This window comes from Trachurus trachurus (assembly GCF_905171665.1).
Source record: "Trachurus trachurus genome assembly, chromosome: 15".
In the NCBI taxonomy this organism is placed as follows: Eukaryota; Metazoa; Chordata; class Actinopteri; order Carangiformes; family Carangidae; genus Trachurus; species Trachurus trachurus.
In genome coordinates, this window is record NC_139906.1 from 16,920,403 (window position 1) to 17,042,298 (window position 121,896).

General features: G+C 40.8%; 7 protein-coding genes across 10 annotated transcripts in view; 4 read left to right on the top strand and 3 right to left on the bottom strand.

Moving 5' to 3' along the window:
* Positions 1-4,790, bottom strand: part of cnnm1 (cyclin and CBS domain divalent metal cation transport mediator 1) — a gene marked incomplete at both ends in the record, with an annotated part of 12,950 nt that extends 8,160 nt beyond the window's left edge. The window contains one exon of the mRNA XM_083987677.1: positions 3,317-4,790. Within this exon, the coding sequence (XP_083843803.1) occupies positions 3,317-4,790 (1,474 nt within the window). The remainder of the gene's footprint in view (positions 1-3,316) is intronic.
* Positions 4,791-9,041: 4,251 nt separating this feature from the next.
* Positions 9,042-65,731, top strand: hpse2 (heparanase 2). The gene is made up of 12 exons (XM_083988462.1): positions 9,042-9,346; positions 12,715-12,869; positions 13,705-13,866; positions 41,482-41,655; positions 43,112-43,283; positions 47,716-47,763; positions 53,421-53,514; positions 54,342-54,448; positions 54,565-54,679; positions 58,013-58,158; positions 60,387-60,533; positions 64,451-65,731. The coding sequence occupies exons 1-12, from the start codon at positions 9,066-9,068 to the stop codon at positions 64,611-64,613; spliced, it is 1,764 nt and encodes a 587-aa protein (XP_083844588.1). The 5' UTR covers positions 9,042-9,065; the 3' UTR covers positions 64,614-65,731.
* Positions 65,732-69,178: 3,447 nt separating this feature from the next.
* hps1 (HPS1 biogenesis of lysosomal organelles complex 3 subunit 1) lies at positions 69,179-76,676 on the top strand. 2 transcript variants are annotated; one of them, XM_083988549.1, is made up of 18 exons: positions 69,179-69,381; positions 70,422-70,613; positions 70,697-70,831; positions 71,273-71,415; positions 71,512-71,620; positions 72,664-72,824; positions 72,947-73,049; positions 73,140-73,224; positions 73,479-73,534; positions 73,612-73,779; positions 73,892-74,071; positions 74,434-74,510; positions 74,604-74,741; positions 74,909-74,973; positions 75,181-75,326; positions 75,516-75,629; positions 75,877-75,959; positions 76,040-76,676. In XM_083988549.1, the coding sequence occupies exons 2-18, from the start codon at positions 70,497-70,499 to the stop codon at positions 76,203-76,205; spliced, it is 2,046 nt and encodes a 681-aa protein (XP_083844675.1). In that variant the 5' UTR covers positions 69,179-69,381; positions 70,422-70,496; the 3' UTR covers positions 76,206-76,676. The 2 variants fall into 2 exon arrangements, with proteins under 2 accessions (XP_083844675.1, XP_083844676.1); XM_083988550.1 differs by having other exon boundaries at positions 76,043-76,675.
* A 91-nt stretch (positions 76,677-76,767) lies between these two features.
* On the bottom strand, positions 76,768-79,571 carry st3gal7 (ST3 beta-galactoside alpha-2,3-sialyltransferase 7). Its single transcript, XM_083988551.1, has 8 exons — positions 79,422-79,571; positions 79,051-79,219; positions 78,831-78,957; positions 78,409-78,746; positions 78,142-78,328; positions 77,837-77,977; positions 77,283-77,432; positions 76,768-77,184 (listed from the first exon to the last, which is right to left on the bottom strand). The coding sequence occupies exons 2-8, from the start codon at positions 79,197-79,199 to the stop codon at positions 77,098-77,100; spliced, it is 1,179 nt and encodes a 392-aa protein (XP_083844677.1). The 5' UTR covers positions 79,200-79,219; positions 79,422-79,571; the 3' UTR covers positions 76,768-77,097.
* An 831-nt stretch (positions 79,572-80,402) lies between these two features.
* Positions 80,403-82,962, top strand: ankrd2 (ankyrin repeat domain 2 (stretch responsive muscle); the record flags this gene model as incomplete). Its single annotated transcript, XM_083987552.1, has 8 exons — positions 80,403-80,438; positions 81,093-81,239; positions 81,373-81,480; positions 81,564-81,662; positions 81,794-81,892; positions 82,017-82,115; positions 82,211-82,309; positions 82,837-82,962. 8 exons carry the CDS (start codon positions 80,403-80,405, stop codon positions 82,960-82,962), a joined length of 813 nt encoding a protein of 270 aa, XP_083843678.1.
* A 3,852-nt stretch (positions 82,963-86,814) lies between these two features.
* morn4 (MORN repeat containing 4) lies at positions 86,815-88,737 on the bottom strand (the record flags this gene model as incomplete). The annotated part of the gene is made up of 4 exons (XM_083987932.1): positions 86,815-86,963; positions 87,052-87,161; positions 87,240-87,354; positions 88,671-88,737. 4 exons carry the CDS (start codon positions 88,735-88,737, stop codon positions 86,815-86,817), a joined length of 441 nt encoding a protein of 146 aa, XP_083844058.1.
* A 4,209-nt stretch (positions 88,738-92,946) lies between these two features.
* Positions 92,947-121,191, top strand: LOC310998258 (ligand-dependent corepressor; the record flags this gene model as incomplete). Of its 3 annotated transcripts, none has more annotated exons than XM_083988217.1 (7): positions 92,947-93,043; positions 102,245-102,310; positions 103,046-103,125; positions 105,016-105,148; positions 105,327-105,647; positions 105,749-105,845; positions 114,678-121,191. In XM_083988217.1, the coding sequence occupies 7 exons, from the start codon at positions 92,947-92,949 to the stop codon at positions 119,347-119,349; spliced, it is 5,466 nt and encodes a 1,821-aa protein (XP_083844343.1). In that variant the 3' UTR covers positions 119,350-121,191. The 3 variants fall into 3 exon arrangements, with proteins under 3 accessions (XP_083844343.1, XP_083844345.1, XP_083844344.1); XM_083988219.1 differs by lacking the exon at positions 114,678-121,191 and adding an exon at positions 108,066-109,250; XM_083988218.1 differs by having other exon boundaries at positions 92,953-93,039.
* Between the last annotated feature and the right edge of the window lie 705 nt (positions 121,192-121,896).

A 121,896-nucleotide genomic window follows, 5' to 3' on the forward strand; every position in this document is an offset into this window, starting at 1 on the left:
AGCATTCATTTGTATTCATTCTTTTCTTTGTCAGCATAGTCTGTCAGGGTTTTTCTTATGTCACCACATACGTCAGCTTGATGCCCAAATGAGTTGTGCTGAAATTTATGATGTCACTGGAACACAGATTTCAGCAGATACACAGTCTCCAACCTTATTTCTAGCAAAATCAGCGGCTCGTACGAGATGGGCCGATTTAGGGGATCACTGCCAGGGGATAAAATGGATCAAATGCTTTAATCCACTGCAACATGAAAAAAAAAATCCTGATTGACTGACAAGGCAGCCACCTCCAAACATGACTCTTTCTCTGTATGAGATTGGCTGAGGTGCTGAGGTCGTACCCAGCACTCAGGTCAGCTTGTCTGAAGAGCTCAGGTGAGTCAGAGGTGGATTTGCCTCTCAGCCGCTGCTGTGCCCTGGCAATGCATTACATCATTCATATGTTACATAATACTCTTGCAGAAGGGCACACACACACACATACACACACACACCCTTGCCCACATGCACCCTTAACAGACTCGTGCGCGCGCACCCACAGACACACATGCCGCAGGCGAAACTGGGTCTGCCACGGATGTCCCTTTTGCAAATGTTTCTGCTCCGTCGGTTTCCCAGGCTCCTCCGGTCTATGTTTCAACTCCACGTGTGGTTTTAGATCATGCATAATGTGTTTTTCATATAATTGTGCATTACGTGTAGTTAGTGTCTGTGCTCTCTGCAAACATTACACACTACGCAGCACCACAGAATGACTACATGCATTGTTTATATCTGCGAAGCAATGTTTTCCCCTGTTTGACACACATGCACACACACAACAATTTATGAAAACACTGAGTCTATGGCAGCGTAATGACTGACCTTGATGATTTGTTTCGTGTTAACAAAAGAGTTTAGATTTGATGGCAAATGGCAAAGTGTATTCAAATGTCTATTTAGTAGAGTTGTGTGCATTAGTATAAAGTAATAACACAAAAAGAATAGTTTTGACTTCCTTCTAACTGTTTTGTTTTAGTTTATACATTATTTGACTCAGATTGTTATAAATTGTATTTCAGATTAAGATTATACATATAATCAGTTTATAATTTGTTCTCCATTGTCACCACTTAAACAATTAAAGGGATAGTTCACCCAAAATTCAAATTTCACTCATTATTTACTCACCCTCATGTCGACTAAGGGCTGGGAGAAGTTTCAGAGTCTGTGCCTTCTCTGAGTTACAGCGGGGCTCCGTGCAGCAGTGCATGTCCATATGATGGTTGCGAACGGAGCTCACTTTTCTTCGTCCTTCCGTTACAAACAAGCTTAAAACATATACTTATTTAATTTTTTTCGGAACAATTTCTCATGTTGGGGCTTCAATACAAGAGGGACATTACAGACGAACACAATGGAGGTATTTTTATGGAGTTTTTTGGTGTGTCTTTTGGACGAAGAAAAGTGAGCTCCATTCGCAACCGTCATATGGACATGCAGTGCTGCACGGAGCCCCGCTGTAACTCAGAGAAGGCACGGAGGAAATTTGAATTTTGGGTGAACTATCCCTTTAATGTACCAGTTACATGATACAATAATCCATTCTGCACATTTTATCGACAATATTGATATATTATATTATTGATTGCAGCAGATAATGAGCTGTTACTTTGCTAAAGAACATGTTGGAGTGTCTCTTCCCAATAAATTAAAATATTTACTCCAGATTTTGTTTACCCATTAAGATTTTATACCACTGGAAAATTCATAAAATAAAGAGCATAGCTTGCCATACATATATATTTTCCCACTGCACAGTATGTTAGTCTTCCCTTACATTTCACACATTACCGCTTGCCCCCCCTCCTGCCCCCCCCTCCTGCACACAGACCTCCCAACCCCCTGCTGCCCATCACCCTCCTCAGTGAGACATCCTCCCAGCTTCCAGCCCGGCTCTCTGAACAGCAGGAGTCTCTAATCTGTGAGAGCGAAGTAGGGAAGAAGGGAAGTGAAAGGTTGGAGCTGAATTTTTCATGGAAGCTCTGCAGGGCTTGGATGGCAACGACCTATGGAGCGGAAGAGGCTTTAAAAGTCACTGTAGGCCACCAATTAGGTGGCACACATCTAATGGTGACTCCTCTTCACCTTTACTGTGGACTATTGGAAAGCACAAAGACACACAAACACAGGCTCAGCCCATGGATCATAAAGCTGTCAATCAATCATAACGCTTTAACAACATAAAGTGGACCTCCTGATCTGAAAGTGAGCATCTCATTCATCGCGCTGCCTTTCACAATCTGACTGGACAACTGCTGCCTTCTTCTGACATCTATGGAGCTTTCTTTATCAATGAAACAGATTTATATCTTAATCCCCCACGACGCAACCCAATGTCAATGAAATCCTTGCGTAACAGTTGATCCACCAGTCTCTCATATGTCTCCGTTTTGACCACGTGACGCTGTCAGGGGAGCAGTTTGAGCTGCTGGCTGCAGAGCATCGATTCGGAGTCATATTCAATGCTATCATCAAGACTGAATGGACTCCCTGGAGAGAGGCGACACACTTTTTGCTCGCTAGCGAACAGATGCTATCACTCGCCTGTGTGTGAGAGAGACAGAGTGCTGTAATACTGTGAATGCACTTATCAGCAAAGATGCTTATCAGGCTAAAGATGTATGAGTCAGAAAGAAAAAGAGAGAGAGAGAGAGAAAGCAGTGACATTCACTGCCTCTGCCTCCATCCCGGCGAAGGCAAAACCCCTTTGCTGAATTCCCCACTGATACAGCTGAACATTACATTTAAGTGTCGAGCTGATAACTGATACACATGTGGCATGGGGGGGTGGGGGGGCAAGCAGCAGTGGTGGAGGGCAGATCAAGTTCACAGAGTGGCTGTCATGGGAAAATTACTTTTACTACATAAATCCTTAAGATAACCCCATTCTGGTCCTCGGTAGCCTCTAACCTCTGGCTGAACTACACTCACTGTGTGACACAGTATCAGATTTCACATATGGCTCCCACTGCTTTCAAAGGGCTTTATTGGCAGGCCCACTGTGAGCCAGTGGACTGATGGATATGTACTGGCCTCTCTGAAATCTTAGGTTTTAAGTGCACACTTCAAAGGATATTTAAATCTCCAGTTGTAATGTTGCCTATTTTTGTAACCTTATAGCTTTGAAATGTGCTATAAATGAAAATGTATTTACTTACTTTATCTCCCAGGTATTAGGAGGCAGCTTCCTGACTGCTCTGAGACATCTGGCCTCTCACACTCAACACAAAGTGGCTTGTAAGTTCTGATCATGTGAAAACAAAGTGCTTACCTCTCTTAAATTCCTCCAGCATCACGTCCAGCTTGGTGTCGTTGAACACGCAGTGCATGGGGTGCTTGTAAAACTGAGTGATGGTTTTCAGGGGAGTGCAATCGTCGGGATCCACGAAGGCCAGGTCTTTGACAAACAGGATGTCCACGATGTTGGACCTCTCGTTCTCGTAGACCGGGATGCGGGTGAAACCGCTCTGCATCACGTCGGACATGGTGCAGAAATCCAGCACGGCGTCCGAGGACAGCATGTAGCAGTCTGACAGCGGGGTCAGCACGTCCTCCACGGTCTTTGTCCTCAGCTCCAGTGCTCCCTGGATGATGTTGAGCTCCTCTTTGACCAGGTCGTGGTACGGGTCTGTGACGCGCAGCATGGCCACCAACTTCTCCCTGGTGTAGAAGTTGCTGATCTCCTGGTGAAGCATGATGTCCAGGATCTTGGAGACTGGGTAGGCGATGGGGAAAAACAGCAGCATCAGCAGCCGGGTGGCGCAGAGGGTCTTGGATGCGATGGCGAGGCTGTGCCTGGACGCCACGGAGTGAGGTAAAATCTCGCCGATAAAGAATATCCCCAAAGTACAGAAGGCAGTTGAGAGAGCAGTCATTCCTAATATCTGGCACATCCACACCACGAAGCATGTATTTGTCAGCACGTTGCCCAGCACCACAGTGCAGAGGATGTAGTTTCCATGTTTACGCACCGACTCTATTTTCCGTGCGTATTTCTGCTCCTTTTCCGTGCCACTGTTCTGCAGGACCCGCAGCTCCACGGGGTCCAGAGCCAGCATGCTGATGTTCAGACCGCTGCAGAGAGCAGACAGCGCCAACAAGAGCACCGACACCCCCGCCTGGAGCCAAACATCTGCCTCTGGGGGTCTCTCCACCACCGCCAGCCAGAAATCTTTGGTGCTGTAATGCTCCCATTTCACTCCATCGAAGGCGCACATGGAGAAGTATTTGATCGCCTCGCCTCTGCGCAGGTCTTTAGCGAGCAGCTCCACCAAAACAGAGTTGTGACTGGAGGTGGATCTGAAGGAGCCCAGAAGCTCGATATCAGAGCTCTGGGCATTCTCCTCTTGACACGGGTTACCTCCGGACCGGAGCCGCCTTTCCGTGTCCGCGCTCTCCAGACCCGGTTCCTCTATGAACGCGATCCACGGAGCTGCGGGAGCGGCGGCGTCGGATCTGCCGGTGATGTTGAGGCTGTTGGGATGCTCCCTACCTGGAGACGCGGAGTAGTAAACCCTCAGCATGAAGCGCGTTCCCTCCGTCGCTCTCAGTATCCCATCCTGCACTGACAGCGCTCCGCTCTGGGTGTCCTCCGGCCGGACGCCGAGCAGCGTCGCTGCCGGAGCCGGCAGAGAGGAGAGCGTGACGGTGAGAAAGAGGAGAGAGAGCCGCCGCGGATGCAGGATGCAGCAGAGAGCATCCGCAGCATCCGCAGCCATCATGCTGAATGAACTACTGAAGGACATGGGAGAACTGGGTCACGTGGTCTGCGGATGGGATGGATGGAGCAGCTGGGTGGCCATATCCATGGAGGAGAGGATGGGTATGTGACAGAGAGAGAGAGAGATAATTTAGGAGGGTGAGAGAGAGGGGTGGGGGGGCTCGAGTCCTTAAATATACATGACGAACCGTGACGTAGGCCTGGCTTATTGTTTTCTATGCACTTTCTAAAAATAGAAGGCAGGAAATGCCCATCATGAATGATTCATGTGATGCACACGGGATCAGCGACACTTACAACTGGGGAAATATTGACTGAAAATTACTGCGCTGCAGGAGAAGTGAAACCCCCCCAAAATACATAAAGATGTAAAATTTACAGCGTATAATTTAGGTCATATATATAAATAGCGACCTAAATGTCGTCTGTCTACGTTTTGTGTGTGCATCACTATTTTTGACTCATAAATACTATTACACAAGATGCCTCCCCACCCCCTGTTTGAATTTTCCCACTAGATGGCAGCATTATCACCTGCTTCACATCAGCCTGCTGTGAGAAGTGGCTGCTGGGTCAGCCTGGTATACAGACTCCACTCTTGGAGTTAAACACGGAATGAAGTGTACAGGATTTATTTCTCTGTCATAATAAAAAAAACAGGCTGTATTTGATGTTAGATTTCGACCCTCAACAGATAAAATAATTATTGCAAATTGTCAACACATTTTAGAGGAATTAATTTCATGGTGCGGTTTTAAAATGGGCTGTCACATGAAACTTTTATAACCCCACTTATGAAACACATTATGCAAGACCGACCTGTTAATAGGACTGAATCGGATGAAACGCAAATGTTGAAGCATGAAAAAATTTAATATGCATTCAGCGCAACAAGTTCTGAAAAAAATCCGATTGAGAATAAATAAATCAAAACTTCCTGAAGAAACCAAGAGCTGCTTATTATTATTATTGCTGGTATATAACTTACTAATAATAATAATTACTAATATTTCCAGTTGCTCTTAGATATACAGTGAGGCTCTCACACAGTGGAAGTCGGTGACCACAGTTTGTCAGATTTACAGGCACAGAACCTGAGGGAGAGTCCTGTTAAGTCTTAAACACTTCACTCTCTCTCTGCTTTCCATCAGAAACACATCCACCACAGCAATGGGAGACACAAATTACAGCAACAAAAAAAAACAAAAAAACTTTGCACACAAATTTAAAACTATCAGGGATCAGGGGATCACAGTAGACTGAGGACTTATTTTCCTTGTCTACATGTCATCATAAAGTATCATGATATTGCACAGGAACACTCCATATCCCTTCATCACATCGGATCCACCCGATGTCAGAGAACCTCCCTTTACATAAGGTCCTCTATGTTCTCATACGCCTGCTCAATCAAAAAAAAATGTTTCCCCAAAATGTACATTATATGAATATTGATTTTTTTTTTTTTTTTTTTTTTAATCAGTGCTTTCCCCCATTTCAGCAAATCTGTCGATATAAAAACAAAGATCAGGCTATATGTTATAATACTAGCCAGACTAAAACACATGGAGCATAGGGGGAAAAAGAAGTTAGGCTACACAAAGACAATGGTTCATTTTATTGTGTTTTGGTTCTCTTTAAAGAAGTTTTTAACCGACCCTGAGTTGAGTGTAGCAGTCAGGGGTGAAGCACTGGGTCTGGTCGGTGAGCCCAGCCCGAATAACAGACAGACACGACCGGTAAAAAGTTTATAGGTTTTTTTTGGAGTGGCTGTGTATGGAGTCTGTGGCCGGTACACAACTGCTTATCTCACTGCTACGTGATTAATATTGATAAATCATCATCATCTCCTCATAATTATCTTTTTTTTTATTGTTTATTGTAATTCCATCATTCAAAGTACTCTAAAAGCCTTTATAGGTTATATTTACTAAAATGTGTGTGCGGTACCCATTAAAGTAAAAAAAAAAGAGAAAGAAATCCACAACAATTTCTAGACTCAATTAACGATGGGAACAATAATCGTTTGATAAACATAAAGTTTTGAGCCCACGAGGTTCCCACAGAGTGAGCCATATCCCCGTGGATCACTGCAGCGCGTTCACCTCCACATGATCAACATAGAAATATTAGCATCAAAATTATCCCTATTCGATTAAGTCTTTTATAAAGACCCTCTTTAGGAACCGATGCTGTTTTCATACTGAACACGTGTCACTTTAATTCGTTAAATTGAGGCATTTGATGCAAAACAGACCGTTGAAATAAGTGATTGGCTGAACGTGTGGCCCCAAAGTTATGAGTGTAAAATTATATAAGTGTTCTAACACACCATTATCACCAATAATTCATTTTTGAAATATTATAAATTATATTTACGTTTTGCCCATTTAAAACATCCCCAAAATGACAGTGACGTGCCACGGTTTAATATCTAAGAGCTGATTCCAGAGCTCTGGTCCTTTGTATAGAAATATATAATAGTTAAATTTCTCTCTCCTGCAAACAAAAACTCGTGCTATATTGAAACCACATGGTAACAAGGCTATAGGACGTCTTGCTGCGCCAAAATGTCAACACGAGCCAGTGGACTTTTGGTTCTGTGCTGCACGGACGCACGGAGAAGGCTAGAAATAGAAAGAGATTCTCTGCACGTCGGTTTCATCTCACAACAGTGTGTCTGGTGTGTGACCTTGAAGCTTCACATCTCATCTCAAGCACTTCTTGAGATTTTATTTTCCAGAGGCGTCATGAAAAAAAAAATCATCAGCCTGCAATGGGAACGTTTAATGAAATGTTAACACCTTGGATAATTTGGCAGTTTTATGTATTCGTGACTAGGTGCTGCATAGCGGGATGAAGGGATTAAACCGGGCTGTACTCGTTAGTTTTTTCCCCTAGTTCTCTGCTCGTCTGTGAGACAGCAGTGACCTTATACGACCACCCCTGGATACCCTGAGTGCCTGGAGAAGAACTTAGAGCTATTGGAGCAGTCGCAATGGACCGGTGCCCTCGGAACATCTGGACTAAAGAAGTCATGTAATTAGTTTAAAGGTGAGATCCATGTGTAAGATCTTAAATCCCACACTTTGGAGATGACAGCTTGCGCGTTTTGGTCCATTTTCAAAAAACATTCAAAACCAATGTCATTGGTCTTTAAAAATGTGCAATCAATCAGGTATTTGTCAAAACAGCTTAAGCACTTACAGTACACAGAGACATGAAATATCCTGTTGACAAGATGGCATCCTTTCTTGTTTTGGAGCAGGCCTCCCTTTGTTCTCTTGATTTGTGTAGCCGCGGAGACCTACACATTCTGTTGGGGCATTTAATGTGCAGTGTGCAGTCTGCGGTGTAGTGTGGACAGTGACCCACGATGACCTTTATTCAGTGACCACCGCTCAGCATGGTGTGCGTTTGGGTAAGATTCAATGGAAATGGAAGCTTATAGTGGTTCAAATGTGAGCTCGAGCTCCAGCCCCGTTTAGGCCTCTGCGCCTTGGACTGCGCTGTAAACATGCTGGAGAGTTTATGTATTCATATTAGAGTTTTATATATTTTAACCTTAATCATGCCTTTCATCAAATGAATAATAATCTTTCCACCAATTATAGATTCTTATCTTTCCAAAGTGAATAACTGGCGCGTCCGCCAAAAATGATGCATTCATTTTCTAAGCCAGAAAACCTTGTTTTCATCATAATGACCTAATAACAAGGAAATACATGCAGCCATTTGTTGTCACTGACAGTTCCTCGGGTTTGACTTTATTGCTGGATTCAACTCAGCTTTTTTTCTTTTTGCAAAATTATATTTCGATGATGGACTATTTTACGCATGATTTGAGGCATATATTGATGAGTGTTTCATCAAAAAAATAAAATAAAATAAAAAAAAATAAATGACATCAGTGTGTTTGGAAGACAGTCCACCCTGCTCCGCCACATTAGACTGTTAACCATGCGCTTAAACTTCTTTTGAGCAGTCTGTCCTCATACCTCAGAGAACCTTTGAGGGGCGGTGCTGCCTCCTCTCCTCCTCCCAGCTTCTGGCTCTCACAACCGGGAAGGCTGGCTCGGGGCGTGCGCTCTTGTGAGCAGCTCCCAAAAAATACTCAGAGGGGCGGGGGGCAGAGGGGGTGAGACAACTAGACAGGAAGACAGATCCAGATCGATGAGACCGAGGTAAAGAACCACCATCGAACTTTGCAGCAGCAAAATTTGTTCGGTTGTTTTTATTTCTCTTTTCACCTTTTAACCTTATTACGCGCACTGATCCTGCTGCTCTCCAAACCAAGAAGATGCCCAAATCCTCACCGTGCGTGTTCCCGTGGTCCTCCGTGTGGCTGGCATCTTTGGCTACTTTGGTGGTGCAGTCGGTGCTCTCTTCCTCCTACTCTTCTTCCTCCTCCTCTCCATATCAGGGATCTGCAGCCGGTGGGAAGCGGCCGGGCTTCATGGAGAGGACGCTGGTTCTCCTGGATGTCAACACCCGAAGTCCGATCAGAGTCCTCAACGACAACTTCCTTTCTTTGCAGCTGGACCCATCGATCATCAAAGACGGTTGGCTGGACTTTTTGAGGTACCAAACAGCTAGTTAACCCCGATCTGTATCGCTGTCCACCTTCCAAACAGTTTTGCAATTGCTTTACTCTTTACGCACGCAGCCACGTTGTCTAAATTGTCATGGAGTGAACCCGCACGTTTCCTCCTCACTCATAGCACCAAGGGGTTCTCTGATCCACTTAGTGAATGATTCTCAGCGGAGAGACCCAGGCCTCACAGATAGACATTTAATAAGACAGCGTAAAAGGTTGGGTAGAGGTCTGTCCGTCCTGTGCTTGTTGCTCCTACTGCACTGTAGGCCCATGCAGTGCGCCTATTAACACTGGACATGTGTTCCCCATACCCGTGCAGCATAGGATGAAGAGCTTCACAAGTTATCTGAGGTTTCATTTTCTTCTTCTCGAAACCACAAAAAAAGAGAGAAAGAAATCCAATTGAGTCCGATGCCAGCCATATTGTTTCAATATTTATTTTAATGCTGGGTGAATTTTGGCCTGACTTTCATGCGTTTTTGTGACTTTTCACTTCAGTGCATTTCTCACATCAGTAGAAAGTTCACCAGAGACACCAGAGACGCTGTTTATTTGATGGATTATGAAACGTGACATTTTGAAATTCAAAACTTGGCAAAAATAAAGTATCTTGAATTCCATGTTTATACTAAAACCACAGTACTGTCGAGAATACTCAGTCTGTCTGGTCAGGTGCTAGAATGGATTTAATAGTATGGGGGAACATTGTTTAGTACAGCCTCTAAATCACGCTGTGTTGTCAGAGATTGTCAAATATGATGTACTGAAGATGTTCTATATACAGTATTGCATAAGCTGGGAACTATTGCAAAAACAATTGCACAATAAATATAGAGAGCACTTTGAAATTTAAATTCCTCACCATCCCTATTTATTGTTTTTGTCTTAGACAAAAGTCTTTAATGTTGCATGGTTTCATGATCAATATACTCTGTTAGGCTGCTTGTATAGGCTACATACATAAATATACAGATAGATGTCTTCACTAACCACAATTTGCGTAATGGTTGATCATGACTGGCGCGTGCACGTCTGCAGCTCGAGCCGAAAAACATTTACGCTGCCCCTCTGTTTGCAGCACTCAAAAGCCAACATGCCATACACATAAAGCAAAAGGCAGCAACAACACAGAGACGTTCAAGATGCATTACACATAATAAAAAATAGTATTTTACTGTTCTAAAAATACAAACTATACACAGGACGCGGGCATACAAAATGCACTAAAAAGGTCCATAAAAGTAACATGAATAAAGTAACTTGATTCCACGTTCTTCACACAGAAAACAGTTTGGTTGTTGTTGATTTTTCTTTTCTTTTCTTTACACATTATGCAATTTCAGCTCTTTAAACCAAATTATTTTCAGGGAAATATCCCCAATGTGCATGCACAAGCAGAGTATATGATTAGATTCAGCAACTTTATCAACAACTAGAGCAGATGAAGTTGATCTTGCCTTCTAGAAATTGATTTAAACTTGACTTTAACTTTTTCTAATCTATTTTTTATCACTCTGTTTCGCTCCCAGCTTCAACAATCACCTCTTCGTATACAGTATATCACCATTTTATATATAACACAGTCAGATCATTTAGGTAGTTTAGACGAGCTGTAGCCTATTTTCCTCTCCTTAGTTGTGGCCAGTGAAAGCTGCAGCTGCAGGTGCAGTGTGACTGTCACATTTCTTAGTTGTTCATTAATTTGAATGTTTTTTTTTGTGTGAGTGTTTGGTCCCTGGTTGGCCCACATTTGGCCCACATTTGGCCGCCTTTGCCAAAGTGCCGCTCTAGTCCGTAGCTGGCCTGTATGGACGAGCCGGTGTAGGCGGAAATAAAGCAAACAACAGACGGTCTGCACTGTGTTCTACAAACCTGTCGGCTGGAGCTTTTCCGATATTTTCTGACACGGTGCTTAATGGCTATAAAGAATATGATTTTCAACAAAATTAAAGTATTTCGTGTAGTTGTAGGCTATTCCTTTTTCAAAACATGAAAACTTGATGTGAACTTTTACAATGTCACCGACAGCTGATTTGCTATTTGTCATGTTGTATCCTATTAATAGACCTAGTGTTTCAGTTTAAAGTAGCCCATTGTTTTGAAATAAATATAATAATATATAATTATTGTTTTATGTGACAATTAATTACACTACAGACGTTTTGGGGCAGTGCAATCTGATCAGATCGATTTTATATAAATAATATAAACTAATATTAATGTAAGATATTAGGTCTTTTGATGGATTTAAAAATAAAAGGTTAATTCACAGCAAGAAAGGCCGCGTGGGAGCAAACTGTTGCCTCACCCTCCGATACACTATGAGGTTACTACTGTGCTGCATGAGTAATGGGAAAAGGACAAGGAACAAAAGGGAGGCAAACTTCACCCTTTAATAAGATAATGATCCACCCAGAGCATTAGAAAACAGACCCAGACGGTGGCTTTACACGATGGAGGAGCTTTAACCCCGGGCAGGGTCACGGTACTAAACTGGACAGAAGGTGAAAACAACGCAAACATTAATGGGAACTTCTGCAACAGTGTTGACAAGAACTTTCCAAACAATGTAGCCTATAGGCTATGTATAATTTCTAATGTGGAGAGAGACACTACATGTGTTCACCTGCCTGAACCACAACCTTTTTTAACTGTAAGATTTAATATCCATTTTTTTTTTAATCTTTAATATTTAGAACCTGGAGACAGCACATTGTTTAAATGTTCTGTAGTCGTAGCCTACATTCAAGTAACAAAAGGCCTGGATCAGTCTTCTGTGACGATAGAAGTAGCAGCAACAGATGACCGATAAAATCCCATCAGTTCATACCATTTTTAAATAATAACCTCAAATCATCTGAATATTAATTAGTCAAGACTAAAATTGTTCATCCTGTAATTGCTGCATGCGCTGCTTTAATCCCCGGTCCCGGTGAACACTGAACCTGCTGTCGCCGCCTCCTAACCCTTTTCCGCCCGGAGCCACATGTTGCGGCCGCAGCCTGTTTCTCAGGCCTGTTCATGTCAAGAGGAGGGACGGGGGGGTCGGGGGGTGATTCAACTAATAGGTGCTCAACAAAGATTTATTACCTTTTAATGTTATTAATCTGTGTAAGGCTTTCATTTGTTTTAATTATTGATGCTGCAGGTCTGATATAAAGTGCCCGAAAACACAACAGATATGAATTATTTGCCTTCTCGCTTTCTGTTCCTCCCAAGTCTGTCCGTGTTTATAATGTGAAACCACCAGGAAAGGTAACATTTTAATAACGCGACTTGTGACATTGAATTTGTGTGTATAGGTAACTTGGGTATGGTCTCAGTGTTTTCTCTCTGTCCTCTGTGTCCTCAGCTCCAAGCGGCTGGTGACCATGGCGCGCGGCCTGTCGCCTGCCTTTCTGCGTTTCGGCGGAAAACGGACCGACTTCCTGCAGTTTAACAACCAGAAGAACCTCGCCAAGTTCAGAGGGCCGGGGCCAGACTACTACCTGAAGAACTACGAGGACGGTGATTAGACGCCACATTTCTCTTATTTTTAAAAAGTTTTTATTTATTTAAATATTTTATTTAAATTTTTTTAGGCGCAGCGTGTGTTTGTGACGGACTTTTAACGGGACCGTGGTCTGGTCACCGTCGCCCTCTTTTCGTCCTGTGTCAGACACACTGACGCAATAGTGGAGCAGAATTTATCTTTCCTCTAAAACTTGCGCTGTTTTACTGTCTATTTCCTAGTAACATATAATAAGCTGCCAGTTTATTAAGGACACTTGGCTGAAACCAACGCTTGTATATGAGCACCCAGTAAACCACACCTCCATGGAGATTATGGTGTTTGGCTTTTGTTAAAAATCTGTTTTAGAGAGAGGTGCTTCTAACATTTAGTCTGCTCCAAGTAAATGAGGTGAACATAAATGAGCAACACCTCTCAGTATAACACAATAGTCTGTAATTTAGCTGCACCACAAACCCTCCAAAATGACCACAAAGCTGAATTAACACCTCTTAAAACACTTGAAACAAAAACTCAACATTATTACCCCCTTGAATCAGGACTCGTATATCCCTCTCGTATTACTTTGCATTTATTCCAGCTAGGTGTGTCTAATCAAATGCTACTTGACACTGTCAGTGTGGTTTTTGTAATATGGTGTGTAGGTGAGTACAACATACTTTTCAGATGCTGTACTTACACTCACCGGTACCACAGATGTAGTAAAATTATTAAAATTCAGCGTTATAGGTTTTATGAGTTGTCAAACTTTGAACAAACTCAGCCATCAATTGTTATTGTTGTGATATCATATGAGCTATACTGATTTCTGCCATCTATCCTGGCTTGCAGATATAGTGCGCAGTGACATTGCATTGGACAAACAGAAGGGTTGCAAACTGGCCAACCATCCGGACATTATGCTGGAACTGCAGAGGGAGAAGGCTGCTACCACACAGCTCGTCCTGCTGAAAGAGCAACTGTCCAACATCTACAGCAACATTACAATAACAGGTAGGAGATCACACACACACACACACACACACACAAATAACCCTTTTGGGCACATGCTCACATTCAAAGAAACATGTTGTCCATGTTCACATAGCCTAGTTTGGATTTTGTGTGTCATGCTCTTGTGTATATGTGCGCGTGCACACGTGCACTCACACAAGGTTCAAAGCATGCCAATGTAAACCATCAGCTTTCAGAATGACAAATGTAATTTGTAAAGGAGGAATGTGGAGATGGATAGAGGGGTGCAGCAGCAGAGGCTAGTAAACAGAGCACTGACATTTTCAGTGGTAACAGTTAACTCAACCTGACCGCAGAAGGAACTCTGGAGTCCTGATTTTTGGGTGGGCTTCATTTCTTATCTGTTACTGTGATTGACTGGGATGGAAATGAGGAGCTGCAGGAGGAGAGAGTAATTGAGAATTTTGTCTGTCATTGACAGAAATGATCAGTAAGCAGATTTTTTAGTACAAATTGGAGTTAAACGTCAAAAGTGAGATGGTTTGATAAGGTTGTAGGGAGAGTGACATGAAGCTCCAAAAGTATATTTATCTTTAAATGATTGTTAAATTATACAGATCCCTGAACAATGCAAAAAAAGAGCAACAGAAGTGGAACAATATACTCACAGCTATTCGAAGATGCAGATTCTCTGTTGCCTTCTCATACTGACGTGCATACATCATGTCCTCTTTTACATCTTGAACAGACAGTGTGTGGGAAGTAGTTTTTGGGTGGGCAGAGTTTTTGTTCCAAATCAGAGAACCACCCAGAAAGTGAGTCTTGAAAGCCAAACCTCTGGAAAAATAATTGTGAACTTGGGAGTTGACCAGGAAGCCAATCAAAGGTCGTTGTTGTTTTCTTTTTTTGCAACATGGTGCTAAAAGTTAAACCTAAAAATTCCTTTGGTTCAAAGACTAGAGACAGTCTTGCACACAACCCTATGTTCACTGTAGAGCCAGGGAAATAGGAAGTATTTGGCCATGTGCTTTGAAAAGACATTGATAAATCACACAAAACAACGAATCCAAATCTACCTCGAGTGAACCCAGTTCAGTGTGTCACTAAATCATTTGGTCATTATATACAGAACCAGTGGCCTCGCATGAGAGGGTCTGCAATGTGCTTTGCATATTTTCAGAAGGTCTCCCGTCGATGGAACAAAGTAACCCTCTGTGTGTTGCTGTATGAGTGATAGGTGGATATGAATAACATATATCAGCTGCGTATTTTCAAATAGTCTCAAGTGCAAGAGTCAAAACATGGAATTATAGCATTTATCATAGAAGGAAAATACACAGAAGAATTTAGTCTTGACCGTGTGAAGAGTCAGTTGACAAGTTCAAGTTAGGAGTCATGTAGTGTAGCACCCTGTTATCAGTTCTGCAGCGTTGGAAATGTGCTACAAGGCACTTGCAGTCTTGCAGTTTAGTCACCATGGGAACTTCAAGATGTTTCCTGATACGTAATGTGAAGTATCTTCATTGGGAGCAGCAAACATGCTGATAGTGATTCTTTTGGTTTGTTTTCATGTGGTGTTGATATAAACAGATTTTTTAACAACTAACAATACAAGCAAAAGCATAATAATGTGGACATGATGGCCGTGCAGGTGGAGGCATGCTGTGTTTACTTCCTTCAGCAGGAACAATCGGATTACAGAAAATTATATCGCATCTGGCTTTTAAGACCTGAAGAAAGCAGCATGGAAATGATATGTACTGTATGGTAACAGGCTTCCATCTCGTAGTTGTTTTGATTGATCAGTCGGTTTTAGAGAAGAAAAGCTAATGTTTGGAGGTGCTGACACTCAGTCAGTCATTTACATGAAATCACTTATGTCAGGCAGGAAAATCAAAAGTGTGGGATTGTTTTTGTGAGGGAGATAGGCGACTGCAACAGCATTACATATAAACTCTGCAGGCGAACATTCGCCAATGATTTGTTGACTTCATACACAGTGTTTAAGGGGAAACGTGTATATATAGCATGATGTTAGCCACTCAACACAGCTGCTTGCTCGAATTCTAATTTCTCTCTTTATTGAGTTGGTGTTAAAAGTCTAGTGATGTGATGTTTTGAAAAACATCATCAACATATTTCTTCTTTGCTCAGAGTAGTTGTCACTTTTGCTTAGTGTCGTTATGAAGGGATTTGCTGTGTGGGTACACAGTTGTAAAATAGCTTTTTTTTAAGGCTCATTAAGACATTTTTGTGTTTCTCCGTCATCTAACACAGTGTCAGCTACGTATTACTTTATTTCTCAGCCTTGACCTTAAAAGTATTTTCTGATGATGCCAAAAAATATGTAATGGGATCCACAATTTGGAGACCTCTTTTCCATTAATTTAGCTAATACCATTTGCATTTTCAGAAAATATTCAGATTTTACTTATTTTAATTCTGTCTATATTCAAAAATGGGAAAGGTCATTATTTTCATCATTTTTGTTGTTGTGATTGTGAAGATCGATGTATGTTTCTATGGTGTGTGTGTGTGTGTGTGTGTGTGTGTGTGTGTGTGTGTGTGTGTGTGTGTGTGTGTGTGATGACTGACTGAATAAAATATACTACTACTACTTCTTTATAATAAAATTATCTTATTCCTGTAATTGTTAACTGGATATTCACAAAGTGAATAGTATTTACTAGTTAGCTGTAAGTACTATTTGCTACTTACTAGTATTTAAAAGCATAGTAATGATTTACTGATGATACTGTGCATAGCTCCTTGAAGTTTATTCAGTTTTTTTTCTCCTAAACAATACAATGGTTTACAGGCTCAGATATAAATGTAAATATTAAATCAAATTTCACATGTGGGATAATTATTTATTTGATAGTATCACTGACAGGCATGTGCATTTAGGAAATGATAAAAAATAGTATATGAAGAACAATCTGGAGCAGATGTACGCACAGAAAGGAGCATGCGTGTTGTTGGGTGTCCGTGTGTGTGTGTGGGCGAGAGACTGATGGGAAAGGGAGAGAGCTGGAGAGAAAGAGTGTACGCAATCTATAACTAACTCTCTTTTCAGTGAGAGAATATTCATCACCGACGGCTTCTCTGGACGGCTATTTGTAGTGAGAGAATTATTAAAGTGAAGCATTTGGACTAAGATGGAGGGTTGGACCACCTCCCTTCTTTCTCTAGCAGTCCATCTTTCTTACTATTGTGAAAGATGTTAGCTATGCATGTTCGTATCTAAATAAGCAGACACTCATCACGCTGCATTGATGAGTGACGTAGTCAGATAGATCGCTACATCGTCCCTGCAGATATGTGGCTTTTGTTTGCCATGATAAACGATTGTCACGTTCAGGAACTAATAAGCAGAATAGAAACTTTAAAAAAATATTCATTTTTTTCCCACAGGTATGCTATACTTGACATTTTGGATTCAGCCCTAATTTCGAACAGAGTTCAGGTCCCAAATGTATGTCGTCTTACACATGTGGTATAGTGCTAATGTCTCTTAAAATTAAGACCACATTTCCCATAAACCCTGCTGCTTCCTGTCACAAAAAGGATGTTACCACTTGCTCACTTTGCTTTGCTGCGGCACAGAGGCCTACAGAGGCTCAGGCTACCTGCTGATGCTGAGGTCCACCTCCTCTAAGACCATTCTCACTGACTGTAATTACTTTGGTTAAATGCCTGAAATGTAAATATTAAACTGACTTCACAGGCGGGGATATAAAGAAATATAACTTTAAAATATTGATGCAGTAAAACCCGTGGTGATGATGAATCACCATTGAATGTTATTTCCCCACATGGTCGACATTTTTGCATCATTTAACTGATTGATTCGAGTCCTGTGGCAGATTTCGACTTGAAATGTGAACTGCTGTTGTAATGGTTCCTATTAAGGGCTAGCAGTGTAGTTGAGAGACAGAGAGCGGCGCCATGCTGCTTTTGAGCAGGTGCCATAGTTGTTATCAGACTGGTTGGCGGGGAGGAGGGTAGGGGGGTGAGGGGGGGTGGGGGTGGGAGAAGCCAAGCAGAAGGACTTTATTTACCCAAAGCTGATTTACTGTGAAGTGTTCTCACAGAAACTCTCATTCTTCCAGGCACAGACACAAGCTGCAGGTCTGCCCCTGGGGAATGTTGTTCGTAAGTCTGAGGGATATTTTTCAAAAGACTATGAAGGTGGAGCTGCTTTTTTTTCTCTTTTTATGTACAAAAAGTTGTCTGTAGTGCATTTCAACTTTCATCAAGTGTTTTAGCGGGGGTAAAATAACTCACCAGAATAAGCAACGATGACGCTGGAAAAGCTCTAAAAGGGTGGCCATGTTTGCATTATGCTCTCATTATTACACTCAGTTGAACTTCAAGTATGTTGTGTAAACTAGGATCTGTGCAGAGGCCTCTCATCTCTGTGGTGGAGAGGCACTGGCATACAGAGGCATAGGCATTTGTTTAAATATGGTCTGGTAACAATCAGCCAAGATTCACTCTGCGTGTGTGTGTGGTGTGTGTGTAAAAGCGTGTGTATGTAAGTGTGTGTGTGTGTGTGTGTGAAGGCAGGTGGTGTTTAGAGGACCTTTAACAGTCTTGCTCCATCCTTTTCCACTCACCACTGTCTGACCTTTGACCCAGGCTTGTTAGAGCTATCAATAATGGGGCCAGTCCGAGCTAACACACACACACACACGCACACATGCACACACATTCAGCGAGGGAATTAGGCTGAGAAAATACCCCGAGCTCAGACAAGGTCATGGTCAGCCTCATCTCATGTCTCCCTGCAGGGAATAAATCCCTCCATCAAGGATCATTTCTTCAATCCTCTCTTCCCCTGCTTCCATCCGTCCCCTCTTCTCCACAACTTAACACCTCTCCCTCATTTTCTCTTTCATGTTTACTGTTAGTTTAGCTGTGTATATTGTGACTGCATGTGAAAGTCCTATGTTTATTTGATGCTTCGGAGAATGAGGCAGTCGATCCGTTTAACTTGTGACCTCAAAGGCCTCGACCATGTGTTTAAGGCTCAAAGGATAAACACAACTGAATTTAGGAATTCCTATACTGTATTATTCTTGTCATCTAAGGCCGACCGATCAATATTTGTGAACACGGACAAGGGGAAAATCTTTCCAAAACAGAGAAACCGGAGAAGCAAGAGTCAAACATAGGATGTTATCAGTTATCAGGTCTGCAGCTGCTTGTGAGACAGTGGATTGGAAACCTGTTTTGCTAATTCTGTTGGACGTATCAAGGATTTCTTTTAAAATGTTTTTTCAAGAGATAAGGAACGTTTTGTGCAGAGGATACATGATTTAATCTTTTGCGGCAAAAGACTCATTTTGGAGTCTGTTTGTATGTGTAGCTGTAAATTGCTGCACCGACAGAAAAAGCTGCATCATCATACTTGTACAATGTTAAGCCATGTCCACACGTACATCCCATCTAATAGCTGGACTTCCTTTACAGAACTACAGTGAACGAAAGAATAGCTCATAAATGGGTACTGCAACCTCGTAATCTAAGGGGGGAAAAGTAATTCATCTAAAAATATAACAGTAAGGTTCAAGAATATAGTTGATTGTTGCTTATTATTGCTTTATTTGGGATATTAATTGTAGGTTGAGTCACATGTTGTTTGGCCAGTTATTATTTCTTTGTAGACAGGCAGTGACCAGTGAAGAGGGACAGGTGAGGTTGGGAAGAGAAGCTATCTGGATGAGATGGAGAGGCTAAGTAGGGCGTCTCCTCAAGAAGGAGCTGCACAAACCTAAATGGCACGTAAATGGGATTTTAAAATGGGTCAATGCAAGTTTAAGTCAGTGTAGAAACTACTATTTTCTACCCATCTACTAGAAAACAAGACACAGAAAGTGAGTGTGACTGTGTTTTGCTAGGTAAATGACCAGTTTCAGTTGATGGCAATGAAAAAAACATGAATGGAGGGGAGCAGGAGGCTGGATGACACACCACAGTCATATTTTATTGAATCAGAATAGGTTCAATGAATGAGAGGTGTTATTTTAATGTTGCATGAGCCTAAGTTGGCTTCACGAGCAGGTTGATAGTATGCAGCCTAACAGCATGATTTAGACTTTCCTCCTTGTCTCCTTCTTAGTCTGATCTCACAGGTGTCGTATCGAGTGACATGAAATGTTTACAGTGTCTAATCAGTTGTTAGGTTTAAGTAAACATTGTGGAGAGTACATCGGACACTAATGCCCGAGCCCCTCTCTTTGAACTGACACGCTGAGGTGAAGCCAGGAGCCTCTCACTGAGAGCTGCAGGCCTCCATTGAAGGGAAACATGAGAGGAACGGCAATATGGAGAGGACCTAGGAAGTGGGAAGCAATGCTAATGTAGCCCTGCTATCACAACAAATGTGCAAGTTCAACAGAGAGAGGACATTACATTCAGCTGAGGTAGTGGCTGCTACCTCAGTCCCCAGTGCAGTTTTGAGGCTTTAGTGAGGAAAACTGGAAAATAAGAACCTAGCATGCAGTTCACGCTGCAAATCTTTTCTCATATGTATGTTTTCTGTGGCAGTTCACTTTTTAGGATCTTCACACATTTGGAAATCCTGTCTTAGTGTCAGTGCTTGTCCTGTTAGATCAAAGCTTTGATGCCCAAAACTATTAAATGTCCTTGGCTCAGAATAATAAATGTTGGGAGAGAAAATGAAAAATGATGGATTGCTATTTGGCATTTTTGCAGTAATGCTATCTAATTTTTAAAAAAAAATGCAGCATTCAAATACTGAATTGAACTTCGGTTACAGGTAACAGTTGAAGAGTCGAGGCTCTCAGCTTCCAGCTGCACAAGCCAGGGTTATGATTTCACACTAGACTTTGAGTCCAAAGTTTCAAGAACCAGTGGAGACTAGCTGTTTGCAACCAAATGGATACCCTTCCCATTACCCCTCATTTAAAAAAAAAAAACATTTAGGAGAAATTGGCTTTTCTTTTCTGGGGTATTGTAGAAACATGGCGGTGCAATATGGCCGCCATGTTTGGAATATTTACCCCAAATGTCCTGACCTCTGAGAAGTGAGTGGATCGCCGTGTTGCACACACAATCTGATCCTAACGCAAGAGACTGAAGCTTGCATCTTATCACAGACCTGCAATTAACCATCACCTTTTATAATGAAGCAACATAATCTGTATTTTTTAGTTGCCTAATGCCGATCTTATCTTAAACATAGATTCATTTGGCCTGCCCACAACATTTCCCTAAATCGGCAGTTCCCATATGCTGGTGTTGTCATTGTTACTGAACGGGTGTTGTGCAGAATTGTCCAGCACCGATGTTTTGAGTTCATGCAGAGACGGGGAAAAAAGAAAAGTTCATTTTGTTTATCTCTAAAGACCACATATTTTAAAATTTTACTATTGTTTTCTCTCAGTTATCACATCAGAATTTCAAAGTGCAGAAGTCAAAGGATAATTCGATAATGAAGAAGAGTGGAGTGTAATTTATATCCCTGACAAAGAGCATTGTGAGTCACTAAAGGGGACTTAAAGAGAGGCGGAAGGTTAAAAATCTGGAAAGACAAACACTAGGAGCAGGCACAGAAACGGGAATTTACTAAACATCTGTGAATGGCTTTAAAATGTTTTCATCAAAACAAACTGGCACAGCTGTCTACAGTCAGAGGGCCTCTAGTTATAACTTTCTGTTTTTACTCATTTGAAAATCAAAACATATTTTCTTGCAACAGTGGGAAACATGCTCCATCCCTCCTATTAGTTCTGCTATATGACTCCTCCCAGACTTTTGTCCACTCTTTGCTTAATCTCATGTTTAAATCCCTTCAGTAAGGAAGAGGTAGAGTTGTTTCTGCACCGTCTGTCTGCCTTATCTTTTTGTTTAAAATTCCCTCAGTGAATGTGCACATTCACACTCACACACAAGGCGTAAATTGTGATGGATTCAGTTCTTGGTGTTGCAGCTGCTTCAGTACCCGGTCCATCTCCAGCTCACTGCTGAATGCAGATTTATGAGTTTCTCCTGCCAAGTTCCACACTGTAACACTGCAGTACAGCCAGTTGCCGTGACGGCAGGAGAATGAATATAATCTGCTTTGATTTGTTGATATCCATAATGATATTATTGGATATGAGCAGTCATTGTGGGTCTTGGAAAGACCAGGGGTAAAACAAAGAACATTAAAGGTTGTGTGTATGTTTTTAAATATCACGGCTTACCGGACTGTTTGCTTTACTGTACTATTAAAAGAAAAAGGACTTGGAACTCTGCTGCTCTGTATTGCCAACACTGAAAATCATATTTTTGCTGTAAGCAGTGTTTTTATACAAATACATTAAGTTTTGGGCCATCGTCGGATACATACATTGATCATGTCAGTGCTACCAAACATAAACTTATTAACAGAGATTTTATGTCTGATTTTTTTGGAGAAAGGATTTGTATTCATTCTTTTCTCCTAACTACAAATTAGCCGGCAAATCTCTTTTTTTCAAGGTGTTGTTATGGTATTTAACGTAACGCAAAATGTAATGAATCACGGATACAATTTAGATAAGCACATCCATTCATTTCCCATTCACTTGCATGGGGCAGTGGTGTAAGGTGTTTAATTCCTAGCTTTAACGCTAGAGGGAGGCAGCATAAGTTGTCTAAGCTAAAATAGATGCCAAAGCTGTCGTAATTATTGCCCGAGCAACTAACCCATATATCTTGAGGACCTACTTCAAATACTGCAGTAGTAACAGAAGGTTCTACGGGTACCTTCAAAACATCTGAAAAAGTTTTAAATGTTCATTGCCAGAAACTATTTAGTTTTGGACAAAGCCAAAACATATGTGAAAAGGTGGCTGGTGTTTGCCTACATTGGTCACACATGGGATGGACACTAGGCGTGAAATTAGCTATCTTTAGTTTAGACCCATGAGGATGCTGTAAAACCTTGAACAGGATAATTGTCCTGAGGAGGACACTTAGCTAAAGCTTTCTACCAAACCTGATATGGCAAACGAGTCCTTAAATCTTCCTTCTACTGATTCTTCAACATAATGTTGTTGTCATTTTTTTTTATTATTTATAGGAGTTTGATAGGGAATAAAATGTCTTAATATGTCCATTGGAACATAGATTATGTTTCAAAGTTTCAAAACCTTTTGTAGGAGATGATAAAGTTTCTCAGGTGAGGCAGAGTTGGTCGGAAATGTGATACAACAGTTAAAGCCCTTTGATACCAAGCCACACAGGCCTGGTCCAGTGTGGCTTCATTAACATGCACTTGCAGAGACGAACAAAACAACAAACCATTCAAAGCATTTATACTTATTCTACAATTAAGATGTGTCACATCACATGCAGAGGAATGTATTCAACATGTTAAAAAAATCACACAGGTCAATAGTTCTAAGTATCAAAATAAGAGAAGAACTTGGTGGTTGTGATGGGAAATAGGTAAGGGATGACGATCTACAACTATAAAGTTGCAAAATTGTATGACAAAACTACAAAAAGAAGAAGGGGACTCGCCACACTATATGCTCCCAAAGTATACAAAAATGTATTAGAGGACTACATAAAAACGAGACAACGTTTCGAGCATTGAGCTCTTCGTCAGGTCAATGAAAAAAACAAAAACAGAAATATTAAGATAAATCATTATCACTAAATCAGTCTCGTATTGTGCTGATCCGTCCTCCAACCCAAACATCAAAAGCTCCACCTATAATTGATTCTCTAAATAAGTGATGTTTCTCTTTATGAACGTAGTTTGAGAGGTCGTTGAGTGAAAAGAATTGTCCGAACTGTGTCCAGATGTTAAAAGAATGTTTCACAATCTGATTTGAAGTGTACCTGGATATAGGTTCAGTGCAGCACAGGCATATTAGGAAGTGGGGCCACAGGACGGGCTCTTGGCAGTTCAAGCCCAGTAATGAAATTGAAAATTAGGGATGTTGATGTTGCCACTGTAACAGGGACTTTTGTGTTTGAGGGCTTTTTCTCTTCCAAACAATTTCTTCGTAGTAGTCCTGTATCTTTTTAATTTTTAATTTTAGCACGTTTCTTTCTCTTTGCCTTAAAGGTGAACAAAGTAAATTTATTTAAATAAATAGTCATAGCTGGATTCAATAAATGGTTCTTGAATTTGTTAGAAAGCTGCCGTTTTCTGGTCCTGTAGGTCCTTGACGGCATTTATCGCATTCTCCTGTTTCACCTTCCTAAAAGTTGACAAAGAGAGAAAGGGAGCATGCAGGGGCACAGGAAGGAGGAAACGTACTTAGTGCTGATGGTTGGCTATGAACAGAGACTTCTGATCCGAGGCAGCAATATAATCTGTAATCTATAAAGAAATACATGCTAGAAGCAAACTAGGCAAGGCTTCCTCTACCTAATTGGCTTTGGATTCTGCTCCGTTTGCTTTTAGGGTTTCATGGCTAATTATATGTGGCATTAGATTACACAATACCAACAATCACCGCACTGATGATAATGTATTAGAACCAGACTGAGGAGTGGTTTGAGAGATGCTGTTGGCATGAACTAGGGACAACAAATTGAAATCTTGGCAATGTGGTGGTTGCATGGAACACCGAAGCCAATGGCTGTCTCTGTCTGGCCGCCAGAGCCAAACCTGCCTGGCAGCTACTGAACAAAACCAGCGTTTTTAGTTTAAAAAAAAAAAAAATACAGATCCGTATATCAACAATTAGCAAATTAGATTTCAGCATCAAGTCATGAAGCATGTCATCGTCTCCACATCTGAGGACATTTTCTGAGGTAATAAATCTGTTGACTTAAATTATATCTCTATCTACTAATAGCTGTCTGTGGGAAATGAGGCATCATCACTCATTTGTTTTCCTGTCTCTGCAACTAAATTTTAAGTCACATATGTGGTTTTCAAAGACTTAGTTCTCTTCATTTGCCCTCCTGGTCACCATGTGCATGTGTTTAGCACTGTTGTGTTTAAAGTCATATTTGTTTTTAAGTGCATCTCTCATAAGAAACTTTTTTTTTAACTGACATGATTAGATTATTCATGGTCATGTATACGGTGACGAGGGATAGGAAAGCCCTGCGGCACATTGTTGTACTACTGCAGATTTTCACATTGAGGATTTTTACAGTGTAACACATGATAGTGTCTTTAGACAAAGGATCTTTGTTAGAGCATGAATGTATTGTAAAATTACACGACCTTATATTTTATGTATTTGGCTGGGTTCATTACATCTTACTTGTCAGCTTAAAATTATACACACAGTGATGTCAGCTCAGTGTGACAAACCCTTGATTGCCATATTGCCTGCTTTTTCCCTTTTACTCTTTCCACATGGCCTGCACAGACCCAGAAGTGTCTGTTTTTTTTTCTTTCTTTCTTGATCGAAAGAATACCTAGACTGTTTAAATCATGGATGGACATAACATGCAATTCCATGTGCTCGCAATATGCCCTGAGACAAGTGCCAGCAACCTGCAAATGAATGTCATTTTAATAGCCTGATGCATGGGAAATGTTTGAAAGCAGTCCTTCCTTCCCTATGATTGTTTGGCATGACATCCAACCTCCACATTTTTCCTCAGAACTGTAGAAAACATACGTTTAGTGTCAAATTTCAAATCATGGCACTGCGTTCTTTGCTGTTCTGTTCGTAGCCAGTTCTTACCAATGAGATGGACGTGCTGCAGGAATTGCACTACCTCTTGAGTGAGTATGTGTGTGCCAATGTGTTTCTGTGTGTGTATGTGTGTGTGTGTGTGTGTGTGTGTGTGTCTGAGCTCAGTATGGATCCAGATGAAGTTGTTATCCTGAGGGGAAACATGCCTCCTTCATTACCACTGAGACACATTTTATTTCCTTAATTTGACTCTCAGGCTGTCATTCGTTGTTTATGAGATTGCCCTGTGTGCGTGTGTGTGCATGCATGTGTGCGTGAGTGTGTGTGCTTCTCCATATGCATGCGTTGTTATTAAAGTTTGAACTGGAAGTAGGGGGCTAGTAAGCGGTCAGGAAGCTGTAACCACTGTTTAGAGAGGGGATTTGACCTGGTGTTAGTGAATGTTACACTTCTTTCAACCACTTACACTGGAATTTAACACACTCATTAGCGTCACACAAATGTTTGCAGCGTTCCTGTAAGCGTGTGTGTGTGTGTGTGTGTGTGTTCAGGAAAAGCGTATCCTTTTTCCTTGAAGTTAGAGAATACAGTGCAGACTGAGCAGTCCTCATCAGTAATGGATATCTTCATATACAACTTGTCGCCTTTTTTTCTTCTCTGTCAGGCTGAATCTCACTAATGCAAATGAAAATTCAGTTTCTTTGTCTACAAGGGATTGTGTTTCTATGATATTCATTTGCAACAGCAAACTTGTCTCCCATGATTTGTAATGATGCACAGAATTACATATCTTATACAATATGTGCATTTTCAATGCATGTATCTGCAAAGTCACAAAAATATGTCCTAATCCAGCCAGCCCTTCCTCTTCCCTGCACTATTATCTGTTCCTCATCTAGTTTGTATCCAAGATGGTATCTACACTTAAGTTTTCTATCATAGTTTGAATTATTCGTTTTGATAAAATTGATTGTTTCTCCTCTTATAAATCATTTCCCTGAATGTGTGAGTTTGCCTACTGTGGAAATGCCCGCCAGTGTTTGTACTCCAGCACCAGGGACATTAATCTCGCAGTGTCAAAGCCCCCCACACATATATTATTGTAAACTCCAGAAACTGATGCTTGCATAAGAGTTTGGCATGTTTCTCTTCTGGCCACTTGTGAATCCTCTTTAATTCTGCAGTTTTTTTTTTTTTTCACTCGGAGCATATGGCTGGTTGGATTGTGTTGGACCTTGTCAGAGGCCATCTATCACACCATGGTGTCCTGCTGCGTTGGAGATTCACAGCGCAGCTCTCAGCCCTCAGAATGAGAAAAAAAGAGCAAGAGGGAACAAAGTTAGATTAAGAGTGAGGAGAGAGAGGGAAGGGAAAGGGGGATGGAGGGAGTGAAAAGTGAAATAACAGCAACAGACAGATGGGAAAAAAAGGAGGAAAAGGAAAGAAGAACATTTAAAGATGAATAAAACATTTTTCCTTGTATAAGACCAACAAAGAGTGTTTTCACTTCTTGTTCTGAACCAATGTTTTTACCATCCCAGCAAGTTTAGAGATGCTCCCAGCCAAAGGCCCGGCCGACACCTGTGGTGTAAAACTGTGCCTTCAAGGTTGAGCAAACATGTGCTTAGGATTCAGAAGCTTCACACTTGTTAGGCTCCTCAACAGCCTCAGAGCACAAATAACATCGTCAGAGCTTTCTAAAGAAAACATCTTTAATAAAAAGGGTGTTTCCAAAAACCTTTCATAAGCCACTAAGAAACTGGCGTCAATTTCTGGTTACCTCTGACACTTACAGATGGAAAACAGAGCCATGCATGTTTCACATTATTTCCCCCGCTTCAAAATGTGCGTATTTTTAAATACAGCTGACAATACTCTTAAATGTACTTTGTAGGATAATTCATGGTTTAATTTTCTGTTAAATCCATGAGCAGATTTTGTGTGTAAAACCATAAGATAATGTTCATCATGTCGTCGTGGAATAAGAAAATCAACAAAAGAAGAACAACGGTAATTGAGAAAACATGTCCGTCCTTGTTTTAAGCTTTGGGAAAGAAACTAAAGCTCTACCTGCTCCAGGGGCATCGCTGCTGGCCGTCCCTGTCCTCTGACCCTGACATGAAAAGACAACTTGTATGTGCCTCGGAGGGATATGTGAAGAAGCTACTTCCTAATTATTCAGTGTGTTACGAGGGTGTCTGCAGCGCTCGGGAAAAACATCCGTCTGTTACTTGTTAAAAGCAAATGAAAAGTAAAAAAACGGTAAAGCGGTTTTGATGAGCATGAAACGTGTGAGAGGTTTTTCCTTCGCTCGTCTCCTCTCTGTCACTCCAGGGTCTTGAAATACCCGTAAATAATCACAAATATTCATAGAGATTAATTTCCGACAATAGTAGTGAGGTGAGGCTGGATGACAGATGGAAAAATGTGGTCTCAACGCTTCGATGCGGCTTTGGCAAAGAGCACACAAGTTATCGAAGTTCAAATAAAGGACAAGAACATTTTTCTTTCACTCTGACTTAAATTTGTGCCTCGCTGTGATAATGCAATCGTGAATTGTTGTGTTGATGCAACATCTCCTTACACGCCTGCGGGGCTTCTTTGTTGGCACCGACTTATCTATTAAATAAGACGGTTCAGTGTCAGACTGACACATTTATTCTCTTGAATTCCTGTCCTGCAACATGAATATGTAACATCATGCTCAGCTGTAGAGGAAGCACGTTGTTAACTGTTGAGAACAGCTGTGTAGAGGAAGATTTGATGAGTTTAATTACCCGTCACTTTTATCAGCAGGTATTTGGCGCGTACGGTCTTTTTATACTCACCACCAACATCAAACCATTCATACATCTGTACTAAAAAATCTCAGCAAGGGTCTGATTTCCTGTTTTCTTCTTGAAACTTCGACCCTACAGGTGCCCAGCTATCTTCCAAAACAATGATTCAGTGCAGACGTTGTCAAACAAACAGCTAAATAACAAACAACCCGGTAACCAAACAACATAATCCAGAGTTCCAGGAAACAGCTGAAAGCCGAAGTCTCAAAAGGAAACTGACTTCACAGCAGAGTTGCCTGACATTGAAATATTTGCATCTCTGTTTGTTGTGAAAGATGCTGATTACTCAACGGCTTTGGGTAGTAATGGATTACTGCGTGGCTTTTTGTTTAAACTTGTATCCAGTTAAAAAAAAAAAAGAAGCTCTAAACTGAAACAAGAGAAACACAACAGGCTGTGTTGTGTTTTAGGTCGGATGGAGGTTTGAAGAAGTCTTAAAAGTCAGAACCCACATTTCCGTCAAAGCCCGGATATTTGTTTGTTTGTGAATCTAAAAAAAAGTATGCGAGAAACTTTGGCAGACACATATGGAAGCCAGTTTAGGCTTGGCTGTTACGATGGTAACCTACTTTTACTGAGACCAACAACAGATAGCGGTTTGGCTTCGTCTTAACATCAGACACCTCCGACAAGTTTATAGTCTCATTAGAGCAGTAATGGAAGCTTAATGTTATATGTGTGACCAAATTGTTTTCTTTCTCATTTGCCAGAGTCTCTCTTTGTTTCTGTTTTTGTTAATTGGCATAAGTATCCCATAATTGGTGCCTTGGGTTTTTATTTGGAGATTTTATTAGATGCCAGCTGATGGATGGTTACAAGATGACAAACAAAATATGCAAACTATTTTATGGCCTTTCATCACTTTAAGCATGGCCGGCCATTTAAAACCTATTAAATAAATATGTCTTATCTCTAATATGGAGTTATTTATGTGTTGTAAAAAAACAAAACAAAAAAACATAAAAAAAGAAAGAAGGCAAAATGATGGAAGAGGGAAAGAAAGAACTGGACGAGAGTCATGATTGGATCATGCCTGGTTGCCCTCCAAGCCCTTTTACTCATGAAGCTGTTTGATTTTGAAGGAACTCTGGTCTGCAGGACACAGTGCTATGTTATTGAAGGAATTTTATGAGTCCATAAGTGTGTAATGAAATTTGCCTTGGTCAGAGGAGTGAAGCACGGAAAGGTAAAATGGAATTGAATTTTCTGTGGTATTTTCTTCAGACCTGCATTCCCTTAGGGAGCGTACAGGACTGCTTGCAGTGGCCCAGGCAAGAAGAGGCCAAGTGAAACCTTTCCCTGAGGTTTTGAACCTCTGCTGTGAATGGCAGGAGCCGACACCTCTAACCAGGAGCAGATGTCTGGCTAACTTGGCTTGGACTGGTCCGTCCCCTGGCAGACTAGGAAACCTGGGGTCTGATATAGCCAGCATGCCCCACTCGCAACACTAATAGCCTGGCTCTACATCGCTTGTTCTCTCCTTGCTGAACCCCACTGCCTTCAGAACCCTTCACTGTAGGTCCACAAAGTCAGTGGAGCAGAGCCAAGCTGAGGAGAGCTGCTACACATTCACACTAACATTAGCATCTGAGTGCTGAATGATGCTGCAGGTGATTCTGTTGTGATGTTCACAACTGATTTTCACCTTTTTCTTTAAAAAAAAATTAGTTTAGTGTCTTTTTCTTCTTCTAAGCCTGTGTAGCATTCAGGTATTAATCAACCAGGAGTTTCAAAATAAGATGCTTTCTATTAGCAAATGATTTTTAATCCAAGGTCATTCATTCATGTTTTTAGAAAAACTACAATAAAAGCACAAAAGAGACTGTATTTGTCTAAAATTTTGAATAATCCACTGGATTCAGGTGGTTCAGATGTTTGGGTTCACAGTTGTCCCCTGTGATCTATGTTTAACAGTAACAGTGAGAGTAGACATTAAAGATATTACAGGACACCTTTCATCTTATAAAACCTCCTCTGAGGTTCTTCTCCTCCCAACATGAAACAATTTTGAAATTCTCCAGATGTAACCTAAACATCTTATTCTCACCAGATGTGAACCGGTTGCTCTGTGCCGACTTAAATCACTTTAAAATGCACCTTGTTCTACATAAGCTGACTCCTGGTGTCATCTGCAATGTTACTGTTGATGACTCAGATGGACTATTTGTCCAAATTACATCTCTAGTCTATGAATTTAACTTTAGTTTATTACAGTCAAATTTCAGTACCATTTCTTCTTTTTTGTCTTTTTTTCACAAATGAAAGCACATTTCAACAGAACCTGTGCCACAAACATGTTGAGCAGATAAAGCACCATCAGTGAACATCGGAACAACTGTACAATATAAATAACTGTAGAACCAAAATAACAAATAGATAAATATATACTGTGTGTCTATATATATATATATATATATATTTTTTTTACATTTGGTTCTTTAGTTTCATCATATATTGTTGTTGGTCAAAGTGTAAAATAAGACAAAAGTTTTTAATAAGTTTTATGGGTCAGAATATTTTAAAGACATTTATTTTTCTTTTTGCTACAGTTGATTTACTAGGAATGCTTTTCTGTGGTTATATGGTTTTCTCAATTGTGCAAATCAGTGAAACAAATAAATACTAGTGTTTATTCAGTCTTATGAGTGTGCGGTAACATTTTGACAGATCTGTGTATTTTGTGAGGTTTCCTACAGCGGGTGTAAATGAATTGGTATTTCTTTTTAAAACAGAAAAAAATATGAGTGATAGATTTAGCATGCAATGCCTTCATGATTTCGTATACAATATGATTTTTTCCATCACTTGAAAGCACCACCACAAACAAGTGTGAAAGCACTAAAGCAGGCTGTCTTTTTCCAAACCTCAAACATCCAAATGGACTAGTTGAACAAAACATAATAATAAAACAAATGAAACTCTCACCTCTGTGCAAACTTCTGCCAATGCTTCCTAGTGTAGCTGGAGAGAACAAACAGAGAACAAAAATGTTTTCAAGTGTGGAAATGTGCTCAGATTTTTATTAGCCAGCATTAGCTGCTTGACAGACAGACCATAGGAAAACTCAGCAGGAAATAAAGACTGATGAAAAGATGGTTTGAGACTGTGGGAGATATTTGTTAAGGTGAATGGATGGAAAAAGTCTCATTCTCTTTCTCCACAAACATCTGGCAGGAATATCCATCAGAGTGCTGGGACAAGTCCCAGCCTTGTTATAATGGGTTGCTGCAGAAACTCAAATGGGACTTAAAAGTTAAGAGTTATGGGAAGAGAGACTGTCCGTCTGGCTAAGGCAGGTGCCCCCTGTAGTGTTTGTCCTCTACTTGCCAGTATCTTGTGGAGGAGCTGTGATGATTTGTTTCTTTCTTTTTACATGAGCTGCATTGCTGAAATGCCACGTCATTATTTTTACCACAGTGATAACGAGTGGCACTCAGCAGAGGACATACCTTTGCCAAGGCCAAAGCTATGAATATGTCCTGTTTTCATATCTACATCCATACATTATTTCATGATGAACTGAAGAAATGTCAAAAAAAGGTGTCATCTTGCAATGTTTAGGAAAGTGAACAATTTTCTGGCATCTGTTCCTTTAGACGTGCACCAAAACTACTCCCAACCGGCCTATTCCCAACCGCTCCACCAAGTGTGGTTTAAATGGGTGCAGTACTTTTTGTGTGATCCTGATGATACAGTCCAAAACGTATTATAACTAGTTTAAAGCCTCCAAAATTGTTCTTGGATTATTCTAAACTGTGATATGATTGGCTACAATATGTTAGATAAACCTTGAGAAATGTATCTTATACATGAACATTAAACGTTGTATTTCATTCAAATTTCCCAAAAATGTAAATGAATAAAAACCTGTCTATTTTGGCAGACATTTGGTCACATTTGCACACATATTATCTGAAAATAATAATAAAATTCTGACATATATTTTTTAAATGTTATCCCATCATTCATTCAATTATATTTGATTAGGTTCATTATATGTCATTATATTTAAATTACAAAATAGTAAATGGCTTATGTGGTCATTGTGGTCAATACACTACGTAGTAGCATTCTTCAAAACATTTCGTAATTTTTCCCGGCATCTGATATTATGAATGTATAATTACCTGTAAAACTGTTGTAATGCAAGGTGGTGATTATTTAACTGTTTAATCTGGCTCTGCTCGTCCAGCTGAAGACAGAACCTCCTGTTTAACTGAAACATAAGTAATGTGTGTAGATATAGTTTGAGAGTGGAAGATGATTGCTGTGATTATGGTGATTATTCTAGCAGTGAAAGGGAGTCTGGGATACCCTGTGTTTGCTTTGCTGCCCTGTTTGGGATCTGGTCTCCATAACCCTCATCCATCACACAGCCTGGGATCAAAGATACTCCTCTTGAGCTGGGAATGTAGCAAATGTCTTAAATACCCCAAAACTAATGTTTTGTTTGCCCTTGGTTTTCCAGTCTTTCGATTTTTGAACATAATGAATTTCCAGGTGGTAAAAGCGGCTTTTGCTGCATACTAAACTCAAAAAACATCCTTCCTCTGGATGAGTAATCAGTGATCTGCGCTGTGTTTGCTGCCTAAGCAGGTGTTTCATGGGAAGGGCTGCAGACCTTGTTTTACGTCCAAACTCTTTGATGGTTCAGGGGCAGTAAAGCCCAAGGCTAGTCTCCCTCTTGTTTCACTCTGTCTGCCCAGAGGAGTCTTGTTTCTCTGCAATTACAGAGCAATCTGTGCTCAATTATAGCATCAGCAGAGGTGTGTGACAAGATGGCTAACCAGATAAGAGGTGGAAGCTTTACAACCACCCTCTCTGGAGGTGACAGTGTTACTAATCTCTGCTCGTAAAAATGTCAGGTATGGCTCTGACGCCTCTTTCTTTATCTTGTCCTTAATGCTGTTCAAAGAGATGCTGCACAGAAGTGGAGTCTGCTGGACTTGCTGGATATTTTTGTAGCTTGTGCTGTATTTACCTTTCAAGCCTTCTCTTTAAATCAGGTTTAACCTTTGATGTCCCACAGAGATTAAACGATATGCTACAGCATACAGGCCTCCTTCATAGATAACTACTCATCATGTGCTCTTGTTTAAACACTGTTTGATTTTTTTTTGTTTTTGTCTGTGTGTATGTGTGTGTCTGTGTGTCTTGACCTGTAAGTACATACACTTGTCTCCGTGTCATCAAGCTGTCATCGTTCAGTAATTGGCTGGATTACAGTGACACCATCAGACAGCAGTGGGTGACATGACACAATGTGCTGTGACAAGACTTCAAACAGGCGTATTAGCTTTGTGGCTAACATCTCTTTCCCAACTACAAGCATGGACACGTGTCAGACATGTTGGACACATATTGGACCTTGGCTTGCCAAACAAATATCCACCAGGGAATATTGCACTGCTAACATCAGTTTGCACAGACAGTACTGAGGTAGTCACGTGTAGCACTGTAAGCACTTTGAAAATGTAAGGTCTGCTTTAATTTATCTTTGTTTTATTGTTTTGTCTTTTGGATGTGATGGAAAACAATATTGAAATTACCTTGTAAGACTTCACTCGTCATGGATGAAGTACTGGCAAAGAGCACATTTGCACATCCAGCAGCATCATTAACATTTGTTTTTAATTGTGTGTCTGGCATCGTAATGTGTGGAGGTGATTAGCTGCCAAGTAATTCACTATCATTTTGTCTCTCTGGTGTTTGGGGCTGTGCAGGTAACACAGTGAGTAAGGAGTTCACAGACACCAGATGCCTGCCACAGCTGGACATGACACTGATCAGAGCAGTGAGAGTGAGCTGAAGGAGGTTGTGGCCTGAAAGACCAAAACAATGAACTGAAAGCTGCTCTGACGCTCTGTGGAGCTGAGAGGAGCTACGTTCTAATGAGCCTAATTAATCTTCAGTTAATCTATTGTTAATAGTTTAAAAAAGAAACTGATAATTGCAGCTTCGGGTTTGTGCCATTGAAGGGTAAATGCTGTAGTCCTCCTTTTTCTTCAACACAACTGCTAACAGAATACTATCTGTCCTTGGCTTGTAAGCCACAGTTACACAAGTTTGTTTACATTTTGACTCTGCACCCCTGCCAGTTCGGCTGTCAATAAGACACAGTGGGCCGCCCACTCACAGGCTTGAGTACTAAAGGAGCATTTCTAATGAATCTCAAAAGGCTTCGTTTTTCAATTTCCCTTTATTTATAGCCTAATATTAACAGTGACTTTGGAAATAACTCACTCAAGATTTGGCTGTTGTGATTTTACTCTGGCTTGTAGCATTTCAAAAGCTACTTGTAACTAAGATATTTGTTTGCCTTAGACAGAGATGGGTCTTCATTACAGCTGAATAGTTACTAAACTGCCTGTCAGCTCATGACAAACAGGATGATTCATCAGATGTTTTTATCTCATGGTAATGGATGTTCAACTCCCTCTCCTTTTGCTTGTGTTTGTTTGTGGTTTGTAGGTAGCTCCGCAGTGCAAACAAGGAGAGGAGACCTGAAAATGTTTCCCTCCTGGGAAACAAATGGTTCCACACACCTTGTTTCTTTACAAGCCAAACACAGTGAGGTCATTAGTATCTAAAAAGCGTACTTTTCCCATCAGGGAGTGATAGACAGTGGCCATTGCCAAACACATGTGAAAACCACTCACACCCCATACACATTTCCCTCACACCCTGTTCCCCCAACAAGTGGTTTGAGTTACATGACCCAAAACCAATGAAAGGCGGCTGATGTTATTTTGTCCACTCCTCTGTCTTTGATTTGTTGTCTACTGCAGCCTGTTGCCTGGGCCTGAGCACACACACACACACACACACACACACACGGAGCGGCAGAGAGTGGATGTACTTTACATCCAGAGCAGTGTATGTTAACATACCACTCATCTTACTCACCAGCTCTGCCGACTTGCTCTGCATCTCCTTACACTGGGTACACAGAGGAGGGCCACACACAGGTCTAGTCACAGCAAATTCACAGATTGAGGTAATCTCTCTCTCACACTCTTGTTTCCACACACACACACACACACACACACACATGCACACAAACACATCGGTCCCCCTCTACCAACAGAATTGAAAACAGGTGCCCTCCACATATCTTGCATTCTTCCAAAATACAAAAGTGGTTTGACCTGAATGGTTTTTGCTGGAGTGGAGCCACCCTGTATGAAAGAAAAGTCCATGTGGAGATGTGTGTGTGTGTGTGTGTGTGTGTGTGTGTGTGTGTAAACATGGAGGCGTTAGGGTTCTGTGCAACACACTGGTGGAGCAGCACAGACTCGCACTATATTGGAACCACATTTCTCCCTCTGCGCAACCCTAACATGCAGTGTCAAGTTAACATCAGGATAAGTCGCAGATACACCATGCGAACATAGCAAACTACCGCATTTAATAGCTTTCGATACAGTGACCGTAACAGTATCCTGGTCTGGCTTTGACCGATTTGGATGAACGATCAAACTGCATCGATATAGCTGCTCTTAAACTTTTGACTATCTTTTTTCTTTTTCTTTTAAATTGCGAATCGGAAACGTCAGTCTTTTAGATGACCTTGCTCCAGTCAGAGTGTCTTTTTCTGCAGCCACAGAGGATCTGGTTAGTGGAGGAACTGGTCCAATGAGAAACAGAAGGCAGAGAGTTGCTAGACGAACCACTGGGGCTGGCTGGTGGGGCAAGTGAAGCCATGATGGAGGAGCTGATGATAAATGCAGCACACTTGGGTTTTCCTGGATGTTCTAGCAGTTTACTTCCAAATCTTTCATGAGCGGTCGTGCCGTTTGTCTGTGTGTGTGTTGAGCATAAATGTTAAATTACTTCGCAGTCCATCTGGTAAAACCTTAAATACTGTCATCAACAATTGTCCTCAGCATTTAAAGAACAATTTGATGGATGTCCAGTCTGAGAGTATCCGTCTCCACCATATTGTCCCCACTGACTTCATAATGCCTATTTAATGTGTGTGTGTGTGTGTGTGTTTGTCCGTGTCCGTGTGTGTTTCACTGCACAGTCCGAGCTGATGGAAGTTGTTGCAGCTGCCAGAGAAAATTACAAGCATCTCTGCCCTTACATCCGCGTACATGATGGGATTTCATGCACATGTATTTCTGAGTATGAAATTATTATCTAGAATTTAAGGGTCTTTGTCTCCTAAGTCTGTTCTCTGAGCTACGATTCAAGATTGTGTTCATGAGCAGCGTGGACACTTAAGCTCTCTGTAGTGCTACGTGTGCATCTTTAGATATGGAAAAACACATTGTATCCATAAACAGGAAAAAAGGCTCAGAATTAATTTCTCTAAACAGCCTTCTCCCCTGTCTGCACATGTCTCTGGAGGATTTGGTTTTGATTTGGCTTTTAAAGCAAGCCAGAACTCAGCTCAAGTCTCTTTGTGTGTATATGTGTGTGTGCTTGTATGTCCCAGACTGACTTTGATGGGACTAAACATCCAAATTGACATTTGCTGTGGCAGTAAGCTGTGTCTCGCAGTAAGTCATTATATTACTGTACTGAATGAAACCAGAGATAGAAAACAACGTTTTTTCCGTGCTCCTCATTTTCTCTCCCAAGGCACAAATGAGCGGGAATGTAGGAATGTATCTGCATCTCTAGTCCAAGACAGGAGTTGTTTTTGCAAATCATAGAGATTTAAATTTGAGAAGATGCTGTTTGTTCCCTCTGAATAACTGATGGATGCCAGTTGTTAAAGTAACTTCCAGCTAAACTGTGCCAAAGCAGGTTTTACTGTAACCTGACTTATTCATTCTCCTGAATAATGATGCTTTTGTATGTCAGCTTAAAAAAATCTAAATATTGAAGCTTTCGAACGAACATATCATTTCTAAATATAGAGTATTTTTTACGTTAATTTGAAATGCGTTATTAAAAAACTGATTTTATTCTTTTTAGAAATAGAAAATCTTGAATATGAGACCCTTAAGATGTACAGTTATATTCCCATGGCTTGGGCTTTTGTGCAAAGTGATGTATAATGAACAATCCATCCCACAGCAGAACAAAGAGATGCCATCAAGAACTCATTTCCTGGTGAGGAGGAAAAAAAAGTCCTTGACGTTGAATTTCTAAGTTTAACCTAACTAACATGCAGCAGTACTGTAGGTGTTTCCTTATTCAGGAAGGATACACAATGTAAATAAAGTGATTCCTTTCAACTTAAAATGAAAACAAATTTTAAATTAGCTGCACGAGGAGATAACTGTCTTGTCTTGTCAGCTGATAGTAACTCACCAAAAGTGCAACAGCAGAGGAAAGTGGGATTGGAAAGTTCAGATGGGTGTCTGGTTCATGTGGGTGGTACATAAACCAGCAAACACTGTTTGTGTGAGCGCGTACAGGCCGAGTGTACGTAGACCTGTGTGTACCTCAGTTAGAGGGGATATGCAGAACTGTAGAAATGAGGCATAGCGCTGACTGATGCTGCCGGCCTCTCTGCTTCACTGAGCTGGCTTTTCTATCAGATAGACAGCTTGACAATATCCAGACCCCGCTCTTTCCGTTACATACAAACACACAAAGGCACGCTAACACACGCATACACACAGGCGCATACGCACACATGCAGGCGCACACAGCTTTTCTGGGCTTGTTCTGCTTGTTTCTGGCAGGACTGTTTCTAAGATAAAAGAGAAGTTTGTAGTTGAGTGAGTCCACTGAAGTCTGACCTCTCAGACAGGCCTTCATTGTGCTACGTGTAGCAGAGAATTTCCGAGACCCACTTTAAACTATATTACAGCATAAGAAACTACCATTCTTACAAAAACAGCCAATTGAATAATGATGTTGACTTTGAGAGATTATTCAGTGTCACTAGGATGTGCACCATTTGTTACTGGTTTGATACATTCAACAGAAGTAAAGGCAATTTCACGTTTACTTGATTTATTGTCTATGTCTGTGTTTGTGAAACAGTAGATCATTTGTATTGTTTCCATTTGGGAGAGTGACTGTCCAATAACAATAAGTGCTGCTATTTCACCCCAACCTCAGCATTTATCTCCATATTTCACTGAATTCACTGCATTTCTCCATTGCAGTGTGTAAACAGATGTGATGGTAAGCCGTAACAGCTCACATATACAAAGTTCCTGTGCATACACACAAATTCACGGTCTCTTGGTAATGTCATTATTTTGGTCCGACGGAGATCACACATTTTTAGCTTCAGGGCGCACTAGTGTCCGTGTAAGAGCTCTTTCATGTTTGATCTTACTGATCTGCAGATTTCCTGACACCAGGAGGGTGGATCTACCCAGCATCCTCCTCTCATTGGAGGGAAGCATAAGATGCCCTAACTCTTGTCAGGCAATAAATGAAAGCTTTGCTATCCTGGTCAGTCATACTATACTCAGAGCCTGGGCCAGTAGCCATTGTTAGCGTGCGCAACTAAACAGAAATGTTAGCATCTGCTCCCCTGGAGGCGAATGGAGAATTATCCACAATTAAAGGGACAGGCTGTTCCCAAGGAGTGCCACTATTGTTTGTCCTGTTTACCCTAGATAAGGCAAAGTCACAGTTAACTGTGGCATTAGCTAAAGTATGAAGCGGCTACTGTTCAAATATCAGATGTTGCAGCTACAACTAATCATTATTTTCCCCACTGCTTTATCTGCCAATTATGAGAACTTTAATTAGGTTAAACATTTGTTCAGTTAAATGTCGAAACACAACTTCACAGAGCTCATAGTGTCGTCTTTATGTCTGATATTCAACTTATTCAAGGTTCTGTTACATTATGACAAATTTAAACTAGTTCTCCCATCAAGAATCTGATGCTGATATTTTAGGCTGTTTGGCTAGAATAGATTTCTTTCAGCTTTGCAATTGATATTAACAAATGAATTAAATTCTAACTTCTGTAACTCTTCTATGTTGAAGGAGTGTGATTATATGAATGAACATACACTGTGCAAATGTTGAAAAGGAAAAGAAATCGCACGGTATGTTATTGTGCTTTTGCAAGGTAGCAATTGCGAAATATCAAACTTTCAGTAGTGCAGGTTATTTATTTGTTTTTCTACCTTTGACCTGACCGTTCAACATACCTTTAAATTACAGAGACACAAGAAAAGCCATGTATAAGTTTCTCTGCCACTGGTTAAATAGAATCAGTAGTAAAATTCCCCGGGAACCAAACTGACACATAAACACGTAGACATTTATTTGATCATACATGCTGCTCTCAGACCTGCCAGCAGAGAAACAGTATTTTTAGTAGCTTGATGTACCTCATGATGCCTTTATGATGTGTGTGCAGGTCTTGGAGCAAGGCTGGTCGCCTTCTGCTCAGATGTCAGGTGAGGAAAGGCCTGGAATCACTCATCCTGACAGCCACATCTGGCGCTACTTTCTCTCTGCTGTTGCCCTTAACTCTGCTCCTGCAAACAGACACCACTCCGATTTAACCACAGAGGGAAGGAGTTATGATAATAGCAGTTATGATAATAACGTTATTGGTGGTTATTAATGAGATGGAGAACAGAAAGTTTACTCAGGAGTAATACACTCCCAAAGAGTGATGTGTGTAATAAAACCATTGTTAGCATTTTTTTGTTGTTGTTTTCAGGCTTTGTCCTTCCATTGCTGGAAACCGAATTAATGCCAGGTGCAACTAGAAATCTTTCTGTGCTCTCTATTTGCTCTGTGGATTATACATAACCGCTGTTCTATGGGAAGTAAAGGCTCACGGTAAATGCTGAATAAAAAAACAACATTTGAGCTCATGCGTGACATAATAAGCATTGTTCAGCGTTCAAATGTGTTACGACTCTAATTTCAGTTCAGACATTTGTATCTCTCACATCCTTTTATTGGATATTTGAATTTAAAAAAGGCTTGCATCCTTTTTTAACAGTGTGACCTGCATCCAAAAGAATAACCTCACATGCTCCCTGCTCTGCTCTGCTTTTGTCACCAGCCCACATTAAAAGGAGCTATCAGTTGGCAAGCTCAGCTGGTGCCAAACCCACAGTGGAGGGCAAATTCTAGCAGGAACCAGACCGGCAAACAGTCTTCATCTGTTTCCTGTTGAACCTAGGAAATAAGGGTCGGAGTTCAGGGTAATATTTATGATAATGGAATGACTCCAAACAGATTAAATTTCAAAACAAGAGCCCGAGGTATCCAGCAGGAGCCTGCAGTCACACATTAGAATATAAACAAACACTTTTGGCACTCGTACCATATGCCAACATCTGTGGCAGGCGCTCATCCTTTTACTGCGCAGTAAGAATCATGTGTTTTGATGGAGACAGCAGACATAAACGTGAGTGAGCAGTCAGCTGCAGAACAGAACAATCTTGTGCTAGCTGCTTTGAGGAGCACAACACCACAGGAGTCCATGATGGGAAAATCAGTCCGTCTGGATTCTCACTGAATGTTGCTGAAGACGAGACTCAGCTGTCATGTGTACAAATGGACGTGCGGTCACGTGCACTTTAAAGCTCAGTACCTGGAACATGACAACTGATTGCAGAATAAATCAGAGTAAATGCCAGCAGTAGCTCACAGTTTATCCAAAACACAGTAGACGCAGTATTTCCATGCACATCGCTTTTGTGAAACGCAATCTCCTTTTGCTAAATGTTACAATTTTACTGAGGTTGAAGAATTCAGAAGAAGCCACCCTGTTTTTAAGAGTCACATGGGAAAGAGCTTTGTTTGTTTAAATGGACAAACCCAATGTTTTTCCAATGACTTTAGTTGTTTTCATTTGGGGATCTTTAAAATATTTTGTATCCTTTCTCAGGCTTGACAATTCGCAGAGTTCCTTGTAACGAAGTATAACCAACGCTGTGGTGTTTAGCTACGCAGGTTGACGATCAAACTGATCGTGTTACAGTAATGAATTTTTATTTCTCTTGAGTTGTACAAACAAGGCTTTTAGTTTGTGCTGAAAAGTGAAAACAGCTGGTTATTATATTTTCTTCCATTACATGAAACTACAAGAAATTATAAGAGAACCAAGATGGCTGCAAAATACACGTGGGACAGAGAGCAGCAAAGATTGAGCTCCAGATATGGCTGTAGAACAATAGAAGTGTATCCCCACATTACACGGATATGAGAATCAGTAGATCAGTGAGTTCGGTCTGGTCTCTGTCATGTTTCTTATGTTGGCGACTGCAGATGCATAAAAGAATCAAAGTTACAACTGCTTTGTGGGTTTCTCCCAGCCAGGTCTTTAGACAAACTGTACAACTTTGCCGACTGTGCTGGTCTGCACCTGATCCTGGGGCTTAATGCACTGCACAGAAACCCAGACAACTCCTGGAACACCTCCTCCACCTTGAGCCTCCTGAAGTACAGCGCTGGCAAGAAGTACAACATCTCCTGGGAACTGGGCAACGGTCAGTATAGCAATACCTGTATCAATACACACACTGCCTCCTAAATAACATGATAGTCTGTTGTAAAAAGTAAAATTATGTGTGTGTTGCTGATATTGATGACAGTGAGATACCTACATTTCACATCATTGGACTCGTGTGTTGAAAAATATTTGCTTTCAGTGTTTAAATCAGAAAAGTGAAATGGAGTTAGTCACAGATCAAAGACTTTTTTAACAGATTTTAAAGGTTATCGCAAAGAAAAATTAAGAATTTTCAAAGTGAGAGAACACTAAACCTCTATTAACTCGTTATTTTGACCAGAACCAGACTAACTGAATGTCAACAACCGTAACCTGATCCCAAAAAACACATAAACTTGTCAATGTCTAACTTAACCAGTCATAAACTATCTGCAGCAAACTAGAGAAGGGATGGATCTCTGTTCCTGCACCTCATTGCAAACCTTCACACCCACAAACATTTAATGAGCTTGTCACTTCAAATACATAATTAACAGAATTTAAGAGTTTGGGCTTTCACTTGAGTGAAGGATTGGTCAACTAGGACTTTTTTTCTTCTTTTTTTTTTACCAAAGGATTCAAGTTTTTCCTCAGTCACATTTTTTGTTCATGTAACATTTATTGGTTACAGAGACATCACTTAGAGAAAGTGTGTGCCTAGCAGATTAAGGGTTAAAGCGTGGGTTCATTCAGGGATGAAAGGAGCTGCAAGTCCTCGTGTCATCCTAACCATCTGTGTTCCTGGGGAGCTGCATTTCACACAGAGCCGCCCTGTGTTCGCCTGCAGCACATCACTTCATATTTTTCCTTTCACTTCATCTGTAATAAAGCCGACAAAAGAAACTTTCACTTCAGCCTAAGCCTAAAAGTACCATGAAAAATCCATTGATTGGACCATGTGAAAATTTTAGTGAGGGCTTGAACCATAGCGAAAGTAATCATTTCAAGTAAATCATTCAGACAGTGCAGACAGAGTGAATTTGCAGAGGTTGAATGAAAAGGTGATTCTTGGCTGAAATTTGCTGATAATGTGCTCAGTGTAGTTTTCAGGAATACAGCACGGACGCAGCTGCACACATGCACGCAAAACACATATATTTAAAGTTTTATTTTACAGCTCAAACAGAAACTGTAGCAGATAGAAGTACAGTGATCCTCAGTGGTTAAACAGCAGTGGGTCTGCAAAAGTTTTTCAGGAACAAGCTCCCTTCCTCTCTTTGTCTTACTAGTTCTGTGAGGCCACCCTGTGTGCTTGGACCATTCCCCTGACACTGAGTCCATCTGTCTGTATTACTGCGAATTGCCCAATTATCCCTTTTTTCTACTGGCTGTTGGATACTCTCTAGGAGAGCAAGATCAGACTACAACAACAATAATATTCTCTGCCACCTCCCCACTGTTGCTTGTATAAACTTTATCTATCTGGCTCACTCTGCTCCGTCTCCTCTTCCCAGAGCCGAATGCCTACCGCAGCATGGTGGGTCGTGCGGTCAACAGTACCCAGTTGGCTCAGGACTACACCAAGCTGCGGACCCTGCTGCAGTCCGTGCGCTACTACCACCGAGCTCACCTCTACGGCCCCAACGCGGGACGGCCCCGGAAGAACGCCATCCTGCTGCTGGATGGGTGAGTCAGCAAGTTCAACAATAATTGGGCAGGATTCCACTCCTTGTTAGGCTATCCCCTAACAGAGGGAGGGAAAGGTAGTGGAAAGTATGCCGTGGCGCTTTGGGACTTTTACTGAGCTTTACTCTGTTTAATGCACCCACACGTACACACACATTGTAGTGGTGTTCAGTGTTTATGGATTTCCACTCTGCAGGTTTCAGGGTCTCAGCTCTAGTTATACCGTGTCAGCCTAAATAAAGTGTCATCTGATTGATAACGTGACGGCGCAGTGTCCCACCTGCTGGTTTTTACCCAGAAGCTCCACCGTTTGACTCAGATAGCTTATCTAACATCTCTGGCCCAGCTGTAGCCTGTGCCCTCCTGAGATTGTAAAGTCATAGTATGTAGTCATACTTACATAAGATCATATAGTCAGTTTTGTATTCTCCTTATTACCTGTATAGCAGCAATACTTCACTGCCATTTTCTAAATTAAAGCGATTATTAAAGCTATACTGATATGATCCTCAAAACTTTCTAGTCTAACACTGACCAGCCATACACATCTTCTCTGTCGATCACCTTTCCCATATTCTCCTTAAAGATAGAATCAGGAATCGTGAGAGGGAAATTTATATTCAGCTTTCATGCTGACAGTTCCTGGATTTGCACCCATTCAAATGAATACTGTTCTACTGTCTGCCCTTGTATCATTTTCATACAGCCACTCAAAGCATGCACTGAGCTGTCAAACTTCACCGCACGTCTTCTCCTGCTCCTCAGCTTGTTGAACGTGCAATCAATGCAAATTCTCACCAGGGAAAAGTTGCCCTACTATTGTCACTTTGGAGGCTGGCTAGCTTATTGGCTGCTCAGCTGCAGCAGGTTAAACAGCATGTTAACTTCCTGGATGCTGGTTTGGTTTAGGCTGTCACTGTTCTTCCCATGTCACATAGGATAGACTGCAGATTTGTTTACTTTGCCCTCATTTCCCACCACGTCAGTGTCGATGTGTTGTCTTTAACCCTATCAGTCATCCAGATTCTCACCTGACTCCCACCTTAAGTTATCTCTGCTACAGCCACCCATAACCCAAGTCCTGACCCCAAACGTAGCAGGAGGTGCTGCGGGACACCTCATGGACACCTCATTTTAATGAGTGAGACATTTTATTTAAAAGGGGAATAGACTTTGATAGTGTCAATCTAACACAGACTCACACAGTCACGCCCAGCAGGGAGAGACACAAATGAGCAGTTTGGGAATTTCCCCCAAAACCTTTGTTCTTTTTAACAAAACAAAACTATTAACAAAAAATGTTTTTAGTCAGACTTTAAAGAAATCACATAAACAACTGCTCGAAAAAAAAAAGCTTGAAAGCAACTGCCACCAACTTAAAGCAGAAGTAAGTGATATATTTGTGTTAATATAAGTCTTAAATAGTTATATCTTCCGACAGCAATCACTTACATGGAGTGTTTGGACTGAAACACGGGTCTCTCAGTCCCTCTGCTCTGCTCTGAGCCGAAGAGAAAACATTTATCGTATCCTACAGTTTTTATCCAATGAGGAGAGAGAACGGCATGCAGGGCTGTGTGTGCAGCCAAGGAACGCCGTGAATGTGGTGACGTAGCGACGAGGACTGTTATGGTGCGTTCAAGGAAACTCGTATTTTTTCGACCGTGAAGTGGTACCAGTTCGATCTGGTACGAGTTCACCGGTCGGAAGTTACGAGTGGCCGTTATAGTGACTTTCACCGGTAAAACAGGTCGGAAAAACACGAGTGGGTTGCCTGAAACGCTACAAAGTCGTAAGTTGTGACTTGAAGCTGTAATTTACGATTTCAAAAGCCTGCCTGGAACGCAGCATTAGCGAAAACGACCGGACCACTTACTTCTGCTTTAAGCTTCTCTGTCTTTAAGTTTAGTTTACATTTTACTGTTGACCAGGTGTGTGAGACACAAAATCTACTCTCAGTGCTAATATCACATTAGTGTCAGTCAAGCTCTGACACATCTTCCTCCTCACATTGGTCTTCTCACTGTTGTCATTTGGGAATAATTTCAGCCAAAAGCCTCATATTAAGTGTTTATCAGACATTAAAAGTATCTGTGTTTGGCTGTTGTTGCCTGTCTTAGTTTGTAAAAACTCCCTTTAGACAAGAAATGCCTTCCCAGTGCTATTTTCCAAATGGATGACGCTATCTTCCAAACATATTCATCACTTCCAAAAAAGTTAAGCCTCTCCGAGCTTCTCTGTCTGTTGAAATGGAAACAAACGTGTATAAAATGGATGCATCAGTGGCCCCGTACAACAAACAGCCTCAAATTAAACACAGATAGATGTCCACAACTCTGGCAAGAGTGACCTGACCAAGAGATGTTTTCTTCTTGCTGAAGAGGAAAATACTTATAGATACTATTCAGATCATAAAATCTGAATTTAGAATTTTATGACATTACCCCCTGTAGTTAGCATTTATGAGCAGTATAAAAATATTTAACAAATGGTACATAAAACTCTAGTTGTTAGATAATGGGTGTTTATTTATGCATTCATCAACAACCATAACTCCGCCTGCGGCCACAGCAGTACTGCATCCAAACAAATAAGGAATGACAACATCGTAAAACACTGTTGTAATAACAGAAAATGTTGTCAGAGTTTAGTTATTGATAAATACTGCACACTGTTATCACGGAATACCCCTGCATGTGTTTATAGCTTTATTATAATGTGGTTAAACCTATTAATATATGTTCATTTAGCTAATTTAAAGAGTATATGTTAGTGAAATGACATATACTGGACTATATTGATAATATTGTGGTTGTCATAAGCTGAGTGGACAGGTTGGAGTTGGTTGCAGACAAAAACCATCAAGATTAAGCATCTATTTTCTGTTCTGGCTGAGAGGGAGCTGTCAGTAAAGCTCTACCAGTCTGTCACCAGAGAATTAGGAGAGTGTTGTTTTTACGCACAACGTTACAACTTCCTGGATTTAACAGGCATTGTTAGATAAGCAGGGTAAAGAATTCCTTTTAACCAGCAGAGTCCATAAAGTTGAACTAATGCGAGCTAAAATTACAGTGCGCGCGCACACGTGTATATGCAAGCACATGTGCACAGGAACAGTTTAATGTCTCAGTGTATCTCAGCCTGAATCTGTCTCCAGCTCCTCTCAGCAACCACACACATTTTGACAGGTAGTTGGAGGACAGAGGAGGAAGAATAATTGGATGTGGATCTTCCTCCTCTATGTACTTGAGCTACTTACATCAGGGAAACCATTAGGAACTGCTGTTTATCTCACTGAGTGCTGACGGTACAAATTTACTCATAAATAAAAGGTGTGTGTTTGTGTTCGGCCGCGTGTTAATGTGCACCGCACAGTTCAGGCTGATTGAAGAGCTGTGGACGAGGAGGAAAGGGCGGATGTAGACGATGAGTGGTGAGAGGAGGAGGAGGAGGAGGACTGAGAGGATGAAGAAGAGCGAGTTGGAGTATCCGCGGGTCACGGGTGTCACATTTAACAACGGGCTGATTCTTGTGTGTTTGACACTGTTACGAGGGGGTGGCTCTCGTGTTTGACAGCCCAACTACTCTGCCGCTCTCAGGAAATAAGATGAATTAGACGCTGAGCTGCTCAGCAGTCCAAATATCAGAGCTGCACAGACTAAACAAGCCAGAGCGGTGAAAGTTGTGTTTCTGTGACATGATGTTTAGAGACACACTTTCGGGCCTGTCTGACAAGCTGTTACCCCCAAATATGGAGCGATTTGGGTCAGGTAGACAAGGAAACACACACGCAGATGCAAAAGCTTGAGAGCAGGAAGTCAGACAGCAGGAGGGACTGTGTATGTGTAGAGTTTGTATTTGTGTACAGGATGAGTCCATTAAAAGGTACAAACAGGGTTCACAACAGTGTTTGTGTCCTCAAGATGTTTGGAGTTTGTATTCAACTGACTGAAATCAAACTTACCAGGCTGCAGAAACAGAAACCGCTCCAGAGAATGCATCAAGTGGGACTTTAAAATGACACCGCAGACGAAAGAATCCCAGCTGCGCAACTGAAGACCTTTGGTTTTTAGCTGAGCAACATGTTACGTTCAAAATCGCAGCCAGACATTTGTTCCATATACTTACCAGTGTATGTCTTACATTTGACTCGACAGGATGTTTTCAAAACATAAGCCTTTAAACTTAATTTAAAGGTTACTTTTAACAGACTTAACAAATTATTGTTTTCATTTTGGGGCAAAATGAAAACATGTTGACAACCTGGCTGCAAAAAAAGGTTCATGTAATATTTCCACATCCCCAGGTCCTGGGAGTTATGTTGGTGGGTAAAATGTCACCATGTATTAATGTAACAAAGTTGGAAGAATTGTAAGAAAAAATGCCACTCAGCTAAAGATCTCTCTGTTTTTTGTTTTTTTTTTACTTTCAGGTTCATGAAGAATGCTGGCTCAGTTGTAGATGCGGTTACGTGGCAACAGTAGGTATTTTACCCTTTTATTTTTTCTATTTTTTTATTTTGTCCATTGAAAACCGCAGGAATCGACCTGCAGTCGTCTGAAACAACAGACTACACACTGAACTAACCATAAATCTAGCAGCACAGGCCTCGTTGTGCTTTTCCACCATTATCGCCACACTGTAAATGCAGTAGCCAGTAATAACCACTATTAATGCTGCTCCTTAGAGAGGCTGATGCATTATGTGGAGAACTGCGTTCATCCTGCAAATAGAACAACAGGAAAAGGAGCCTGTGTGTGTGTGTGTGTGTGTGTGTGCGTGTGCGTGTGTGTGTGTGTGAAATTAGTAACACCTGTCATTTGTCTATTGCACACACTGTAGGAATGCATACAAACATATCAATGATTTGATCTTTTCCCCTGTGTTTTATCTGTTTCTCTTTACACACACATGCAAAATGTGTACAAAGAGACATACGCTCTAGAGGCTCAGACAAACCCTGTGTGACTAAGTGAGTGGTCATTAAGGTGAAGGTCAGGTCTAATTAGGAGAAATTAGAAGAAACGGAAGGAGGAAGGGCTGTCAGTAAGGTTTAGAAAAACACCACCCACACTGTTAAAATCAAACCATATGCTCTGGCTCATTCCCTCTGTCAATTAGCCCATTTTACACAAGAGGTCCAGATGCCAGTCTAACCAGGCTGCGTGACAGAAACTCTGACCTCTACAAAAGAAGCCAAACTAATAAAAATGGGGACCACTCATTAACACGTCTACGACACATGTTTTACCCCTCTGCAGCTGGATCATGTTTTTTTGAATTGAGCGTGGTCGGTTGGAGACGCAGCTTTCATTATAAAGTGGTGCAGGGCATCATATGGCTTTGTTAGAGAGCATGTCTGCCTGCGGCTTCGGTCGGAGGTGGTTTCATGATGATGATGAAACATGTTGGTTATGTAGTGAAACATTTGTGTACCTCCAGATCACGAAACACTGATATGTTGGGCACATCATGTTTCGACGTTGTTTTTTTTTCCACAACATTGTACATTTGCAGCATCTTGTCTCAGTTACTGCTCCTCCATTTTTGGATTCACCAACAAAACATGATCAGAATGTTTAGTCATTCTCTCTTAATCTGTCTGTCTCCGTGTCTCTTCTCTGCCTTTCCATCTTTCTGCAATATTAGGCTTTCTTTCCAAATTTCTTTCCAAACCTACTTGCCTGGATGTGCAGACATCCAGGCAAACATGCACATCTGCACAAGCTTTTTATGTGTTTTCTATTCAGGTTGCCCAGAAACTTTTTAAGATAAGTTGAAGGGTCATAGCTCTAGTGGTGTATGTACATGCAGACTGTTTTGGTTTTATTTTGAGATAACGTCCATCTGCCTCCATGCCAAACAATAAAAGTGAACAGAATTTAATTTGTGCTGTTCACAGCGCATAAAAAAAACAAAAAAAAACTGTCTCTCTCGAGAAAAAGCGTCTGGGTCATTCACAGAACAAACAGTCAACAGTTTTCGTAGAAACAATTTCCTCAGCAGAAAGTATCTCTAGTAAAAAACATTAGCCAGCATCTTCACAGCAGTATTCAGAGTAACATTGTTCATGTTGATCTTTCAAATTTTAATTTAGCCAGCAGCATGGTGCTCTGAATCTGTCGGCCACCTCTTTACTCCAGGTTTCCATGAAACTTTTTATAGACGTTTATGGTTCCCAGAGGATGAATCTCAACCACCGTTGTGATCTCCTGACCTTTCCTCTAATTCCAAAATGAGGTTGTGGCTTTAAATTAAAGGTCTCATTAACATTACTTTAATTGCACTGGTATTTATTTCTTCATGAACTGAGCACATTTTGGTGATAACCTGCACTTTTTCAGCTGTTTTTTTTTTTTTTTTTTTAAGCACAGTCACCACGTCAGATTTTCACGACGTCTAATTCTTTATGACAGAACTAATGACATTCCCTGCAGCTTCAGCCGTTCGTTTTAGAGCTAATTAGCAAATGTTAGCATGCTACCTACTGTTAACATGTTCCGCCTTACCTAATGGGTAGCCTCATGGTGAGAGCATCGAGCCGGGCAAAACTGTGTGATCAGTGAGCAAGTCAAAAGTAAACAAAACAAATTCACCCTCTCTCACAGGATTTGCCGTCAAGATACCCCTGAGCAACACACTTACTGCGAGCCCTAATTGTTCCATCAGCGGGTATTAGCACTGTGAACATCTGGGCATGCAACAAGCAGGCAAAACCCCTCCCAGCTAAACTCCCTTTAACTACAAAGTTATTAAACGCACGCTTTAATGACCCTTTGCGTTTGAAAACGGGCACTTCTTGTACAAAGCGCCGCGGCCCCGAAAAGTTAATCAGAAGCTTTTCACTTTGTTCAGCCGTTCCCTCTGCAACTAGACGGTCACACTTTAAACAGGATAACACAAGATACCCACATCTTTCTTGTTCCTTGTCAGGATGACAGTGGTACTGCATGCCAGAGAGCCTGGGGTGCTGCTTATTTATAGCTGAGTGGAGTAAAAAGATGTTAAAGATTTTCAGACTAGTCTGAAAATCACTGAGGGACTATAAATTTACTGATGGCATTCCTGAGGGAAGCTACATATCCTTCAGCTGTTATGTAATGATTGATGATAACCTGATGATAACCTGCTGGACCGCATCAAGGACCACATCCTTGTCTTGCTTTGCTACCCCTCCGCTCACCCCAAATCTCTTGCTACACCAGATGGCCATTCCTTGACACTTGAATGTGAAGTAATGCAGTTAAACTTTTATAGACTATATTCACGCTTTACTTTAATATTCCCATTTTAATACACAACAGCTTTAGTTACTACTAAGGGTTTTTAAGGATGAGGTGAGGATGCAGATGCAGAGGATGTCACAATTACTCACTTAATGCTCAATTCAAATTTCAGATAAGATGTTTTTTTATTTGGTACTGATCCCCTGTTTCTGTTTTTGTTTTATGTTTGAATTGATCACGTGTATTTGTTTAGTCCATACTATATTTCAGTGTTAATAGCTTTTAGTTTTGTTAGAGAATTGTCTTTGATGTGGTGCTGGCACTCAGTAAGAGCCATGTAAAACAACCCGGCGATCTTTGTCTGAAAACATTTCGACACAATGTTATTCATTTTTGCATTTTATTGAATTCTGGTTAGTCTGAAAGCTGAAGTATCATGTCAGTTTGGAAGGAAAGTTCTTGGTTTTGTTTTAGAAACTTAAACTTGAGAAGCTGTACGATTACCAAGCTATGAGCCTTCCAATCCAGGCCTGAAATACTAGAATGAACCTTCAACATATTCATTTCTTTCTGAGGCTTCTGCTCCACCAAACTGATGAAAAACCGTTCAGCAAAGACAGCTAATCTTTTCTTGTTACCGAAAAATTCCCTGTGATGCTGATTTGTAGCTCAAGATACAGCTATAACAACTTTTTTTTATTGTTTCCATATATGAAGTGGAATTTCTTTCCCTGGGATCTGGACTGAAGAATTATTGTGAGCGCTCTGGAAAGATGACAGGATAACCAAATAATTTGTGTAAAGCTATGACTTAATCCCTGCGTTGTTTACAGTTTGAGGCCAGGAGCTTGGGTTTTTTCCAGCACTGTGACGAAAATTTCTACGAAGTTAAACTTGGATTGCAACACTGCTTCACCCCCACGTGAACAAAATGCAGCTTTATTCTCTGCGGTTTTGTTGACGCATCTGTCATTTCCACTCTTTTCAAAAACAGGTTGAATAGAGCTTTGACTCTTCTCTAAAAAAAAAAAAAAATCTGTTGGCCTTATTATTCACAATACAATGTACTGTTGACTAGCACTCCCTAACTTGATTTCCCCAATTATAAATTCCCTACCATAGTTTTCTTGGAGTGTTTTCTGGTTTTGGGAAATAAAAAAAAAAGAAAGAGAGAAATTACTCGAAAACATTTGCAGCTTTAAACAGGGCTGCATTGAGCTCCTCTGGCATGTTACTAACAACATTAGCTTCTTTAAAGGATTCAGAGGAGAAATCTGCTTTGAAACGAGGAACAGATTTTTTTTAAGTCTAATTAGCAGGTGTTGCAGCTGTGTCCTCTGTTGTGTCATGGTAATGTAAAAAATAGAACCAATGAAGGCAAATAGATTTAAAGATTGAGCAATTGCTCTTTTTTTATTTCACTCTCTGACATATTTGATAGGTTTTGTGTCACATCAGTCATTTTACCTCCTGTGTGTGCAGTTTGATTCAAATATAATTTTCCACCAGTGATGATGATGACGTCATTCTTTACCTCCAGAGAAAAGCGAAAGATCATCCTGCAGGGATGACTATTCACAGGTGGATGTCCATTAAAGTCTCACCGCGTAGTATTTATAGCCATGAAGTTAGCCTTTAAATCTTACTGCTGTCTGCCAAAAAGTAATTGATAAGTATTAAGTGAAGCCAGACCACTGAGTGGAGATTAAAAAAAAAACACCTCAGTTACTCTATCTCACTCAAAGTGAGAAGGTTGTCTCTTTTAGAGTCTGCGAGATCTGGGCTGACCTGGCCATAAATAATGCATCAGGAATAACTCCACCAAAGAGAGTGAACTACAGAGACTCATGCAACAGACGAGATGAGATATAAAATGTGTTTTACGGTACCTGAAACATTAACTTGAGTATGTGGTTGTTTCTCTCTTGTTTTCCTCTCTTGGACTCCTCCAGAGGATCCTAGATAGTCTTTTTCCCTACCCGCAGGGCAGTGTTCCTCAGGACATTGGCTCTAACTACCGATAAATTCCTCTCTCATCATGTTCACTTAACATTTTCTCTTATTATCGTCTGTCTCTGTGTCTTTACTGCTCACACACAGGATCACCACAGATGGATGTCTGTATTATTCGGTCCCAGTCTGAAATCTCAGAGCTTCCAAGTCCTCTCTTATGCAATCCCACATTTTGACACAGAATTGGATTTTCAGAGCACTGAAGTGTAATTGATTATGTCAGTCCCTGTTCATCATAGTTGTTGTGGTGAAAGACCAACGAAAATTATACTTTGTTTGGATTTAAACTTGCACTCCATATCTAGCCCTACTAATGCTGAATCCAAGCTAGTGTTGCATCTATGAAGATGTTTCCCTGTCCTGACAGTGTTTTAAAATTAAACGTCGTTGACCTACCTGGTAGTCTAATATCTTATTGTACTATGTCATAGAATATTATTCATCTAATTGATGAGCGACCCTGGCATTGTCAGCTGCACAGCTTTGACCCAAACACAACATTTTTCAATAACTTGGAATGTGGATAGTGGTTTATAATAGAAAAATCTTTGTTTGGTGGATAGATAGTAAAGTGTTTTTACTGGACTTGACTTTGCCTTTTTTGTGTTTCAGAAGTGTTCAACATGAGGATCAAAATAATATCATATAATGTATTGTTTTTCTTATTGATCTTTAACTTTAAATTGTTTTGAATTAATAATTATAACTAATAAATGGAAATCATACAAGATCAAACTGAAGATGAATGTTTGAAAGGATAGATGAAAAATAAAATTAGTTGTACATATCAGTTTACTTGTTTTTTGCTACATTATGTGCTGCACTGTAATGAAAATCACATTGTAAGTTGGGTACAGAGTTTTTCTCTCACAGCCTTTTCCCTGGATTCCTATTACAGCTATTACATGGACGGCAGGGTGAACAAAGTCGAGGACTTCCTAAAAACCCGTCTGTTGGACACGTTGACGGAGCAAATCTCTAAAGTCACCAAGGTACACAAGCTTTCCTCCATAAGAAATAGTCAGTTCATATATACTGTGTGTGAGATGCAAATTAAATTCAGCCTAAATCTGTACTGTACATAATTAGGGTAATGTCTGGCATACATTTCAGAGGTCCTTTTCTCTGTTAAACAATTGTTATTTCTATCAGTTTAGACTCTCAGACGGCCTTAAGGGAGAATGTGAAGAAATAACTAATTTTCATCGTGGACTATATTTGCATTTCTTTTGAGTTCGCCAAGTTATGGATCATTCAGACTTCTGCTAGTTTTTTTGATTATAAAGCCATATGTGCAAGCCACAGGAGTGAACCCTCGGGGTAAAGAGGTTGTGTCCACCATGAGGTAATATTATCAACACTGGCTGCTGCGGCTGACTTGCTGAGTTGTCATAGATGAACAGCGCCAAAATGCCTCTGGGAAAAAGAATCAACCATTTCCAAGAACAAAACTTAAAACATTCAATGAAATAAAACGGGAGTGGGGTTCTTCGGTGCATCAATAAGATCAAGTTCTTATGTTTCTTTTTGTACGTTAATATTATTCAGTGTGTACATTTTATATTTCTGTTTTACTGTCATCTTGAATAACTTTACAGACTCACGAAAACTCAGCATCACAAAAACATTCAGTGTAACAAAATAAAATAATTCTTAAGCACTTTAACAATTTACAAGGATCGCTGAAAAGGCATCATCCTATTATGATGATCCTTAAGATGAATTTGACTTTATTTAGACCCAGGCGTGAATTTCATATTGGGGTGTCACAAAGTTTAGAATTGTGTTGATACATCTATGTTTCCATCCCTCACTGTAGGTTGTGAACACACATACTCCTGGTAAGAAGGTGTGGCTCGGAGGACTGGGGCCGGCGTGGGCAGGAGGCATCAGTAATCTCTCTGACACATACGCAGCTGGCTTTCTGTGAGTATAAGTATTTATATAAGTAATTCAAAATGTATTATGTATTTTTACCAACACTACATATCACATCCTGAACAGTTTTTTATTCTATGTGTGTATGTTGATTTGTGTTACAGATGGGTGAACACGCTGGGTATGGCTGCTGTGCAGGGGATAGATGTCGTGTTGCGTCACTCATTCTTTGACTACGGATACACACACCTTGTGGACCAGCACTTCAACCCTTTACCTGTAAGTCTCTCGGCTTCGGTTCAGTGAGGATTAGAGCGGCTGTTGGTTCGCATTGTCAGGGCCTTGAATCATCCTCCTATATCATAATTTCTAGGATCTGACCTGAGCTCAGTCTGGACCTTTTCTGTACTGGACCCAGTCCTTCGATGGCACCTCTTGCTCTTTCCCGTGGGAGCTATTAGCTGAGATGAAAGGCATTTAGTGGTGATGAGTGGATAGACGCGGGGGCGAAATGCCATGTAACCTTAGCCCTTTGTCAGGAGCTCAGGACAGTGTCACTGCTCCCCTCAACCCCCATCGCAACTGTGTGCTTCTCTGTGCGGGACAGTCGGCCGGTGAGAGATCTGTAACCTGAGATGCTGATACACAGTCAGGCACGTTAGTAAAATAGCCTGCAACACTGTGTGAAATGGAACTGCCCAGTCCCAAGTTCCTCTGTGGTTCGGTCTCAATAACGATACTGCAACGACCTGAGTTCAAAACACTGTACTAATCATGTGAAATACGCTGTTCTTCTGTGTATTTGCACATAATTATCTGGACGTGAACAACACAGATGTGAGGGAGGAAATCATCTGTGTTCGTAATCTTCCTTTATACTCAGAGCTGAATGAAATACTAACCTTGGTAATTTATTTCTTGAAAAATAAATAAATAAATGAAGAGACTTTTAAGTCTTTAAGTGTGATGGAGTGATACAAAGCTACCACCAGCTAAGTAAATAAAACAGATTTATTAAGGTCATAAAAAGGTTTATATTAAGCACAGGCAAAGGAGGGTGAGAGGCTTATATTAAGAACTTGCACAGTAAATTATTGTTCTAGAATAAAGGCAAAAGACAATGTAATCAAGGCTTTAACTTATTTATCTAGCATTTGTTATTGTTGCTGATTATTTTGCTCTATCAGAAATAGCAGTTTGTAACAAGTATAGGCACTCAAATACAGTATTTACCACTAACAAACTAATCACTTGGAAAATCTGAAAATAACTTTAAACTTCAACTTTCATTAATCCTCTCTGGCGGTCATGCACTTTCTTCCACCTCTGTTCAACTAAATGATATAAAATAATCGAGATGATTTCATTTCCTTCCCTCTTCGACTCCATTATTTTTCTGGGAATTACGGCCTCCCGCTTGGATCACAATGCTTTTAACATGGCTGGATGCCTGAAAGCTGCACCAGCCTACCTGCTGAGAGAATGCACTGCAGGGCCAACCTGTCCTCTGCATGGGAAATTTATGACCTGGCCCCTTCCCCTTTAGAATGACTCCCCCATTGGTACAATCCAGTCAAAGCCTCGGGCTCAGTGAAAGGCCTCAAACACTTCACCCTTTTCCACACTAAGCCATTTACTCCTCCTTGCTCTTCTTTCCCAATCACCCCCTTCATTTTTCTGTTTTGTTTTATTCACACTCTTCACTGTCTTGCCTGTTGCATCCCTCCAGAGGTATGTTGTAAACTGTGATTCATTCTTTAAGAAACAGAGATGTCAGTATATAGTGTGTGGCAGGTGAAATCATATAGGCCATAACCTGACAAGAGAGCCGTTCAAACGCTCCACCATAAAAACATTTGTCCAGGCCTCAGAAAAAATATTTCTTTCTCAAATAAAAAGCAGAGAGATAAGGAGTAGGCTTCTCCCCATATTGAACTTGGCAACTTGCAAAACCTCATGACTCTGCATATTGTGGTTTAAGCTGTGGATATTTTTGCATCTTCCTGAATGTGTTACCAAATTTTGAACAACAGTTATCTTTTTAGTTCAAGGATTGTTAACTCACAGAAGGAACTGTGAAGTTCTTGGATTCTGAGACATTGACAAGATCTCAAAGACAATCTGAGACTCATTTGACCTATTTAGCCAAACACTCAAGGTCAATAGTTATCCTCCTTGTTAACGTCCTCTGTTCTCTTAACTATGCAGCTGAGGTTTGATTGGTCTCTGGTGTATTACTTCATTTTTCTACTACAGTCTTTGGTTTATTACTGGTTCACTTGCAGCTATCTGTCTTTCTCTCTATTTCATGGTTGGGATGGTATTTTGATTTGATGTGAAAGTGACGGTTGTCCCTCTAATTGATGTCTTTGTTTTTCTTCATCTGTCTGTATATCCAGATAAGAAGCGCTGGGGGCGAAAAAGACAGGGAGACAGACAGGCAATTAGGCAGGAAAACGGGCAGACAGTCAGTCCGTCAGTCCGTCAGACAGTCAGACAGTCGAGATTTAGGACCTGAGCTGATATTTCCCAAAATAAAATTCTCAGGATTGTATCTTGTCGACTCCAGTCAGTGATTTTAACACAGCCGCAGTTTGAGATATATCAATTTATGGTGGTTTCTTTTACTTGCGTTTTAAAATTTCAACACAAAGCTGGAGTGCATCACCTCTCCAGGCCATCTTGCACAAATAAAACTCCAGACTCATAACTGTTCTTTGTTTTATACACCAAGCGATAATCACAGATCACAGATCTAGCCATACATTTGTCCTTCCATCCCTGTGCTTGTGGCCAACACTATACAGTTCCATACTGTGCTCTGCTTCTTCGATGCCTTGGCAGCAAATTAAGTTAAAGTCTGCATGGAAAAAAGAAGCCCTTAAATGTTGCCATATGCAGGATTGCATGGGAACTTCCTGAGGAACACATGTTGTTCTGGGTCTCTTGGAGAGGTGTTGAGTCTGTGTAGTCTATAGAGTGAGACATAGTATAGTGTACCACTCACCAGTGATAACAGAAAACAGTAATTCATGAATGAACATAATATTTAGTAAAAATGTCATATTTAAGACTTGTCAATTCTGAACGGGTCAATGGTTATTGGATACAATGTGACATGTTACATGGGACAGTCAGTTTCAACTAAATGTTGAGTGTCAGAGTGCTGACATGTCTGGATATGAACATTTTCTGTGGATAATATCTGTAATTTTCACCCCGTTGCAGACGAGCTGCTTTGCTGGCACATTCTTAAATCTCACAGTTTGCAAAACTTAATCTGTTTGTCTAATCACCAGGATATTTTATGGCTGAATAAACAAAATGGAGATTTTTTTTTTTGCAATATTTCCTTTCAGGGGAATCCAGGCTCCAGCGTTGGTGTTATAAAAGGTCTCTTTTAATAAAGATCCTCATGCATTTAGATACAGGGGAGTTGGCAGTGCTTTAAAACTCTTTTCAAGCCGCTTTACAGATTAGGTCTTTAAAATGTTCTTTCCACACCTGCCCACTTTGGCATTGTCTTTTAGTGTCCTGCCCTGAGCATTATGATGATTAAAACTATCCATTCTGGTATGAAAAGTAATGCCAAATGTGTGTGTGTCCTTACAGGATTACTGGTTTTCTCTGGTCTTCAAGCGTCTGGTTGGTCCGAGGGTTTTAGCGGTGCGAGTAGCTGGACTACAGAGGAGGCCGCAACCAGGACGAGTCATACGAGACAAGCTACGCATCTATGCTCACTGTACCAGCTACTACAAGTAAGTGGTGCAGCTTAACCGCCTTGGATTAGTTTGTAAGCCACACTTAAACCCAACAAGGGCGGACACTGTCATTGTATACCGTGACTTTTCCCATTCGAGACTGACAGATGACAAGACACACATCCTCTTTGCCTTTAAGTGATGTGCAGTAATACTTTGGGAATGTCCTGGGAGATCTCGATGGAAAACAGACGGTGTTAACTTTTCCTGTGTCCTGTGTCCTCCTGCAAACACCTGAGGCACAGTGTCTGGTGGGGAAGAACAAAATCCCCGGCCGGCCCATTCGGCTTCTCATAAATAAGTCGACCGCAGACACCTGCTCATTCACAGCTCGCAGCCTTTAAAACTTAACGGGTATCACTTATCAGGTGTGTGGGTTCTGTCTCCCTGCCGTCAAAGAGCCGCTGAAAGGTGTGCTAGGCCTTTATCCCATCTCGGATTGGCTGGAGGGGGGTATTCGCGGGGGAGGGGGAGGGACAATAAGGCGGTCTGTGCCGGGAGGAGATAAAGAGTGCCACCATGGCCTGTTCAAGGTTATCATTTAACCCAGGCCAGTGGCTGTCAGCACCAGGCTAGACTTACGGCCTTACCCTAGACAGGGCTCGTTTACAGGTGGAGCATCTTTTAGAAAAATAGTGGAGCGCTGCAAAGATAGATGGTCGATAAATAGGCAGGAGTTGCATAACCAACACACACACACATGGGTGCATGAGGCCTGATGACATGCACGCAAAATATTTGAAATAGTTTTCAACAAGTGTGCTCTCTCAGCCACCTGGTAAGTATGATGAATTTGGAAGTAAAGAGATGTCCGTGGCATGTGTTGCTGCTCAGCTCTGCTTAACATACCAATCAGGCCTGGACTCATATGATCAGTGAAGCACTAAAGCAGTGCCTCTTGAATCCAGAGCCTCTTCACTTGCCATTATTTCTGCCACTTTGTGGTTTTACTCAGTCATCCCACAAGTGGACGAACTATTGTAGTCTTAGTGGTTTGACTGTACTGTGTTAGACAGCAATGACTATAAATATGCTCAGGCAGGCCGTGGTTTGAAAAGTCTTTGCAGATTAGATATTTGACTTTCACCGCCCTTTTACCCCTTTTAGTGGTTTGCATGGCATTTTTTTCACTTTCCAGAGATGCTCCGACATCAAACAGCATCAACACATGTTTATGTTCCTGGTTTGGATCTCTAAGAGCCTCATAATTTGAAAGGCCTTAGAGGTCATTATCTCTCTCTTCCATCTAACCATCTGATCTATCACTCGGAGCCATGGTCCACGTTTCTGAGAAACACGGCTCCATGAGTTTAACACAGAGCCAGACACACAGCATTCCCACCGACAGCGCCCTACTTTATTGCTCTCCGTAAATATATTGAATATTAGCCGTCTTGCGGGCTTGATGAAATAAATGGCTCACCCCGTGCCCAAGAGAACAAAGACAAACACTGAACCAAAAACCAAGATTGCTTTTAAAGATATGAGATTTTGGAGGGCGGTGAGAGGTGTCTACCAGACCGTTTGGCCAATGCACAGCCCTGACCCTGAGCACCACGGCCGACATGTGGTATTCACTACAGCTGTGTTGTCTTTATCCTCATATCTGGGCCCTTATGAGATTTTATCATGTTTGTCTTATCTGTCTCACTTAGTTATTTACCTTTTGCCCGTATGCTTATCAAGTTGTGTCCCCAGTGCTTCGCTCTAAGGAGAGGGACTCACACACTGTTGTCTGTGTAACTTAAGAAGTGCTGCCCGTTGTGTTCACACCCTTCATCTGACCCTGGACCGTAGAGCGACAAGTTTTAATATTGGATACTGTATAAGAGAAGCAGACTGTTGCATCAGAGAGCCTGTATAAGGATGAGAAAAGCTTTGAAAATGAAATGTCATTCATACTAAATATAGATGATCAATTTTAGGACAACTTGCTTCATGCTTTATCTTTATTATTTTTCTGCATGCCTTTTGATCCAGATCAGATCAAAGAGTAGCGGTTTGATGCTATAACTATATGTAATAAAAATATCAAAGACGTTCTTTTCTTTGTAGTCATCTTTAATTATAGAGAATTTTATTCAACATGGCAACGTAATATATAATGAATCACGATTAGCAGATGTGGAACGGAGCCTCTTTTTATTATTGTGTCCTGATCGTCCTTTCTAAAGGTAAAAGGGAAATTGATTTTGTGTTTTTCATTGTTTTCTCTACGATTACAGTCATAACTACGTGAGAGGGTCCATAACGATCTACATCATCAACCTTCATCGGTCGCGGAAGAAAATCAAGTTGGCCGGGACGTTACGGAACAAAACTGTCCATCAGTACCTGCTGCAGCCGTACGGCACTGACGGACTCAAAGCCAAGTTAGTACCTCTCTCTCTCTTTCTCTCTCTCTCTCTCTCTTTCTCTCTCTCTCTCTCTCTCTCATACATCTCTCACATACACACATATACACACCTGCTGGCATTGAATAATTGTTTTCTGTCCAAACAACAATGTGGTCCTCTTGTAGAGTATCCGCTTCCATTCATTCAGGCTGATCAAACAAGACCCAGGTTAGAGCAGACACATGAGTCTTCCAGTCCTGTCATCGCTCATATAAAATAAACATGAATAGATAAAGAAAATACAACACAGTTAAGATTTGAGAGGCGTTGAGAACAGGAATGAGAATTTCAAAAAATATTTTTTTTCCTAACCTTGATAAGGTGTTAACATCTGGCATCAAAAGCTGCAGTGAATGAATTTTAAGACATCAGTGGGTGTTGCACTTGCAGAGCTGTTATGGTTTGGGTAACCCTTTACACGCAATAATACCTCCCTGTCTTTATCTAAATTTTAGCCTCAGACAAAAAACAAACTCATAAAGAATAATACAACAAATAAAACCAATTAACGATAATACAGGTGCTTTTTTTATTTTCCCTTTGTCCATGAAAAACTCTTAATGTTAGCCATTAATTCGAACTCATAAAACATGGCAGTGCTTTACTGAAGCTTGTCATCTTCTATATAAAAGAAAACATTCACTTCACTGAGTTCCAAAATGTTTGCGTCTCTCGTTTGAATCTGCTTTTATTGCCTACAACAGATGTTTTATCAATGGTTTCCCAAGTTCCACATTTGTGCCATTTTACCTCTGAGTACTGCGCTGTAGTTTGTGACGATGATATATTACACTTTAACTAGGTAATATAAGTCCCATTTCCTTAAAACGTGCCTTAAAATAAAACGTATTTGCTTTCATTCTCTTCCTCTCTCCTCTAAGCCCCTGGCCTGTTATTCTGACTCAGACTTAAGCCCCAAATCCTGGAATAACAGCCTAATGACTGTGTGTGTATGTGTGTGTGTGTCTTTGTGTCACACAATACCACCACACAACCTTAATGGAGGCTCAGGCATGATCCTTCAATAACAGTGTAATGATGGAGGATGTTTTAGGTGCTAGAACATTATTGCAAGGCAATTAATAGGAGAGCAAGCTAACGACGGGCCTTTTTTCAGGCTTTAAGTGCTTACCGTTACCACACACAGTGCAGGGAGACTTTTATGAAAATTTTAGCAACACCAGATGTCTATAAATTTGTCTGAGTTGGGGGACCTTTTTTTTTTAACCTTGATCAAGTATTCAGCTCCATCCATGTTGACGGAAAGCTTTGAACAGTGCAGTTCGATTCATAACTGCTCCCTGCTCAACATCATTTTATTTGATATTTTATTGAATTTGAGGTTCACATAAAAATATCCAGACCTCTGTTGTGGTTAACTTTACAATATAACAATATAATAAAAAAAAAAGGTTACTCATACGAGCAGCACTTACAAGTTGAAAAACCCCGGGTTAAGGGAGTCACTGTAGCACGAATACCAAATAAGGAGATCATTTTTCTTTACTAGATTTATTATGTCACAATTCCTGGTGAGTGATATACTTCACAATATCGTGTACAGATAAATAGAAACAATGCATTTTAAATGAAAAAAGTTAACTGTAATGCAGCAGGTTTCATAATATATATATATTATTTTTAATTAATAGATTAGAGTTGAAAGTTTTACCTTAACTTGTGCCTGTGATGTGTTGCAGCTACTCTGTAGTAACATTAATATTTCACATTGTTCTAAATGTTTTGTGTTGGTAAACCTTTTACTAAATAATACTGATGTTATGTCATGGATAAACGGAATGAAAACTGGAACAATTGTCTTAAAACTCTACAACTCATTCATTTCTTTGTGCATATTTAGTAGAGAAACGTTATACATCTTGTGGCAGGTTGCAGCAGTTTCGCGCACATTAAACACATCTGCATGTTGCATTTACATCCACTGCTCGTCTATTTTAACATGTAATTTAATTAATGAATATGACCATTTGAATTATATCAAAGTAATATTTTGAGCACCCTGTCTTTGAAAACCTCTTTTCAAATATTCATATTAGTGCTAGTTTTCATCTTTGTATTAAAATATGTTGTTTCAATGCAGTTGACTGTTGTGGAGAAATATCTTTATGCAGATTCCACTCATAAAGTCAAGTTGTATTACTGTGCAGCTGTGAAGTTGCAGTTTTGTAACAGCAGCACCCCCAAGTGTACAACTGACAGAATCATCACCAAGAAACACTAAAGGTCCATAACAGGATCCACATTTTCTTTTGATGAAGTGAAAAATCTCATTAACTGCCTGTCAGTAATTTTCTTTGACACATTTCTTCTTTATCTCTCTTTCTTAAGATTATCTAACACTCTGTTTTTTTATATCCTGTCTGAATCAAACCGCCCAAAATGCAGCTGCTCATCTTTACACTAAAAGCTTTTCCACTCCCCACAGATTAAGAGTCTTGGTGTCATCCTAGACAGTACACTTTCTTTCAATCCCACATCAATAGCATTACCCAGTGCGCATACTGTACTTTCACCTACGTACTGTAACATCAACCGTCTCCGCCCCTTCCTTACCTCCCACACCACTGCTGTCCTTGTTCACAGCCTTGTCACTTCTCGTCTGGACTATTGCAACTCCCTCTTACTATTAATAAATCCCTCCATGAGCTTCAACTGGTCCAGAATTCAGCTGCCCGTATCATCTCCAGAACCCCCTCCCCTCCATCCACCTCATCACTCCCGTCCTGCAGCAGCCCCACTGGCTCCCGGTTCAGTCCTGCATTATATCCAGAATCGTTCTGTTAACATTCAAGGCCATTCACATTCGTCCGACCTCCTCCATGTTGCCACTCCCTCTCGTGCCCTCAGATCATCAACCTCCATTAGCCTGTCTCACCACCATGGGGAGCAGAGCTTTCGGCCGCTCTGCTCTCCAGCTCTGGAACTCACTACCACCCGAGCTCAGAAATATCATTTCACTCCCACTCTTTAAATCCACACTCAAAGCCCATCTGTTTAAGATTGCTTTTTCTCTTTGATTTGATTACAATTGCGTAATTTTTGCAAAAAAAAATAAAAAGGCTAAAATTAGCCTTTTTTTTTTTTAATCTTGTGTACTTCTTGCAGTTTTTATTGTTTGTTTTGAACATTTCTTTTTTTTCACTGTGCGGTGTCCTTGGGTGCTAGAAAGGTGTCTGTAAAATAAAATGTATTATTATTATTATTAAAAATTACAAGCAATCGCCAGTTTCCTCCTGTCTGCTCTGGTTCCCGGTTGAATCATTCCAAAACACTGGTGCTACCTTTTAGAGTCTTGCACGGTGAAACACGGCAGTACCTCCCTCTCCTCCTTTGTGCGGCTAATCGAGCTCTCAGGACTCCTGGGAAAAAAAAGACCATCTGTCCCTGGAACCTGCTGTTAAACCAGAGGTGACCCAGTCTTTCAAGCTGCTGGACCCAGTTTATGGAACGCTCTCCCGTCGTCACTGCGATCCCCAGACTCCTTTGAATTCTTTATGAAGCAGCTACAGACATTTTTTATTCAGGCAGGCTTTTGGTTAGCCTGTCTGACTGCTCCACTTTATTTAATTCCTTTTATTTGTGTGTTTGTGGAACTTTTGTCCTTGTTTTTATGTCTCCTCGCTCAGTGTAGCTGTTAATTCCCCTTGTCTGCCGTGCGCGGTGTGTTTGTTGTGATTGCTGTATTTTATAATGTTTTTAATAGTGTGCTCTTTTTTTATGGGTGCAAAGTACTTTGTGATTTCCTATCCATGAATGCTGCTACACAAATAAACGACTGCCTCGCATGATTTTTTACAACGACCAGAGGTATGTGATGAGGCTGAGGCAGACTGTGTCTAATGCAGTCTGTGCTTCCTGTCTTCTCTCTGCAGACATGTCCAGCTGAACGGGGAGAGGCTGCTCATATCGGACAATGAGACATTCCCAGAATTGAAGCCTAAGACATTGAGGGCTGGACGGACAATAGCCATGCCTCCCATGACCATAGGCTTTTATGTAATCAAGAACATTAACGCGTATGCCTGTCGAAGATAACATCCACCCTTCAACCATGAGACGTCCGCCGACCCAACAGCCCTCTGCCAACTTGACTCCAAACTTTAAAAAACAAACAAAAAAACAGTGTGGCTCTTCTTTTTTTCTCCAGGAAAACATATGGAGGTCAGAATTAGGAATCAGGATTTGCAAGGACATCTCAGTAGAGCCCCCATGGCTTGAATAACAGCCTGGTCAACTGCTATCTCAGCGGTAATATTTACACTGCCAACACCTACCAAATTACAATAAACCCAGCTCTTCCATTGTTCTCCTCCCTGGTCCAGCAAAGAAAGACTTGCCCAAGACACACAAAACGGGCTGCACTGAACATCCTTCAGTTCCTCAGATACAACAGCACTTGTTTGGACAGCGGTTGTTTTTTACACCTTTGTATGAAGTTTGTTTCATAGTTACAGAAATCGAATGTCAAAAAGTCTACATTTTGGATTCAGTTTTTCTTGGGCTGTCAAACCCAGGGTGTGTTATCTGTGTCTGCAAAGAGTTTTTCCTTTTCTCTTTTTTTCCCCTAATGTTTCATTGACAGAGGGAAAAAAAGAGGAGAAAACTCTGAACAGGCAGCGTCTCTGAGGCGAACACAAGTCAACTTTCGTTTGACTTGATCCTTTCCACAAAGAGAAAATGCCGAGGTGTGTGTGAGGTCAGGCATGGACTAACCGTAGTGTAGATATGTGTGAGTGAGAGTGAGTGTGTGTGTGTGTGTGTGTTTTATTATTGATAAAGCTACTGATGTGTCTGTCCAGCCTGTTTGATGTGCCACTAAAAGTATACGTTTCTTCCTTTGCCATGTCTAGTGGCTCCAAGGGGAAATCTGTTTCTTTTAAAGGCTGTTTTTGTATGTTTTGTGTGTCATTGCTTCTCAGCTGCAGGTTTCAATTTAACTGCAGAGCACCACAGCCGGTATGTGTCGCTGCTACGGCTTTGCAGCGACGTATAGCTGAAGAACAATGTGAACCCATCCATAACATCTGTCTTCTCATAGCCTGTGTCCACACTAAATCTGGGTTTTGCTTTAGATTCAAAAACTACGATGCCAGTTTTTCAGGTGTATTTTATCTCACTCTCTATTCAGTGTGATCTCACATTTTATAATTCTCTTATGCTGCTAGTTTAAATATACATTATATTATATTTTACATAATTTTGTACAGATTTACTGTCATATATTATTAGAAAATGTATTGTACATAAAAAAGAATGATGAAAATAAGTGATTTAAGCTTGATATGTTTATTTACAGTATACACCTAATTTATATGATACTTTGCTTTGTCTTTAGATTTCTTTTGTAAGCGGTTATGTTAGAGGTACTAATGCCCCAACTCTAAAGCATAATCAAAAATACCTTCAAGAGCCTATTCATTAAAATTACAGGGTGACCAAGCGACTGTCTTAATAGTCACTTGGAGATTTAGTCATGTTGCTCAACATGTGCTCCACACTGACATGAATAAGGGCAATGGTAACATTTCTAGATGAGCAGGAGCAGGTTCAGTGCCTGAACATGTTAAATATAAAGAATATTTGTCCTCTGAATGTGTTTATAGTTAATGTAGAGATGTTCATATTTCTTTTGGAGAGTATTATTTTAATATGGAAAGTGTGCATATATTATTTTTTGTTAAAAAAAAAGTTTACATTGATAATAAACACTTACAAACACCCAAGAAGTTGTATATTACTCAGTGGAAAACAGTTTGTACTAAAGAAAATAACGCAAAACTCCTCTGATTTTAGTTTGTCACTGGTAAAACTACATATTACTTAGCCTGTGCTCACAGCTGCATGCAAGAGATGAGTTGGAAGAAGCGCACTTGTGTATAAACAGCTAATCTCATCATGTGAATCAGCATTGAGCAAGACTCCACATCAGTTCACAGGATGTGAAGGAGATCTGTAGCAGCACATGGTCACAAGGAGGACAAAAAAGATACAAGGAGATGAGAAGATATGATTTACAAAAAAGCTGAAATATCCTCACACAGAGAGAGCCTATAAATAAAAATGCTCTAATTCCAGTAAAATCCTCATCAAAGGTCCCTGGAGCATTAAAGGTACCATTTTTGGTGCTCTCACTCACTCAGCTCTTCCATGCACATACACAGAGTGAGGAAGCAGCTGGGGCAAGTCTTTGTAGTGGGAAGAGTGCTGTCTTGTCACTGCATGAGGCAGCTGCTGATGGGAAACATGAAGCCAGGATGGACTAAAACCCCCAGACCTCAGCTTTGGCCCAGAGAGGCTAAACCTGGGCCAGACCTGGCTTGGTGTCGGCTGATGTATAGACTACTTGGATGTGCTTGGTAGAATCATGTAGAAGAGAGTTAAAGGACAAGATAAAATGTCATGAAATACTCGGCTACTTCTGCTCCCTTCTCTTTCTCCCCAAATAGCATTTTATGCAAAAATTGCACTGATTTCTATAGAAAGCCAGACATGCTTGAACTGCACTGAAGTTTCATGACAGTGAGTCATTAACACTGGCGGCCCCTCAAGAGCTGTGATCCAAAGCATGTACCTTTAATCATACGTTCCATTCATGGAAAATGCTTTTGCTTTTACATAAGCAGCAGAAACGAACTTCTCATTTCACATGTGGTTAATTTTAAACAGGCCAATGTTGTTGACATGTAAGAATCAAACCAGGCTCGTTCACACCTGGTCCATTGACTTGGTGGGCTTGTTAGGAGAAATATATTATTCACTATGAAGTCCATGCACATTTAGAGGAACGTGCAGCCATGCTTTATTTGTAAAGTCCGCACAAACCTGGAAAAACAAAGTGAGAGAGGGCAGACACGAGAAGAATAAGTGACTTGAATTGTTCTGCACTCTGTCAAGAAAATTGATGTAAATGAGTTGTCAGCAGGAGTTCAAACTGCTCCTAGATCAGCCACATCTTTGACCCAGACATCAGACCAAACCGAAATACTTTCTGGTTTGAAAACTTGACTTACTGTAATCAAAAGTCTCTCCAGTGATTGAGTACCCTCTGACCTGTAAGTAGCTGGTTGATCTCCACCGACCAAAGCAACATCGGACACCGTGGCCTCGGTGAACCTCCTGACATTCAGACCACGATCTTATCGACCCAATCCATGGAAATTCTTCTGTTTGACAAACTTTGCTTCGTATAAACCTGTAGCTTGTGATAACAACTGCTGAGCATCACTTCCTCTGACAAAATCTAATTGTGTTGTGATTGAGGAGGACTGCGCCGCGTCTGGCCACTCCTGCGTGACAGTGCCTCCTTAGTGGAGGTAACTGTTACCCAGGCCTGCCTTACACTGTTTATACTCAGTGATCCATTTTGAGACATGCAAGGCCCCCTTGCCCTGTTCACAAACACTGAGGATTTCATGATGTTTACTCTGTATATACAGGAGTCAGCTTAAATAAGACTTCCATGAATGCTGGATCCCCAGAAAACTGATGGATTAGATTAGACCACGACGTAGAACTCTTGGCATTTTGGACCATTTTGACCCAAGCAAGGTTAATAAAACATAAATATTTATGTTGCTATGGGGTTCTTTGCACCGCTCAGGAGCCAAGCATACAATCTTTGTTGAATATCATGATACAACACAGATTTGTTGTAGCCATCAAAACATTCTCCGAGAAACAGCCTGGTGTTTGATGAGTGTGTTATGTACTGTATATGCCGCATATACTGTACTGTCTTATATGAAAGATCTCCAACATCTATTTCGGGTGGTGACCTGGCGTTTTAAGTGTATTATAGATTTCTGATCTATATAATAATAATAATAATAATAATAATAATAATAATAATAATAATAATAATAATAATAATAATAATAATATTAATAATGTTTGGGTTCTGTAAAAACCCAGATATTATAAGATTTTGTTATGCTAAAATGAATTCTTATGTAACAGTGCTTTTTCCAGTCCATGTAATAATAATAATAATACAGTTACAGTTAATAATAAACAATATATGCATGCTTACATGTAGTTTACAATAAGAAATATTTAGGCTACTGTCTGTTGAATTACAGATTGAATTATGTGCAGAATTTTTGTAACTATTTAATATTTAAAAAAAAATGTTTATTATAATTGCTTATAGGCTAAAAGTGTTAGGCTCCATATGTCGTTGGAAAACTTGACATACTAGCCTACACACAATTTTGATATTATGATAATATCCAGCTCACAGGCCTCAATCTGCGCATTGTGATCTTCAGTTTCTCTTGTTTCCCTGAATGCAAACCTTTTTTTTCTTGGTTTGCAGCAAACTGACAAATCCAGAGCACAGGCAGCTCTAATCTCAATCTGAATTCCACAAATACCAACCTTACAGTCTATGATACCAACCTGTTGTTTGTGTGCAGAGCAGCCTCTCAGTCATGTGGCCCAGGCAGCGCAGGCAGCACATGACTGCTTCCTGCCCCCCTCAGCACCACGCTCCTGCGGAGGGAGGAGGTCGAGCCGCTCCGGCTCCGCTGAGGAACCAGCTGACCCAGGAGCAGCCTGCACACCGAGCTCCTCCGCAGCTCCGCCGGCCTCCGTCTGTCCCCAGATCAGCAGCATCGCCCCTCTGGTGTCACATGACTCGGACTCGGACGGAAGGAAGCGGAGCGACACACAAACAGCAGCCGAGATGAAAACGTCCACAAACTGAAGAGAGACGAGTTTTTTTGTTTTCTTTTGGAGGAAACACACGCGCGCGCGCACAATCACATAGAGGGATGCTGGGATCACCCGGCGAAGGAAACACGGGGTGAGCTGTTGTGACTTGTTGTGTGGTTTCGTTTTTTTTTTTTACGTGAACAAGTGAGTGTGTGCAGTGAGGAAGGTAAAAGTTTGGTTATGGGGAAGTAACTTGAGGCACTTGGTAAAACACGCCATGTATTCTACGGATCGGATCAGGGGACAAAAACATTCACAGACTGGACTCGTATCTTATCTGTCTCTGACCTTCCTCGTTTTTCATTGGTGCTCTCATCAGACGCTGTCATTGATAAAATATCAGCCACCAGATACTGTTTACTTGAGGTCAAGATCTCACAAAGTGTGGGAGAAAAGTTTCCCATGGCTTCTCACTCAGTTACTCCAGTGACTAATGGAGCCATAACTTGGCCTGTGTGAGAACAGTCTGTGACAGTCAGTGAACCCACGGCTGCATTTAAATGTTCAGACAAGTGTATGTTTTCACTTAGGAATTTGAGATTATTTATCCAATCTACAAAAAAATCTAATTGATGTTAGAGCTTTTAATATGCATGCTTTTTTTCAATTATAAGGCTCAGAATATCTTTGATTTGTTCCATTTAACATCAATTAATTAGTGGTATCAATGAATTAAATGCATTCTTCAGGACTGTCTTTCATATTTTTTATTTAAAAGCAGTACTTCATAATGACTTTATCATCAGAAAACAAACACCCATAGAAATAAAGTTTATTTAAGTGTTTGTTTGTCATATTAGTAAACATTAAAATGATATCTTTTTTCTTTCTTTAAGATTTTGCACACTTGCGCTGGAAAAGCAGGGAAAGTTGCATTGTTTATATATTGAGTGCTTTGAAGTGTTTTACTATTAAATCCATTTTATGAGATTGTTGCTGCAGCTCCTCTCTGTCCTCACACTCTTGATGTTAACACCCTCTTCTTTTTGGACTTGGCCCCAGATGTGAACAGCAACATGTCAGACCTCTTTACTTATATGAAAATCCCTCCCCAGATATTTTTGCCTTTCTGTCTTTTGTCTCAGTAAAGATGTCTTTTGGCTCAATAAAAAAAAAATCTTTTCTTCATAGCATGATGCATGTGGAGCGCTTGGAGTAAATAGGACACCCCAGTAAAGCAGGACAGGAGGTGCATCTGCGGTCCAGATGAAGTGCTTGCTGATAGCCAGTGAGAGCGCCGAGGTCCTCTTCCACTGGACTGACCCAGAATTTCAGCAGAATATCCAGGCGCAGTATGGGGCGTCTCAGGAGGAAGGCCATGGGGTGAGGAGGAAGATCCTGCATTTTTCTGACTTCCTGTAGCTGTTGGAACGACTCTTAATTTGACATTTTGCTTTGTTTCTCAGCTTCCTGCCTTCGAGGACAGCATCAGCACTCTGTTTGCTCCCATCATTATTTCCTGCAGCACCATGGTGGACAGGCTGGGGGACAGCTACACCTCCTTCACCACAGAAAACAACCACATCTACGTCCTACACCAGGTAGCAGCACCTGCCTTTCAAAATAAAAGCTAGACTTGCTCCCGTACAATTCCTCAGATTAGCTCTCTTCATGAGGCAAAAATAAATTTCCCTGACACACATCCATTAAAAAAAAATAACCCGATGTATTAAGCAGATTTCTGCATTCCTGATTCTCTCCTCGCCAGCAGTAAAAGTGCTGTGACCTAAATGCTGGCCTCTCTGGCAGTGAAGCATCATGTTTGTCATGTGAGTCCTGTTGAGGAATCAAACCAGGCTTTGTCCTCCTGCAGTGCAGAAACAGTTATCGAGTCCAAACTATTGACAAGTTTAATGTCCATTCAGAATAAACAGTATTCTGTATTCCTTAAAAAACACAGAGAGCATGAAGCAGTTCAATACAATCACACTCATTTCATATTTCTAATTCAAGCTACTTTTGTCCTTTTGTTGCCCTCACAGTTTGACGAGTGTCTCTACATTGCTGTGAATGGAGACGGCGAGGAGGGAGAGGATGATCTGAGGAGGAAGATTTACGTGATGAAGAAGATGATTGAGGTCTTGTTTGGGATGGTCACCCTCAGCAGTAACCTCATCAGGAGAGAGTAAGGCGTCTTTGTGTGTCTCCCTCCTGGGCATTGGGCAGTTTAGTTGTAAAACGGCGTGTGGTTGATGTTTGGACTGTGTCTGTTTGTCACCAGACTGCGACCTCAGGACACGGAGCAAAGAGCGAGGCTGTGGAAGCATCTCCAGAGTCTGCTGGAGACCTACAACCACCTCAAAGAGAACGACCAGAGCTTCTTAGTGGAGGTGCAGTGAAGTAAAAAAAAAAAAAAAGCCATTTCTTCTTTGATATTCTGCAAAACCTTTCACTCACAGACTTGATTGTTGTACCTTAAGTCACACCATGAAGCTGCACTTCAAGAGCTCTGAATAGCTTTGCTGCCTCAGGATCCTGGCTGCAATAAAGCAAAGCCAGAGATGCTGCAGAGCTCTCAGTTTTATGAAAATGTCCCAAAGCAATATTGTTATCAAGTGTACATGTATCTATATACTGTGGTAAAAATAACCTGAGTGGAAGATTGGATTTCTGACATCCTAGGAGAGTAGATGATATTATATAGTGTACTGTACTCTATAGTGTACTAGTGTTTTATGTGATTATGTTAGAATTATTAAATTATTAGTGTTTTTCTTTTGTGTTCAACAACCTTAGCCTTGTCACAATTATGTAGTATTGCATGGGTAGGCATGAATAGTAGTGGTGTTTTTTGTTTAGTTTTTTCTTCATATGAGTAACATTATGTTTCTGAATTCCTGATTTTCATTAGTTCTTTGCTCTATCAGAACAGATATATTGAGAATATCAGGATTGAACCACTAGATGGCAGAAAAATCTAGAAGGCAATATTGTATTACCTAAGGAATTGCAATTACAATTTGACATTTAAATTGTCATCCTAAAAATGGGAACTTGCTCATTTAAATTCATCTGGCATACACATGTAGGCTACAAATTCGCCAGATGAATTAAGATTCATTTTTCCTTTAGGGCTATAATTTCTGAATTAGATGGGATTTTTAGGTTAAACTAACGAATCATACTTTATTCAAATAAAATGTTCTCTCTCTCTCTCTCTCTCTCTCTCTCTCTCTCTCTCTCTCTCTCTCTCTCTGTCTCTCTGTCTCTCTGTCTCTCTCTGTCTCTCTGTCTCTCTCTCTCTCTCTCTGTCTCTCTGTCTCTCTCTGTCTCTCTGTCTCTCTCTCTCTCTCTCTCTCTCTCTCTCTCTCTCTCTCTCTCTCTCTCTCTCTCTCTCTCTCTCTGTCTCTCTGTCTCTCTGTCTCTCTCTCAGGCAGTGGAGAGGCTGATCCACCCCACACTGTGTGAGCAGTGCATTGAGTTCTTGGAGAAGCGTCTGGTGCAGCAGCTCAACAGCAGTGTGGAGAGAGCAGGGGAGGAGGTGCTTCACGCCTTCATCCTGGTTCACACCAAACTGCTGGCCTTCTACTCCAGGTGTGCACAGATGTTTCCATCAACCCTTCATTGTCAGTCATAGGTCCTAAGTCTGCTCCATTGGAATCTGTTAAAGATTTTTTATGACGTATACCATCTCCTTGCTCGTCCATTTACTCTAGCCGCAATGCGAGCACTCTCGCCACCTCCGACCTGCTGGCCCTCATCATCATGGCACAGAACATGTATCCTAGCAACACAGATCTGGATGACCCCGGTCCTGAGGTAGAAAACACTGACAGCCACACACAGCACTGGTAGAATATGATGGTCACCTTCTTTGTGATTGTTTATTAACTGTTTCTGTGTGTGAAGGATATTGAGAGTACGTCTGGTTCGGGTCCTGAGAGCTTTTACACTCCAGAGCCGTCGCCAACAGACAGAGACTCAAGCAGTTCAGGTGGGTTGTGTCCTTGTTCTTACTAGGGGGGAAAAAAACATAGACAAAGAATCTTTATTGTCTCAGAGGTATTTTTCACAGCCAGTGTTTATTCTACACAGCAACACAATGTTATGCATAAAAAAAGAGAAACATATACTTTGCCACATCCACAACATGTACATTTATATCCCTGCATCCAAACATGAAGAGACTCAAATAAATGGTCTTACAGTTTCTAAACAAGAGTGTGTTGTTAATTCTTGTGTTTCCAGAGAAGCCAGAGAGAGGAAGTACACCTGTGTTTGAGTTCATGGACCCAGATGTCCAGGTGAGAGGAGATTTGTGCTATTCTTTGCAAAAGTAAATTGATGGTTTGGTTACTGTGATGAATAATATTGTCTTCAGATGGCAGAGGACAGCTTGCAGACTCTGGAAGTTCCTCCCCCTGACCCTTCAACCCCTCGCAGAGTCTTCTTAGAGGTCTCAAGCAAAGAAGGGCTATATCCCATGATGCCTCACTCCATGTATTGTCTACCACTGTGGCCTGGCATCACACTGGTGCTGCTAACTAAGGTTTGTGGGTTCATGTCTACATTTGCTTCCTTCTTCCTACTCTGCTCACATGTCTACACACTAAACCCACCTTTGCTGCCTTGTTGAACCACTTCTGTATTTTATCTGTCAGATTCCCACCAATAACGTGGCCACGTCAGTGTATAAGTATTTGGAGGCTTTCGCCAAGCTGGAGAAGCGTCTAAGTGAAGGCCAAGAAGGCCCCGCAGCCACAAGAGGCCAGCTGACGATACATGACATCCGCAGCAAACTGGATAAATTCATTAAAGCTCTGGGGCCCAGTGACCTACAGGTTTGTGTTTTTACAGTTGTCTGCTTTTCAATGAAGCTTTTATTTCTCACCAATACACGCCTACCTATAATTTGAAAGGGAATTCCCATGTAAAACAACTATTAAGAGTAAAATACTTTTTTCTGTAAGTCTGTTTCAATTCCTACTTGAGTACTTTGCTATACATTTTATACTTCGTTGTAATATAAAATTATTTTTTGTTGGAAGATTTGTTTTGTTACCACCATTTAATCTTGAATGACTCAGCTGATGATACAGTAAAGGACCTGGCCACTTCTTTGTTTATTTTAGACACATGAAAATATTTTAAGCTTTTGGAGGTGGATAAATAAAATAATCATTTTGTCCTGTTTTATATCCAGTCTGCACAGTTACAAAATGTCTGGACTGAGTTCAAGAACCGAGCCTTTGCAAAAGGAGGGTCTGGGTTCAACAAAGAGTAAGTCTTTCATTGCCCTCTGTTGGCCAAAATAGGTCATAGCAAGGCAGTTATGTGACCCACTGAATGATTATGTTCATGTTTTTGTTTCAGCCTCATCCCGTGGTGCAAGAATATGAAGACCCAGCTGTGTGGAATATACAGACAGTGTTTTCTTATTGATCCTGGACCAGGCGACATTCCTCAGCGTCTGTCACCAGGTTTGCAAGAAAGAGCCCAAACCATGGTGCAGTGAGTATCTGTCAACTGGCCTTGGGCATTATTAGTTACATATTAAAATCTGTTTTAGTTTTTTCTGATTCCATTTTAAGTATAAACATAACTGCAAGACAAGTGACTTCATTGTTCATGCCCTTTTCTTTCTATCTTTTTTTTTTTTATCTGTCTGTCTCGTCCAGAGAGAAACTGATGGACTGGAAGGACTTCCTGTTGGTTAAAAGCAAGAGGAACATCACCATGGTGTCATATCCTATCAGTAAAATAATCCTGCTTCCCTGTGATGCCATATTGCATCTCATCTTAGAGACCTGCTTAGCACAAAACTGAATTAGTAATATTTCTTCAAGTGCATGCATATGTTGGGGATCTTAAAAAACATACATGTCTATAAATCTTTCTGAAATCTAACACTGTTATCCTGAGTGTATTGATCTTGACCCAATTGATCTCACTTACCTGGAGGATTTCCCTGGCCTCATCCATTTCATCTGTGTGGACCGATCCACCGGCCAAATGATTGCACCATCGCTCAACATCACAGAACGCACCACGTCTGAGCTGGGGAAGGGACCGGTGGCTCAGTTCATCAAAAACAAGGTCGAGTATACTTCAAGTGCACGTTGTAAAATGAATTAGTGTGACATTAGTTTGCACACCTGACAGCACAGCCAGCACATCTTTGTCCATGTGCAATGATGACCACCTCCTCCTTTATGTCCACATGTGTGCATAATTACTGGTCTTTCTTGTCTTCAATGAATTTCTCTTCCCTCATCTGTCCTGAAGGTTTGGGGCCTTGTCAGCACAACACGACGCTTTCTCCGTAAAGGCTACTCCACAGTCACACTGCGTGATGGAGACTTCTATTTCTGCTACTTCCTCTGGTTTGAAAATGAAATGGTAAACCATTTGAACAAAAGTGTGCCCCACTGCCCCATGGTCCCTCATGTTTTTTTTGTTTATTTTTGTGTGTCTCCATGAGCACCTCTGTGTGTGTTTTCTTAAGTTGCGTTACATTGAGCTCTCAGGGCCAACTGTTTATAATGCAATGATGAAAACAAATCAATTTAGTGTCACATATGAGATCATGTAAAAGTTTAAAACACTATGTCTATATATATAATAATGTGTCTATCTGACCAAACAGGGCTACAAGTTAGAGGCAGGAGACATACCCATCCTACCTGATGACTCGGCCCCCATTGGGATGCTGGCATGGGACTACTACAGGTAAACAACAGTGCGTGACAGAAATAGATGGGATTAATCCAAGAGAGAGTGCTGCTGACTATAGAAAGTGATGTGTCCAGCAGGAAGCTGCTGCGGTTCTACAGTAAGAACCACCAGGGTGAGGTGGTGAAGTGCTACGAGCTGCTGACGGTTCACCTGGGGGTCATTCCCACCGAGATCATCCTCCAGCACTGCCGACAGCTGGCAAGCAAACTGTGGGAGCCTTCATGCAATCTGCTGCTGTAGACACAACCGCACACTTGAACAGAGTCACAGCAGCCAAGGTACACATTACTGCATTACTACTGCCATGAATTGCCATTCTATATAAACTATGGTCCACGTTTCCATCATGAATGATGTGTATATGGTTGTGTATCCCATGATATATTGACCTAAAACTATTTTTGGAAGCACTTAAGTTTATGATTAGTGCAGTTGAACACTGTAATGCCCTTGCACTATTTTGTGTCTTGTATGAAGAATCTTGACATCATCACTCATGAATTATTATATAGATTGTAATATATTCTTGAAAACTCATTTTTGATCTGTTTCCTATTTATAAGTAATACCATAGATGTTATACTGTACACTTTTTAAATTTGCAGCTGATAATTTTTATAAATGCAGACACCGTCCATGTTTGTCTTTTCTACAGCTAGTATTGTAACTTTTATGTATGAATGAGACTGTATGTGTAATGCAGATTAATACACATTCTTTATGGCAACAATAAATATCAATAGTTTCATATTCACTTTTTTTATTGTTAGTGTAACAGACTAGCACTGACTAGAACAGTTTGAATCGTGGACCACTCTTTTCATTTTACAAAAGATTCACCTGTATGAGAATTACTGTACTTGTAACAGTTGGTAATGTAATAACTTTATTGCATTTAAATGTGCTATATTTTGACAAATCTTGACAATCACAAGCTCGTCTAACCTTTTAGAGTTTAATGTGCTCGCTCACGAGGCATCACTGGAGTCTGTGAGCGTTTTAAAGGTCAGTCCGCTCTCTGCAGGATGCTCCAGCAGGGCTCACTAATGCTGGACTCCATACAGTGAGAGAGAGATAGGGGGGCTGGGGGGCATATAGAGTTCACTGAATTATCAGTCTCTGCACAGCTGGCTCACAGAGCTCGTGTGAGGTCAGTCACAGCTCCTGCAGCCACCAGGTCCCTGAGAAATAGTTTCTCTGCACTGACGTCGTGCACCACCTGGATGATGAGATGAAAAACGAATCCTTACTAAATCACTCAGTTCAAAGCACGAGACGAAAACATAAACCACCGCTCTGTAATCAGTCTAAACTTACTTGAGCCTTCATTGCGTCCATTCGTATTCTCTCGTAGTAGTGAAGCCGGGCCTCTGGGTGCTGCATGTCATACCCAAACCCTGCCAGGCTCACCTGGTCGCACAGCTGCAAAGCCATCACCACTGCACTGGCGCCTAGTGTGGGCACTATCTGCATAAGAAGAGACAATACTCTTTGATTTATATCTACAACCAGCATAAGCACCAACTACTCACTCACTGATGATGAGCAAAGCATAAGCAAAAATCCCATATTAAGGGCAGTGGGTAATGGAATCAGTATGTTACCCTCTTGAACTGAATGTTGTGTTAGCTCATCTTCCATTCCCTTAATTACTGGCTTATAACAAAGTCAAGACTCGTCTCAGGCATATCTATGTATTATTCAGCACAGGTTAGGTTACCCAGGCACACCATTGTTCTCAGAGGCCTGTTTTCTCTTTTTGCATGCAGTGTTATATGGCAGCATACAACAAAGCATGAGCAGTATATGGTGTATCCCAACCTGCCAAAGGGATTTAAATATAGAATATGCATGTTGTGTCAGAAACTCACATTTCCTTGTTTCAGAGAATATTTCTGTAAGACTTCTCCCGTCTTGTGAATAATCTCTGGGTGGAGGATCCTGAAGTTCTCTGCTCTCAGAGGAATATCATCCACCACTTCCCTCCAGAACCACAGTTTAGACCAGAAGCTCTGTAAAAAAAAGAAAAGAAAAAAAGAAAGAACCCAAAAACACAGAAGATGTCGAATGTGTGAGGCTTCGAGTGTGACTATGTGATTGCAGCGTTGCTGTGACACTCTCAGCTTATGTAATACACCATTTCTGTGTGCAATGGTTCGCATGATGCAGCTCTCACCAGAGGCTGTTTGGTGATGACAGAAATGAGCCAGTCCAGGTCCAAGCTCTTAAAGACCACCAGAGCAACCATGGTGGTCTTTTTGTACTCGTTTGCAGAGCGAGGTGCTCCCTCTGGGTAAATCAGGCGGATGGTGGTGCGGGAACCAGCATCCCTCTCAAAACCAGGCACTGGAGCGTTATTCAGCCTGGTGACCGAGATGGTAAATGTAGACTATGTATAAAATGAATCCTTCCACTTGCGTCCGTCTGACACCAACACACATACCTGATAATGATGTCATACTGATCTATATGAGCCCCAAGATGGCTCCCATGAAGAACCCCTCCACTTCCCACCACTATGCAACGCCTGCAGCTGCCCTCTCTCCTCAGGGATGGAGGAAGGCCAGGCTCTGGCAGAGAGGCAAGAGCCAGGGCCAGATGCTCTTCACTGCCCTGCAGCCCCAGGGGAGGGGCCAGGCGCCAGGACACAGGCCTGTCCTGCTGCACAAACACAGGTATGTCCAGGAGGCCTGCAGCACAGGACAGTGGCTTGAGGTGGTTCAGACACCAGCGAGGTTGACAGGGGCCTGACAGCAGGGACGCTGACCGATTTAATAACACCTTGAAGAGAGGGACAAACATTAGGAGCAGTTTGTTTACAATGGAGAAATGATCCAAAGTTATTGCTAAGATGTGTGTCCGTACCAGATCTTTAGGATGTTGGTAGTCATTGCTGAGTGTCGCCACCTGATCCAAGGGGAAATATGCAGGAATCAGAATAGCCGAGTAGCATCCAATCAGCAGCAGCAGGCTGAAGGCAAGGTTCTCACTCCTGCACCGCAGAGAGAAAAACACACCACAGAACTTGCAGCAGTGCAGAGCCTACAGTATAAATACAGTAGCTACCTGCAGAGACGCAGCCTACCTGCTGAGGAAGAATTCCCTGGAGTCAGTCTTTGTGACAACTTGCTGGCTGTGAGAGACAGGTGTTGGTGCCGCAGCCTCTGCAGCCTCAGGCAGCAGCGAAGAGCCGTTATCTGGGTCCTCCACACTCAAGTGGTTCAGCGTCACCATGGCACCTGAACCTGCACAACCTGAGCCACACAGACAACCACTGACTCACAGTAAAAAAAATGCTGTGAGCTGATATTGTTTCAACCTGGTAAACTTTTTAATAACAACATTAAACAACCATGCAGTCTTAGATATGATAGAAATGTAAACAGTCTTTTAAAATTGTTTCTATGCACTAAAGCAAAAAAAAGAAAACACTTCAAATGAACAGTTAAGACTTACAGCCAGCCTGGCAGAGACGTAAGCTGACAGTCAACTGTCTGTTCGCCTGATCTCCATGTCTGATGGGAAAGCAGCAAGAGGCATGCTGTGTACAGCTAAAATGGCTGCTGCTGCTTCCTACCAGGCTGAACTTTACCACTTCCCCCAATGACACTGGGTTAACTATTAACATGCCATTCAGTCACACTCTGGCAGGAGTGCCTGTAAATAAGACTGAGTGTGTGAGACCAAGACCAAACAGCACTATAGCAGGATGACACCTTAAAGATTTCATGTGCTGAAAGGGAGATTTGGTGTATGATTAACATAGTTACATGTATTACTGTATTTATGTGTGTATAATCTGATATACCGACAGAACTGTTTACTTTAATGGAACAGTTAAAAGATGAGACTGGACAGTGACTGAATGCTGGTTTGCTTATGAAACAGATTTATAAGGTGTTACTCCGTAATGAAACAATAATACATAACATAATTCCCTAAAACTGTGTGTTAATGAGGATTGTCCCCCTGTAAAGGAGATGTGAGAGACTGGTGCAGTTCTCAGGCATGGCTAGAGGCCTGGAGCTTGTATAGTGAATGTTCTCTTATGACCTGGGCATGGCATGCCTAAAGGTTTGGATGTACTCTGTGTGTGAGGGACAGGGCAGAGAGAGAGCGAGTGTAGAGCTGGCAAGCACTCACAAACATACATGCTGCTTACACACACCAAAGTGCACACACACCTGTTTGTTAGGGTAACACAATGTCCCACCATGAACCCGACATTCCAGCCAGGAAGCCATTGGGCATGCAGCGCTTCTGTATAAAATGACACACAGACATCCGCCGAGTTATTCACCACTCCTCTTTTGTTATACTGGTTTGCTATACTTTTGTCATATACTCCTAAGATTTGAACAACTTTGAAATAACTTTATTGACTGTCTTTTTTTATGCAAACAGGGGTGGGGAGATTGTGCATGGACAGCAAGTGTGATGAACAGTGAAACAGGAGTAGAAAAGAAAGCTCAGGTAGGTGAGAGACACATTGATGTTCCCATTGTGACATGTGATGATTTTCCATTGCCATCAGAGTGTTAGACATTGAGTAATAATGACAATAATTACTAATCACAAGGGAAACTTAGTTCATCACAGCAGGTTGAATGGCACTGGTATAACATTCACATCACAAGCTGTAAAGCCTTCATTCATGAAAAATGTGAATAGATAATTTATGTTAAGACGTGTGCATGAATGAGCTGTGTCCTAGAAAACATGTCAGCACTGTCGTTAAGCCCTGAACATGAAGCGAAAATAACTGTCAGCCTCCGTCAACACCCATGTGCTTGTGATCTACTGAAAACACACAGCACCACAAGTGCAAAACCAAGGACGGCTGTGTCACTAGATATGAGATTGAAATTGCTTGCTGGGTTAAATATAACACGTAAGAGGTAGTTTTTTTTTTTTTTTTGGGGGGGGGGTCACTGGGAACATTAGTTTTATTATTATGAGCAAGCTTAACTTGCACTATGAATTTATTTTGACATTAACACCTTCATTCCTGACTCTCAACAGCCATTAGCCAATGGGCATTACTCTGCCTGACAAACCAATGACAACTTTTCCACCAAGCTTTTCGGATACTGTTTTCTACATGATTCTTGTTTCTGTCACTTTCAGGCAGAGGAGCGAGTGAGGATGATTTCCTCTGAGCTACACTGTGAGATTGTGAACCTGAGTGGAGAGGAAAATATCATGGAGCTGTGCAAAAGGAAAAAAAAGATTAAGAAAACATACTCAGCCGGGTTGTCAGGGGAGATCCTTGTGGTGAGCTATAATTTTCAGAAACCATATCATCATGTACATGAAGAGATATAAAATCTGAGTCTCAGCCCCCCACCCCCCCTGTCCCTCCTCTGTGTATATGCCTGCATGTGTGTGTGGGTCCCTGCACTGACAGATGGAGCATGTGGATACTGCACAATTCATGAATGCAGCCACTCAAGGCAAACTGAATGTGATAGACAAATATCTGGCTGATGGTGGGAGCCCTGATGTCCATGATGAGGTATGCTCTCCCTTTCAGCATAAATAGATGTACAGAATACCACAACAAATCGTTTTTACTTAGGACATCTTTAAATTTTCCAGTTGAAGAGGACGGCCCTGCATCGTGCCTCTCTGGAGGGACACGCCACTGTTGTCCAAAGTCTTTTAGAAAATGGAGCTGACGTCAACTTCAAAGATCGAGTAAGACGTACAGTCACATTGCTTGTTTGTAAAGATGATGATGAGATTATCTTCACACACTAAAACCAAAGCTTCTGGAGGCCCTGAAGTCAGCATTACTAATAGGATGGGGCCCTTTTACTGTATTTCAGCTGGGATGCAGGGCCATGCACTGGGCCTGCAGAGGGGGAAGCCTGGAAGTCATCAAAGCCCTGAAGAGCCACGGGGCCGACCTGAACGTCAGAGATAAGGTGTGCATTTTATTTGTGACTATATTTGTACCACAACGAATGCCTGCATGTCAGTGAACATACTGATGTTCAGTTGGCCGGTTGCACGTGAGGAACACCGTCACAGTTTATGTCAATGTTCCAGCTGTACAGCACCCCTCTGCATGTAGCCACAAGAACAGGCCACGCTACTATTGTGGAGTACCTGCTGTCCTGCGGTGCCAGAATCAACTGTAGGGACAGGGTAGGAAGCAACTCAACAGTGTTTCAATTCCATTTTTATTGTCTATAATTTATTTATTATCAATAATATATATATGGGTTTTTTCCCTCACTCAGGAAGGGGACACAGCCCTGCACGACGCTGTGCGTCTCAACAGACACAAGATATCGAAGCTGCTCATACATGCGGGAGCTGACACAAAAATAAAAAATCATGTAAGTTTTTCTTCCTGTTGTTCTCATAAAATAAATTTTAGAGAATAATTTCCAATTTTGTGTTATATTATTTATTTATGTCTGTATGTTAAATATGATGCTACAGCCATAGGTTATCTAAGACAGGAGGGAACAGCTATAGGTTATTGTTTTTATATATATACAAAAACCAAAGTATTAAAACCACAATTACGTTTGGATCAGACTATTTATTATACCTTGTTTCGGTCATTGTAAATTAAAGGGAAAATGTGTACATATCTTATAGTCTTTTTTTTTAAACAAGTGGCTGCTGCCTAGTAACTGTAGCCTCATATTTTATGTACAAATAAATAAATAAAAATGGATCCTCTCATTTAACTTGTGACAAGAAAGTGAATAAACATATTTCCCAAACCTTGAACTGTACCTTTAAAGGTTCAGGACTTGTTGTTTGCATATAGCCAACATGCTGTGGCTCATAACTCAACACTGCACATACAATATGACTGCATGATAACATGCTGACAGTATGAACTGTGATACAGGAGGGAGTGACAGCTGTGGAGCAGGTAAAACAATGGCAGTCTGACATCATGGAGACGCTGCAGAGCCTGGAGAAGCTGAGTGAGGTGGGACTAGTGCTGCCTGACAACAGCACAGCAGAACAGTGAAAGGCGCAGAGTAAAAACTATACATCTAATCTTATACTGTATTCTTTTTTAATGTCACTTGCTTTGACTGTCAGCTCAGGTTGAAAATACTTTTTGTATAATTCCACATTAAGGCTGTGTACATCATATTTGAGAATATATGCATTAGGCCTGAATATTATGTATGTGCATGAAACCATGTGATGTGTTCACAATCTGTCTCTCCAGGTCATGGATGTTAACCTCTGAGATAAGTCTGAACTCTGACAGTGGAAAATGTCATCCTTGATGTGACGGATTCAAAATGATCTGCTTATCTTAAAAGGACACAAGAACTGGGAAACATAGCAGCATTTGAGCTTCGGCATTCGCTTCCAAAGAGCTTTAGGATCTTACTCTCATGGATGTTTCATATCTGATTTGCAATGCTTTTGGAAGTTAATTAATATTAATACATGCCGTTATACAGAAGCTGCGTTTGAATATACATCAAGAGGTCCTTGTTTTATTGCAGCAAAAGACAAAGCCACAGCACACAGAAGGACTGTGTTTGAGATGTCAACTGATGATAACAGAGACGGCTGGTATGCACCCCCCCTCAAAAGAAAAAAGTCAGGGATTGAAGGGGGCTCAGTGGACATATTTTCCCTCTATCATCAGTGGCTCAAATGTTCCTGAGGGAGGTTGCTCATTCACACTGGGAAAACGACCCTCTTGCTCTGCTGTTTACAACGAGGTTGTTTATGTACAGTGAGTCATTACAACCATTCATTTTGTTAAACAAATGTTGTGCTGCTGTACTTTTCATAATGGGGGAGTACAAAATGCTGTTTTGAAAGGCAGTCACAGTTTTCTGTTAAATATCAATGTGTTCATTGTAGATTATTATCAGCCATGCACAATATTTCCTGTTCCTGTTGAACTGTCAGGGACCTCAGTGGAGACACATGCCATGTAAATACAAGGTTATGCACACTACATTAAATGTGTTTTATTTCCTCAACCTGACCCTAACAGAGATACTTAAGTATAATGTCCAAGTAATATAGGCCATGTATCAGAGGGAAAACCAGATCCCCCCCTTAAATCTGTTGGGCTCATACATGTTTTACAGCTTTGGTTCTGTCGTGTTTTATTCCATGTGAACTACAGGCAGTGTGCTGTTGCGCTGTGATGTTGCAGAGGGCTGAAGTGGTGTAGAATAAGAAGGGGGATGGGGAAGCTGCAGGCTCGTGCTTCATGCTGTGCAGCAGCCAAAAATCTGAGGAACCTGTTTATCCCTGAAACAGTTAAACTTCTTCCTACAGCTGCAGATGTCGCAGATTTCAGCCCTCAGTGTTAGAACACAGAAACGGCTGCACAATCATCAGTAAATTAACTACTTTTTTTTATGTCTTTGAATTCAAACCAAGAGCTGTGATGATACCCACAGAAAAAAAAACATCTATCTTTTTCATCACATGGCTTTTAATAAACACATCAACCATTTTGATACATACCCAGACTTGTTCCAGGAGAATGAGAGGATACTGTGTGGTAGTTTTCTCTAAGAGCACTCAAAGCAACATTATATTGTTACTGAAAAAAAAGGTAACCATGGCAATGATATTTTCCAGGCAGGTGAAAGTCTGGACAGGCACGCTTTTAAAGCACCATATGTTTCCAGTGTAGGAAATGGATGTAGTATTCCACTGTATTCAATTTCACTCAGGCAGGAGTGTGTAGGCAAAGAAGGCTTGCGCAGGTGTCGTCTCCAACATAGTGGAAAGGAAAATACTATTACATGGTTTGACATACAGCATATTACACACTTTGCACATACAGCAAACATTAAAGTATCATTGTGTGCTTGTAAAAAGCAGTACTGATGCATGCACTGCTCTGCTTTTCTGCTACCTTCATTCTTTCAGATGGCGCTTTGCAGCACACTGCTGTACCAAATGGGCATATTCACGGCAAGCAAGAGTATGGGCTGATAATATTGAGTATTGATTTTCTTCTACTCTTCACAGACTACAACAACAATGAAAATCAGTGCCTGTGAATAATCCAGGCTAGAGACTTATATATGTACAACAGAAAATCTCATATCAATTCCCTGTTTATTCTTCTGTCCTTTTGTTTCTCTTGTGCACTGAATTCCCATGTGGATTTGTCTTTATTGATTTGTCTTTATTGTTCAGCTGTAAGAAATAACACATGTTCCAGGCTGCCTCACCTATAACATCATGTGATTGTCTTTGGTTGAAATGCTATGTAAGCAACCCTAGACAAGCTTCGTCTACATATGCTTGGTAAGGCCTATTAACAGTTCAAGTACACTGAATTCATCTGTCATCATGATTGGATACAATAACATCACACTGTCTTAAATAACTCAGTGACACAATTTTCTACCTGACCAATCAAATAATTAGTTCTGAATTCATTTGAAAGGTCAGTGTAAACACAGTCAATGACAATGAATATATATATACACCTCACAGAAAAACACATACATTCAAATTACATACTCTTAAATATATATCTGATATATCAAATTATTTCATTCAGCTGCCTCAATTGAGATAAATGACCCAAATTTAATGCATTTAGTCGTGACTGTTTATCTACTTTGAGGATGTCCAGTCATGCAGGTGTTCTGGTTAGACAGGGGATAACATGAGAGAATTATCCGACTGAGTTAAATCTGCTCCCCAGTGGCTTCCACTGAGAGAGGGAGGTTTATTGGAAAGCAGAGCTGCTGGACTTGTGAGTGATGGGAGCTGAAACTCAGCACCAGCTTAGCAACGTGTCTCTCTGAGTGAAGGCAATCTTCAAGCAGACCTCAAATTCATTAGGCTGACAGAAACCTCAGGGCAAATGATGCAGAGGAGAGAAGGGAAGGAGAGGGCGCTGTGCTTCGTCTGATGTTCAGACGAACCCCTTTAAACTTTTTAAGGCAAATGTGAATACTGATCCTCTAAAAAGGAGAAAGACCAGTGGCAGATTGCATTCCTTGAACAATAGTTTGCAGCAGCTTAGTTAATTGAGATTAGATTTTAAAGGTGCCATGTGCCGCATTTTGTACATACACAAAAATACTGTGTACTTCTTTGAGGTCCGGCAAATATGTTAAATGCATTTTCTTATTTCTCTCAAATATCTTTTATCCTGAATTGTTTATAACCGTGTTTGCTAATTAACAATCTTCTTCACTGGTTTTGTGAAGGCATTGCTACACTACTATGTTCATTACCACCACCAACTGTCCATCAACAGAACCGCATGAAAACATCAGCAAGAATCTGTGTCCTCGTGTCCATATATTATTGAAACCAGCTGGAGGCGCATTTGAAAATACATTGAGCTACCACTGGTCAAACTCCACAGGGTACTCTCATGTAATAACTTGCAGCATTTTTAAGTGACGTTACCTAATTAGTAGCCATAGTCTTCTTCATACAGACTTTACTTTACACCTCTTCTTTAAGCAGGAGAAAAAAAAACCTAGTAAAGTAAGAAGGGGTCTCCCACATCCAGTGATTTTATGTATGAAAACTGCTGTAAAACACTAAGACACTGTTCATGAACAAGAGAGAACAGCAGCATCTGCTGTTTTTGTGACTTGTGAAGTTAAAGGTGTGCTTCATGGTGTTGTGCAGTTCAGGTCAGTCATACAGAAAGCCATTGTTTGGTCAAATTGCACGCGCATTCCAAACTAGAGTGTGGGCAAAGTAAGAAATATGCAGCAAAAAAAAAGAAAAGTCATGGTCACTTAAAAGAGAGAGACACTGAGAGAAGAGCTGGAGGGGAGTATACGAGTACACATCCCTGAGGCCCTCCGGGAAGGTGCTGGATCCCTGACCGTATCTCCATCAGGGGCCGCGATGGTCAAAGTGCCAGAGTGCGAGCATTGGACGCTGAAGCCTGCGCACGTTGAACCACTCCTGGACACTTCTCTCTCTTCTGCAGCCTGTGGTTTTGAAACAAGCCCTCGTTTCGTGGGACACCATGAGCTCCATCGGGGAAAGTCAATAGCCCTGGAGGCACAGACACAGAACACTATGACCAGCACCAGAGACATTATATTGACATCCTTGTGGGCAAACTGTTCCAGTGGCGACTTACCATATCCCTCAACACGTCCGTCTTTGAACTCCCCTTCAAACTTCATGCCATCGTATCGACTGAAGACTCCTGTGCCTTGAAACTTTCCGTGTAAAAATTCCCCTTCGTACCTGATGTGACGAGGAGAGATCAGAGTGTCAGTTGTTACTTCTGCTTGAGGACAAAACTTTTCTTTTTGTCTCACACACCTCGATCCATCGGTGAAGAGCAGCACACCAGAGCCATGGAAGAGTCCGTTCTCAAACTGTCCAGTATAGCAGGTCCCATCCTGAAACTTGAGCTGACCGACACCGTGCCTCCGACCTGTAAAGTCACACACCGTCTCAGTGAGTAATGCTTTAAAATTCAATCTGATGATGCAAACTCAGTAAATCCTGATATCATGATTCCATATGGCGTTTTACATTTTATCTACACGGGTGTGATCATGCCTCATCTAACCTCTTAGCCTCTTATAGATTACTCTTTAGTAATAGTGCATAGTGTGAGAGATGACCAACATTTAAACTCCCTATGCTGCTCAGGGTTTTACATTGACTTGGTATTGTAGAGCCTCTTCATATGTCACATGAGTCAGTACGTGCTTAGATTTAAGTGCCCCCCCTTTAGCTAAGGGTTTACTACTGAATTAGGAGTCCATCTGCCTCCTGTGTGGTGGGAATTACAGCTCTGTAATCCAGCAGATTTTTTAGCAGGGCTTTCTACTCCAGACTGACAGTGAACAGTTAAGGAGTGTACTACGTAGTAGCCTATGATCCACTCCTGCGGCTTAAAATCATGTCAGAGGACACACACCTACATGTTTCTGGAGAAGTGCCACAACTGGTTTGCAGCTGCAATCGCTGCATTGGAAAAATGAGCAAAGTTGAGGAGTGAAGGAAAACACAGAGTGTTTGGTGTTTACATTGACTTAAAATCAACTAAAAACTTGTAGCCAAGGCAAAATATCTGCAGGCGATCTTGTTCCTAGTGTTTCTATTGATTTGGTTTTTGAACTGCAGCTGGGAGAAGACTCTCTAAGATTTCCCAAACAGGTCCAAAGTCTAATCCGGAAGATTTGACAAAGCCAGAGCTGGTAAATCTGGCTGCGCTCATCGTGACTCGCCGATGCTAGCTAATTGGGATTTGACTAAATAGCTTGAGCTTGCATGTCACTAGCATCACTGTACATGTGTGAGTGCATGAGACAGTGTTAACGTCTTGAAAGCACACTATTATTATTATTATTATTATTATTATTATTATTATTATTATTATTATTATTATTATTATTATCATATTTATTTTTTTTAACCATAGATTGACAAATATTGCCTCTGCATGGAAAGATTAAATGTTTTTGCTTGCACACATCCCTGCAGATTCATCAACAGAAATATTATTGTCATAATTCACCTGCTTGTGTGCATTAGACCAGGCTGGAATGATAGAAATACAATGTAGGAGTTATAGTCTTAGTGACTCACTGTTCTTTTTCTCTCCGCCTGCAAGACAACAATGCTGTGGAGCTGGGGAGACATGTCATGAGGACTAGATGTACTGCACAGAAGGTACAGGTGAGAGTTTGTCTCATCCCTGTAGTTAAGCTTGATTTAAAACTGACTGAAAGAATGCCTTGCCTTCTTTCCATTCGCCATGGTACTCCTCCCCACTGGCATAGGTGAAAGATCCTCTGGTCAGAGTCATGGCACCCCTGTTTTCATCCGACACACACACACACACACACACACACACACACACACACACACACACACACACACACACACACACAGTTACAGTAATTAGAGAACCAAACATGATGAGTAAATTAGTGTGTGGATGAAGCAGGGGTTTCTGTCTTCAGATTATTAAATTCAGAGTAGATCATTTTCAAAGTTGTGAGGGAAAGCCTGAAGGTGTATGTTAGTGTAGCTGAACATTGAATGTGGGTCAGATCAAAGGATAAAGCCATGACCAGATGCTATAACTGTCAACCCCAGAAGTCTGTGAAATGTCTACTCCAGTCCTCACACACTGCTACCGGTGTAAAACCAGTATGAAAGCACACTTGCATAGCCCTCTCTGTGAGGAGACAGACTGAAAAAACGTGACTGAGGCATGACTGCAGACATAAACAAAAGCTTATTGCATGGTGAGCATTTTGCAAAATATAGTTCAGTGCAACTCATATCTCCTGCTTAAAAAACCAAACGACAGTGTTACAGAATGGCAGTGAGGTGTAGTTTTACCCATGCGGTCGCCATTGAATAAATAATTCATCAACTCACACACTCATGTCTGAAACGTTACTGTATTATCCAACTTAGGCTGTCAATGTATGTTTCGATTCAGTGCAGCCTTTACATAGGAACGTGTTGTTTGAATAGGCTGCCGCTCGTAATGACAAGCCTGTTTAAATCGACTGTGGCCGAAGGCGACACAACAATGAGGGAAAAGCGACAACACCTATTAATGCTATCGTTTACCTGTACGCTACGTTTGTCGTCTCTGAAGCATGGAAACCACCGTACAAGAACAGAGGGGCGTAAAAATATGAAAACACCGGCTGGGAGCCGTATGTTGCGTTCAGGTGCTCCCCGTAAGATCCGATATCCAACAGCCCGAGCCTTACAGGATATTTAGGCTACGTAAGCTCAGCTTGGTCACAAATAATATTAAACTCTCTTATAAATGCATATTATCATATTATTATCATTATCAGCGTTGTTTTATTTAAGAAACAACATGTTTTATAACGGCACATGACAACTGGGAAAACAGCCCTGGATAAAGTGAAAATATAATGTTTTATTTTACTTTCTTAATGTGCTCCTTAACTGATAACACCTAAGCTCATCAGGTTTTATTAAAAACTATTCGCTCTCTACAAACTTGAAAATTTACCTCTGTTGTCGTGATCGTGTTGACGTTCAGACGCGCTTCAGTTCAGTGTTGCGATATCTCCGACGACATTTCAACACAGCATTACAACAGCATCATTGCAGCCTGTCCGCCGCGCTGTTTCATTGTATGACTGTTGTTGACTCTCATTGAAAACTTTATTTGATTGGCCTAGTGTGTCGCCGCTTTCAGACAGCGGCAGACATATTTATAAAAGCCCGTGGGGCATTTTCTAACGTCCGTGAATCACTCAACATCACAGCTGACAGGGAAGACAGGTTTCATTTGTCTGTAGTCGACAGTAGCCTATTGTATGGGCCATAGAGTGTATTGTATAGAGTCAAATAAGTAATCATTGATAATAATATGTAATAAACACGATAGATTTCTTATTCTTATCATTATTGATTGGTGGTGTGGCCTTTCACTAACTGCAGGCATTAAACTGAAATTACATTTTAGGGTCAAACAAGATGTCCTAAAAATAGCATGGCAGTTCCCACAATAGCGTTTATTTCCTACTTTACAAAATAGGATAGCCATAAGATAATAATTCCCCTTGAAAGATCAATGAATACAGGAATGTATGGCTACTCCATCAGAAAAGATGGCTGAAATGCTTGTAAAACTCTTTCATCCCACATCTTTTTGTTGGAATTCCCCATAATGCCATTACATTTCCCATTTAGCACAAGACAAATTAGTCCTTAAGCTGAGGCTGTCGGGGTTGCCATATTTCCTCATTAATCAATTTTGATATGGACTTGACTTGATCCAACATGAAAAATTAAGCAATCACTTATCAAACTGATTAAAACTCATCTCAATGGAGCATGGGTGTAGTGTTTTTAAGACATTTCAACAACACAACACAAGGTGTGGAAGCTGATGCACTCCTAAAAAATCTTGAAAAACAGGTGCGTTGGAGCATAGGTAGGGAGTGAACAAAGGAAAAAAGGGTCTCCCGCACACTGTCAAGTCACTTGCAAAAGACTTTAATAAAACAAACAACGTTTCGGAATCTCTGCTTGAAAAAGGTCCTGTGGACCGAAACGTTGTTTGTTTTATTAAAGTCTTTTGCAAGTGACTTGACAGTGTGCGGGAGACCCTTTTTTCCTTTGTTCAACAACACAACACAACACAACAACTTCAGGGTAACACTAGAGGAAAAGTTGGTGGCTCATTAAAGTCCCAGGGATATATCCTCTAAGAACCATGAATATCTAATGCCCTAAATTTCACGACAGTTAGTCCAGCTGCCATCATCAATTTCATTGTTGTTTAACACACTATTTGCCACATTGTATAAACCAGGATCTGCGGCCTGAGGGGCTCTTTCCCTCTTTGCACAGTTGGTAATCCAGAATTGGGTCCATTTAGAGTTTTTTTTATAGATACGCTTGTGTCGGAAACTTTGGTCTTGTTTTTGTATTGTGTGTAGCTACAGTATGTTATCAATTGAAACCCCCAATAAAAAGAGGGGGCCGCAGACTGTGAAGGGGAATATGAGAGCCAAGAAAGGTTTATGTTCTATTCTCTTACATTATAATAAGGATTTTCTCCCATTAACTTGTTTCTAAATTATATTTGTGGTGTAGAAAAGATGAAACAGCAGCTGTAGGGTGGGCAAAGCATTCCATGCCAGTAACCACCGCCGGTCATTTTTTAAAATGGCTGCCACAGTGATCAGAATAAAACTTTGCAGTGGCCCAATATCCAGATGTCATTTAACATTCAGCAATGTACCAAATCTGATGCCTTTATCACAAAATGAATAATTGTTATGCTGCCCCACTATAAGGTTAATTGAGCCACCTAGAAAGAATGAACAAAGCTAGCTAAGAAAATAAATTACATTATATCTGATGGAGGCAACCCCAATATGTATTGAAAACAGATATACATCTAGAAAAGGCCATGTATAACTAATTTATCAACATTTTTCAAAAAAACTTGTTTGCTAGGCCACTCACCTCACAATTCCCCTCACAGGCTAGATGTGAAGCACCCCCAACAGCAACTGTGCCCATCAAAACAGGTGTATTTTTTTTAAATGTACAGTTGCAACAATTTGAAATAATTGTCAGCCATTGGCTGTTAAAACTTTAAGAGCCAGGACGTTCAAACTAAACTAACTTTGGACTGATGATGATGATGATGATGATTAGGATAAAGATGTAAAGAAAACTAAATAAAAACTATCATGGCATGTAGGCTTCCAGACTTCTCCTGCCTCACCAACAATCTCGAGTGCACGAAAATGTGCAAACTGCAAACATGCACATATCAGAGGGTCTCTTTGAGAAATACAGAAGAATTAGCAGTTATTGACAATTCTCGCCTGGGCCCATGTTCCACTTAAGACCCATATTCATCCCTCAGTAGGATATTATGGGAAGATTATACATTTCCTGAACTGTTACAGTCCTGTGAGTATTTCAGTTTTTGTTATTTGTGTCAGTGCTGTTCCTACATTTCACAGTGCTATAAAAAAAGACCACAGTTTAGGCAAAAATAGCGGAAAAACTGTTGTTGAGACAGATTGACCTTTGACCATGTTACCTTTATATTTTTTAGATTGGTCCAAAACTAGGTCTAAATAAAATAGGGGGTAATTTATTGCAGGGGGTGGATACATTTATGTGCTGATAACTGTCATAAAGCTACCATGATATTTTTATATTATCATACCAAAATATCATCTATGGACATGTACCTTTCCAAAATGTTACTATAGATTTTGACCATGGACTAAAAGACAAAAATACCTCTGCCACATTGACATGATATAATAGAAACTACAATGCATTAGCTAGGTAGTGATTTAAAAAAAAATTGCATATTTATTTCCCTAGTTAGTGACAGGCTTCGATGGGTCTATTTGGCTCCCCCGAATGAAATTAATGAGCATTATTTCCCTTTGGAGCGGCTTCCTCTCCAACAACAGGCGTGCGCGTACCCGCGGCAAGCGCTTCCTCTTCCCGTGCTGGTGCGCGCCCAGACAAACGATAGAAAATGGCGAGTCAGTGTAAAAGGCAGCAATGCACAATCGACAGGCGCGGCTTTCGGCAGGAACTTGATTCGTGGCGACACAAACTCATTCACTGTGTAGGTAAGGATGTTGCCAGTTGCACACTCTACAATTTTACCGGTTGAATTTCGTCTCTGCGCGACCGTTATCGGTGTAAATAACCATCTATTACCGGACTCACTTGGGGCATCTCGACTTTTTTGTCCTCCGTCCGCTGTTTCCTTCTCACGGCAGCCAGCCTGAGCAGTTACTTAAATGCTGCAGTTTGTGACAGTGTTAGGGTACTTGTTGTGCTCTCCTTTCTGCTTTTATCGGTCTTAAATCCTTACTGCAGACTTTAGTTACCGACTGGCGTAACGTTAGTTTGTTTAAAGGGCACCGTGCTTGTTTTAAAGGGAGTGTCTCTAAGGCGTTGCGTCGGCCAAAAGATCCCGTTTGCAATGCGCGTCCCCGTGTGATGATACTGTATTTTGGATGGGGGAGGGCGACGTACGCTGCTCGTGTTGGATGTTTTCAGTTGAACATTTTAGATAACTCGTTTTCTCGGATTAACCTCCTGTGGGCGCGCATTACAGCATTCAAGGAAGTAGCAGAGACCCTGCTTTTGTTGTAGTCAACATTGTCGACAAATGAAGCCAATAAACTTCCCTTAACTTGTGATGTTAGTCGGTGTGTCTGTGTGTGTGTCCCCCTCAAAGCAAATCATTTAAAAGGCAGTTGTTGACTTAAGGCCCACAGCTCATTGTGTTGTGTGTATTTATCTATGTGGGGCTGGGAGCTGGCAGCTGAATGATAGTGTTGTGGTAGCATAGCATAGCAGCTTATAAATAACAACTCAAGGATGTTTTAGCCATGCTCCAGGTGTGGTGTCCTCCAGCACCACTGGTGGGTCAAACAGGCCAGTTAACCTGTAAAATATCTAATATGTTGGATTTGAGCAACATTTGGTACAAGGCCTTCAAGACTCCCAGATTATGTACCATGATCCTACCGTTTTTAAAAACCGAATTATTTAAGAGATTACAATTTGGCCATTATGTTCCTCAGAGGATGAACAGAAGATATTTTGATCCATGATATTTTTATCTAGCACCAACAGCATTGTTGGTTTTTGACTAAATTCCTCCAAAATTAAGATTTCCATTATTCTTGACTGTATTTTGTATTTTGTGTTAATTATGAAACCGTGATTATAAGCCAAACTAAAATGGTAAACATTACACTAGTTCAGCATTTAGCCTAGCTCCACTGTGCCCAGGTACAGCAGCACATAGGTAGTTGATGGTGTGGGTTTGTAGACTCCTATGTTGTGTTACAGGAGACTACAAGTGCATACAGTTCAGTACAGAAGTCATTTCAGCAACATGTCAAGTTTATCCTCACTGCTCTGTGGTGCAGTATGTGCTACCTGTGACTAGTATCTGTAGCTATTGTTATACCCCGTAGCCTTAGTTTTTACATGCAGCTCAACTGAAGCAAAATAAATAGTCAGAACAATTCAGACTGTTGTTTTGTCGCTATAGAAAATGTTCATATCCTCTCCACCTCAATGAGCAATATGAAGCTATGTCATGTGTTTATTATTCGGTCCACAATGGTTGAAATTGACACCAGTAGTTTTACACAGTTTGATTGAAGGGCTTGAAGAAGATGGAGAGGCCATTTTTAGACTCATGCTTTGCCAGCCTCCTTCTGATGATTTGGTAACATAGCAACAGCCAATGTGGACATTCTGCACCATGGCTCACAGATTCATCATACAAATAAGGATCAGATAGTTGCTAAAACATTAATTAACTACAACAGAAACAGTAGTTGACCCTAATGTTCACTGTGAAATAAGCTCAAATGGTTTTTATTTATTTATTTAACTGATCTAATTGTACATATTTAGGATATTTTTTTAAAATCTTCTATCAAGAAACAAATTGTTTACTTTGTAGGCTCATTAAGGGGTGCAACATGCTTCATTAAAAGGACTGTACATATTATGCAGCACTGCTTGTTTTGTTTTTTTGATAGAAAACAACTTGCAAACCAAAATCATTAGCACTAAACTAAACATGCACACACAGATACATTTGTACAGGTCTTTGTCAAGGTTTCAGTGATGCATTTTAGGTAACTATTTTAACATACGGTAGGCTACATAAAATGTTTCATTGTGATTTGTGGCAGAAATTTAATTTTAAGTGCGACCTAGACCACGGGACACAAAACTCACAATAAAATGCTACTACTGATGTCGCTGATCTCAAAATGTCACATTAAATCAATCTCACTTAAAGAGGCCGCCATTTATAGTCTTATTGAATGTATGATGTATGTACAAGTCATGGACTACGTGGCACAAAATTCTTGACATTAGCTAAAAGGTGCACTTATGTTGAAGGGTCGGGAAGCAGTCACAGTAAATCTGACACTAATGCACATTACGTTTTCTCGTCATTTTAAAGTTTGGTGGGGGTTGTGGTGTGCTGAATGTTGAAAATTTCAGCTCTTGGCTTATTTAGGGCGAGTTAGATGCAGAGGTCATAATTGGAAGTAACAAGTGCAGCAAAACAATTTGCTGAGAAAAACTAAAACTGTCAGCCCGCTGCTCATGACTGTCACTCAGAGTAGTTTAAACAAAGTTTAGGGCCAAACTTATTTATGATGGTTTGAATAAAACACAATTCACCCATTTTACAAAGGACTCGTGGTGTGGACCATCCGTTTTAGTAATAATGTACGAGGTTATCGATTATGTGTGGACTGACCCAGAACAAACCTTATACAACACTAGGTGGGCTATGTCATCATCACTGAAAAGAAAATGGAGAGAATAATAGGTTTCTGACTAGTCACTAGCTTCAGACCCAGGACTGTTCAGTTCGTCAGTTCCCCCTTTATGATTGACAAATGTCCCTTGTGTTTGGGCCTTAATTGTAAAGCTGCGGAGTACATGACAACAGCATCAGTCTGCTGGCTGCAGAATGGCATATTCTGTCCATGACAACAAGGACATACTTTTGTTTGGCTTTTTGGTGGAGAAGGCTGCACGCCACCACCACTCTGCTGTTGCTGAAATGGACATTTTGTCTTTGTGTATTTAATGTGAGCAGTAAAACTGCAGGCCAGAGACAAGGGCAATTGTCCCATGGAACAGCAGCAACAATTGTCTGTATGTTTGCCTATACATGTGTTCATGGTCCATCAGCCCCCAGATGCAAACTGTGTGGCTGAAATGTGTGTGTTCTGTGTTGATTTGGGAAAATTTGGACCGAAGAGCACCAGCTGACATTTAGAAATGCCTGGAATGTCAGTTATTCATGCTTGCGTTTGACATGTGGGTGAGTGGGACTGAGGATTTGCCCAAAGAAATAACATGCAAATATTGACACCAGGCAGACGATCCTTTTCATAATTTAAACTTTAGCGTGGCCCATTTTCCACTCTTGCATGACCACTGTGATGTGCTTTCGGCCTACATTTTCCTAACTTGAAAAAAGAGATGTTTTATGTTTGTTGACAATTTATCAAACATGAACTTCAATGTTTTATAAGGAAGGCTTTGTCTTTAGTTGTGCGCCGTTTGTATGTGTGTGCTTCAGCGTCCATATGTTTGCAAGCATCATTTTTTAGCATTTGCCTAAAATCATGATGGTCCCATATTTGTTATTCAAAATTATATTTTATGCAGTGTTACACCATTTGACTGTCAGTTTGCATCATATCACATTAAGTATTCATGAAGTGTCTTGTCCCCGCTGTAGATGTTGCTTAAAGCTGCTACGTCATTGCCTGCGGTAAAGGCTGGTCCAGCTACTGTGTATTGTTTGTAATCTGTAGTTGCCAAATGAAAATTTAAAGCTAACTTTGCGCACGGCAATGTAATGTCTAAGCTTGACTGTTGACCTGCAGCAAATTTGTTTTTTTGTAGTAACATAGCACGCAAAGTAAAATCTTTTCAATGGTTAAGCAATTAGGTTGAGTCTCTGCGTGATGAGTTCACTTGGGATGAAACCAGGCATGCCTAGTACTGTGGCTCAACTAATTTGTGCAACTTTGTCATCTCTGCAGTCATCCTCAGCCCTCAGTCCATCTTACATCTTCAGAGAGCATTGCTCAGGGATATCAGTGACTCTCTTCATACCAAATTACTCTCTCGTGAGCATCACAATCTGAGTGTCAGTATGATTTAAAATGATATTGCACTTTTTGATGATAAAATAATTGATCAACGATCAATTCCTCTAGTGCTTCAAAACGCTTTAGCCAAACATACCAGATTCAGCAGGGTTGACTTTTGGCTACAAATTGATTTGAGCCCGGGGAAGCTCCTGTTCTGCGAGCTTGTGGTCACTCCTTCTGAGATCGCATGTGTACAGTAGTTACAGTGGGGGATGGGTTGAGTGGGGGTTGATGCAGCACTCTACACCCTCAGCACTAGAGCGGCAGAGGGAAGGGTGGGTCATCTAGTGGAAGAAAAGCACTGCAGTCCATCGATGAAGCTAAATGTTAACATTTTATCACCATTGTTGTTATTAACTAAATGAATTTGAAATAAATGTGGATGATTGGTTGTAGGAGCAACAGACGATACACAGAGGAACACGAGCCAAGTTCTTCATACCGACACAGGTGTCTAGAGATGCATGTTGTCCCTTGGCTGCCCACCACAGATACAGACAGAAAACCTACACTGATTTTAATTAGCTGGAACAGTTAATTACTGTATTGTCCTGGTTAATGAGTGTTACTTGGAAATGGTCAGGTGCGATGGATGCAGAGAAGTGGATGAGGTTACCTCTGGTTGCTAGGCTGTGGAAGTAAAAGATGTTTCATACCATTTTGTTCAGGCCTCTCAGTAACATGCATTCATTTACACCTATTGCCTTAATTTGGGCTGACTACCAATGGCATATTGAAATTCACTTTTGGATAAACCTAAGCTATGATGTTGTGTTTTTTTTGCTTAAAGCACTTTGAATCTTGGGTCCCCGGTGAGTGTCATACTGCGGTATAATGCCAGTCCAAAATCAACATTTTTCAGAACAGTTTAAATGTTTATGAGCAATTTCTAGAGGAATCCTCTGTGTATGAACAGTAACATTGAAATTATCATCAGATAATCTTGTACTGCAAATATATACACAGAGGAGAAAATATTTCAGGAGCCATGTTAAGATATGAGTTAACAGTGACTGTGATGTTTAAAGTAGTTTGGGAACCAGGGAGTTGCCTTTGCGTTAGTGTAATAAAACTACTCCCCTCACTTCGTATATCACATTGAATTCCCTGAAAGCACAGTAGAAGAAGAAGAAGAATGTACAAGTATGTTTTGAATTGCTGGCTTCAGTTTCATTTGTTTTTTAAGAACTGAGTTAAACATATTCTAATAAAAAAGCATTTTATTCCCTACTTGCACACTTGAAAAATTTGGCGAGGGGGTTGCTTAGTGACCTTTTGGCTATACTACCAAGCCACGTAGTGCACAGCGCCAGCAATAAGCAGTAAAGAGGGTTTTATCACGCATTACGCTCAGTTCACAGAAGTACAGCAAAGGTTAACGTTAGGATTTAGGGGGGTTAAGCTGATCCTAGACCTGTGGGATTTCTCTTTCTAAGTGCTAGTGGGAAGGACAAGGGTGTCACACAATCCAAATATTTTCTCTCTTCCTGTCTCCGATTGGCTGTAGATGTAGGTCAAAAGAAAGCTAAGACAGATTGGACAGAGTTGTTGTTCACCGAGTGTATATAACATAAGCTCCATGAGAAGACCTAGAAATATTCATGGTCAAGGTTTATGGATGATGCTTTAGTTGAATCATGCAGTTACAGTGCCAAACAGTTCGTATCACTTGCAGATAATAATATATCGATAATCTTATTAGGTATACTGGAAATAGTTATAGCCCCAGTTTTGAAAATAGCAGGCAACGATTGTCAGGCCACAAACATAATTGAAATGTCCTGGATTTCAAAGGTTCATAATTATTATTTTTTATATGGCTTTACACTGCACTGTCTTTTATTGAAGTATTATAGCACCTTAAGTTTTGATGGTTAACAAAATCTACCTTTAACTTAAATTTGGACTGACATTTAAAGGGACAACGAGGAGTTTGTATTTGGTTATAAAAAAGTAATAGTAGTAAATTAATGTGGATGAATCTACGTTACCCACACTTGTTAATGGGTCCATTTTCGATAAATATATCGTTTTGTCTCTATTGTTATTATTAGTGGTGGAAATGCTGGGCGAGCCGACCAACATTTCCTACTTTTGGTTTCGTGGACGCTGCCCAGCAGGTCATGGGAATAACGCCGCTGAATCGCTGTTTATGGTCGGAACTATGACAGTATCTGATCGTCTTCGAACCTCTGACTTTCATTCTTGATAAATGAAAACATTCTTGGCAAGACGTCTGTCTTTTGCGCCGGTCCAAGAATTTCACAGTGTGCGCAGAGGCTCATGGGAAATGTAGTGTGAAAACACTTTGCTTTCCAAAACTCCTTGTTGTCCCTTTAAGCAGTGCAAGTAAATCTGAGAACAGTTTCTCTCCTGTCAGTCTCTTACATGGAAAAGCTGGTGGAAAATTAATGTCTTGCAGAGATGCAACAACGTTGGGCAGGTTTTACCTGTAGCCAAGCCTACATGTACCTTGAACAACAGAAATAGTTGGTAATCATAAAATAAACAATCAAGTGCACTTTGAAAGTGTCTTCAGAATGGTATCTAGTCACTGGAATTGGCAAAATAAATGGCGTATAAACCTTCACATTTTTGTTAATGCAGCTGTTATGATTAATAATGAAATAATCAGTAAAAATTTAAATAACATTAAGTAAGGTTTAAATTTGTCATTACAGTAGCTGTGATGTCACAATGTTAAGTTTGAGTTAAAAGAATTCAAATGTCTGTCTCATCTCGCCATTTTTCATTCCCACAGAGACTTGTTTTTATTTCCAGTTCAGCATACCTCCTGTATGAATTAAGCATACCTCTTCACTCAACTATAAAATACCTGGAGGCAAACTGTGATATGCATCTGGAATAAACAAAAAACAAGCCAGCAAGGCTTGGAAATAGCAAAATGTTCTTGAGTCACCATTCGCTTATATGGAGCGAGATGATTGACAGGAATGACTAACTCCTCCATAGTTAAAAAGAAAAACATGACTAACAATTCTGGATAAAGGACTAAATCTTTTAATGAAGCCCAAATATCATGTTGTCAATGCAATTAGGCCTGTAGATGTGATTGCTTTCCCCCTATGTTTGCCATGGATTAAGATTGCCAGCCTCATTAACCCGTTATCTTTGTCCTGAATGTCTTTTCATTAGTCCTTGATAAGTTTTTTATTTTATTAGGTGTTTAGCCCGATGGCACGTAGAACCAGGTTTCTTTTCTCTTCTTCTCATTATCACTTTGTACCTCTATGCCCCATGCGTATTATTGTATCTGGAGGCTATCTGATCACTCTATATCAAACTGTGCAGCAGTGGCTGAATAGTGGCCTAATTCCATCTCAAGTGTAATTAATGGGTGAAAGTTACTTTAAATAGAAAATACAGTGACGTGTGGGTCTTCCTCAGTTTTTTTGCGCACGAAACAAGGGTGGTATTAATTTTTTTTATTTTCTCATTTATTTTGTAGGGCTTGCATGACAGCTATGCACACCATCAATATTTTATCTAGTGCATGTAGGCAGTTTGCGCTTATAATTTGTAGTTGCTGGTCCCAAAATGAGGCGTGTGTGTGTGGATTTTCTCTTCATCAACCACTACACCACACTATGCTCTGCCAATTGGAAAGTGTTAATATTGCCTCAAAGTCATGGTTTACAGCATGACACATTTGTAAATGCCCTAAACAGAATTCCTGAAGAGTAGTTTTGATGTCATGGCGCTGCTTTGTCAAATGAAAGTGGATGACCTACTTTTCTCCTCCTGCCTCTGAAATATTTCAGAAATAGGATTGGATAGCTTCAGCTGAAGTCCTGTGCACTAACCCAGAAACAGACTCACGTTGCAGCTATAGGCAAGGCTGTGTTTCACCACTTTGCCCCCCGCCACCCCACCCCCATTTATGTTTGGCTGTTGAAAAGTGGGTGGGAATTTGTAGGGAAGCGGAGCGAGGGCATTTTAACAGATGAGAGCCTTCAGTGAATCCACTGTGAGTTTGGGAAGAGAGTGGATGGTAAGGGCTGATAATTTTCTCACTTGTTATCTGTGAAGACACACTGTAAGTAGGCCTTTACTATCGTGTGTACAGTTTGATAACCAGTTCAGCTCACCAGGCTAATTTAACTTGTGTGATATTCATTTTTATTAAGGCCTACACTTTTTTTTTTATTTACATATTTAAAATTTTCAATGCCACTAGTGCATATGTGTTTTACATAGCTTTACAACATCTGTGATGTTTTTTTTGTGTTGGTTTGAGTCATGATTTAGCTCTGACCTTTTACTACTGCTTAGCACATTTTGAATAGTGCACTTGCTTTACATCAGTAGACAGATGTTACCTCTGACCTCTTTAGCGCTTGATTTCATGCATGTACTGGTTTTGGATTGGTTATTTTAACCCTGCGGCAGTAAGCAGACACTGCATATTGTGTTAATGCACTGTTAAATGAAGCCCTATGCAGCTAATGCACTGTATCACAATATATCTTTATCAAACAGCTGGGACTGTGGGATACCACCATCTCATCACTAATGTATTGAAGATTTTTCAAAGCTCTTGTGATACAGGATCTTATTTTTAAGTTACTTATCTGCAGCTGTAACTTTGGACTTTAATCTGGTTGTAGTTGACTTCTGGATTTGTGATATTGGTCTTTGACATCTTATGCCAACTACCAGCGTTGTCTCTGCCTGTTTCCATTTAATGTTACAACATGCAGTCACTCCCAACTCTGTAGGTACTTTAGTTGCTTGGCAACAGGAGGATGGAGTGCATGTGCATTACTGTTGAAGTAAAGCTGATAGCCTAATGTGTGTTTTAATAGAAGCACAGAGTTCCTTACAGGGGATGTTGAAAGATGAGGGAGGAAGGCAAAGAGAAGCTTGGGCATGTGGATAAAACGCACTGACATTGAATGATGTGCAGTTGAGCAGGTTTGAACTCTGGGCAGGTGGAGTTGTGTTCATTTTGTGCGTCTCTTCTTCTTCTGCTGGTGGTTTCAGTGTCGAGGCTTGATTGGAAACGAGAATAAACAAATGCAAAGTCACGGTGCTACTGTATGATGACATTGAACTGCACATTTTATTGAATTTCATATCTTTCCTCAGGTTTTGAGAGCATTCTTGAAGGTCTGTTCGATCAGGAGCTGGTAGAAGACCTTAAATTATTCAAGGGTGAGTATCTCGGCCCACTTCTACATCATAATAGTGGCCATGATCATACAAATGTACAGTATGAGTGCCAAGAATGAGAATTTTGTGGTTTGAGTGTAATCTGCTCATTTACGACAATGCTGCTGCATTGTACCACCTGGTACCCCTCTACATTCACTCAACAAGACGGCCCCTCTGGCTGCAGAAGAGAAGATGCCTTGTGTTCCTACAAAGTTGGTGTTTTGGATGGCGTGGAGCCAGTGTCAAAGTGTACAGTGTCCTACATACATTTTTACAATGCATGATGTTAGTGAGACAATAGTGGGCATTATTTGGGGTTTCATTGCATGTGTAGTAAGAGGACTGTCTAGACTTTCTACTCTAGCAGCTAGAGAGGAAGACTGCTAAGAATTAAGTTAAACTGAATCATTCCTTTCCTGACTCGATCAGTTTCATCAAAACAAATGAAAATACTAATAATCACGGACTAATTTATTTCATTCATACATTTGTCACTGAATCTCATGTGCTCTGAGGACCCTTTGTTTGAAAACTGCCTTGTCCTATATTCAGTTTCAATCAAACAATTTTTGTTATGCATCCTCCATCCAGCCAGACACTTTGTTGTTGATGTGTCTCTCTGCATCGTCACAACAACCAGAGTGCACTATATGCAGATCAATCATGAAACTGGGGGATGTGTTTTTTTTGTTTTTTTAATAACAAATATGTTTGTTTTCTACATTGTGTCCACAGACTTTGAGCCAACAGGAGTGTCTGACTGGTCATTTGATGAAAATTGTCTATTCTGCTGTTTGAGACGAGACAAAGTAAAGGTAAGACCTCTGTCTTTTTTTCTTTTCTTTTTTTTCTTTTTATTTAACGTTTTGGTATTGTCTCTCAGAATGTTGTAGGCAGAGAAACAAAAAAGTGAGCCTTTGTAATAAATGATTGCATCTTGTTACTATTTTCTTGCAACTGTTTTGAAAGTGCATAAGAGCAAGATCAAAGTTAAAGCAGATATCAGCTTCACGGCCGTTTCGGCTAATGCTGCGTTCAAGGCAGGCTTTTGAAACCGTAAGTTACAGCTTCAAGTCACAACTACGACTTGGTAGCGTTCCAGGTAACCCGTAGCTCGTGTTTTTACCATCCTGTTGTCTGTGAAAGTTCCCTATAACGGCCACTCGTAACTTCCGACCCGTGAACTCGTACCAGATCGAACTGGTATGACTTCACAGGAAGGAAAAACACAAAGTACGAGTTTCTTTGAACGCACCATGAGTTAGCAGCCCCCGCCCTTGTCAGGCATCAATTGGTCCTCGTGCTACGTCACCACATTCACGCGCATCTCTTGGCTGCACACACAGCCCTTCATGCCGTTCTCTCTCCTCATTGGATAACACTTGTATCCCACAAGGAAAATTTTCTCCTCGGGTTACAGCAGAGCAGAGTGACGGAGAGACTCGTGTTTAGGCTGAAATACTTCATGTAAGTGATTGCTGACGGAAAATAGGACTATTTAGGACTTATATTAACAAAAACATTCCACTGATATCTGCTTTAAGACCTGAAACATTGCAGAACGTACCAGCAGACGTGGCTTGGATCATGGTTAGATGCATTTTAGAAATAGGGGTTCCCTTTCATGTACATCTGTCGTAATTGTAAATCTGTAATATATTCTCTCTTGCAAAGTACATGAATAAAAATATCTGAATCTGAACCACTGGTGTGATTAAAAAATAACTCCGTCCACATGTAACCGCAAAATCCGCCAAAGCAGTAGGTGGCGATAGCACTCCTAACAGGAAGGCAATTTTAGCCAATCACAAGGCTGGGAACATTCATACCGGAACAACAACAATGGCTATGCTAAATGCTAAATAGCATCAGTAACAGCAGCCTTCTGTCAGTCCGAGGTCTCAACGGGCCGGACCGGACCGAACAACACGACCGGACGTACCGGGTTCTGTTGAAAACATTGAATAGCTCGGATCGGCGGACCACCGGCTTCTTTTTTCTTTTCTTTTTTTGCCGCGGTCCGGTCTCGAGTCAATGCTCGAGATGTGAGTCCGCGGCCACATCGGGTCCAGGCTTCAACACCAGCGGATCTGACCGAGGTCGGGTCTTTGAGAACTGTAGCAGGACTGAAGCAGCTTAGAAAGGGCTCAAACAGGCGATCATGGGCTAGAAGTTTAGTACATTTACAAGAACTAACTTACTGTAGCAGAAAATAGAGATAGACCGTCGGCCCGGCGTCTGTTTGAGACTTAGCTTTTATTTGAGAATTTACGGTACATATGACGGTCTGGAGTCAACTTTTTAAAATAACACTCACGGTCTCTGAGGGTGGGTGTACTAACATATTCACTAAAATATGACTTTTCTTCGTCCATTCTTGAAATAACAGTCCGTTAAAACATGCTAACCGGCGTTTCAGATGTTTTTCCTCCAGCTATGCCCCGCCCACCCGGATATTTACAATCTGTGAAGGGGTCTATAGCGCGGACTCTCGGTGCCAGTTTGAGCCTCCACATTCATAAAAGTTCGGTTTCAAAAATACCCGTGTTCGTGTGGACTAGGCCTTAGTTGCTTCTACTGTGTGAGAATAGTGAGATTAATTACAGCACGTCAACTGAGTGAAACTTCTGTCTTGGTCAGTATCGCATCCTGTTCTCTGAAGACTGCTGACTGACCCATTTTTTTTTTCTTTTTTAATTTGACAGGAACACTTAATTGGCTTAAGCAACGAGGGGCTTGACGACACACACAAACCTCTCCTGGTGAAAGATCAAACCGCAATTAGCAGACTAGAGAAACAAGCCGAGGAATTTCTCAATGCAGTTCTCTGCAGAAAAGGTGAGTCAATGTATTTAATTTGATTTATGCTGCTGTTTTATTTACATTAACCCAGATTGCAAATTTGTTCGTTTTTTTTTTTTCAGGCTGTTCTTTCAGTTTGGTCGTGATTGTTTTTGTACTTGTCTTTGTCTATCTTTCCAACCTTTTTACCTTGTTTTGTTTTTTTTCTCTCCAGATGTGCCAAATTTCTCGGACCCACACATTCCAGTAGTGGCTCGAGAGATCCTTCAAAGAATGATCCGACAGTTTGCTGCCGAATATACCTCAAAAACCAGCTCCCCTCAGGACAGTTGCTCAGATTCTCAGCCTCACACTGACCAAAGCCTGCCGACCCCACCCTTGCTCTCAGGGGCCCCTCCCTCTACCAGCCCTGCTGCCACCGTGGCTGGGCCTGCACACAACCAGAACCCCGTCCTTAGCAAGCTCCTCATGGCCGACCAGGATGCTCCCCTTGACCTCACCATCAAGAAGCCCCCGGCTGAGCCCAGTGAACAAGGTAATGTGAATTACACATATCATATACGACCAAGCAACATACAACCAGTCTGAACTTGGCATTATTATGTTTTTATTTTATTTTATTATTATTTTTTACAGATGGAGTCCTTGACCTATCTATCAAAAAGAATCGTTGTAGCAGCAACCTGCCTGTCCGTAGTCCCTGCCTTTCTCCAGCCACATCCACACTTAAGGGGTAAGACAAGTTTCTTTCTATTTGTCTCTTTAGTCTCCAGTCCTTAAGCAGTGATGTTCTTGAGGATATATTTTATTCTACTTAAGCATGACCACTAAACGGATTTGGAATACATTGAATCTTTCAACTCGTGTAGTGCTGGTTATGTGTAGTGGTATTACTGCACGGGCTGAGTCCTGAAACTTGAGTCCTCAAATTGGAGATCACTCAGCCAGTTGGTTGCTGGATGAAAATGAACAACAATTAGGGTTGTGCTAACAGAAATGTTTTTGGCCACAAAGAAAAACAATAAAGGTTTAACTGCAACAGAGGGAATCATCTTCTGTGTGCTTCTGCTGGTTGGTTCTGCTTTGAAACCTCACTCCAGTGCATCCCACTGGATGCCATTCACATCATGCTGTCGTTCAGAATGAATAAACCTGCAGGCTTGAAGTTAAGACAGCTGCCTGCTCCTCGCTTTTTTCTGACGGGTCACTCTTATTACCAGCTAGTACAAGGGCAGCATCTTGTTATTTTGTGAGATGTTGTGGCTTAAAAGGATTCTGTTAGTTTGGACTCATTTTGGTTCATTATTGTCTGGCAAGGCACCTGCTGGCCTGATGATGATTTACTACAGCACTTGCAGACCCTTGCATTGCAAGATGAGTGATATAGTATAACACTTTGTTGTCAAAAATATCACTGAGGGCCATTGCAACAGATTCCTGGATAAATAAAACCATGAGACACTGCTCCTTGAGGACTGAACTCTTGCACAATTCAGTAGAGATTAAATATGATTTTGCATTTTAAGACTCAAAATATGCAGTGATGTAGTGCCAGAAGTAATGTAGTAGCAGGGGTGTTGTAAATAAATGAATTGAGATATGCATGCCATGTTCCTCTTCCAAGGAAAGATTTCATTAAGTTGGGTTAACATCAAAATGTGAGCATTGCTTGCACATCCATTACTTTGCTGGTAACCAAAATAGTTCAAATCATACATACTTCCAGTGAATAAAATGCCACACGATTTTTGTAGAGCACATATTAAGGTATACATTTCCTTGTCATTCATTCAAATAGGGCTTTATTTACATTTTAAAATTATTCTTTATAGACAAATTTACATTTTAATTGATTAAAACCTTGGAGACTTTATTTTCATTTTGTATTTCATTTTCTTGTTTTCTTTTAGACTAAAGCCTTTTTTATTCTCTTGCACTCAACTGGGCTTGACATGCCTATAATTAAAATATTTGGATTAATTAAGCAACAGTGGCTTCGCTCTGCTGCTTTGAGAGATGATAGGATCTAAATGTGGTGATCGTTTCTAGCAGAATAAAGCTGCTTCTGACTTTCATCTAACTCTGAATATCATATGTAGCATGCGTACTCCTTTTAATTAAAATAATAGTTGAGATACTATCTACATTTGAGATCTTTGGACAAATTATTTCATGATCCCAAATTAAGCTTCTAGCTGCAGCTTTTTTGTTGTTGTGTAAAGATATAGATGCAAATGTATTAGCTTGGCCATTAGGCTGTTAGCGCAACCCCTTATCTCCTAACTTTGCATTTAGAAAAAACATAGTCTTTTTAAATATATACATTCATTTATTTTTATTGATTTAGGTCATTGCACTTCAGTTAGTCAAGCTGCGAGTATGATACACAAAACAACCTTCCGCTGGCTTACTCTTTTATTGCTGTGCTTGTCTAGTGGTAACGTCACACACAGTATGTCAAGAGCTTTATTGCACTGATGGTTTTGTATGGCATAGTTGGCTTTGTATGGCATAGTTATTATGCCCCGTTTAACAGCTACATACCAAGCTGCCTTACTGCCATGACAAATGATCCTACCTTCTGGCTGTGCTTTTTGAGCCGCAAGAATACAGAGACCTTTATGTACTCCAATAAGTGCCTTTTCTTTGCTTTATTTTATTGTTTCTTTGCCCTTTCATTTTTGTTTCGTATTTTATTATGTTGATGCGAAATTTGTAAACGATCATTACAGCAACCAAATAAAAAATTATCAAACTTGAGCCTTTTTTGTTCTTAAAAGCCACACACACACACAACCACACAGTCAATCTAAAAGATAGTGATGTTACCAAAGCAAGATCATATAATAAAGGAGTGGCCAACATCCTCCCCACCCCAACCCATCCTCCTTTAGAAAAGAGAAAAGGCACTGTGCAAGCTCTGCTTACACCCAGTTTCCTTCCATCTAATCAGGCGATCCTTGAGAGCGGACGGACAGGTCGGGCTGTTTATGAGGAGCCTACAGGATGGGAGGAGGGAGAATATCGGCCACTCCGCCCGTTATAAACCGTCAGCGTCCCTTGCATACTCGCTGCACATCAAAGAGGAGGCCGATCTGGAGAGCGACCCAGAGTCACCTCTCAGCTATAACCACAGCTCTGCACCCAGTGACCTTTACAAAAATGGATCTGATTCCTGGAATTCCAAAAATCATTTTGGGGCTCTCCTCAAACTCAAAGCCAACAGTGAGGCTAGTGAGCACCTTAAAGACATACCCAAGTTGTTGGAAGCCGCTGGACTTTTGACAAAGTCACTTGCCTATGAGAAAGGAAACCTCCAGGAGGCCTTCAGGGACCACAGCCTCTCCCTTTCTCATCCATCATCGTTTGACCTTAAGATTCCCCAGGTGCGAGTTTTAGCAACAGGAACAGATCCGTCTTGGGAATCTTTGCCCACAGAGTATTCAGGATCGCTTTGTGAGAGCGGTCTGGGAAAGAAGCTTTGTTCCACTGTACCCAGGCAGATCCAGAGAAAGAACAGCAGAGGTTTTAACAGCTCAGGTTCGGAGAGGGAATACTGGCCTTGTGTCACTGACCACCAAGGCTTGGGAGGAAACTATCCTCTGGATTCCGAGGCAGACCTAGCTAACAAGCAGCCGAGGAAGAAACGTGGACGATATCGACAGTACAACACTGAGCTGCTGGAAGAGGCTATCGGGATGGTGATGGGTGGGAAAATGAGTGTCTCTAAAGCCCAAACCATCTATGGCATTCCACACAGCACTCTGGAATACAAAGTTAAAGAGCGGCTGGGGACCTTGAAGCATCCTCCCAAAAAGAAGCTGAAGCTGATCAGCCAGTTGGAGGAGCAGAGTTGTTTGCAGTTCCCAGAGAGAAAAGAACTCCAAGAACCCCAGCACATTGTTCCCGAGAAAGGAGAAACTACACCTGAAGAGAATGGGAATGATTTCCATGAAGGAAGCCTTTCCTCAAATGATTGATATCCGTCCTAATAGTGATGTTGTTTTAACCAGACAAATGTTGTGTTTGCCAGACAGTGGCAGACGCTTAGCTACTTGTTTATCCATAACACCTTAACATTTGTGTAATTTGCAAATCATATTTGTTATTGGTTTATTTAATTAATACATTAACATCAACGGGCATCTATTTTAAACACTCCAAGTGTGTGCCTGCCCTACATAATACATAATGTGTTTGAAAGTTATGTTGTTACTTATACTATAGTGTATTGCTAATTATTTACTGATTATTTATTTTATTTTATGTTATGTTAAAAAAATAATCATTTGTGGCTCTATAAATGTTCTCTACACACAGAGCCACACTGATCTAAGTCTGAGGAAGTGGCGCCCCTCACTGTCGTTTCTCAGTACTGTTCAGAGCACTTGATCGTATGTTCATAGTAAATTCTACTGAGCATGTTTATGGAAGACGGTGAAAGTCTCTCTCACTGTTTTGCAAATGCAGTTCTTTGACTGAAATTTACACTGGATACTACAATTTAGAATATTTATTAATTCCAAACTCTATTATCCAAAATATTTATTATGCCAGTCTATTCGATTAGCATGGTCTGTTGTCCAAAATGTATCTTTCCTTTTAATCTTATCTTTCCTATCTTACAAGCATGGCAGGTTTTCCCACATTTTAGTTTATTTTTATGTTACTGAACTATAGTAGTGTTTTATAGTAGTGTTTTTTTCATTGCCTTCACTGCACTCAGGATAATTTCATATTGGGATGCAATACTTGTCAGTCAAAGAAAATGTCTTTATTACATAGTGAGTTACTGTAAGCACAGAGATATACCTCAGATACAGATATGCTTATTTAAACCATCGCCTCATAAAAGTCAGCTCTAACAGGGAAAGCGTAGCATACCCAAACAGCTCTTTGAGGTAACATTTCAGGATGTCTTACTGACAAGTATGTGTGTCCAACTCTCAGATTTCTGCACAACCTACCTTAACTAGTTATCAGAGGCATTGCAATGCTAGTGTAGTCGTCCACAGCATTTCAGGTCTATGAGGGCTTGATATGAACTATCTCTGGTATGTCTTTCTCTCAGACATGAGATTTTTTTTTTCAGATGTATCAAAAATATTGCAAAAAACAAGTATTTCCATACATATGTAGAACATACACAGCTTACTTGCCCATCCATGGCACAGGATTAAGACTTTTCGCTTCACTTGCCTGTTGATGATAGCTTGTAGTGAGTAATACTCCGCAGTCACAGACTCTTAGTATTGGATAACTCTTAACTCTCTTAAATATATAGTTACTTTATGAAAATGTTTATTTGCTTAAATAAAATGTAGGTGCATTATCATCATTTCTAGGTGCACCAAGCATCTATAAATTCTTTATTTTATAAAATGCAGAACTTTATCAATAAGCAATATTTGCAGATAGAGCTTAATTTGCTAGCTGACTATGCTAGCCACGTTAACTTATTAGTTAATATTACAATCATGCCTCAATCCACATCTACCTATATCTCAGCTTTTAAGGGCAAAAATCCAAGGAAAGTTCAAGTTGATACTGTGTCTTTGCATATCTGTCACTGTGCTGTATGTAAACGTCACAGTTGAAAACCTTTTAAAGGGGGTCTTTAGCCCTTCTGTGCAGTTTTCACTGGATTTTTGCCTGATGGACATAGCAGAGGTAACCTATTATTTTAACTCTGCGTTGTCCAATATTTTACCCTGTCAGGACACCTCATTGTGCATTATCACTTACACATCAGGATATTCCAGAATATGGGACCATTATTCTTTCAGGTTCAGGTTAATACAACTCTCTTTGCAATTCTTGCAGCCTTTTAGATGTACACACTTAGAAACTGGAAGCTTTTATCAGACAAGTAAATATCCTAACATCCTTAACAACAAGCTGCTAATACAGATATATTTCCAAGACATGAAACTGTTTAAAAAGTAAACATTTTTAGATGAGAGGTCAAAGAGTAACATTTTTCAGGGAATTTCACATTTGCTTGTTAATGGCACTGTTTCAGTAGTATAACTTAATTAAATGTTTATCTTAAAAATAGCTGGGCTTCTATTCTAAGATTGGTGATTTGGTGCTTCTTGCACTAAATGCACACATGTTTTCTTAGATAATTGATGGTTACATGGTTTGTCAGAGTCGGTCCTGACCTCGCTGGGGCCCTAAGCAAAATTGTGCTAAGGTGCCCCCCCCCACCTGACCCGAGAGCCTTGTCAACCATTTTTAAATTTGAACAGTTTGAACAGAATACTATAATATAATGATTATTTACTGGGAAATGTGCACCAAGACTGCCCACTAAATAAATATTTTAAATCAATAGTTAAAGACAACTATTTATTATAAATTTATTAACCACACTTAGTAGTAGTTGTATTTCATTCTCATATTTGTCAGGCTTAGAGTCACACAACATAGCCATGGAAGTGGCTTGCAAGGAGGCCGGCAGACAAGAGATTTATCTAATCGTTTTTTTTTTGTTTTCTTTTTTCGTGATCAGGATGGTTTCACTTCATCCTCACGTTGAAGTGTTTAACACTATAGCAGGGTTCTTAGAGGGCCACCCAGTTCTTCGTCACACCCTCTGGGATCCAGCACTCTTGGGTTCCCTCTGGTGGTCACAGGTGCCCTTAGCAAGCCTTTAGTTTTCCTATGTTTCAGGGTTGCTGGATAGTTTGAATTTCCTCTGCCTCCAAGTTTAAACTCTTAATATTTTATAGCTGATGAACCACCCTAATTATAATGTTTAACAGTTGCTTTAAGCATGTGTATACAGTCAGCTAAAGTCTAGTCTCACATTCACTTTTGTTAATTAAATTATTCTTGCATGGACAATCATCCAGCATCACTCAAAAACCACAGTTTATTCTCTCTCTGAGTTTTTAATACATTTTATTTAATGTATTACAGACATGCACATGCTTTGGATTTAGTGACAGGCAACGCACAGTTTAATGCTTCTCGTTATCTATTGTAGCAAATGAAATGGTTGACTACCTCATCTGAAAAAACCATATCACACTCTACCGTTCTCATAGCTGTTGTATGTAGCAACTGGTCACGCACACAACATATTTTATTTACAAGAAAATAGCTTACAAAAAGAGCTGTTATAAAGTCTATTGGACACAGAAGAAAATTTGTTGAAATTCTAAAATTTGTAAATATTTCAATGTACCCTTGTAGTTAGTTGCACCCTGATCTAATTAATGTAACTATTTACTTAATTCTTTGTTCTTTTTTTTTTCACGTCATCTTGCTTCAGAGAATTTTTTTTATCTGAAAGTGGGCAAAGAGTTAAACTCTTACATACCTACTCACACTAATGGAGTTGTTTTTTTAATGCAGTATTTGGTTGATTCATACTTATTAACCAATGGTTTAAGCAAGATTTAAGTAACCTTGAATGTAAAATGGCTTTTATGGTAACTTATAAGTGTATATATGTGTGTGTAGTACATAAGTATATGGTGCATAAGAGGTATGCTTAACTGTCTTAATAGATGAAGGGATAACTTAAGATTGTCCCACTGTATTCTGACAGAAGATATCTTAAGTCTTAGATAACTGCAAATGGTTTGGTTCTCCAAATTATTGAGGAGTATCTCAATCTACGAAATCTATGTACAGGTTTTTTTGTTTTTTGTTTTTTTTAATTGATTTAGCATTTACAGTGTTTTAAGGAATGACACTGGGTGTATTTTGCATGATCGGACTAAATCTTATGTGTTGGTGTCAGTAAATTGTATATGGTGAAGCTAATCTTTGAGGATCTTTTATTTTAAAGTAAGAGTGTTGGTGTGTTTACTGTCCAGTGAACAACGTATTGAGTAGATTAATTGTGATCCTGAAATTTCACCAAACCATGTCATCTGGTTATTGGTTCAATGAGGATGTAAGATAAAATACCTTCATACTATGGTTGATGATTGCCAGATTATTTATGTTCCTAATGTACAGTTTATGAACATTGTGGATGAGATGATACATCCATATCTGTGGTTGTAAAATATTGTGAAATTGAGTTGGAATGTAGTTTGGTTCTGCTTGTTTGTTTGGTTATTTTGTTCCTCTGGAAGACAAAGACATTGTGTCAGTTTCTTACTGCAATGCTAAATGAAACCGAGCAAAAACCCTCAGGGATGAAACCCTTACCACTTGTTATTCAGGTATTCCAGTTTACTCCTTAGACTTTGCAAGCAGGGGTGCGAAATTAATGAGCTTAGCAAAAAAAAAAGAAAGAAAGAAAGTTGGTCAGGTTCCGGTTGCAGCAAATGTTATTTTTCTAATCTCTAAAATTTATTTTTCAATCTCTAATAGTCACATTTGAGATATTTTGGCATGTTGTAGAATTCACAGCCAAAAGACACCATTACACCTTTTGACTATTATATTATTTTTATACTTTGTTGCACGATGAATGTCAATATAACCTCAGGCCAGGTAAGATGTTGACCACTACGGTAATGAATTAACATGTTTCTTTACAGTTCCCATATAGGACATATTTTAAAAGAACACATTTGATTTTAGAAAATACTACTCAATGTAATATCCTTAAATTGTTGCATATAAACATAAAACTGGTTTCAAATTAATATTAGTCAATAGAGCATCAGATTTTTACTGACTATCTTTATTTTTCAGTTGTCAGCACCTATTGCTCTGCAAAGCAGTTTCTCTTTCATCACTCAATATAGCCTTGTGACGTGTCACCTCAGGAATGCAGATCTGGTTTCATTTGTCTGTTCTTGTTATAAGACCGCAGTGTAGCTTGGGAAGTACTTGCTTTACAAAGAAATTAAGCCTCTCAGAGTTATAACATATATTTTTTGGCTTAATGTGACGGTATAAATGCTCCGAAAATATTGGAGAATTTTGTAATAGATCTACCTCACTGACACAATTTCAGCCAAATATTAAAAAAAACATGCCCTCGCTTAACTGATTCATTTAGATTTGCATTGGCACAAAGAAAACCTAACAGGTATTTTAATAACTAATTTTGCTCAATTGTACTTGATTTTTCTTTTACTGGCTTAATTTTTCTTAAGTTGTTGAGCACTTGTATCTAACTGTCACACTTTAGACTAGTCATTAAATACACAAAACCTTAACAAAAATATTGTACTCTATATTTGCCCCAATGTATTTGCTCTTTCAAGTGATAAACGTGTTTGACTTGTTTTAATCAAGGTGGGCCACAATTACTAATGTCTTGTGCATGTAAAACTTTTTCTTGGTGTATACTGTAACAAAAGGCACCACTGTGCAAGAGGAAAAATGTAATAGTTGTAACAATGTAATTGGTAAAGTTCACTGGATGAAAGGTTCACTTTTAAAATCACTTATTCTTCTAATAAATATGGAATGATAAACATTGTCATACATGTGTGATTTTTTTTTCTCACAGACATTAAACAATTTTGACAGGGACTTGTGCTGATGGATTTTTCTCCATAAGTGCAAATGTTACCAGTTGATAGTATGAACCAGTGTTGCTGCTTCTTGATATGTAATTACATATATTTTATTCTTTTTTCCCTTTTAGTGAGTCTCCAGACTTGCGTGTTGCAAAGGCAAAAGACCTGCAGTCCACCTCCACGCTGGAACAATTTATGGCCAAACTCTGCCCACACCACCAGAGGCAGATAGTAGATGCCATAGGTTTTCTACAGACGGAGGTCAAAGCACTTGCATCTAGCAATACACAGCAAGCCTCTAACTCTACCTTTGGGGTGCAAGGAAGTGCTTGTTCCACTGCAAAATCTACTGCTGTCACCCCTCAGAAGTCAGGCCCGGAGTTGAGGTTTCTCAGAGAATCCACTCCCAAGGCAGAAGTCCAGGATATGTCTCACTCTATGCCAGGTAGTTGTGCAATGAAAAAATTCCCAGAGGACGCTGTGTCGCTAATAACATCAGTTCCTGCTGACCCCGCTTTGGATCTTCGCAGCCCTGGGTCAGGGAGTAACCATGCTGTGGTCAGTCCCAACACTAAATCAGTGGATTCAGAGAACACTCGTCATGGTGACCATGCACCTCTTAAGATGAAAATCATGACCAGTAACGTTGCTGATGGCAAGAAGTTGTCATGTGTGCTCAATGCCTCTCTTTCATCTCACTGTGACACTTCAGAGGACAGACAGGGTAACTCAAATTCATCCAACAGAACAGAGACTCAAAGTGCTAGACTCAGCTCCTCTGTGAAAAGACAAAATCAAGCTAGTCACACACACCAAGCTAGGCAACGAGAGACTCTTGGGCATGCCAAAGATACACCAACAAAGCTGTTGTCAGTCCACATGACCATTCCTCCAGATTCTCCTCGGACTGCAAGGAAGACCATCAAGGCATCGCCTGATCTCCGAACGAGAGACTCTGATTGCAGGGGTCTGGTTGACCCTGATCACGGCCACTATGACATTGTTTTTATCGATAAACCAATTACAGAGTGTTTTAAGGAGCGGCGGCGCATACCCCCACGACGCAATGCCAGAAAAAGCACAAGAGGACATATGTATTCAGATGAAATCTGGGAGTTAAAAACTGTCCGTACATTGGCTGGAAGGGGCAACTGTCCAAATCCAATGCCAGAACTGATCACATTGGTTACCCCAAAACAAATTCTTTCAAAGCCTGAGGGTGTACCCCGTTTGGATATGCCTTTTGTTGGAACATGTAGGGAGACCATGAATCAGCAAATGTCCACAGAGGAGTCAGATGAGAGTGTCATACCAGGAACAGGAGATGTGGTAGAGGTAGCAGACAGTGAAGTAGATGTTATAGTTGAAACTAGTCAGACAGGTCAGTGTCAGAGCAAGGGGCAGACTCCTCCACCGTCGCCAATAAGGTCCTCAGCAGAGAACAAAGAAACAGATATTAACACCGATCTAAAACAGGATACAATTGCAGATTTGCCGACAACAAAAGAAGGTGAAGGCATAGCTCAGGCTTCATATGAGGCAGAAAAAGATAATGAGTCTGAGTCTCAAGAGCAAATACCTGAAAGTAAAAAGCAAACAGTGGCAGAAACATCAGAAAATTCTTCAGTAGAAGAAGCTGAGACCGAGGTTTCATCAGATAAACAAAACAACAGTGAGCCTCCTCTCCAGGAGAATGATGTCCCATCACCTGTGGATCAAGTCGAGGAAGAAATAGAGGAAAATAAAAGGGAGGATATGGAAGATGAGCAACCTCAGGAACTGCAGCCAGAGACACAGCTACACCCTGACAACTCTGAAGTAATAGAAGAGTCCAAGATCATAAATTCAGCAGAGCAGCCAGTGGCGAAAGATCTAGAACATGAAACATCTGATGCACCTGTTATTCCTATTGCGACTGAAGGTGATGAGTGTGATGTGTCCACAAAGACACTTGGTGCGCTCTTGAAGGAATTACCACCTTGGCGTAGAAAAAGAGGCACTGCATTCACACCGCCAAAGCATTTACAACAAACAACAGCCATAGTGGGTTATGTTAATGGTAGACCTGTATCGGCTTCTGACCGAAGTCTGCGTCGTAGATCAAGTAATAGCGCCCCATCGCCGACAAAAACCCCAGTAAAATCCAGTCAGAATGTGCCCAGTAAAACCCCTGATAATTCACCTATTGATTCAGCTGTTGAAAACAAAGATTTGGAGAAACATCTACCTGAAACACACAACCCCGTAAATTTAAGTGAGACTTCTGCTGTGATTGAGCAGGTTACAGAACCATCTCCTGACATAGCACCAAGCCCAACATCAAAAGCTCCTTCAAGGACCAAACAAATCCAGAAACAAAAGAGAGTTCAGAGAGATCAAGGTAGTTCCCCAGCCCTCTCTGATCAGGCTGTTGATAGTCCTCAGAGCACTGATTCCAAACGGCAACTTAGATCAACCAGCCAGAAACCGTCTGGAACTCCAGTATCACCACACCCTTTAAATGCTGTCGCTTCCACTCCATCTCCAAAACCATCTGCTACTCATGTTCTTCAATCTACAGAGCCTCTTCCCTCCCTCCCCCTTCCGCCTCCACTTCCTATAACTTCTCCTCCCCCTGCACCCTCTGAACAGGCCCAAGAGATCACAGTTTCAGAGACAAGTATGGAATTTAGCACAGATGAATCTCAGCCGGTAGAGACAACCTCTGACGAATTACAGAAAAACGAAGAAGAAAGTCAATTGGCAGCCAAACAGACACAAATGTCTGAAGAGGTCCTAGACAACAGCAAGAATGAGGAAGAGCAACTTAGCGTTGAGGTAGAAAATCAAAGTCCTGTAAAGACGGAAATGCCATTAAGAAGTAAACGGGTTCACCGGAAAGACGCTGAAGAATCTGATATTGCTTTGCCACAGAAGCCAAATGTAGCATCTTTAGTAAGCCAGGTTGCAAGTGGAGATGATTGTACTCCTTCCGTTTTGGATAAACCCACAAGAATGCCGTTAAGAAGTGAGAGCAGTAAGGCCGAAATGTTCCACCAGTCTGTTACCCAGTCGCCCACTGTGGAAAACAAGAAATTAGCATTGAGATCTCAAAGATTGGCTTCACCCTCTACCAGTGCTCTTGCTGTCTCTGGGAGACAAAGTGATGCAGCTTCCCCTATCAGAATAATGTCCGAAAGAATAACTAAAGCTCAGGTGAAGTCCCCTCCGATGTCGCCTCACAGCTCAGCCGTCTCTGTCATTACACCAAGGCCTGAGCCTCCAAAACCATCTCCAAACAAATTCTTTGCGGCTCTGAATGGAGAGGAAAACCAGCATCTAATTACAAATTTAAACATTAAGTATGATAGAATGCAAAAAGGTTGGGTGCAGATGGACAAAGAGGGTCAGCCGGCAACAAAATACAAAAACAAAGCAGACAGGCAGGCAGCTATATGGAAAAGTAAACGCAGGGCCCGAAAGCCAAAGTTTTCAGAGCACCAGAAATACTCACCAGTCCAAATGCTCTTCATGAAAGGTTATAATCTCACCAGCATTTGTCGCTGGTTCCTTGAATCAACCGAAACAAAGTCTCTTGTCATTGTCAAGAAGGTGAATACGCGTCTTCCGTCAGAAACTCAGCTGTGCTTCCACAGCTCGTCTAGTGGGTCGGGGACCTCTCAGGGGGTATTTCCAAGCCTACAGGCAGAGCGCTTAAAGAAACATTTGAAAAAGTTTGCCATCGCTTCACCTGTAAAGAGCAACCCCAAGAGTCAGAAATTGATTGCTAAAGCCCTTGAGCAAGAGGCAAATGCAGTCAAAGGGAAAGACGGGAGAGAATTTCTCCTCAGTACTGCTCAGACATTGACAAAGTCACACTCCTCTACTGAAGCTCCTCTGCAGATGAATGAGTCCCAGAAATCCTCCAGCAAATCAAAGAATCCAGCTAGTGCAAGGATCTTGAGGAAATACTCTAATATCCGAGGAAAGATGCAGGTTCAGCAAACCAACGTTAGACTGAAAAAGGCCTCAAAAACTTTGAAAACCAACAAAATGAAAAGAATGGGCACCACAAAATCTGCATCAAAGTCAAATCTGAAACCATCTCTGAAGGCACAGAAGTCACCCCTATCTGTCAGTAAACAAGTGAAAGAGTCTGCTGCAAAAATGGAAAGAAGGAAAACATTGATTGACAAAAAAACTGTAAAGCATCCTGTTCAGGAAAGAGCAGTCAAAGCCCAGAGCAGTAGCAGAGCTTCAAGAGACACAACTAAAAGTGAGTTGCCAAAGAGATGCTCTCAGCGACTAGGGTCTCCGAAAGTATCTGAACATAACCCTGGTGACACGTCTAAAAGCAAGATTGAAAATAGAAAGCCAACTGAAGTAGAGAAAGTAGAGGTGGAGAAACCTACAGTCAATAAAATGCATGCTGTGAAAACCCAGACAAAGGAATCAACACAAAGTGCGCCTGCTGATAAAGTTTCGGAGAGTGCTGTTGAAACCCCTCAACACAACACGCCGCCTGACCAGGTCCTAACAAGATCCCAGAGAAAAATGGAGGCAGCGGCCCCCCTGAGTGGGAGCCCCACTCTTGCTTCAAAGAGGGCCCTTAAGTCCACGACAACGCCGAAAGCGTCTCTGAAATCGGCTAGGAAATCTGAGGAGCCCACGCTGACACGTAGTAGCGCTTTAAAATCGCGTCAGGCAGCCTTGTTGCCTCGTGGTGCAAAAAACAAAGCGACAAAAGAGACAAGAGAGGCAACAAAGAGAGCTCAGGAGCTTTTAGAGACCCCAGCTAAGCGCACCAGGACATCAAAATAATACGGACCTGCAGAGAGAGGGAGAGAGAGAGAGATCGTCTTTATTTTGCGGATTTTGTTTTTTTGTGAATATATTGAGAAGGACCAGAAGTATCTATTTTGTATTCTCAGCAAACTCTTCAGAGGATACCTTTTTCAGTAGGCAAACATGTGAAGAAGGAACAGATTTTGAAATTTCATTTTTGCTTTTGTAAAGCTTCAGTGTGAAATTGCAGATGTGATGGATTATTTGCTGAGCCTTGGCTCTGTGTTCAGGAGCTCTTGACAAGTTCCTACATGACATCTAGCAGATGTAGTGGCAGTTTTGGCTTTATGTTCCAGCACTCTATGACATGGCTGGAGATAACAATAGTCTATCAAACCTCATTTTAAACGTTGAGTCAACATTAATTAAACTATGATGCAGTTATCAAGGTGATATTAAATTCATTCACCATCCTCTTTTGTTTCTTTTTTGCCATTTTGTATATAATTATTGTTTTAGGTGATAGCATGCACTGCATTTACTGTTTAGAGAGCTGTGAGAAGGGAGATCAGCTTTTGAAGAAAAAAAAAAAAAAAAAAAAAAAACCGTACAGTCGGTAGGCAGTTTGTATCTCCAGCCTGTCTTCTAATCACAACATTGTGAATTTGTGACTGTTGTGACCAGGTGCCTTATTTATGAAGTGTAAAGTAATAGAATGTGTTGCTAAATGTGAAACCTCCTGCCCTCTAGTTGTAACAGCTTTCAGTCCCTCGAGAGGCAGTCCATATTTGCTTCACAAAGCGTGTGCAAATTTCCTAGTGTGTGCCTCGTGCTTCATCTGTAAATTCTTGCGTTGACTGACAGGTTTATTTTATATTTCTCATTTCCCCAGAGCAATACATAAAAATGTTCTTACAAATGTATTAGGTGTCAAAGAAAATACGAGGCTGAATTTTTAAAACAGACATGTGTGCTCTATGTGTTCCAAAACAAAAATGTGTGTGTTTTTTTTTTATCTTCTTATGGTGTTTTGGGTCCGTTTTCATCACCTCTGCAGTCACCTCTCACCACTGCTCCCATTGTTTTCTGCTCATAATAGTGACTTTACTTTAAGAAGCTTACCTGCTTCTGCATGTGTTACCTTTTGTCAGTGTGAAGACAGTTTCAGAAGCAGAACTGTTTTCATGCCCCTGATCTTTGAAAATACTAACACCGCACCACAAGACTATGCATGCACATTTAGTGCGCATCAAAAAGCTGTACTGAGAAACCAGCTGAGACAACTTTGGGAAACTGGCTTTTCTGTCACGTTGGCAACAATATCTCCAAGCAACAAAGGCCTGAAATATATGTATATTTGGATGGTTTATACACATGGAGTATATGGCCTCTTTAGCATTAATGGCACATTACAGGGTGATAAAGTCCTTCCCTTGATTATTCACAAGTTGGATATGAAAATCTTTGAGGTAGTCTAGACACACTTCTGAGTTGTGTATCCAAGTATGTTGCAGTTTTATTGTTATGTTATTGTGTTTTATTTTCTTTTATTGTCATTGACTGTCAGGCAGATGTTCTCATAATGTGAAGTTTCTTTACTTTCACAGTAGTAACTTGCATTAGTGTATGTATGAAAAATACCAGTTTTAGCACAGTGTTATTATTATTATTTTTTATTATAATGGTCAATTCTCTTTAGAGGGTAAATCATCTGTAAATGCAAAAACATGTCCGTCATGTTTTTATTGTTATTTAAGAATGTCATGCAGGTTAATTAATTTAGTAAATCTAAAACAGCCCACCAAATATCAGACTTGAACATGTTTATTCTTTACAGTTGCTATTTAAAGATTTTCATTTTGTATATTAGAAAGAAATAACTGCTTTATTTGTGGTAATCCCAAGAATGATACATCTTTATGTTGAGAACTTTGTATTTTTGCTGGACTTGATATAAAGATGTTTGAATTTTATATAATGTTTGTTTCTTGACTTTTTTTTTTTTTAGCTGTTGTTAGTGTTATTTAACCAAAGATGAACTACATGTCAGCTCCAACCCAGCAAGGGTTAGGGTTAGGGTTAGAAAACTGAAGGGGTCGGGGGGGGGGGGGGGGGGGGGGGGGGGTTGGAGGTTCGGGCTGCTTCCTTGGCCCACTGTGTCTGTGGCCTCCCTCAAGAGCTGGAGATAAGGTCATCTTACACTTACACATAGAAAGAGAAGACCAAATGCTTCTAACCGTCTCACCAGTCACCAACACACAATGATCCATTAAGCTCCTCATTTCTTAATTCCCTGCTATTTACAGCCGTTCTGGGCAGTTGAGGCACCAGTTTTCCTGCTGGACTGTGCCTGTGTGGTTTTTTTTCAGTCTGCCAGCTTCATGGAATGACTTGATGTAGCCAATGAAGGCATTTCGCATGACAGGGGCCTGCCACGACCTGCCATACGGCTCACAGGCAAGAGTCCTGAGCACCGCAGGAAGCTCCCACTGTGGGACAGATTGGTAAACAGTTTGTCGCCTTCACCTCAGGCCCTGTAGAAAACATAGGTGAATGAACAATGACTTTCCACCAAAAGCATCA

What these genes read in the sequence shown, in the direction of transcription:
- hpse2 (XM_083988462.1), top strand. Translation starts at nt 9,066, where the DNA reads ATGCCCAAATCCTCACCGTGCGTGTTCCCGTGGTCCTCCGTGTGGCTG. An exon ending in CTCCTGGGAACTGGGCAACG is followed by an intron (nt 41,656 to 43,111) that starts GTCAGTATAGCA and finishes TCCTCTTCCCAG; the next exon opens with AGCCGAATGCCTACCGCAGC. An exon ending in ACATACGCAGCTGGCTTTCT is followed by an intron (nt 54,449 to 54,564) that starts GTGAGTATAAGT and finishes TTTGTGTTACAG; the next exon opens with ATGGGTGAACACGCTGGGTA.
- hps1 (XM_083988549.1), top strand. Translation starts at nt 70,497, where the DNA reads ATGAAGTGCTTGCTGATAGCCAGTGAGAGCGCCGAGGTCCTCTTCCAC. An exon ending in ACATCTACGTCCTACACCAG is followed by an intron (nt 70,832 to 71,272) that starts GTAGCAGCACCT and finishes TTGCCCTCACAG; the next exon opens with TTTGACGAGTGTCTCTACAT. An exon ending in TGGGGCCCAGTGACCTACAG is followed by an intron (nt 74,072 to 74,433) that starts GTTTGTGTTTTT and finishes TTTTATATCCAG; the next exon opens with TCTGCACAGTTACAAAATGT.
- st3gal7 (XM_083988551.1), bottom strand. Translation starts at nt 79,199, where the DNA reads ATGGTGACGCTGAACCACTTGAGTGTGGAGGACCCAGATAACGGCTCT. An exon ending in ACCAACATCCTAAAGATCTG is followed by an intron (nt 78,747 to 78,830) that starts GTACGGACACAC and finishes CCTCTCTTCAAG; the next exon opens with GTGTTATTAAATCGGTCAGC. An exon ending in CAGTATGACATCATTATCAG is followed by an intron (nt 78,329 to 78,408) that starts GTATGTGTGTTG and finishes CTCGGTCACCAG; the next exon opens with GCTGAATAACGCTCCAGTGC.